This window comes from Amblyomma americanum, chromosome 1, assembly GCF_052857255.1.
Source record: "Amblyomma americanum isolate KBUSLIRL-KWMA chromosome 1, ASM5285725v1, whole genome shotgun sequence".
Classification (NCBI taxonomy): domain Eukaryota; kingdom Metazoa; phylum Arthropoda; class Arachnida; order Ixodida; family Ixodidae; genus Amblyomma; species Amblyomma americanum.
Window position 1 is genome coordinate 50,345,659 of NC_135497.1, and position 143,826 is coordinate 50,489,484.

Sequence of the window (143,826 nt, forward strand, 5' to 3'; positions counted from 1 at the left end):
CCGCAAATAAATTTTGTGTATGGACACCTATCAAAATAGGATAATCAATTAAATAAGCTTTTTTAATAATGGAAGAGTGTAATATGTAGGAATCTATGCTTTGCTTCATTTTCTGGTTATGAAAACGATTGTCAAGCGCTTCGGACGAATTTATAGTGTAAACACCCACAAAGCCACACTGCCATGAAAACAGCTGCAGTGCGTCTGCGGTATGATTTGCCGGAGAAAGAGGAAGGAGCAACGTTTTTCTCATATAAAAAGTATTTGAGAGACACCAAAAATGGAGACCCGCGCGCTTTCTCCGTACTGTACGTAATGAAAACAAGTATAAAGGAACGCCACAGCTAGGCTTCGGAGAGAACGAGTAAAATCATATGGAGCGGCAAAAGAGGGAAAAATGACGGCCATAAAGCATAGCCGGCACTCTTCGAGAACGGGCGCGGGCAAACGCCAGGACGCTCTTAATGACCAGCGAGTAAGCGACTTGACAGGCAGTCGAGGAGACCGACAACAAGCAGATGCTGCTTTCGAAGCGGCCGCCACACTAGAGCCTCAAACCAAGCGCCCGGCCAATAACACAAACCAAAGTAAAACTAAATACACGGGGCAGTATGTTCGTACACCGTAACTAAATACAAGATCCCTCTTTCCTGAAAAGGCATTAGAGTTCCCCCCCCCCCGCACATCGCCGCCGTCATCCTCGCCCTGAGTGCTACTGCGACGCGCCTCCTCACTCGGACCGTGAGTGATGGCTGCGTTAATGGCGAAAACGTCCCTGAAAGCGCCGCACGCCAGGGGCTGCGGTGCGCTCAGCCAAAAGAGTAAAAGCAGCCCCGCTTCCATGCTTTGGGTCACACCTGCGAAGTTCAGCGTCCGGGCACGCGTCGTTCCGCCGTTTTCAAACGACGCCATCGTTAGCTCTGCTGAAGGGCGACCTGTTGCATGTATACAGGGTCACCGGCGAGCATGTGTATCGAGCCGTCTTGAGATGGGTGTCTGTTTCTTTGATCTCTAGAGAGATAGCGACACGGAGGCAGACAGTGCACAGGGCATCTTGTTTTCGCCTTCGTCGCTCGCTATAATCAGGATACGTTGGTACGCCGGCCACCGAACCGGCAACCATAGGGAATGTGCATTCGGCTGAGTGCCCCTCTGGGTTGAGAGGCCTCGCCACAACGGCGGCAGCCAGTAAATGATTCCGACCACCTTCCCACCGGCCACATGTTTCCCAGCACGTGCATCTTTGTACAATGAGAAACCATTTGGGTGGATCCTTGGCAAGCTCGTCTCCGGCAGAGTGGCGTTGCTCTATCTTCTGCGGGGTAAGCGTCATACACTAATAAAAATGAATCTAGCCCAAACAAGCATCGGCCTTACAAATACATTAAGAGCATTGAGTTAATGTTCGACCAAACAAAAATTAACATTGCTATAATGTTTTGGTGCTACCTGGAAAATTCACAAATGCAGAGAGAGAAGTTGTCGAGGAAAGGTAGGGAGGTTAACCAGTGAAATGTTCCGGTTGGCTACCCTGCACTGGGGGAGAGGGATGAGGGGAGCGTAAAAGAATAAGTAGAGAAATGCTGTCCGTAGCAAGCACGACAGGCAATGACACAAGCACTGTAAGTAACAGGCCGCCGCAGATGTAGCCAGCACACCTTGACGGCTGCCGACTGCTGCGACCTGAGTGGAATTAACAGATCGAGGACCCTCCATCACAAGGCTGCGCTGACGTTTCAGTCTCAAGATAGGCTGCTCGCCGTTGAAGCTGATAATGTTGATGACAACGTAAGCATCGGACTTATTCTCTGAAGGATGAGGCTGGAGGATGCGTTGTGCCAGCTATTGGACAACTGCAAGCACTGGATTCAACAAATACAGCATCTGCAGTGCATTATGTGCAGCTGGCATGTGCATGCTGAAAAGCAGCACACGCATGGCATTCACGATTGGCTTTAGCATTGCAATCACTTGCTCGTCTGCGACCTGGTCCGGTTGCTGATCTACTACCCGACCAGCAGCAGTAGGCTCAACACACTGGGTGCGCGGTGCCGGGGTGGGTGCTTCGGTAGCGATGGCCAAGTCACTTGCCGGTCCCGGTCTTGGACCGGAGTTGTGATTTGTGCTTGATTAGCAATGGTCTTGGGACTCTGAGTTCGCAATACCTGCTTGGTCACTGCGGGTGTGTGTAGCTCAGGCAGGGATAGCCAAGGCCCGTCTGCGACAGCCGTCTGTGTCTTGCCAGTCATATTGCTCCCAATCCTTAAAGTATTATGCGGAGGGGCAGGACAAGTTGCGGAAATTCTTGGAAGATCCTTTCCAATGCTCGTTACACTTTTAGAAGGTCTGTGACGAGGGCGACGACGTCGTCGCACCTTAGCGGCAGCTTCTCTGTGTCTGGAATTGTCTCGTCATTTGTTAGAGTGTCGCACTTTCCCTTGTCAGGCGAGGACAATCTTTTGAGGCAGCGTCATGACGGCCGCGGCAATTGGCACACGTAAGAACTGTTGCCCGGCAAGACTCGCCGCTGTGTGGCTGAGTACACCGCGGGCACACGATGGGCAAATTGCCCACACTACTCACGTGTCCTATCTTTATGCATTTCCGGCACTGGAGAGGCTCGCGTCAACGGAATCATGCTCGAACGCTGTAACTAGACAACGAGCTCACATCCTCTACTGCGCAACAAAATCTCATCTTTCATCGTCTTCTTGCACACTGTAGGAAAGTTAAGCGCTCGGCTCGAACCAGTTACGAACGTTCTGCAAGGTGTATCCATGGGCTTCCATTCTGTGCAGGACCACATCACTGAGCTGCAACGTATTTTTCGCGGCCACCGGACAAACGCTGTAGAGTTATCTTGCATCATGAATGCAGCAAGGGAGGCAGCCAATCACTTAAATGTGGTGATACCTGTACCAATACAAGTCTCTCGTCAGGCCCACCGAGAGAATTACGGTTTTCAGTCGCCGGAGGAATACTAGCGTGCGGCAATATATGTGCCATACTTGGACTCACTGCTTATTTAGCTCGTCGCTTTTCTGAAAGCAATGAGAGAAGCTTCAAACTTCTCCAGCTGCATCCATTAAAAATGAAGCACTTGAGCCGTGTTGAGTTCGCTGTCCTCGCCGAAGAACTCCAATGCTTTTACGGCATCAACAACTTCAAGGTAGATGCCATCTCTTGGTGCGAGATGTGGTGCAACAAAACTGGGGAGCCATCAGAAATAACTTACTGCGAGCTTCTACATCAGGTAAAGACATTATTACCCGGTGTTGCAAAAGCCATTGAGGTGGCCCTGGCTTTGCCAGTACTGAATGTACGGTCGAGCGCTCCTTCAGGACAATGAGGAGAGTGAAAACCTGGCTACGCTCAACGATGACAAACAACAGGCTGGACGGCCTTTGTCGGATGAGCGTGCACCGAGAGCGTGTAATGAAGCACAGAAATGACTTTATCACCCATAGCCGCCGCGGTGGCTGAGTGGCTACGGTGCTGTACTGCTGACCCGAAAGACGCGGGTTCGATCCCGGCCGCGGTGGTTGAATTTCGATGGAGGCGAAATTCTAGAGGCCCGTGTACTGTGCAATGTCAGTGCACGTTAAAGAACCCCAGGTGGTCGAAATCTCCGGAGCCCTTCACTACGGCGTCCCTCATAGCCCGAGTCGCTTTGGGACGTTAAACCCCCTAAACTAAACCATACCGACTTTATCACCCGTGTCATCACGCAATTCACCCAGAAAAATCCGAGGCGTCTGCAGTTGCTGTTCAAGGAAGACTGAATGAGTGGCTGTAGTTGCGTGTTTGTGAACATGTTGTGCTGTGTGCTGGTCATCAATTCAGCAAGACTGAGCACTCTTCTCCACGAAGTGATAGTATCTTTTTGCATTTTTTATTCAGACGCACCGGATTTCTTGTAGCCATAAAGGAAAGAATGGTCAACACAAGGAGCGTGTTGAAAACGGTCAGAGAGGCAGCCAGTGTTTAGCTTCTAGTCACTCGAGATCAGTGAAAGTTAGGACCACGAGAATTTTCATATACTAAGCGTGGCGCTAGGTGTAGAAGAGCCTTTTATTTGCCGTCAAGTTCTTCTGAAGGAGCTTTAATGTTAGGGAAGGTCAGTTTCACCTTCGCGGCACTTCATGAAGCTTCATGAAACGAACATGGAGGCAAGATTACTAATCACTTTTCAGTCGAAACGCCGCGCATTCAAAATACCCAGTCTCAAATGCCCTGTACTGATTAAACGGATTCTCACAGATTTCTTTAAAGAAAACCGCATAGCTTGCTCGTACTGCCGAGGTTTATTGCTGTTAGGCTGTAAAATAAAGATGACGTCTCGATATTTCTAATATTTTTGTTCATGTACTCTACGCGTATAATAAAAGCTCACCTAAAACATACAGATGAGCGGTATGTTTTAAGTAGCCTAAAAAACCAAACATCAACCTTTCGCGTCCCATTACCAAACGCAGCTGAAATGCATGCAGTGACGCACTGCTGAACGACTTGTCCCAACACAACGCTGTCTGATTCAATTGCGGTATTGAGTGACTAATGCAGAGTAAAACAAATGTAAAGCATAAATGTTGTTCACCCTCATTTGAGCTGCCAGGAATACAACTGACTATTCACGCATAATTATAACCGGTATATACGCTTTAGTTTGGGAGGGGGGATGTTATTGAAGGAAGGAAAAAAAATTGAAAGTTGGGGCCACGCGACGCGTGCAGTAATTTCTCTCTGGAACGAGGCAATGGTCGCTGCGCCGCGCTGGGGGAGGGGGAAGGTAAAGGAAAGAGAGTAGAAATAGAGGGGTACGTGCTCGCCGAGGCGAAGTCGCAATTCCCGCAGTCGAGCAGGGAAGGGAGGCCGAGCCGAGAGCAGAGCGCCGATGCGCACTCGGCTGGGTGATGGAGCCGACTGAGCACGCGGGGGGCGTGGCTTGAGGCGCGCGGACCGCAGGGAGGCGCAGGCTTCTGGGCCAATGGGGAGGCACCTGAATGGTGGTGTACCGCACAAGCAGATGGCGGGCAAGGAATTTGCGCGCAAAGGAAGAAGTAGGATGCCGCGAAGGGGATGGGGGCATGGAATGCCCGTAAAGAGATACAAAGTCGACCCAAGGCGGGAAGGGGTGGCGAGCGAACCAGCCCGACGGCAAGAGAGCGGGAGGCCACGAGAAATGAGGCGCCCGAAGGGGCGAAGCGGTGGCGGCAGAAGCGGATGAGTCCGGGGGTCCCTGCCCATGAACAGGACAACGCAGACTACCGCCTATCGACAGTGTAGGCGTGTCAATGCACCCCACCCCGTGTGTGCTGACAAGTTCGGCCAACCCCGTGGAGCCCACGCCACCACGAGAAAACCCACAATGCGAGCAGATGGGCGGTTCGCTCGAGTAGGGAATGCCTTAGAGGGCGGACGTAAGTTTTACAAGGAAATGCAACAAGAGAGGCGCAAAAGAGAAATTAGAGGGCACGAAGTGCGCTCGAAGGGTGGGGGTCTGATGGACACAAAGAAAAAGCGGGCCGTTGAGGCGCGCCGAAAAGGGCGAGGTGTGAACACCCGCAGGGAATGCCTTGACGGCAGGAAAATTTGGGAGTACCACGTGGGCGGATGGCGGGCAGTGTAGTTGCGCGCAGTGAAGAAAGGGAGCGAGGAAGGCTACAAGAGAGTATGGCCCCGTGTGAAAAGAGCGCGCGAACAGAATCGCAGCGCGGCGAAAGGACCGGGAGGGCAAGTGCAGCGAGGCGCCCGACGGAGCGAAGCGGTGGCGGCAGAAGCGGATGAGTCCGGGGGCTTCCCATCGCGAACGCGACAACGCAGACTACCGCCCTTAGATAGCGAAGTACGCGTGCACGCACCCCGTGTGTGCCGTCAACTGCGGCCAACCCCTGGGCGCACACGCAACAACGAGAACGCCCGGAAAATGCGCCGAAAAGCGGACTGCCCGCACGCTGTAGCCACAGAGGGGCAGAATTGAGATTAGAAAAGGAGGGCGACTGAATAAGAAGCCGTGAAAGTGGAATGCGGGAAAAAACCGCAATAAGGGGGCATAAGTAGCGCCCGAGTGAGGAAAGCGGGCCGGAGAGGCGCGCGGGTAGGGGGAGTAGAAATTACTCCTCGCAAAGGAGTGCTGTGAAGGCAGGAGAATGAGAGCGGGCCAGAATGGCGCGCGGGGAAGAGGGTATTAGGAAGCCCCGAAGGACAAAGTTGCCATTGAGGCAGGAGGGGAAAGCAGGCACACGAGGTGCGCGCGAAAAAGTCCCCGTTCGTCCAGATTCCACAGGGACATGTCCGAGCAGCAGACACACGCGGACACAGCACCGTAGTAAACCGTTCGAAGGAGGAGGGAAAGTCTGCTGGGTAAACCGCTGCAGTGCAGGGGCGTAGGAGTTTAGCTGATGTAGGACCACAGAATATGAGGCGCAGCAAGGTTTCTTGGGTTTCTTGAGTAATCCAAGGTAGCGGGCCGAAGTAGGGCGCGCGTAGTGGAAGCGAGGGCCTCGGAGGACGCCGACGGGCGAGAACAAAGGGCCTGGTGAGAGACCCCGGCCGCCGGCGAGTGCCGGAAGGAAACTCACGCTTTAGATTGGGCTCGTTCTGTATAATATCACAGAGAATTCAGTAAAACATGACGTTAAAACTCTGCTTATTCGGTATAATAAGGTTGTCGCTAAAATAAAAAGAAAAACTAAGTGTCTTTCATTTATTTTTTAAGTAAATAAGCACAAACGAAAAAGTAGACAAAAATTGTGACGTATCTGCCATATTGACAGTTGGGATATTACCGGGAAATCAAGTGGCCAGAAACACGAACATCGTCTGAACAGGTTAAAACGCTTGTATCGGCATGCGCAACAAAGTTGGTCTGGTAGATCACGGGAATGTGGGGCAAGCGGGTTTTGATCAAGACCTGCACCACTGCAAGCTGACAACTGCAGCGGCCATGCTGCGCACACGAGCTGCCCGCGTCGAAACAGCTGCTACCATCTTAGATGTGCACCCGCATCGGGTTTCTTTAGCAAAATGTGTTAAATACCGCTAAGGAAAGCTACTGCAAGCAAATCAAAAGCGCTTCAAAGCACTAATGAATCGGGCTGCTGCTCAGGTGGCGCGGAGAAGGACTGTAGGTAAGATGGCGGCTTGGTCGCTTCCGGTAAGCGCATGCAGGCGCAGTGCGCTTTGTGAAATCGGTCTAATACTTTTTGCCGGGTGCCGGGCGTAAAATGGACAGCAGAACTTGTGGACCAGTTGGACTATGTGGGGCCGCCTTTACTGCTGTACATGCTCAGAAGTAGGCGGCGGGTCCTGGTACCGCGCGGTCTCGGCATCAGCGCACCAACGGCGCTCACTCCTTTTGCCTTCTACGCCTCTTCGGGAAGAGATGTTTCCGGGTGGGGCTTGACGCGCCATGAGTGCATCCAGACTTCGTGCGGCCCTCTGTTTCTCTGATTCACCGCCGGGCATTCGGCAGACGGGCGCGCCTGACCCGAAATCGGCGGACGCCCTTTTTAGCAACCTACCGCACGCGGAGAGGGACTTCCGGTGGCGCGCCGAGTGGGGCATGCTCCCCACCAAAGACACAAGCGTTTGCGGGCAGGTGGGCTGGAAACGCTGATTGGTCAAACAATATGTGACGTCACGCTTAAAACGTCACGTGACGTTATGGTTACGTGACTTTTAATGACGTCATGTTTGGTTGGGGAGAGACATATTTTCCCTAGATATTTCTCGGGATTCCCCACGTTTTTGACAGCGCGCGCGGGTTCAAAAAGCGCACCTGATGCGCCGCGCTTTCACACACTGCATGCGCGTTTCTATATTTTTATTATATATGATATCCTTGAACTGCTGGTGTATTATTTTAGTGCGCTCGAACGGCGCGCTTCGTTGTGCATTTATTATAATCGCCACTGCCTGGCGGACCCGATACAGCTTTTGCAGACCTGAGAGGTTAAACACGTACTATCCATGCAAAGCCACGCAAATGCGCCTACAGGTGACCACGCCCGTCTATCAGCGCTCCGTCGAGTGCCTGCATTTACAATCGAGTGCTGTAGGACTATGAACCTGACCTAGAGCATACATATTATAATTTTTCCTTGTATTCTACATTCTCTACATGCAGGAGACTACACTCATAGCTTTCGTTAGTGCAGAAATTTCGTACAACCGTGTCAAAATTTGGCGGTCCGGTTTTTTTCTGCACGACTTTTTGGAGGAGAAAAGCATTGGGTCTTTGAAGGACGACAGTCTATATAAACTCCTATTCACTGTGTCGTCGTACCTATCGTAATTAATGACGACATATAAAGGCTTTTGATAGAACTCTCGTGATTTAAAACAAAACTGTTCGTTTCACTAACCCGCGAAAAAATATTGCGGGCAATCATTCGCCACAGCCCGTTGCTGCGTAATTTTTGTTTTGTGCAGATTTTCTTTTATAATATGACAGCTGCACGCGATAGCTTATATATATAGTTGCGCAGCCGACCACTGCAGGTACCAGTAAACACGTACCCCGTTTAGAATGAATTTAAAAACGCGGTCGGGAGTTGGAATTATTTGTCCGGGACGCTGCGGTCAAAGTTCGCAGTTTTGAAAATTGAAACACGGAAATTTTTGCGCATAGCTAGTCACTCTTGCATAAGTAAATATCTTATTCCTACCCATCATCCCCTTGTCAAAACACATATATTAATAAGAAAAACGACCCATTTGATGCAATTAAGTTCACAGTCCTACAGGGTGGGTTCCACAACAAAGAGAGCAACGGGAGTCGTACTTTATTTACAAATTTGTAACAATTCCTCACGGCATTAATGAAAGTCCGGGTGTATTGACCTCCATCGCCCCTTTCAGAGCCAGTGCTGACCTTAGGAGTGCCGGCGCGTCAATCCTCCGTCGTTTGTCGCCAGCGGCATCTTTTTCAAGCTTCGCTGCCCGTCCGCTTACACAAAGCTCTTAATTCATCCCCCACCCCTGTCTTCCCAGTTCGACGTACCACCATGTCGAGCGGGGTGCAATTGAAGAACCAAGAACCCTTGATTAAATGCTCCTGCCATTCACCTTTACCCTCCCACAGGACACTTTCGCGAACTCGTATGTTTTGCCGTCTTTTTTCTTTTTCTTTTGTGTGTGTGTTTCATGCACAGTGCACGTGTGTGTAGTTAAGCTAACTGCGCCGCTGATTCCGCCTTCACTATTCGTACCGAAGACGCTCCTGGAACGTCTCCTGCCCTGTCTGAATTTATTGTTTATTTGTTTGCTCGTTTTGGCCGGCGGCACGGGCAGTACATGCATCTATGATTCTTATCTGCTCCGGGACTCCGCCAAAGTCTGTTATTGTTGCTTTGAGGGCCCGGATGCCCTCCCTCCCCTCGTTATTCCTTTTTTCCCCCGGGCTGGCCTGCGGTGCAAGCTCGCTGGGCGGCAGGGGACAAAGCGTTTTTCTTTTTCTCTTTATTTCTTTCTCCTTTTTCTAGTATTTTTCTTTTGTGTCCATCAAGGGTTCTTGGTTCTTCAATTGCACCCCGCTCGGCAAGGTGGTGCGTCGAACTGGCAAGACAGGGGTGGGGGATGAATTCAGAGCTTTGTGTAAGCGGGCAGCGAAGCTTGAAAAAGATGCCGCTGGCGACAAACGACCGAGGTTTGTCGCGCCGGAATTCCTAAGGTCAGCATTGGCTCTGCAAGGGGCGATGGAGGTCAATACACCCGGACTTTCATTAATGCCGTGAGGAATTGTTATTAAATTTGTAAATAAAGTACGACTCGCGTTGCTCGAGATCTCTTTGTTGTGGAACCCACCCTGTAGGACTGTTAACTTAATTTCATCAAATGGGTCGTTTTTCTCATTAATATATGTGTTTTAACAAGGGGAGGTAGGGATAAAATATGCGCGCGGTGGTTATTAAAGCGAATTCGTATAAAGCTAACGGTCTGCCCAATGTACTGCGTACTGCACACACTGCATCCTAGGAGGTATATTACGTTGCAGAAATCCCAATCAGAGTTGTCATTAATTTTCCATTTGAATCTTGAAGCTGTGCTTATTTCACAGCTTGATGTTTTTAATGCGTTTGCAGACCTGGAATCTACTTTTTCCACAAGGTCGACACCCCAAAACCGGCTCTTTATGTGACTGAGTGTATTAGAATGTTTCGAATGTTTTTCGGTCGTCTGTAGACTGCATGAGGGAGCTCCTTTTCAGCACCACCCCGCCGTCGCCCGCCTCCGATTGAACAGGCGGGGGGTTCAAAGGGGAGCTGCCGCGGAGAGGCCGGGCAGCTCGTACTAATGACAGCGCAGAACATGCGTCACTGACAGCCCCCTTCCTTTCGCCGTCTTGTCCATCGTGCGTCGCGCCGAGCCCGACAAAGAAAAGGCCGTCACCCCCCCCCCCCCTTCCCCTTCTGAATCGGGGGGCGGGGGGGCGGAAATTCCGCAAATAGTTTCCCAGAGGCATCCTTTTTTTTTCATGGGGTCAAGGAAGGTGGCCCAAGCTGTGCGAGGCAACGTTCTCTGTTCATTGTAGAGAAGCAAGCTTACAGTGCAAAATTAAACCTTGTCTTTCTCTTCCAAATGCAATTAACTAGGAGTCCTGTCCAACCATTCCAGCTTGTTATGTGGGCACCCCCAACCATTTTTTATTTCCGTGTAACTCGCAGCCCTTCTTCACCTTGGTCATTGTAGCCGCTATTGTTTCTCAAGTACCATGCAACATCTTGTTATTAGCAGTTGCTAATTCAAGTCTTCTGCAGGGTTTGAAGGACCTTTTTAATTGGAAATGAGAACATGTGAACAGGGTGGAAAGCGCGTGATCTGCCAGGAAACACTAAAGCGGCCCCGAGAAGGGATCTTTATTAAGGATGACAGCCATCTTGGGCCTCTTCACTTGGCAACGACGACACAGCGTGTGCGGTCCCTATGGTTAGGCCCCAGCTGTGGAAGCCATCCTCGGACACGACCATGACCTTCGACATCTGATGTTATTATTTAAAAACACAGGGACCAAAGTCGTGCTGCATGCAGTGCGATCGCCATGTGGTTCCATAATCATCCACCTAGCCCGGCTCTTTGGACGGATTCAGGAAACGACTGAAAAGAACAAAAGTAACGAGCAAACAAAGGTGCGCTGCATAAAAGTTAGAACGCAAAGAAACGAAGGCGCGCTGCGCTGGGATAATGCGGTAGCGAGGTCTAATATGTAAATTTTCATGGCTGGCGTGGATTTCCACAAAGCGCAAGTAGTCGCTACGGAGATAAACAAAGGCGCACTGGAGCTGGGTATGTATCATGTTTAACTGCGCATAGAAACGAAGACAGAGAACAAGAAGGCACGACACGAGCGCAGACTAGCAACCGATTTTTTATTCAAGGAAAAAAGGCCTATATATGCATCTTCATCCCGCGAAAAACATGCTAAAAAACCCGAAAGCGCAAACCCTATCACACACCATCTTGGCACATGTAACGTGATGCCACTGATCACAACCTAAAAGCAATCTCCGCATCGTCAGAGACAAGATACAAAACAAACAAACAGCGAACTCACAGGCACACTCCTGCCAAGCTAGCGCTCCACACCGCCTCCTTGCGCTAAAGAAACTGCGCAAAAAAAGGTATCTCCCCATCAATGAGGCCTACAGATGGTGATGCTACACAGTCATCTGATTCCTTCTTGATCTGGTACGCTTCCGCCAACTCCCTGCAAACCTGATCCCTGTGTTTAAACAAGACGTTGGTCTTGTTCAATCGTGGGAAGCAATCTTTGCACTCTTTGCAGTGCAAGGCGAGATTAGAGGAAGGTGCGCCCTTCAACGACCTGCGATGCTCTGCTAACATCTCGTTAATACATCGACCCGTCTGGCCGATGTACTTCTTCCCACACGAGAGGGGGACTTCGTATACGACTCCAGTCTTACACTCTGTGAGCCTGGTTTTCTGTATGTGCGCTATCGAGCACTCAGCTCCAGCACGATTGCTCTCAGGCTCGAGCTTCTTTCGCACAGCACTACAAATCCTTGAAAGCTTATTCTTTGCCACGAAATTCACGTCCGCCCCGTATCTCGCCCCAACTTTTTTGAGCCGGTGTGAAATTCCATTCCCTGAACGTTCAGGACAATCATATCCGAGCGCAACACTTGGCAGCATGTTGTGTCGGGATTTCTACAGCGACATTTGAGCTCACTCAAGGTTTCGGATCCTTTCTTGGTGAACAATTCCGCAAGTGTGGTTAAGTACCTGTCTGGGCTGGATAAGAAAAAGTACTCTACCTTCAGCATCGATGTGGAGGACTTATTTTATTCGCTACCCCATGCTCAGCTCATGAAGAGAGTGAAAGACTGCATTGTAAAAGACAATGACGAGTTGGTGTTCGTGGCGGGGTGCGGGGGTTTCCATAGAAAGTTTCCTGGAGCTGCTATCATTTTACCTAGAGTCAACCGTTGTTGGGCGGGGCGAAAAGGTGTACGTCCAAAAATCGGGTGTGTGCATCGGCTCCCGTGTGGCACCCGTTTTGAGCGATATTTACTTGAGCAGGATGGATCAAGAACTGGCACAAAATCTTGCTGACCTCGCGCTAAAAGTGTTCCGTTACGTCGATGATTTTTTAATCATTCTTAAGTCGAACTCTCCCAGGGCAGTTCCGGACGTCGTCAAAATCTTCAAAGATACAGGTAGTGGCCTGAGATTCACCTTCGAACTACCCAGCTCAGCTACCCTACAGTTTTTAGACCGACCGCAGCGGTGGCCAAGTGGTTGAGCATCCGCCTCGCATGCGGGAGGTGCGGGGTTCGATCCCCAGTGCCGCCGGGTACCCACCGGGGATACAATGGGTACAAGCGTTTCCCTGGTCTGGTGCTCGGCTTATTTAGGGTGAAATGCTTGGGAAATGGGTCTTTGACCCCACCTTGAGAAAAAGAAAATACCTTGTGACAAGGCGTATTTGGCCATAGATGCCCTTGCGCCATAAAAAAAAAAGTATTTATACCTCAGGATCCATTATCTAGAGAGCAGGGTCTGTTGGGAATATCACCCTAATACAAAAAAAACCTCTCTTGAACGTCAGTTATGGGCATTCCACACTCGTCAAGGCGGGTATAGCGAATTCATGCTTAAAAGAGCTCTTGGGAAATCCTGTACACACAGAGCGGAGGCTAGCTTCCTGGGACAGGTAGAGAGGCTGAAAGAAGTCGGGTATCCTTATCTGAGTTGGCTCAGATCTCCGAAAGGATCCTGTTCAAAGGAGGGAGGCCCATGCTAGTAAAAAAGAGGACGGTGGACGTAGACAAGTGGTGGGCATTCCATACATCCATTGAATTTCACACCGGCTCAAAAAAATTGGGGCGAGATACGGGGCGGACGTGATTTTCACGGCAATGAATAAGCTTGCAAGGAATGTTATCGGCGGTCGCACGTGCATGACAATCCTTCCGACATGCGTGACGATGCCCACCGAAGGCATTTCAGGCTGTCGAAGGGACTTGTACGCTGGCTAAGCGAAGAGCGCGGAACATGCGTCACTGACAGCCCCCTTCCTTTCGCCGTCTTGTCCATCGTACGTCGCGCCGAGCCCGACAAAGAGGAGGCCGTCACCCCCCCCCCCCCACCCACCCTTCCCTCCTGAATGGGGGGGCGGAGATTCCGCAAATAGTTTCCCAGAGGCATCCTGTTTTTTTTTTCATGGGGTCAAGGAAGGTGGCCCAAGCAGTGTGAGGCAACGTTCTCTGTTCATTCTAGAGAAGCAAGCTTACACTGCAAAATTAAACTTTGTCTTTCTCTTACAAATGCAATTAACTTGGAGTCCTGTCCAAAACCATTTCAGGTTGTTATGTGGGCACCCCCAACCTTTTTTATTTCCGTGTAACTCCTGCACTTCTTCACCTTTGTCATTGTAGCCGCTATTGTTCAAGTACCATGCAACATCTTGTTATTAGCACTTGCTAATTCATGCCTTGTGCAGGGTTTAAAGGACCTTTTTAATTGGAAATGAGAGCATGTGCACAGGGTGGAAAGCGCGTGATCTGCCAGGAAACACTAAAGCGGCCCCGAGAAGGGATCTTTATTAAGGATGCCAGCAATCTTGGGCCTCTCCACTTGGCAACGACGACAAAGCGTGTGCGGTCCCTATGGTTAGGCCCCAGCTGTGGAAGCCATCCTCTGACACGACCATGACTTTCGACATCTGATGTTTTTATTTAAAAACACAGGGACCAAAGTCGTGCTGTATGCAGTGCAATCGCCATGTGGTTCCATAATCATCCATTTAGCCCGGCTCTTTGGACGAATTCAGGAAACGACTGAAAAGAACAAAAGTAACGAGCAAACAAAGGTGCGCTGCATAAAAGCTAGAACGTAAAGAGACGAAGGCACGCTGCGCTAATGCTGTAGCGAGGTTTAACATGTAAAATTTCGCGGCTGGCGTAGATTTCTACAAAGCGCGAGTAGTGCCTACGGAAATAAACAAAGGCGCACTGGAGATGGGTAAGTCTGTATACAAGCACGAGTTTTTGTCTCTACCAGCGATTTACTAGCTCACACCGCGCGATTTTGATGTCTGGCGTCGATTTCGACAGAAAGGGAATACGGGCACGAAACGGGACGCTCGCGATCTGCCAGGAAACAATGAGGTGGCCCTAAAAAGGGCCGTTTGCAGGAGCACTTCAACCGCGACCTGCAGCGGTGTGGCGGCGCGGTGAGCAGTAGGCCCAGCAGTGGTCCGTCTTGTGCCCTTTGTCTCCGCACCGACGACACCGGTGCACGACGTACACCTCTCCTGGTCTTGCCCTTGAAGCCGACGCTATCCCTGGTCCGTAGATCTTGACGAGGGCCGCGACGATAATCTTTGACATCTGGTCGATGCCCTGGTCTCTCGCCACGTGATATCGGTCTGCGGCAAACAAGGACAGCATCGGCTTGCCAGAAGCATCCAGGAAACGATGCTGCAAAAAAAGTTACTCTACAAGCGCCGCAATTTGGTGAGTTCTGCTCGAGAAAACTTGCGAAAATGTTGTTCAACCCTTACCTCGGGGTTGAGAATGTGCACGCCCGACAAGCGCTTCAGCGTGGCTGACAGACGGCGGTTCAGCTGGCGACGCCGGCGGTCCTCAAATTGCGCCTTACGTGGCTCATCGAAATGGCGTGGCAAGCTTTGCAGACCAGCACGACACTGGCCACGTTCTCCTGCAGCAGCAAAACGAGGTCCTGGAATGCGCAAGACATGTAGGTAAGCGGTACAGCACTTCATGAAGCGAAATTTGAGATAAAATACCTACCTTTATGTGGCTGGAAGCGAAATTTGAGATAAAATGCGTACCTTTATGTTGCTGGCGATTTCTCGCGGGTCATCCCCTCTGTCGAGATCGTTGCCGCCAACATATAGGACAACAAAATCGGCGTGCCGAAAGCATGTCTCTCGAATCATTTCAGCTAGGCTGATTGCGTCGTGGCCGCTAAAGCTGAAAGTGCATGTTCTCACTAACGGCGAAAGCCGTAAGCGAGAACTGCACAGAAATTTCAGCTGGCTGTCGCCGACGAGCGCACCACGCAAAAAAGCCATACCTGGACAGCTCCCGAAACGCGCCCGCCGCCGCCTATGTTCACGAAGCGAATGCCCGCGCACCACGCAAGCACGGCGGACGGCCGGACCTAGCGATTCCCTAGGCCGTCTAGGGACAGGCCGAGAGAGGCGCGGCGACCCCACATCCGGTTGAGTACGAGGGAGAAGCAGAAAAACGTCACGGAGAAGCGCATCCCATCGACCAATCAGCGTTTCCAGCCCACCTGCACCCAAACGCTTCTCCAAAGACAGGCTCCACTCCTGGCGCTTGGTTCCAGACTCGCGCTGCATGAACTGTGCTCAGGCTGAGGCACAAACAAATATCCTTGAAGAGTGTGTTATGGCTAGCACATTGAGCCGTTTAGATTCACGCGCTTTTTCCATCCCTGTGTCGCGCGAAGGAAAAATAAATAGCTGTTGTTTAGCTCTGGTTAAACCTGGAGTTACGCGATAGCTACAGCTGGCCGAGTGCAACTCGCTCAGTCGAATTGCAAAGTCAGTCTTTCGCCGCTGTGTTTAGCTTGGAGTTCCTTTTCCATCTTCGTCCCTAGACATGGATTCACCCTCTCCCCCTCTCCACTCCTCCCCCACTCGCTTTCGCCGGCGCGCCACGCCGCCGGCAGCTGCCACGGCAGCCATAGCGCCGCTTGCTTGCTTGCTGTTGTTGTCAGGAAAAATGTAGAGGAAAGTGCACAGGCCTGCCCACTAGCTCTAGTTGAGCCACAATCGCTGCCACGTGCTGAAAGTAGGAGAGTTAAAGATAGGAGAGCAAAAAGTGAAAGAAAAGACGCGCGCTATTATGCCCCAGGCCGATACCGGAGGCAATGCAATACCAGGCCAACCTGTGGCAGAGGTGATGCAAGCTTCAAGCACTCCGCCACATTTCCAAAAATGAGTTTAATATCTTGGGCCCAAATGGGACCCGTAGCAGATATTAAATCAGATATTAAATGCCAGCATAATGCTAGCTAGCAATGCTAGCATAATGTACGCGCGCGGCGCGCACACCAGCTGCGTGCTCTGTCCTCACTCCGCGCATGCGCACAACTGACGAGGCCGCCGGTGTCTGCTCTGCCGTCGGCACAGCGGCGAGCACACCAGCTGCGGGCTATGACGTCACTGCGCATGCGCACAGCTGGCAGACCAGTGGTGCCACGCTGACCTCGCGAAGTGGCTGGCGTATTGTAGCTATCACTAAAAAACCGCGCGGGAAGTTCGAGCCTCTTGACGCGGCTCATCGGTCTGATCCTTTGGAAAAACAGGAATGCTGCCGTATAATTGCGCCAACCACGTCGGCTCATGTTCCTGATGGTAGCACGTCCATCTCTCGGTGATTTTATGGGGCTACCTAGATAGCCAACTCCTTACCCTTGGAGAGTACAGCTTCCTCCGCAGGTGGTTGATGCCACACATCAAACTCAGGAAGTGTGCCGTGTCACTAGGGGCAAGATATTAATCTATGCATTTGCTACACTTTAGGCGAACCCTTTCTCTCAATTGCCCTGTAGGTTTTTACAGCTAATCTTGTTTGGCTTGTGAAGTCACAGGCCTGCGTCTCTCCTTGTTTATGTGAGAGCTCAAAGGACCATTGACTGCGCAGAATTCAATATGCTCTGTGGCCGGGGCTCCCGCGGGAGTTTATTTCATTTTCTTTCCTTCAAAATGTATGAATGAAGTCCATAAGATCTGCTTGCACAAAGTTGTGATTTTTGATTTCGGGACTTTTTCCTCCTGTACCGCACTACCTCTGCATGCCCCGTGTCCTCTGTTTGCTCGACTCTTATTTGAATCCTTGTAAGCTACGTATTCGTGTTTTTCAATAAATTTTCTTCATCTCTTATTTTATTCCATTACGTAACCACGTCGGTTACCGCGGCAATCACTAGGTTACGATTTGCCATTATAACGCATTACCCAGGGTTACAAAACGCGAGAAGTAGTCCCACGCTCTAAAATCACGGGCATTGGTCCGGCAGATGGTGCCCAGAAAGCAACCATGGAGGCTGGTGGGCCTGGGAGGTCTCGTGACCTTACAGCGTCCTCACAGCCTGCCAACCAGATTGTTAGCAAACTGCCTACCGTGGCAGGTGGTAGTTAAATTAACTATTGGTTGCTCGGAAAGAGCAACCTATAGCGCACAAGGCTCAAGAACATGGAAGCGCCTGCCATCGTAGGGCAGTGGTGGATCGCTTAACCGCCGCACCACTGCGCCAGGAGGAGTATGAGGACTCCCAGGGGTCTGTGAATGTAAAGTAGAGAATGACCGCTTGCATAAATGGGAAGTAATCCATTACGCTTTCGCGTTACCTGTCTCTTCAATTTTTTTGTTTTGCCGAAACAGATGGGCGCCTGGTAGCAGTTAAAGATTTGTAGCTGGCCATCAGTAACCGTCATAGATTCAGTACATGCTATAATTAACGCGACTAACTGATTGAAGCCCATGTTTATTCCACATTAGAATGCGCCGAAGGCGCTACGGTGGAAGGGGATGTTGTTAAGGAGAAGGGGTAAGGCTGCCTCCTTTTTATTAAAACTTCCTGGAGGCAGCTAAGTGGAGGCTGTGTGCCTCTCGAGAGCGTTGCGGAGCCGTTCGTCAACCAGCTACGCCTCAGAGTCATGGATGAACATGAGGAGTGCCCGCCAGAGCTCGATGGCACAATCTGGAGACGAGGTATCGGGGCAGGCCCAGGTCCAGATAGAAGAAGTCCACGGCTCCTGCTTAAACGTGGCCAGCACTCGAAGGCGAGGTGGTGTGTACAGAGGACATTCCCTGAACAGGTAGTTCATATTCGCACCGCAGTTGCACCTCGACCAGGAACCAGATACAGGTGGCATCCTGCCGTCCCAATGAAAACGGTCCACCAAGAAAGGATTAAGAATGGTGCCTGTTTGAATCCGCCGCAGCAGGACCGATTCTCTTCGCGTGAATACCACCAGAGCAAGCGCAGGTATAGAGAGGGGGTTGCCCACAGCAGTGAGGAAGGCGGCGCAAAGTGGTTTCGTCACAGGCCTCTCCGCGATCAGATCTGCTACCTCAGGTGTGGTAGCGACGGAACGAGGAGTATCAGATGCGAGAGAGATCAGCGCGTGCTATACTCTATGAGCCTTCTCGTTTCCATGGATACCGAAGTGCGCGGAAAGTGCGAAGTGCGCATGTTACCGAATGGATGATTACATGCTGACCGCGTTCGCGAAGCAGGCATGCGTTATGCCTTATGTTCTGCATTATAGGGTCCATATAAAGAACGCTGGCGCAAGCCCGGTAGGCAGCTTGAGAGTACGTGCACAGACGACGGTGAATGGGTTCAGTTTCAGAAGAAAGTGCGAAAGCCGACTGCAAATAGTCTGAAATGGCCATTAGTTTGGCTCAGCTACTAGACTGCGCTCCTGCCGACGTATGGAGGGGGGGGGGATCGGCCCTGATTCTCTGTTGTCTGGTCGTACCACGCAGTCGCATAGCAAGTGTGGCTGCTGCCGTCTGCAGGAAGTGCAGCGTCCGTGTACAGAAAACGTTCAGTTGAGGGGAGTGAGCGCCGCGCCGCATTCGCAGATGCGCATCGATATGTAGTGGAAGTGGCTTCCCTTCAGTGAGTGGCGTGGTTTCCTGCTGTGGCGTCTTGCTCGGCAAAGTGGGAAATGTGTGTACATGGTGCCTGAGGATCCGCCTGCGTTTGTGCCGCGAAGTCGCGTTTGGTGCGTGTGCGTGCGCATGTCGAGGAGCTCTGAAGGGTCATTGAGCTTGCTGAAGGTCTTGAGCGCATCAAGGCGTGTGTACCCCGAAAGTCCTGTGACAATGTAACTGGCCTCATTAAGTAAGCGGTCAAGCGCGACACTCCGTACAGTTAACAGGATGATATGGCAGCCCGTACATGATGCGGCGACGAGAAAAAGTATTGTTGTGTTTAATGGCACGTAGGCAGCTATGGCCATCATGCGCCAAGCACAAGGTATAGAAAATTTTTCTGCAGAACTTTATAAAATTTGCAAAAAGTGATTGGTGGTGTAGACGGCCTAAAATGTTTGTTTTTCTACCTAGTGATGCCAAAGAAAAGACAAAGCTTTAACGAAAGTCGAGTAACCTCTGCAACTATCATTGCATGTGCAAGGACGTTGAGGCTCCCAACCAATCGAATAAAGACCACAGCCTTCTTCTCAGAAATGAGAAAACAGCTGAGGTGTGGTTAAAAAAGTCTCTTCTTATAAATTACTCAATATTATCAGATCTACAATTTGTTCAAAACTGCTGTCTTTAAAAACATAAAAATATGTGAAATGTGAGCAAGTGCATCTTCACCTTAGAGTGGAATTTCACCTAAGGGTGAAATTGCCTGTGTTCAGTGTAAAAAACTTCAAAATACATTTTCCTCAGTGTTCCAAGTTTTCTACATGAAAATAAAACATGGTTTATTGTTAGCTCATCTTCGCATAAATCACATTTGGGCTTCTCTTATTTCGTCAGTAGGAAATTATGTGTTAGATGTGTGGGTGTTATACGGACACGGCAGATAATCACTTCCTTGAAACGCTCTCAGCGGGTGCAGGACTTCCATTCTCCTAAAACTGGTTTTACAAAGTGTATATTGTAATTCGCTTCATTGTCCCAAGCGGACTGTCATTTTTTGCTTTTTTTACAATTTACCGAGTTCATGCAATCCTTAAAGAGAATATTTTCTTTTTTATTTGCTTGCCACGAGCCTTTGCAGCGCAGAGTTCTGCTCTCTCGTTGTGTCAATTCCGAGATGACTCGGCACCCAGCAAAGTTCTATATTTTTTCCTTGAGCTATGACTTTTGTTATGTTGTGTATGATGTCACCGTGCATCGGAGTGATTGCAATTGTTAGAGTGGAGAGCGGCAAGTAAACTGAGAGAGTGTGTGTAAATAATACGGTTTCTGAGGTTCTCATTCAGTATTTTTCTTGAACTATGACTTTTGTTATGTTGTGTATGATGCCACCGATCATCCTTCTCTTCATAAGCACATCATTTAATACTATACTTGCCAAATGTCTCATTGTTTGTACACCATGAAGTTACTTTGAATGGCACTGAGACAAAAGTAAAAAGAAAGGAAATCAGAGCTAATGCGACAGTGCAAAGCAGACGTTCAGAAGAAAAGCCGTGCGCGTTGTTGCGCTAATTAAGGATTGGTCGGCAGCGTTCTGAAGGTCACACGTTCCCCTATGGAATGAAAACGGCCAAAAACCATATTTATATTTGGCTATGAGGCCTTAGCATGCCTGAAATGTCATCATAACACGTAGGAATGTAAATTAACTATGCTTTATATAAACTGCTGCAATATACTGGAAATCGAAGCCATGACCCATGGGTTGCAAGTCAGATACGCTACCCCTAGGCCAAAGAGGCACTTTCGTTCTACTTGGTTAAGGAAAGAGTTCGAGTGTCTTCATGTGTTTCACGTGTTCTAGTGTGCCTGCTTAAGCATGCTAATGAGTATGTGTGATTAGAAAGAGGAGTTAATTACGAAAGATTGCAGCAAATAACCATTAACGCGGTGGCGTCATACCCTTAAGGGATAGCTTTAGCGTCACCCTATTTTTAGCACGTTGCCTACAAGGTCCATTCGGCGGTGCCAGTTTCCTAATTACTAATAATTTTGCGACGACTGAGTGTCACTGGGTCGGACGCGCCAAGGCAGAATGATAGCTTCGCCTTACGGCACTTGGACAAGACTTGTCGCAGTAGCGGAAATACTGATGTCCGAAACCACAAAATCCGCACCAGCGCTGGTAGCGCCAGTTTTAGACGTGTTCGCTATGCGTGCTTCCCATTCGAAACTTCCAGCATAGAGTTCGATTAACAACACACACATATACCTGCTCAGATGTTTAGGGGAATCCACCAAGGTGGAGTATATTTGTAATAAGGGTGCATTACTCACTGGCATCCACCCATGCACAGCCATACGACTACAAAGAAAAGCTATACAGCGTTCTCAGGAACTTCGCGGTTGAAGAAAAATTCGTCCTGGTCCAGGGTACGAACCCGGTACCACAAATTAAGCGGAGAGTCACTCTATTACTCCCGTTTCGAGCATGTCGAATCCCCCCGTCCCCCTCTTTCGCTACCTCTTGCTCCCGCCTCCGCTTCGGTCCTTCCCCAGTGCTTCCTACTGCACCACTACTCCTGGCTGGCAGAAGTGATGACGGAGAAACGTTTCCTCCTGCTTACAACCTTAGCAGACAGGATGCCGAGCCACCGAGTTACAGCCAGCGTCTGCAACTCAAGTCGCCGGATCTTATCGCACTCTTTTGTGGCATAAGAAGTTTTCGGAGCATACAATGCCTGGTCACATAGCATCTCCAAGCCGAGTGCCACAACTAGGCTTCCTGTGGACAAAAGCACACAAAACCAAAAAGCACGCATATAAAGAAGCATAAACGCAGCCAACTGTTCTCCAGTTTCTGTTTTGGCATGCTAGAAACACGATGCTATTCAACTACCCCACAATAACAATGATGCTTGCACTGCACGCCTCATTTTACAAATCTTACAATGATGATACAGCTCTCGACAAATCAGTCGCACGCTAACACAACTAAGGTTCTAGCAGCGATGAGAAACTATAATTAATATGATTTAACTTTTAGAACGAGTACAAACTTTCCTTTCCTTTATTGATCCATCTTTTTCGACGTTCCCATCGTAGCGCTTCTTGACGTCATCCGGGAGTTTGCGCCATGTTTCGTCCGAGAAGTATGCAGGCTTCCAGCGATAGTATTCTCCGGTGGGCACTTCTGATAACAAAATCAATAGAAACGGAAGAGCATTGATAAATGTCGCACACGAGATTAAGTGTTTCCTTACATTGCAAAAAATACGCGCGCAATGCGGCCCTGATGATAAGCCGTGCCACTGCTTTCTGGCAGCTACAGCTTCTCAGTCAACAGTGAACCTATGCTGCTGCAGTGAAGCAGGGTAGGGTCCGAGCGGGAATCTCTATTGAATATCCAACCACATGCAGCCTTTCTCGCATGCAACACTCCTGTGCGCATATATCGCTATGCATGACCCAATCCTTTAAAGGACACGAGCTCACATGACAGTTCCCGCAATGAAGACGACAGCAGCACGGTAAGGGGTTGCCTGAGGAGAAGAGGTTACGAACAGAGGAAAGCCGTTTTAATCGCAGGCACCTGCGTCTACCCTGTGGTAGTTTGACGGAGAAAAGTGTTGAAAATTGGAGCGCCACAATATCTGGTAAACTCAAAAACCATGCACACCTTAGGACGTATGTGCTGGTAACGCTTTCACCAGTCATCTTTCAAGTGGCTGCTGTCGACACACAAAAATGTGGAGCGTAAATGGCATCAACTGGATCTAACTGCAATGATGTAAATTTCAGACATAAAGTATACCTGCTGTGCACTGTTTACAGCTAAGGAAGCTCTTTTGATGCATGAAGTGTGCATTGTTATAAATCAACAGGCCTCGTGGAGAGAATAGTAATTCTAGACCTCACTCTTCTGAAAATTCGTACTTACACAGACGCTACAAAAGCCCCTGTACGGAGATTAAAAGCAGACCCCATGTGCTCTAAAATTTGGACAAAGGCTGTACCGGTAACGGCGCCACATCGCCACCATTACTTCTCCACCTGCTTGCTCGCTTCCGCGCCGGTTTCTGCTGCAATTCATCGTTTAGATTGAATACATTTCAAACCTAGCGCTCACCTTATTCGGCTCGAGCGCCGATGCCCTAGCCCCGCCTGTAGGAACCTAGTGTAGTCTCTCACATATCTAATGCGTGGTGCATGTCCGTAGCATTCCTTATAAGCTCATGCCGAACACAACCAAGGGAGGAGACACGGAGAGGACAAGAGAAACAAGTGTCCCGCCTTTGCCACACGCCGCGAGCTACCGGGAGCAGCTTTTCCGGCAAGCAGACAAAGCAATGATGTCGATGATTACAATGGCTATTAATGTCAATAAATATCATGAAGATAACAGTACTGCTGGATCATGATGGCGTGTATTGATAGATGAGTGCTTGTGCAAAGGGGCTCAGAATGCGATTTCGCAGCGATAGCTCTTAGTGCCAATTCTCTCGTTTCGTGGCATGCAGATGTGTCCTCACAGCAAGACATATGAAATCATTTAAAGAGCGGCAATACTGTTAGAGGCGCGACAGGCGACATCAAGTTCGATATAAAGGCAAGCATTAACTGCGCATCGTCTAATGTTATCGACATGCTTCCATGCTCCTCTTGTCCGAAAAAATATATCGGGTAAACCGGGCAATCAATGAGCGCCAGAATAAATGTCATCGAGCTGACAGCAAGGAGCCTACAGAAGGCAAAGGCGGAACAATTTATTCATCATCATCATCAGCCTGACTACACTCACTGCAGGGCAAAGGCATCTCCCACGTCTCTCCAATTAACCCTGCCCTTTCCCAGCTTCATCCACACTTTGCCTGCAAAATTCTTAAACTCATCCCCCCATCTAACCTTCTGCCGCCCCCTGCTACGCTTACTTTCTCTTCGAATCCACACCGTCATCCTTAAGGACCGGCGGTTATCTTGCCTGAACCGCGCCGTAAGAGAAGCGATAAAAGAGGGACTGCCAGAAAAAAAGAAGGGAGAGGTGCCGTAGTGGAGGGCTCCGGAATAATTACGACCACCTGGGATTTTTAACGGGAAAGGAGGGGCTGACAGAGGAAAGGAAGGAAAAGGTTGGTAGTGAAGGGCTCCGGAATATTTTCGACAACCTGGAATCTAACGCGCACTGACATCGCGTTTGCCCCGCCGTGATGGCTCAGGGGTTAGGGCGCTTGACTACTGATCCGGAGTTCCCAGGTCCGATCTCGACCGCGGCGGCCGCGTTTCGATGGAGGCAAGACGCAAGGCGCCCGTGTGCTGTGTGATTTCGGTGCACGAAAAGAAAGAGCACGCGTCTGTCGACTGGTTCCAACTGGGCCACTAGCACTGCTACAATAGTGCGGTCGAGCGGCTGGCAAGAAATCGAAGCAGCCACTGTGCAATACAGTTTAAGCGTCAGAGGCATCTCTGGGAGTCCAATGTGCGCTCATCCATACTGCAGTGCCATAATCACCACAGGCGAAAAACAGGATACGTTTCAACTGTTTTTTGTTCGCCTTACATACCTTCCAAGCGACACGAACAGATTAGTCGAGGAACAAATTTTGTTTCAGCTGTGGATGCCTGATTTCCGGTTTCACACGGATTATTAATGCGTTACTGCAAACGGAAATGGCGAGCGATGTCCGTCTTATAGTAAGTGGCAGGTGGCCCATCCGCCACATCGCTTATCCCAGAAATTCTGTGCAAGCGCAGGTTTAAATGATTGCACCTACGCACTTTCCGCCCTGGTGGTTTAGTGGATAGAGTGCCCGGCTAATGAGCCGGATTTCCCGGGTTCGAACCAGACGCGGTGGCCACGTTTCGATGGAGGCGGGACGCAAAGGTGCCCGTGTGCTGTGCGATTTTGGTGCACGTCAAAGATACTCAGGTGGTCGTAATTATTCTGGAGACCTCTACTACGGCACCTCTTTCTTCCTTTGTTCTTTCACTCCGACTTTTATTCCTTCCCTTACGGCGCGGTTCCGGGGTCCACCGAGATATGCGAGACAATCTCTGTGCCATTTCTTTTACTGAAAGACCAATTTTCAATTTTACCCACGCACTGATCCAACGTAGCATGCATGACGCGCAGGTGGAGGCGAGCGAGGCGTTCCTCGGCGAGCTACGCTCCCGGAAGCGCGTAGCCCTGGAGTTGTCGCTGTTCGGCTACGCCTACGGGCTACGCAACACTGGGAGCTACGAGCTGCGAGCTAGCGTCCGTGGACCCGCTCCCCCGAGACCGTTCATCGACGAGCGCGGGCTTCTCGTCTATTTCGAGGTGCTTATGTCGCGTCTTTTCTACGCAGCCACCGATCCTGGTCGTCGCCTTGGCCACTGATCGCTTCTTCGCACGTTTCACAATACCACCGCAAATGGCACTTATCATCGATAGATATACAACTGAACCTCGTTTTAACGAAGTGGTTCTTCATAGCCCATATTTACCGCGCTCCCAAGGAGAATCGCCAGTGCTTAGTTGTATTCAATTTTTCGCTATAAATCGTTTCGTCATAACAAGGTTCGACTGTCACTTTCTAAAATGGCCGTAGAGGATCTGTGTCCAGGAGGGTTTCGTTTCGTCCGGTCTCTAATTTGACTAAGATGTGTGCGCAACGGTAGTTTTCTTTGCACTGTCAATTCTAGGGCTGATATAGCCTGCCTTATGGCAAAGTCACTTCTCTTCACTATGTAGAGAGCATAGGAGAGGTGAATATGTTAAAGCTTTGTCGTTGCTAACGCCGCCATGCTTGCTTAGCCATATTATCCGTGCGGTTGGAATTACCGTAGTTAGCGTGCTTACCGTACGGCGCGGTGCTAAACACTGTATTACCAGATGCAACCATAATAAACGTGCTACAGTTACACACACTCACGGCGCTTTTGCACAATGTCTATGCACACAAGATGCCGACTGACCACGTGCATGCGGTGCACGCGTGCGCAGATCTGCCTCGAATTCAGCTCCGACCTGTCGGTGCCACTGTACAACAAGGAAGCCGACTGCAAGATCGCCGTCAACCGGGACAAAGGACAGTGGATTGGCTACGACAACAAGGCCACCATTCTCAACAACGTCTGTGCGCGTATCCTAGCTCGCAATGTTTCTGATTTGCGAAGCGTCGCACTCAATCTACTGCTTGTCTGTAAAACATATCCGTGAAGCACGCCTTGAAAATCAGGGCGGCGCATGCATCAGGACATTCCGGAGCGGTGGCTTGCACTCACGTCACAGGTAGTGGCCGCCGTGCTTGAGACCACGTGTACAGCGAAAACCTACACAATTCTTCCCTTATCGTCCCCTGCATTCTGTAACCTATACCCCGTGCTCTTTACCCCTGTCTTGTTATTGTAGCATCTGAAGTTCCGCAACGCAGAATTACGGCCATAAAGCTTTCGCGGACGTATGCTGGAGCAGCTGTTCAGGAGTGGAATTACCCTCACGCACTATTGCGATATGCTTAAGCTGGGTATAGACAAAGTTAGGTTGTCACGTCGTCTCTCACATGACCAATGCATTGCTGACACGTTGATGCCACATCACATAACTGAAAGCGCAAGTCACTGTGCTGCGTTCACGGCCTGAAGGTACGTTTCTGAGTTATATGAGCTTTAAAGTCCCAAACTCTATACTATCAGCCATGAAAAGAAGGAAGCTGAGGTGGAAACACAAATAAAACCAACATATTACCTCCTGGAGAGTAAATACAAGCGAGGTTGATTAAGATTTCAGCAAAAAGTTTTCGCACCTTCGAAATTAATAACAGGAGCCAGCATTGAGCTTCCCCTGGCTAGACGCTTCTTACAGTGCTGTTTGTTGCTCAGTTGTCTTGTTTGCGTCTCATTTCTTGCTACGAGGGACACTGCAGTGGAAGGCTCCATAAATTTAGGCACCCTGGGGTTCTTTAACGCGGCCCCCAGTCGCACAGCAGACGGTTTACAGCGAGAGCTGTCGGTAAAAAGACCCCCAAAAAAATGGCGTCGTGCGCCGTCCACACCGTTCACCACTGCGGAAGAAAGAGAGGCACACCACCTTCCGCGCTCGAGGCGGCTGGCGAGACGCGCTTTGAAAGTTTGCGGGAGAGGAGAAACGGCGCGTCAAGAACAAGCACTTCAGAAGATAGAAGCGAGAAAGAGAGCGCTGTCGCCACTGCACGGGAGTCCAACAGACAGGAGACATTTACAATCATTACAGTGACCGCAGTGGTGTGCTGTTCGTAGCGGAAGAACCGGTGTTAATGTGGAATGAGGTAAACGCACGGTACGATCGACAGCGCATTCAAAGCAGCTGTGGGGGTGTAAAAACACTTCATGACAAATGAAGGTTATGCACACGTTAAGTTGTACTAGTTACACACACCATTTAAAGAATTGCCGTTTACGCTGAGCTGCGAAAATTTGGACACCTAATCGTTATAAGCTGTGACAATGCGGGAACATAAGAACCTCACTGTGAGGTGCCATGCATGACTTTGCACCTGCCAGCCGTGGCATATGACAAGGTTCTTCCAACAGCGGTCATCTTGCTGACTTTCTCACCTCTCCCCAGGAAGAGGAGAGGGTGATGCTCATTTCTGCACTGCCGTCTGCCAACAGTGGCATGCCGCAGCTGTCTCTTCTATGTTCTTGGCAGGTGGCTCTAGCATATGCTAAGGTGCCAGTTTTTACCTTGCTGGTCGCAAGGTGTGACACCATTGGCGAGTGCGGGGACATGGGACTCTTATGCTATCCATAAAAACGCTAAACGCAGTGGTAGCTAAACTTTGCACATGGCCAGTAAAACCACGTGGAAGCACCACATGCGCGAAACGGGCTAACAGCTGCCACAGAGTTTAGCGTTTCTCACCTTCATTTAAATGCGGTCGACACAGCTGGATTCAAAATCGCAACCTTGGGCTCAGCAGCCGAGGCCAAAGTGAGTGAGCCGTCGGACGGGTACGCCTTCCGGGTTTGTGTTTACGCCTGCAAGGCAGTTAATGGTCGACAAATACCGCGCAGGTGCTGTTCGCCAAGCGAATGCGTATGGGCAGTATTGCCGTGGTGACCGTTGACATGGACGACTACAACGGCAACTGCGGCCAGCGCAATGTGCTGCTGGGACAGCTGCACAACGCGCTCAACGAACTGGACCGGCCCATCAAGAGGCTATCGGCGAACCTCAGCCTGTCTGAGTCAGCGTCGTCGTCAACGACCGCACCCGCCGCGGTGGCTCAGTGGTTAGGGCGCTCGACTACTGATCCGGAGTTCCCGGGTTCGAACCCGACCGCGGCGGCTGCGTTTTTATGGAGGAAAAACGCTAAGGCGCCCGTGTGCTGTGCGATGTCAGTGCACGTTAAAGATCCCCAGGTGGTCGAAATTATTCCGGAGCCCTCCACTACGGCACCTAATTCTTCCTTTCTTCTTTCACTCCCTCTCTTATCCCTCCCCTTACGGCGCGGTTCAGGTGTCCAACGATATATGAGACAGATACTGCGCCATTTCCTTTCCCCAAAAAAACAATTATTATTATTATTATCAACGACCGCCGCGTCCCAGAGGACTGCTGCTACGCCGAGCACCCAGATGATTCCGGTTAGGCCCAGAGGGCACATGACAATCGCTGGGTTCAGCGACCGCGAGAAGCGTTCACACTGCACAGGGATTCATTCAACTGCATAGGGCCTCGTTTACATCGTGGGCCAAGATTGAATAAATACCATGTGGATTTAAAATATAAGTTTCACATTGAAGGCAAGATGCATGTCGGTCTTTGTAGTATGCTGGCGTGTTTGAATGTATCCAGAGACGATTCATACAGCAAAAGCTGTCTGAGCAGATGAACAAAGAGATTTTACACCCGTGCACATTGTAATAACGAGTACTTTTCTTCACTGACGGCAGACGAGAAGGGTCTGCTAGCAGATGGGGGAAGGCTACTGGCCACTGCCTTTTTATGCGCCCAAAATAGACAGTCGGTTGTGAGGCAGATGTATTGGTGTACTCCAGACTGTTTTGACCATATGGGGTTTTGCAGTGTGCACGGAAATATAAGAATACATGTGCTTTTAACGCGATAGCTTTAGGGAGTTCATGTGGCAGAACATTCGACGTCGGCATCGGCCACAGTAAGCGAAAAATCCCCAGAGAAGCAACTTAGAAGGTGGGTGGGCCAGCTAAATCATGTCACCTTGTGGCGGCATCACAACATGCCCACAGGACTGTGCACAAACTGCCCACCGTGGCAATTATATTAATTATTGGTCGAGAGAGGCTGCTGAGAAGAGAAACCTGGATCGCACATGTCCCACCAGTGGCAGCATCGGCCTTCACAGGTTAGTGGCGCATTGCGTAACCGCTGCCCTACTGCGCCAGGAATGGTATGAGTACTCCCAGGGTTCTATGAATGCTAAGTACAGGATGCCCAGTTTTGTATATATGGGGCATTGATCCATTAGCTTGCGCATTATATCTTTATGGTGAGGCTTGAGTGCCCCCCGGTTTTTGAATATATTTTTGCCTCATTTGAAATATGGTTATTGCAGCTGGGATATAACTCTCAAACATTGCCGCAGTGGTCAGATACTACAGCAACCAAAACCTATGATCATACATGAGAACCTTCAACAGTATTTATTATACTTGCAACAGAAGTTGCCATCGATACTCTGATGGCAGTATCATGTGCAGGTTGGTTTGCATCCGCCATGTTACAGCATGTTGCATCACTTAGCATTTATGTGCACCACGCAGGAATGTGCAGGAGCGCTATATGCACTGTTAACATGCGCAATGCCCAAAGTAGACAATGGACCAAGCACCATGTTCATGTTCCGAAATGAGATACCGTAAACAAGTCATTTTTCTCAAGGTTAATATTTCACACATTCAGGCAAACTCACGATACCGGAATATTTCGAGAGTGCTAAATTTTGGAAAGGATAAGTGAGAAGCTCCTTAGTGCTCCTTTTTACCACATTATTCACGGCAGCAATTTTTTGCAATGTGCTGTTTATGTGATTCTGGACAAAACGAGAAAATTAGGCATTCACAGAAATTAAAGGTGCACTATATAGGAATCTGAACTCGTCTTTTTATCACGGGAACTCTATCTACACATCCCGGGCATTCTTAGAAACTTAGATCGGATTAAGCGTCCCGGCTCCCCCCTTTTTTTGAATTGAACGCGCTAGGTAGGCGAAGTTAACCAACGCGTCGAGTGCCTTTGAGTACAGTGGCAGCTCACTTTCGCTTTTATTTAGTTTTTATGTTTTTGTGAATAAACTGTTTAATTCACAGACAATACACCCGAAAATTAGGCCCGCGGAAATAAAGATACACGTGGACTCTGATTTACGTATCACTCCACCAATGGCAGAGAGACAAGCCGCCGCGGACTCGACGCGTTAGTTGACTCCTCCTCCCTACCGCGTTGAGTTCAAAAAAGGCGCGAGCCGGTACGTTAATTCCGATTTAATTAGGGTAATTGGCAGCACAGGACAATAGAAGTTTCTAAGAATGCCCAGAACGTGTAGATAGAGTTCCCGTGGTAAAAAGCTGAGTTCAGATTCCTCTTCAGTGCAACTTTAAATCGTTTTACAACATAACAGAGGTGAATGGGGCAACTTGTCCCTAAAGGTGCTAAGTAATCTCTGATCTTTATGATGATACTCATGGATAAAGCTTGAGTGTGCCCACCCACTCTCTCAGCACAGACAAGAGCCAGAACGTTTGCAAAATATTTTTATTCCCAATGCATGGCGAATGGCTGAACAGGCTTAAGCAATGACAGGGGACAAACCATCCTCCACACCACCGTTATCTTTGGTCAGCGCAGATTCATAAAGGTCTCTTAGAGGAACAGCCAGACTCTTAACCGAACAATCATCACCACTATATGAAATAAGGGGCAAATACTTTACACAACAAACGTACGTAGAAGACTGTTTCACGACTAACAAAAATATTGGTGTGCTCATAAAGTGCATAAAATATCACAAACACAACACAAAATGTTTGTATGGAGCCCATTTAGCTCATGTTCATTTCAGTGGCATGCAGCATAAGAGCGAAGCTGTCACCACTCGTGTATGTGGCATTCGTAGTTGCATGAACGCCATAAGGTACACCATCAATAAAAGCTTCATCGCTCACTCTTTCAAAACTCCTTGCAAGGCTGGAAACCTTCCTCACAACCAATACTTTCCCTGTCTCCTACTCCCAAGCCTGAGTTACCACAGCTCGGACTCCTTGTCGGCTGAAGGCACTTCGAGCATGCATGGAGAGTCCGTCAGCCTTGCTACCCGCTCCCCTTCAACCACATCCCCAATGATCCACGCTGGGTATCCCTCCTACTGCTCACTTTCTTAGCATTATGCTTTGGCATTCTCCTTTGGAAGGCACATCAGCAGACCACACGAGAAAGGGAAAATGCAACTCACTAATGCCATACATTTCAACGGTATAAACTGTCACTGCAACAAACGAAATAAACTTGAAATGAAATTGCCGCTGTTTTGCCGCAATTCCTCTATTGCTGCTAAATTGCTGCAATTCCTGTGTTATGATGATAAATATATTATTGCACTCCACTCCTTCTCTACCGCCACAGGGGCCTTTTAGTTATTGAAATAAATAAATAAATAAATTCTATGTCCTAATATATTGGCAAGAGGATTTGAGAAAACACCCAAAATGATGCTTTAACACGTTCATTGCATCTTGGGTGACCGGTGGGTGATCCAAGATACTGAATCGCACGATGAATCCGTCGCTATGCTCTGATTTATCAAAGAGCCTGTGGAAAGGACACACGCCACGTCGCTGTAGCCATTTATTGGCGTTTCCAGGAAGTTGTAATTGCCAAGTAAAAAAAAAGTTTGCAACAATAGCACTAAGGGCAGCGTTATCTGTGTGAAGACAAGAAATTTTCTCCATGTGAAGCCTCAAGAAGTGCCAAAGACCTCCCTACTCTGCCCTCCACAAGAACCATGCATCCATCACCAACCCGCCTGCCTCCACACACCAGAAGCCCATGCAGCAGCAGAGCAAAAAAGCAACAGTAAAATCAAATCCAAAGACACAGTGGGAAAGTCAGCTGCCCTCCAGAAGCATCGCCAACCGGCCACAGCCTCACCATGCCCCCTAGCTAGGGGGCTGCCAACCTAGACACCTTCAAGAAAAATTCTGTTGCCGGTGCAAAGCATCAAGGCAATCACTCTAGTGTTCCACCGATGGCGTTCTTCTCCCGCTCGAACGCGAGCAAAAGCACCTCGCGGAAAGACGGGTAGACAACGATCTCCTTGAGGCGCTCCAGCGCCCAGCGGCTCCCGGTGACCATTAGCTGGAGAAACCACTCGTCCATACGGTCCGTCTTGAGGTCACACTGGATGTCCTCAACGCCGGACCAGTCCATCATGATCTTCTTGATGATGTCCTCGTAGCGGCGCAGGATTTCGAAGAATTCTTCGTCTTCCCGGTTGATGTAAATCCTGGGGACAGCCAACAGGTTGACAGACTACTATTAACGCATTTCAGGATACTGCGGTGAATACAAATATCGATGCACTGCGAGTAAGGGTGCTTTAAAAAAGCTGTAAATTCGCAGGTTGGATTTGCGAAACATGCAGCGGCTGTTTCTGTTAACTTCCTCAATAAATGGCACTGAGACGGCGTATGCCGATTTTATAGCACTTCTCCAAGCATGCAGGTAACGTACACACGTAACAAACGGCAGTCACACAGCCTGCCAATTGGGGCTCATGGCACGGTTCGTTAGCGTTTCGTTAGAAAACACCTCAAGGAAAGCATGAAAGCAAGGCATTGAGGAGGGTAATGAATATATGACGATTATGGCCGATTGATGCAATATCTGATGAATGTGCAGTGTATTCCCAAGCAACTAATCCTCACCAATTGGCCTACATCTTTGCTCTCCTTAGACTCCTTGTGAACTGCTTAAGCATGTAGCGGTGCGCACGGAAAAATGTTCACAGACTCACGGACGTCTTTCCTGTGTCAGTGGTGTTCTACGTTAAGGTTCCGTAGAACATGAGCACAACGTAAGCCCTCAACAAAGGTGACGCGAATGTTTAACGACCAATTCCGGGTTTGAGTCAATAGGAGAGAGGAGCATTACTGGTACAGAATTCCCAGCAGTACCCTTGCTCAAAACAGGAATCGATGCCTCCGCTGCTGCCTGGAAATCTTTAGAAGCTGTCTGCTACGTATTTTGATTGTTCTCCCCTTTAAAGGGTAACAGAAAAAATTCTGTGTCAGTTTCTTTGCCTTGAAAGAGGTCCACAGGCCTAGTAATCATGACAATGAGCTCGACCCACCGCTGCACAGAGACAATAATTATTTGCAAATAATTTTGTACAGACCGTTTCAATCTCCATCTGAGGCTTAAGTGCGCCTCGATGTCAGGATTGCCTGGCCAACCCGGACATATTCCTGATGATGTCGGCGACACCGGAAAGCACCAAACACTGGTTGTTCACAGGTTTCACAGGCGAGTTCGGTAACGTCACAGCGTTAAGGGCAAATGCACCTTGACGTCACTGGATTCATTCAGTTCTTCAAGCGACGTCACTCCAGTTTAGAAGAAAGGTGTGAAATATACCTGATCAGCTCTGTGGAGGGGCACCCCTCGGGTGCCCTGCGCAGGTAGGCCAGGTTGCCGGACATGGAAAGTCGGTTGAGCGTGATCAGGGCCAGGTGTCCCAGCCGGTAGCGGCGCCGGCACTCCTTGGAGATCACCTCCCCGTCGCTTCCGCCCTGGAAGATCTTGAGGCACCATGCGCACGCAAAGCGCAGGCACAGGATCACCAGCTTGTGCGGCGGCATGTCCCTCGAGATGGAGCGGGACACCTGTGATGGGAGGTGAATAGTGAGCCTCCACCGATAACTCCCCCACGCTGAGGATGGCACACAATATTTAAGTGCATTTATCTACGAATACGTTTTTCTTGGTAGAGCGATGACATTCGCTTACTGTGTTACCACACAGAGTCGCCTTCACTTCATACTGGGAGCGTGCGAAATGTCTTGAAGGAGCTTGTAAATACCCTCTCAGCCTACTTAAGCTCTCGGGATTTTCACAAAATAAACCTCAACCCAGGTTACGTGCCCAATCGTGCACATTTCCCTGTTGTTTTAAAAAAAGCCGAACATAAGGCAGGAGAAATCGTCAGTGTAGAATGACTGCTCGTTATTACTCAGTTATGACAGCGGAGACGTACTATCCCAGTCGTGATCGTACCAGCCGATTGTCTAATGCAGGTGCGTCTACTTTACCGCTGGCCAAGAGCAGCTCATCCGGTACATGCCCAGTACGTGGGTGCTATGTTAAAATGTTATATTCATACCACACAACACAAATTGGCGCCTATACCGAGTTACAAGGTCGTCATCATCATCCTGGTAGACCATCGACGCAGCTGTGATATCAGAACACGAAACAAAATGCCAGCACTTCGCAAGCTTCCCATACAACAGCACATGGCGCCTCCTTTCAAAGCTGCCACATGTAGCTGTATGCTACGTTTATGTTTAAAAAACAGACTGAGTTTTGTTCGAACAGGCGAACCACATTGCTGCCTCCACCCCGCTTCTTACGGCCGTTGGATGGCGAACTCTAGGCAGCAAACGGCGATGCAGAAAAGAACCTTATGCACGAAGCACATAAAGGAGCCAAGCCCTCTAGCTTGTAGGTCTACTCTTTGGTCTCGTAGCCCAGGAAATCCACCCAACGCAGCTTTTTTGCTGCCATCACGCACCTTAAAACAGGCCTCGCGCATGATACTCTTGTAGACGCCCAACTCCTCTGTGTTCTTGACAAAGAGAAACTCGCGACTGGAGTCGATCCAGTCGTACATGAGCCTGAGCAGGTTGGTCAGCACCTGCGTGTCGCCGTGCTGTGTGCCGTCCTGGTCACCGCCACCAGGGTGCGGCAGGCCAAGCAGCAGCGCCCCGAGTCGTTGGCAGAAGCTGTTGCGCGATGCCGGCACAGGGAGGCAAGAGGACGTGTTGACCACGATGCGCATGAGCACATCGCACACCACCCAGGGGAAGCTCTGGATGCCACCTTCGGAGGACTGAAGCTCGTACGTCACCTGCTCCCCGACACAGCATAATACATTTACAATGTGTCTTCCACAAGGTGTTAGCCTTAAACTAGTCGCCGTAAGGTGTTCAGTGTGCAGTCGCGTCGAACGAAACACGCCGAAGCAAGACCATGGACCTTTGGCAAAACATGCATCGCAGTGAAATGTCTTCAAAAGACGCTGAAAATTTTGCGGAGACACTGCACCTCCACCTTTAAGGGCGTGATGTGACATCGGCTCCTTTTGCACATGCAGACACGCACACTCAACCGCAAATGAAAGTTAATTTGTAATACAGATATATCTCCTATCTTGCATTGTGACACCGCCCGCAAGCTTAACACGATTTATCGAGCGTGTCTCTTCGAGTGACATCAGCACCGTTAACGACGATAGAGACGGCAGGCCATCCTATGGCCACCCGTTATCGTCAGCCGCTGCAAACACACTGTGCAACATGGTCTCAGACATAACGGCCAACGCTCCGTGGCACTGGGGTCAGTCCTCCAAGCCACATGCTTCACCATCCGCGTTAAATCTGCGGGTGCTGGTATTCCTCCCTGAGATGTTATTTCAGCCATTAAGTTCTACATATGGCTAAATAACAAAGCGAAGGACAAAGAAAGTGAAACGACTACAACACCGTTGTCAAGATTATAAAGCGGCAGCCTTTATCGTTGCGTTCATGAGCCATATTTTTTTTCGGCTCGTTTGTTCGAATGCCCAGCTTCCCTCAATATGCACTGACGATAGCACAGCTCAATACCAGATTGAAAGCGCAGTACGCCTCACCTGGTACCAGGCGGAGGCCTTAAGCTTCTCGTGAGCCTCGTCGAGCTGCTCAGAGAAAAACTCTTCGCGCGTTCGGCGCACCACATGCTCGACCTGGCTCTCGAGCACCATGGCCATGTCCGTAGGGTCGTTCTCCTTCATATATTTGCTGAGCTTGGACACAGCCCCGGAGAAAGCCTCGCTTTCGGTTTCGATCCGGTACGACTTCAGCAGTGCCCGAATCTTCTTTGCATACCTGGAGCAATAAAAAAGGATGAAGCACTGTCACTGAACTGTGATTTGTGACTGGAAACGGGGAGGAAGAAGTTTGCTTGGCTGATGTGTTTTGCTGGCAGCTGCTGTTCTCTGGTTCTCCTGGTGGTTCCGGCTTGTTCATCATTGGTGAGCCCGCACTATGTGAGGGGGTTTTGGCCAAGGTGTAGGTTAAGGCACAGTTCATGTGAATCTGACGGTGCGTTTTGCTGAAAGATGTCGTTGACCTCCCCAGGTGAAAGGTTGGCAGCTTGGTTTGCCAGCTTGCCAGCCCAAAGCCTGCCGCTTGAGTCCTTCCAAAAAATGGCATTGATGCAATTCCCGTGGTTCTCGTCCCAATCGGTGAGGGTGCAAACAAAATGAAAACCCCCCAACTAAGTCAACAGGAGCTAAGACCATTGACAGTCCATTATCTGCAGATCTCTGAAATGCGTCAATTTGGCCATTCAGGCATTGTGTGCAAGCCCTCAGGCGCCTATTGTGTTGCTAACTTGCTTTAGTGCAAAATTTCCAGCTCATTGCCGGTGAAAGCATTCATTCCTGAACAGCTTGCATGTTTCAATGGTATCGTACGTGGTGTTGACCCAGCACCATTTCTGCACGAAATTCTAGAAGAATTTCCGGATGCAGGACTTGGGGTCCTTTAAGTCTACCGCTGTAGTAGAGAGGCAAATGGCTCACGTCTTGCTGCTGAATCTGTAATAACAACTTTTGCTGGCTCTTCCTGCCCTTCTGAACTAAAATCTGGCCAATTGTTTACCTTGTGGACCCACTAGAACCCCGCCCTCTTCAATGCATCAACTGCTCTCGGTTCGGGCATAGCGGCAAAGCATTCAAGTCGGAGACCCCTTGCCATTTATATGGAGAAGGTCATTCTGCTGATAACTGCACCTCAGAGCAGCCTCATTGCATCTGCAGCAACATTCACTCAGCTGATGATGCCAATTGCGCAAAACGTAGTGAAGAGCGTAGCTTGTTGGACATTATCAAAGAGAACCGGTGCTCTAGGGTCGATGCCTACGCTGCTCTTAACAGGAAAGTCTCATACGCTAGTCGTGTGCGCGCTTCTGTTGGGGAGATTGAGTCCAACTTGACTGCCTCAACTGTGACCACAGTGTAAAAAGCCCTAAATGATGTGGTTGAGCGAATGCTCAACACATTTTCTGAGGCGGTGGCTCAGTTTGTTGTAGTTCAATCTGTGACACCATCAACAACCGTCCTTTCAGCAACGTCTGCAGCTGTTTCAGCTTGTGCAGGACCACTCAAAATCACCTCCTGATGCACCCCAGGTCCCACCTAACATCTCTGTTCCTAGCAGTGCATGTCGCACTGACACCTGCACACAGATGTCGAAATGTCGTGCCCTACGCTCAAGCGCCTTGCTTCCTCGTCACTAATTCTAGTTCTCCACAGATGAAAGCTAAAAAAGGACCACCCAAACTTCTTCCCCATGTTTACATCCTTAAAGAGACGGTTTCTACCTCTTCAATTGGTCATTAATCATGGCAGGTATTAAAGTGTTAAAATGGAATTGCCGATCCGTATTGTCTTCTCTTCCAGATCTAGAAATACTTATTCACAAACATAAACCTGATATATTGTGCTTCTACAAGAAACTTGGTTATCACCTTGTAAATCGTTTTAAATGAGGAACTTTCGAGTTTTCAGGTCAGATCGAAATGTTGGCAGGGGAGACGGATTGGTAACCATGCTATCTAAACATTTGTGTCATCAGGCATCTATCTCTAAGAAAATTCTCCCTGACTGTGACCTTCTAGCGATCAAAATTTTATTTCCGCATTGCGTCGATATTACAATTGCTAACCTCTATTTTACTTTAGGTGCACAGAGGACAGACTCTTTAGACAGCTTGGTGACAGGCACAAGCAGTGCAGCCATCGCAGGGGATTTTAACTCTCACCATGGTGACTGGGAAGTCGTACTGATTCCTGTGGCAAGCTTCTCTGGTCGTGGCTGTCTGCAAATTCTGTACGCTGCTGCAATTCTAGAGAAATAACCTTTATGCGAGGGGTTTCTCGCTCTACCATTGACTTAACAGTATCAGCAGGTAGGCTAGAGGTGACTGACTGGTCGACAGAGGATTCGGGTACATCTAGTGATCACCTTCCTATAACATTCACTATCCGGTTATCTCCGCTCAAAGCTAGTTGTGTAACCCATAAAATTGTCAACCACCATATCTATAAAAATCTGATGTCTTCCTCATTTAACTCTATAGTACAAGCTGGGAAGACAGAGCTCAGCAGACGGTTTCATTTTTGTAAAATGCAGTAGACCTCTCAATATTCGCTGTACCCACAGCAGTCTCTAATAAACAGCCGTCTCCTTGGTGGACAGAAGAAAGTGAGAAGGCCTATCGTCGCAGAAAAGGGGCCTGGCACCGGCTATTCTGCAACCAGAGTCCAGCTAACTGGTTTAGTTACAAATTCTTCTCAGCATCTTTCAAAAGAACAACTGCAAAAGCCAAGGAGGAACATAACCAAAATTTAAACACATAACTTTCAAATCCTCGCAATCGGAAGGCCCTGTATAGATTCATGGCGCATAACAAGAGTTCAGCAGTCTCTCTCCTCACTAGTTCAACAGTGTTATCACCACAAAGGCTCAGGAAACCATGGAGCGTATTGCTCAGGGATTGCCATTACGCTTCCAGATGCAGAGAAACGTCCCTTTGTGCACAATCTCACCATCTTCGGATTATACCGAGGTTGATGCATCAGAGCTCCTCTCAGTCCTGGCAATGTTGCATCCTGCAGGTCCTTGACCAGATGGTGTCACTGTTGGTACGATTAAAATTTTACCCCAAGATTTTACAAGCGACCTCTTAGATATGGTCAATGCTTCGTTGGAAAATGCATCGATTCCAAACATTTCGAAGACAGCGGAAATGATTTTATTCATGAAACATGCAGGAAAAGGATACGTCTTAGATAATGTTTGGCCAATTGAGCTGACTTCAAACTTAGTCAAATTATTAGAAAGAACAGTGCACAGTCACTTCACAAAACATATTCATGACGTCAATGGTCTCAGCTCAGCCCAGATTGGCTTTCGCCGCGGATGCTCTATATGGTCCGCACATGTGGATCTAGAGAGCAGAATTCGGCTTTCGCTACACAGAAGGGAAGTTTCAGCTTTGGGCACTCTTGATGTAGCACAGGTCTAATACAGCGTAGAACATACTTTTTTGCTTAACAGACTTGCTCAGTAACAACCTCCAACCTGCATTTATGCGTGCATATCTGAATTTCTCAAGGACATATACCTTTATTGCACTGAGTGAACCCTATGTTCTAATACATATTATCAATGAAGAGGTTTTCCGCAAAGATCGGTGCTATCCCCGCTGCTTTTTAATATTTTGCTCAGTGGCATCCCCATTCGTCCTGATATAATTCGTCCATTCGTCCTGATCTGTGATGTATGCAGATCACATAGCTTTTTTCGCCTCGTCCAGGGATATCCATTTGCTTTACCAGATTCTGCAGGGATATTTGGATGCTCTTAGAGTATGGTTGCAGGGTAATAATTTAACCCTGAATGTAGACAAATGCAGCGTTTTGGTATTTCCTCCAGACACGCCTTTGCACATTTCATTAGTCCATCACTCTAACCTGATTCCACAAGTGGAATCCGTAAAATATCTAGGTGTTACTGATCACCCTGCATTAGATTGGAGCCTTCTTAAAGGAGAACGCGCTCCAGGCCGGCTGACAAGAATCGCCAATAAAAAGTTTGGGATGCGCCGCGAAACATTATTGTTACTATACAAAGCCTATGTAAGACCTATACTTGAATTTGGTTGCATTCTGTTCTCTGGTAGCGCAAACTACAAGATTCAATCCTTAATCTTACTAGAAAGGCGAGCTCTACGTCTCTGCCTTGGCCTCCCAAAATAATTTTCAAACGCCCTGCTTTATCTGGAAGCTCATATCCCTGATCTAAATTCCCGCTTTCAAATATTCACGGTGCGAGCCTTCCTCAAGTCGATGGACCCGGTGACTAATGTCAGCACTCCTATTTTTGTGTCTCAGCCGGCCGTATTCTTTTCTCATCATTGGCCACGGTATCAAATGCCACAAATTATGTTAGTACAGAACTTTTTAACACCGATTGCTGTTGATCGCAGTTCTTTCCAGTGGGTTGACGACACGCCGGCAGCTGTGGAATTCCATTTTGACCACATCGTCCCATCTCATGCAAAACACATGCCAGCAAACATTTTAAATGGTCTTCTCTCTGATCACATAGAGGAATACCCCTATCATACGGTGCTTTCTACCGACGCCTCCGTCAACTGCCAAAAAGCTGCAGTTGCCATCTTTTCACAGCTTCTCGCATGGAACTATTCTGTCCGCATCCCAGATTATATTCCTATATTCTTTGTGGAATTTTTGGCTCTTGGAATGAGCCTGCACAAAATTCCATGTCATGTGTCTGACGTTAATATCCTCGCTGATTGTTTGTCAGTTTGCCTCCCTTGAAACTTCAAAAAAGATTTTTTGAGCCGTTTCCTGCGATTTTTGTCCCATGCACGTTGAAGGATGTCCGTTTTGTCTGGGTCCTTGGCCATACAGGTATTCATTCAAATGAGGTGGCTGATTACGTAGCAAGGTCGGCTCCTGACGGCTCATTGACACTTATATGCCCCGAATGTCAGCCTGCTGGCGATTTCCAGGTTTCAGTGGTTCCAACACATATCAGCCAGGTTACGTGATCCCCTACTAAATAACACTAATTATCAGCACTTAGCATATAATTGGAAAGTCCGTTAATGTAAATCCAGGCTGTGTAAGTAAATATGACGCGGTTGCGGTGCAGGATTCCCAATTTGAATTTATATCTATGCAGGTGTGGGTTGACACCGAAAAACCCATGTGACTAATGCGGGGAGGTTGAATCTGTTTAGACCATTTTCTCCTCTACTGTACAAAGTTCGCACTTCAGAGAAAGATTTGCCTGGAGGTCCCTCTCTCCAGGTTAGGGCTCCCATTATCTCTGCCAAAGTTATTATCGTTTGGTGCGAGCGCCAAAAGATTTGCATTGGGTTCAATTTTTGGGATTCTCCATGAATAGATAATTGCAACTGTTAGGTTGATTTGCTAATTCTTTTATTATTATTCGAGCTCTTCTTTTTCTCACCAAAATACTGTGTTATTTAACTTTAAATATTCTTCCGTCAATTTGATTGATACATTTTTCAAAATACATGCTTGGTGCTAAAATTTTGTCGTAATCTCCCGTGGAAATTTCTTTGTTTATGCCACTACACCTTGGCCAATCCCCCCCCCCCCCCGTGGGTATGTGCCATGTTTACTGAGGTAAAGAAGAACTGTGAAGGTGAAGCAGGCCACTAAAAAGGATGAGGTACTATCACTGAACTATGAAGCTGACACAAACGGAATATGATGGTGTACTGTCAATGAACTGTGCAGGTGGTGCAAGTAATGGAAAATGCAAGCAACCGAAAACGATAAGGTACTGTCACTTAACTGTACAAGTGATGCGAGCAAGCACGGGAATTTTTAACAAACGGTCCTAGTTCGGACGGCTGCAACCATGTGGAGATAAAAAATAAAAATGAGCAAGGAAATTTTGGTCGTTTGGTGCATCCCATTATTTTTCTACGGCTGTCGGAAATAGTTGGCATGAGCGCACGAAGCATTTTTGCAGGTCAGAGTTTGCAGCCAGAAGAAAGAGTCGGCCACGATAATAACTATGTTCGAGCAGAATCTCTCAGGACTCTCCAGTTTTCACAATATTACAAGCTTAATATATTCCCATTGAGTTACGCCGTCTTTCCTGCCGGGGGATAAAAGAAGGCGCTAATTGTTGAATGCCTAAGACCTTCAACATGTTGCAAGAAGCTGTGTACTCTCCATGGTATATAAAGTTGTCATTTTGAAAATATTCAGCACCCTTCGTTGAAACAGTTGTGGTAAGGTCAGTATGAAGCTGATGGTGCCTGCTATTATAGAGACTTGGTATTACCGTAGAGACTGTTAAATAACAAAAACTTGTCAATAAAATAGAACTGTGAGCACTAAATTGAGGTAATATTTCCCCACGTGCTATTTTAATTCCTTACAGGCCTCGCTAGTGCAAAAACAGATTATTCACAACCCACGGCTCCGAAGCAGTCTGTGCTTCAACTAACTGAGAGAGGCCTAATACGACAAGTGATTTCCATGGTTTTATGACCGCATTTTTACCCCACAGTAGTCAGAGCACATTGGCCTAATAAGATAAAAGGTGCAATTTCTGCCATCTCCTTTAGTGCAACACACTTCGTATAGTGTAATGTTCAGAGGCATTAAAGCGTACCGCTTATAGGCGGACGTGGCTTCTTTCAGGAACTGTTCTCTTCCCTCGAGCAGCAGTCGGGGGTCCGGAAGGCTCTCTTCCACCACTTCAAGGCACTCGGTGCTCAGTTCAACCTGTTCATCGGAACCACACAAGGATGACACAACAGTGTGTTGCACGCATTCAGCACATCAAGACTAAACAATGCAAACAGCATCCGTGAACGTACAATCGGGGACAAAAATTAACTGGCCTCCTTTTTCAAGTTCACAAACGTGCCACATTGCATGCGAGCGCGCATGACTGTGCACTGGTGGTGTCGATCCTCGGCGCGAGGGACAGGCCAGTTACTTTGGTCCCCGATAGTCGAGGAGCACTGGTCCTGAGACCTCATAACTACTGCTAGATGCGACAAGTGACAAGATTTTCCCCGTGATAATACTGAACGGTAGTCGGTAGAGAGCAACCGAGTGCAGGTTAAACAAGTCAAAACGCTTCTACCTAGCAACACTGGCATGTTGTATAGAAGCTCATTAATTGCACCCTGATGGTTGGTGCTCCAGCAATGACACACAGAACGAAAAACCCAAACAGGCCGCCAGAGTTCAACGGACTTCTTGAGCATCTCGAATACAAACAAACGCTACAGTTCTACTCGTCACTGTCGATGAACAAAATGTACAAAGTACATCGCCAGAAGCAGCCATGGGGTATATCTCGAATATACTATGTGCTATGTACATAGAGCAACGTATTCAGTTCCGACCGTCAAATATATTGCTAAATATCGTGTAAAAAGCACGGCCGCAACAAATAAGTTGCTTATGCAATGATCGACATGCGATCATTCATGAAAACATATAACCTTCATGTCAGAAGCTTCACGGCTCTGTCATAGTTGATGTTATGTTATAAATTGAACCTGCGTAAAGACCGACAGGTTCATGCAAGAGCTCCAGTGGCCCTAAGCTACAGGTTGATGCAACGTTGCTCAAGTGTTTTCAAACTGGGATCTTGCAGATTCCAGCTTTGAAGCAAACATCGGCACTTTCAGAAGTCCTGTCGCTCATTTGAAAACGAGAAACCTAAACATCTTGGAACAGTCACAGATGAGGCCCTGAGATCTAACACCTGAGTGAGCAGTCAGGGAGTAAAGGCAGCGCCAAACAACACCAACCAGGAGCAAGCACGAGTTACAGAAGAGACGTGGGCATTATGAACTGCACTATCCTCGAAAGCAGAGTTTTTCGTTTAATTCCGCCGTCTTCGCCATTAGAGTAACTGCAGTCGCCTGAGCCACAAGTTGGGAAACGCGGAAGTATACCTTTTTGCAATTTCGGTAGAGCTGCCCGAGAACCTTGCGCGAACAGTAGGTGTTCTTCGTGTCCAGCTTCTCCATGAAGTCCGGGTACATGGGTGGCTTCTCAGAGTTCTGAAAGCCCTTGAGGTCACCGCACTTGGCGAAGTCAAGATTGACGGCACATTTGCGTGCCAGTTCGCGGCAGCGGTGCGAGTTGATGCCGCTGTCCAGTATATCAGCCCAGACGAGGTGCGCGTTGGCAATCAGGCCGATCTTGTCACCCTTGATGTACTGGCAAAAGAATTCCACCATGTCCTGGACCTGTGGCCACCGTAAACGAATGGCAAGTTCTCTCGTGAGACGGAGGATATACAGATTTCATGCCCCGTCCATTTACATTCGTCTGAAAACTGAAGGTCAGGGTCTTTACACGTGTGCAAAATATTTGGTGGCACCTTTAAGGGAACGAGCACAAGCGGGAACCTTTTAGGCCTGTGCTGCTCACTTTACTTTTGAGCCGGCGAGAAATGTAGACTTTTAGCAGCCGTCCCCTCCCAGTCAACTACGTATACACTAGCAAAGCCGCGGCAATGCGTTACATGTGCTTGTTTTCTTACACAAAGGTGTCATTATTTAAAGTGAGCCATGCTGCACACTCTCTTGACGTCATCACTCGCATCTCGCCGGAACTCAGACAAGTTTGTTCCTAAGAAAATTTTGGATGATTTCCTTAGCCAATAATCATCTGCTTGGATCGGTTTGGTTGTGTCGACTTAGCTGCACACAGTCATATTGGTTAACATCGAGGGCACACATATTAGTAAACCTCAATACTCAACAAGACACACATACTGGTTAACCAACATGATACAATTAGCCCGACAGCTCGTCTTATTCAACTATGGACACAGTCCGATGGTCAAGCCACCGCTCCAATCTAAAATGGTCAAAAAGACGCAAGGTTTGCAAGGTAATGTCACCATTGAGCAAAGAGCATTGCCTCTTGCGAGCGAAAAATGAGCTGCCAGGAGTCCTTTATTTCTGCTTTCTACACGGAAGTAAAATTTCGGAACGTAGACAATAGGTTCACCGCTGTTACAGTCTATTGTACAATGGAACCAAAACTCGACTACAGCCTCTTTTCGAACCAAAAGGCCGCATCTAGCAAATTAATACTCCATTACAACCCATTTGTGATCAATGTTAAAAATACAGCGACAATTCAGATTTCGTCGTATTCCACCGCTGACCGTTGATGTAGCTGAAAAATTTCGAATATATTTCATTATAGACAACACTGCAGTCGGTACAACTGGACTAATAGCACCTAAAATAGTTTATCCAGAATTATGTAGCCCTTCCCCAACCCCACCCCCCAGACTAAGACTAAGCAGACTAAGAGACCACAAAATAAGCAATATTGCTCACCCCAATGGACGCCTTTCGTTCCTTTGGCGGGTCGCTGTGGTAGTGCATAGGATTGCAGTTGTTATTGAAGATGAGGTCCTCGTACCACAGCACTGAGTACTCGTCACCATCCAGGTCAGAACCTAAGCACAGGTAGAGACCACATTAAGGGGTACCATTGGAAACAAGCTGCGTCCGGCCGTCTGTCAAAGCAGTGATGGCGAAGGTCCTTGCTTAATGACCCAATTAAACGGAGATCAGTGAGTGGAGGAATAGTTGCGACGCCGAAATGAGAAACTGAGAAATATTTTATACCTCAGGTAATGGAACCTCACAGTACGTTTTTTCTCACGCTGTGACTATGCTCACAACATACATCAGTCAAAGCCCGCAGAGTCCTGGCCTTGGCAGAGCCCTGACCTAACGCGCACGTAAACTAAGGCACGCTATCCGTCACAAGCGCAGAGAGCGACGGTTACATCCGTCTCCGCATAGCACAGTGTCAACAGGGAGCGCGCCAGGAAGGGTGCGTACCGGCCATCTCGTCGGGGTGTGGCCGCTCCCCCTTTTGAGGGAAGACAATGCAGTCGCGCACGTGATGCAACTGCGGCACATTCACCGCCTCCAGCTTCCGGATGTCGCCCGGGTTCATGCACGGGTTCTTGGTCACGATCACGTCACCTGCGTATCCCACCGTGCATGGAATACTCAGTGACTTTAATGCAAAGTTCGGCTGAAAATTCAGGTGAAAAAAAAAACAATCTCATGCGTCAACCTTTCGGCTCCTCTGTGCGATGTAACGAAAATAGAATAGTCCTTTCATTCCAAGCCAATGAATAAAATGGATATACTCGCGGACAGCTTTTTGTGGCTATGCAGTGAAGCTACGAGGGCGACGCGCAAGGTTTTCCCATGCACAGTCTTACCACGCTCTCACGAGAAAGAGAGATAGGCATTTAAGCTGGCGGCGAGTATAGTATGCTGTTTCGGCTCCAGATGCCGGTTCCTCAAGATTACCGCGATTAGCTGCGCACAAAGCACGGGTACCTCACCACTGTATATATCTATTGCGTATCCGGTGCTGTCAACATAGAAGCATCGATCCGTGCAAACCACGGATATCTCACAAGATATATCCGGGACATTTCTTGGACAACTGAGCATTAGTAAGTCCTAGCTTCGGCTTCAGATATGAGAATGCCGTAACCAGAGAAGGAGCTCGCAAGCGAGGCCAAAACAAGATAATTTCGTTCAGAATCAGCACACGAGAAAATTAGGCGTGCGTTCATGTATACAGACTACAATAACGTGGTAGTACCGTCGGAGAATTCTACTTTTAGATCCGACTACAAGAATCTATATTTCTGCGACACCAGCCCTCGAACACGCAGCACGTTTGCATATGCCTTCGAAGCATGTACTCGGGCACTTTATTCCCCTACCATTTCAACCACGTTCACATTAATGGATCCTTTCGAATAAAATATGAAAGGTGCTGCCTAAACGCACTGAGACAATGCTGCACTATGCTTGCTAGCACGAAAATAGGTTGCTGTGATACCTTCGAGGATGGTCGCAGGGTCGTTGACCTTGTACTGCAGCATGTCGTTTGAGTACTGGACAAACACCTGTCCGTACTCGAGCGTGCCGGTCTCGTCCAGCACGCCAAACATGGTGCGCCCGTAGTTCGGAGGAACCAGAATACGAGCCTTGGTCCTCAGTTCCTCTGCAAAAGGTGTATACATTATCCGGCGTGAAGAGGCAAGGGTTCGTCGTTCACACATGCTGTTGTAGAGAAGTTCAGACAAGCTCCCTGAGGGCCATTCAATGCTTTACGAGCTGAAGTTCTTTGCCTCAGGAAACATTGATCTTTATGGGCAATCTTTGACTTGACCATATTCTTTGTCGTCAATTCGCTGAATGTTAAGCCGGTCATTTCGCTGCCGTATATGCGTTTGTGGGCTATTACAAGGCTCGTACACGGGTCCAAAACATCTCTGCTTTTCACTGTGACACTGATTGAAGGCATTTAAGACCAGATACTACCTTCCAGAAATGTGTGGTTATGCTAGATGCAAAGGGAACGACTGTAACGATTACCACAATAGGCTGGTTAATGCAAGCGACAGGTTCTCGATGGTGTCACCTATAGCATTTAATCTATTTTCCGTAACATTAACATTAGCCTCATAATAAGAACCTTATTTTTGCGCTAAACATCGCACAAAACTGACAAGGAGGATCCGGTGAAGAAATTGGAAATTTGAGATAACTTTGAAAGATCCCGGAAATTAGCGTAATTAATCGGCAAAAGGACGAAGTCAGGGCCAGGGTGCTGCTTCTCTACACTTCTTCCCCGACGACGAAATGAACAAAAGCGGTTAAGCTCATGTGTTTCACTCACTCAGGACCTTCTTGTTGACGGCGCGAACTAGAGCCCGAAAGAAGGGCTCGACTGTCAGGTCAATGCCCACGCCGGCCAGCTCCTTGTACGGGAGACGCAAGGCGCAGTAGGAACGGAGAACCTGCACAATTAGTAAGGCGCACAGTTTCGTTATCAGTTTACAAGCACCTTCCCACTTCATAGGTCGTTGACCCTGTCTCCAAAACCCTGAATCCATCCTTCAATGTGACTAAAATGGGATCGGATGTCGAACATGGGTTTCAGTAATTCGACTAAAATAGGATCAGCTGTCGTATATAGGGTTCAGTTATTCGTCTAGTATGGGATCGGCTGTCGTACATGAGCTTCAGTTATACGTAGAACAGTGCACTGACACCACACATGGCACAAAAGCTGCGAAGATGAAAAAAATTTCTCACATGCGCGGCCTCATGGGGATCCATCATGCTGTCGATGAAGGAATCGAGGATTTTGTTCTGCAGCATCAGGAACACCTCGGCCTTTATGCCGCTCTGCTCCAAGATGGTGATCATGGGTCGGTTCAGGTAAAGAACGCCTGTGAGGAGCACGGTAAATCATCACGGGCGTAAATATACTGTCGCGGCAGCACGCTCAAAATGTAACTCTGTTGCAGTAATCTATTCCTACAATTTGCAATGCATGTCACGGATTATCCTCACTAATGAATCAGCGACGTCCACCGCAGAAGGAAGGCGTGCCCTTTCACGCTTTGTAACATACTGTGGCTCAATGACTATGCCTTCTGTCTACTTGTGGTAGCGAGGAGCCAAGTACAGAACAGTGCACAAATGCCAAAATTTCAAGCTCTAAGCCCGCTGTGTAACTGCAACACTCAGAGGCAAATGTACATTGAAATTTTCGCGCAAATAAGCAGTCTTTCGTTGCTCTGCTCCAAGATGGTGATCATGTGTCGGTTCAGGTAAAGAACGCCTGCGAGGAGCACGGTAAATCATCATGGGCGTAAATATACTGTCGCGGCAGCACGCTCAAAATGTAACTCTGTTGCAGTAATCTATTCCTACAATTTGCAATGCATGTCACGTATTATCCTCACTAATGAATCAGCGACATGCACCGCAGAAGGAAGGCGTGCCCTTTCATGCTTTGTATCATACTGTGGCTCGATGACTATGCTTTCTGTCTACTTGTGGTAGCGAGGAGCAATGTACAGAACAGTGCACGACTGCGAAAATTTCAAGCTCTAAGTCCGCTGTGTAAGTGCAACACTGAGAGGCAAATGTACATTTAAATTTTCGCACAAATAAGCAGTCTTTCGTCGCTATCCATTCATTTGGTATTCATTCCAGTGGGTAGAGAATAAGTACCCCTCCCGTATTCTGGCCTTTCAGTTATCAGGTTTATCTGACCCAGAGGAAAATTTCGTCTACAATCCTGCTTCACGTAAACTTTTCTCGATGACTGTTCGTGGCCACGTGAAAAAACGGCACTACACTTCAACAGAAATTGTGGGATACTCTGCACGACAATTCATTGTAAGCGTGGAACAGCACCCCGAACTATGGATCCCTGAAAATTCGCTAAGATGCTCATAAGGAGCCAAGCGCAAGCCCACTAGGACACAGCGTAACTGCAGTCGGATACAATTGAAGAACGAAGCGGCTTTCCCCCATAAAAGGACCCCCTTCCAGCCAATGGCATCAGCAGATTTCCATGACCCTGCTAGCGTGACATGCGGGAAGCGCCAGATGAAAAGAGATTGTCCACTCCCTCTTTGGTCGGGGACAGTCCCCTCCCTGCATTGTCACGCCGCTCCTTGCGTTGTCTAGCTAGCAGGGTCATGAGAGCCGGCCGTCGCCAATGGCTGGAAGGGAGTCCTTTAACTGACAGGAAAAAGTCGATTCGCTCTTCAGTTGCATCCGACTATAGTGGACTGCGGGAGAGAGCATGGGAGAATTATGTGTCTCTGTGTCCAACTGCTTCTCTAAGCGCTTTCTGTCGATGGTCGCGGTCATAGGACATGAAGACAACGCACGCGGCTTGCTCGTCTTCAGCACGTATAGGTCGGAGTGGTCCGAGTGGAACTTGCGCATGCTCTCGCGGAAGACGATGCGGCAGCCGCTCAGCGTCGGGTCCAGCAACAGCATTCCCTTGCAGCCACCGTAGCGGATTTGTACAGCGCACGGCTCCTCAGCCTCCTCTAGCTCCAAGGCGTGGTGGACCTGCGGAAGGGCGGACAATGAAGGCTTCTACGAACGGCTATGTACTTAGGTCACTCCATACATTATATTTTAACAAAAATAGGAAAACCGCCAGGACCTTGTCTTATGCGGGAGCTGCGGGATTACAAGATAACCAGTTCCGTACCGGTACAAGCTTTCTCCTGGCGTTGTGCTCGTGTTTCACGTAATTAGGGTCACAATGGCCAGATCCGCTGGGTCATCATAACCACAAAGGACACATTGCCGAGAGCACCGTCCCTGGACTTTCTAAACGGCAAAGAGGCGAGTTTTAGTCAGGACATAGTAGTCACCACCGATGGCGACACTGCCTGCCACAGAGGAGGTCTCGTATACAGATATCGCTGCAAAAATACCGTCCTATGCATCACAGGTTTCTGTAGTTCATGGAGCAGAAACGTATCTCATGTATGGTGGATGACTAGACATTGGACTTGGGCAGCATTTGGACATTGATGACACGTCCACTGCTCACAATAGACAGGGTTTATGCTGGTGTATATGACAAAAATTCCAGGGTTTTCAAGGACTTTCGAAGCCCTCTGCGTGATTTTCAAGGACCACATTCGCAGTTAGAAATACAAATAAGACAGATGTTCAGCGGTAGAAAGAGGCGTGAAATGATGAGAATTCACTGAAAAAGGGGATTGTCATTGGAGCCAATATTTTAACAAAGAAACTTGTCTTCGGATAAAACGATGGCAACAGCATATTTCCTTTTTCAACCACTTCTCATCATTGTTTGTTACACGGATGACCACTTTCAGTTTGTTAGATGATGCAAACATTTATTCGCTAATGAAGCAAAGCAAACACTCAATCAGTCCTTAGGTGGCCCCAATTCGCTTCTCCTCAATTTTTATGTCTATGTCCAAGACCTCCTACTGCTTGCTCTTGGCAGTCTTCCTTAGGATGTCCGACTTCATGATGCAAGTCAGGCCACTGGTTGCCTCTGCTTTTTCTGCATACAATTCTGCTGAAGCTGTCAATTCTGCAACTACGGCTTCTAGTTTCTTTTTCCTCCTTCTGAGAGTTTCAATCTCTTCATCAATGCACCGTTTTTTCCGCTGTTTCGCATCTTCGCGCTCCTGCTTTTTATGTGTTTTCAAAAAGGCACGGTATTGGCTCTTTGGAGAAGTCACAGATGCTCTCAATTCCTTAGTGATGGGAACATTGAAAATGCCACCTGCTACGTGTACAGCATCACAGCTAATCCGCTGTGAAATGCCCTGCGTCCATCACAAGTCCATGCTTCTTGCACGCATCCATCAAGTTTGACGACTGCGATGGCGCTGTCTGTGGTTCATTAGCTTGACATTCAGATATCGTCACGAAGCTCCTTACCATACAGCTACTCCCGGCGGCTTGCATGTGCTCTCTATGCTTTGCACTTTTTAGATGGCTTTCTAGTGCCGACTCCCCCATGGCAGTGATGTCGAAACACTTACAGCAAACTTTGCATTTTTCCTTGTGCGGATTTGACATGTCCGACGCAAGCCACTCTCGTTAGTCGTCGTTGTGCAGCCGTGACCTCTGAAATTTGCATTTTCCGGGTATTGTTTCCACGCACGTTGACTGGCACACACTACGCTGCAGATGCACAAAATGTCACGATACCGCCGCACACGCACACCCAAGCACTACACGGGCAATAAATCTCGCGATACAACCGCGCATACACATATCAGCGCTACGCGCGCAGAAAATGTTACGATGGAACAGCACACGCGCGCATAAGCGTTACACGTGCTCAAGACGTGACGATACAACCGCACACGCAAGCGCTAAACGCGCACAAAATGTAACGCTTCGACCGCGCAACCACACACACAATGGCGGCCATTTATTTACTCAACTGGAAAGTGGATTAGATTATATTGGATCTTGGGGCTTCCAACCGGAGGACCTTACACTGAAGTCCTAGCCAACTTTTTTGGGACGCTACGACAGAGTCTGCCCCGCCGTGTCGTCACCACCACCCATCACTTGAGCCTATTCCAATTTTCAAGGCGGCGTTTAGTTGTTTCGACCGCTCTGGCCTTGGAAAAGGCTTCTTGCTCATTCACCTCGCTGTCGGTCGTTCCGCCCTCTGTCGGCTGACCTGAGTCGAAACCTAGCGCCTGCAGAAGGGTACATGTATTCGGTTGGCAGGGGTGGAGTGATCTACACAACAGAATAACATGCTCTATCGAATCCTCATCCTGCCCACACATTGTGCACATGATGTCCGCATTGATCTGGCCGGATACCGGGCTTGCCACTTCTTCGTGCGCAGCACCCCCGCTCGAGCCCCGAAGAGTAAACAGCCCCGAAGAGTAAACGGTAAACAAGCCAGCGTCACTGTGGCTAGACGTTCACGAGCGTCCGCTAGGCACGCGCTTACTTGACTGTACGAAACTTACACTCTATTTTTAACAATATCGCAGCGGGATTTCAGGTGGGTTGATATTTTATTATATACAATCACTTAATGTTTATTAAAAATAAAAATTTTTAAAATTCAAGGGTTTTCAAGCATCTTCAAAACTTCCATGTCCTTCAAGGCCTTGAAAACAGTCCTATCAAATTCCAGGGTTTTCAGGGGTTTCAAGGACCCGCACGAAATTATTTAGACATGCGATGGTCCCTCCTGTCCAAAAGAAGCGAAGCATTATCATGGGCGGCAGAGTTTTGGGATATTGTTCCTGTCAAGAAGTTGGATCGGATGAGATGGCTGTGGGAGGTGCGAGGCATGAAAAAAGGCTTCTGCTATTAACAAAAAAAAAAACTCGCAGGACTGTGCCCCCCCCCCCCCCCGTTAAGTGCAAAGTGAAACCATCAGTCAAGCTCTGTCTGCTTCCGTGACCTTCGGGATCCCGGCCGACGGACAGACACACTGCGGAGGATGACTACTTTGAAGTGCGGATTTGACTCGAGGTAATGTTTTCTCTCTCTCCCTATCTCTGTTTCTCACACAGGACAGTTACCGGGTGTCCAAAGCGAATGTATGAGCGTTGGCAGCGGTGTGACAACAATGAATTTTTCAGAAAGCCCTGCCGCTACTTGGCATGCTGCCAATTTCTCTAGTCGATTCATGCCGAGGCATAGTAATTGCGCGGGAGCGTCTTGGCACCAGCGAAGTTCGTCGCTACCCGCGCGGGAGCAACTTAATTGGTGTGCGGGCAAAATCACCGCCGGCACCGCCACGCTTGTCTTGGTGACCTGAGCGACACATTAGCAAAGGTTGTAAGTTTAGACTGGTTGTCGATAAGGACGATAATATACATACCTTGCGCAGCAGGCCGTGCGATATTCGCCCTATGCCGTCGCTGAAGATGTACTCGCGATGGGAACCATCGCTGCTGCGGCCAGGGGCTGCGTGGCGGATGTCCGGTTCCACAGACGTGTTTTGGCTCGGGACCGTTAACAGACCCAACGACTGCGAAAAAGCCTGCATGCAGGAAAAGAGGTCTCCCGAATGGGCCATTTTGCCATAGCTGGCTGGCTATAATAATGGTGATACAGAATTCATGTTTGTGCAGCTGGGAGTTGTGAAATTTGTGAAACCTTTCGCAAATATAGAGAACATTAAAGAGTGCCTTCTCAGCAGTAGAAAGTGTGTAATGGAAACAACACCTCCATAATAGGCATTGGTACTCCGAAAGGAGGCTGATTTGCCTGGTTAGATCTCCGGACACAGTCCGTGCAGTGTCGTAATTATTTATGAACGCTAGTCTTACTTTCCATTCCCCCTCTGGAGCATTTTAACACTCCCACATTCGATTCGAAAACGCGCAAGGCATAACTTATGATGTGGATAATTTCACAGTCAGATATGAGTCACTGCACATGGCGCCTGATCCCTGCGGACCGCTGATCAATGAAGGGCTCACATAGCTACAATACGATCCAAACATATATGGATTAACGCAATGCACCTGGCCATGAAAGTGTGATGAATGATGGTGAATGGCAGAGACACTTGGCTCAACCTTCTTGAAAACAAAAGCTCCGTTACTAAACGTAAAGAAGAGATTCCCTCACATACTTTCGTGCGATTTAGTCGCTTTTCCCGTCACCTCTCTCAACAAGAACGTGACTGGCCTCTGACCTGTCCAAGCCGTGCCATGAACTTGGGCACGCTGACGATGGTAGAGAGGTCGCCGATACCATCGCGTATCTGCTCCGCGGTGCGGCCCTGATTGTCGTGCGCGTAGAACCAGACGCCGTGGCTGCGTAACTGGCTCGTCGAGCAACCCAGGAACATGAACCGGCGGCCACCAATCTTCAGGCCGGACGACAGCGGAGGCTTGATCACCTACAGAAAACAAGCCCAAGGTAAAAGAGAGGAACTAAATGGACGGTTTACATTGTCATTTCAAGGAGCCCATCAAATGCATCATTTTCCTCAGTGTTCCTATCAAATATCTTCATGCAGTTTTGTGCCCTCCTCTGCACTTCAGCTACACGAATCCATACAGCAGCGGAACGAAAAAGCGACGGTGAAATCAAATTAAAATAGGCAAATAGAAGCTCATCAATGTGAGACTGAAATGTAGCACTACTGCCAATATAGATTTGTGGCATGGCATTCTGATTCCCTGTGCCCTTCAGTGCGAAAGGAAGTAGCCGCAATCCTCGGGTATCAGCGGTGTCTGTGCGTGTGAAGCCTTTCGGTAGCAAGTGTATTACCGGCTCACTAGGTGAGTGGACACGCCAGTCGCACTGTGAATAGGCGGCGCTGTTCACCTACAATTTGAGGCAGTTACATGCCTTTCCTTCTCTCAAAACCGGTGGCATGCCAATTTTGAGTAAAGGGAGGAACATAACTGGATCCCCGAGTAAGAGGACACCTCAACAGCGCTCTGAGCTACGTGGCGGTGGTGTACATGTGAAAAAAACAGTGCTTTCGCACAGTCTTTTGTGCTTAGCAATGCTAAACCGCCTGCCATTTTTTTTCCTTGAGACTTCAGATACTGCATTTTTCCAAAAATTAAGCACGCTACGGCTACTTGTTCACAGGGCGATCATGAACCCCCCAACAGCGTACCGCGCTGAGAAAGTCGTCCTTGCAGGCACCCAGCGAAAAGGAGATGAGCTTGCAATCGTCGTCCCGCACGACGATGCGCAGGGCGTAATCTGGGTCGCAGTGCTGAAGCAGGCGGCTCTTGCACAAAAGTTGAGGGGGCATGTAGACGCGCCGAGTGGGCGTCAGGATCACCTTGCGCACCTTGACCATGTGGGATGGTAGCTCCTGGGCGATCACCGAGCCTGTGAAAACGTCGATGCGCTGCCGGTGCGCCCGATACCGGAAGTACAGGTGCTCCAGGGCACTGCGGAACCAGAACACCTGCGCGGTACCGCGCCACAAGGACACTGTTCTTGATATGCTGGATATATAGAAGCGTTGCACAAAGATCGGTAGGAAAAAGAGGCAATAGTGTTGATGTACATAAAGCATTGAAAGGAACTGTAGTCCGAGAAGAAATGAAAAAAAAATTTAAAAACACGATTATGTTCAGGGTTCACCGGCACTTCTTATGTGTAAAGTGAATTTTTTTCCTCACTTTCCGCTTAAAATGACACCTTGAGATCAAGCTCCACAAAATTGCTAAGCTACACACCGTTCACTTATTTGTGTGCCCCTATTATCACACAGTTAGCATACTGCATTTCTGCATGCATTCTTTAACCGATCACATGTCTTAATACCGAGTTCCTTGTGTATCAAACTGAGCTCCTCGTTCAGTTCTGTAATATCGCGCACTTGTAGCCACCTTAAAGCAGCGCAGTCTACACCATGTCATGCAGCTCTGCACGAACATCAGAGGTCTCCCAGGCGCCCGCGTGGTGTTACGCTTAGACCTTTTGAATAAGCGCTCCCTGAACGTCCGTATGCACCGTACGCTAGCACAGTGAAAGAGATAGAACGACCTATCCCCTCATTTGTTCGCAACCGTTCAAAGAGCAGCTATATTAATATCAGCGTGCACACATTCGTATGCTATTTATCCGACGATCAGGCACACAATAAAAAATTTCCGACAACGGTGGCTCCCATGCATGAAAGCAAGCGTTATCCACATTTTTTGCGATATTCTGGGAAGACACAGGAAACCAGACTTTGAATTTTCTAACGAAAATTCTCGTGAGCAAGCTTGGTCACGGCATGCAAAGTGCCGACAATAATGCAGACACAACATCTTTGGAAGGCTCAAGTGAAACTTTGCTAAGGAAGCAGCATGCCACTTTTCGATGCAGTCTCTGGTAGTCCCCACTTCCGCTACCATTGCCCTATATAGCCTGCAAGCCGTCGTGAAGGAATGAGGCGGAATGCTGATGCCAACAGTGCACTACACTTGTAACAACTTCATCGGGAAAGAAGCAGGTGCCTCTCAGGTGTTCATCTTGCGGAAACTCGAGGAGGAGTTCAGGAGAACAACCTGCCGGGCTATTTGTTTATGCATGTGGTTTACTGGGAAGCGCAAAAAACGGACGAGGGACGGAATAGGGGACACAAGCGCTCGTGAACGTGTTTCTGTGTCGCCTAATCCATCCCTAGTCCGTTTTTTGTGCTTCCCAGTAAACCGCATGGTGGAGGAGGTCCATCGCTTCTCGTCGGTCGCGCGTTCCCAAGAAAGAGGATATTGCAAACTTGAATGTAATTTCTTTCAATTTAATTTTATATTTCGTTACACTGGCTTCCTAACGTTGCCACTGGCCTAATTTTACCGTCACTATAAAAAAAAACAGGTTCCACTACTGCGCACGAGCGCGTATAGTGTTGTCATGGGCACGAACTGAACATGCTCTGCTACATAAAACACATCTGTAGTTACACTCTTCAATTTTAAAAAAAAGCTAACAGAGGTTTAGCGCTTGTTTAACCTAGTGATACGAGCGAAAGAAATTGTTAAGCAAGGGTACATATGGTTTGGCCCTGGAGTCGGTCTGGTGCGCGTTATCCATGGCAAGACAGAGACCAAGCGCCAGCGAAGCAACTGTTTTTTGCAACATTTTGCTAGACACGTGGCAGAGCAGCGAAGAGGCCCGGAGCGAGCGCAGCTGTGGCGAATCCACAGCGAGTTACGTATTATGACGTTCCTTGCTACGCCTTCGTTGCGCCGGTTCAAGGTGAAACGCGCAGTAAACTTGACCTTGCGAGTTGTGGGAAGAGTCGAGCTTTCGCTCTAAGAAAACCACTGTTCTGCTGCTGCCTTCAGTACAGAATTCTGCAATAAAAGCTTACTTAGCATAGTTCAGAAAACAAATCTTACTGAACGCCAGGCCAGGCGAGCGGGCTGCGGACGTCAAGAGGGCCCTTAAGCTTTTGTTGTTAAAGCCAGCCTGAAAAACCGGGCTCTCACCTTTCCCTGGCTAAGCGAGAAATAGATCTCGAAGAGGGCTTCTTCCAGGGCACGGGGACACTCCTCGGCGCGCGCAGACAACTCGAGGAGCGTTTCCCGGCAGCTCTGAGCGTCCATCGCCAGCTCATCGGTGACCTGCAAAGGCGGTAATCCAGGTGTTGCTCGTCCGCATTCGACAGTGCAGTTTTCAAGCGCCGTTCGAGTCGTACGCCCGCTTAATTCTACTTCGCTTCGGGAAGCTCCCTATTGAAACCCAAAATGACACCGTAGGTCCGCAAAAATGCGCGCATGGAATAGTGACGCAGTTTTATATTTACGCCAGGTCATGGCACAGAGCGATATGCCAAAACCGCCAACGCAGCAAATCCCCGAACGAAGGCCATCTTTATCCGTCAATAGCGTAGATCCGACCCATTGGAGTAACCCTTACTTTGGAAGCAATATGCATTCACTCGTGATAATCCTTATTGATTCTGCATTTAAAATGGTATAGTGTGGTATGGGGGGAACGTCCCGAAGCGACTTAGCCTATCAGGGACGTTGAAGTAGGCGACTCCAGAGTAATTCCGACCACCTGGGGATCTGTAACGACCAACGACAGCGCACACCGCACGGGCGCTTTTGCGTTTCGCCCCCACTAAAGCGTGGCAGCCGCGACCGGAATTGGAACCCCGGTCCTCCGGGTCAGTAGCCGAGCACCGTAACCACTGAGCACATGCGGCAGCTACGTTTAGAACGTACTTGACATTAATCTTGGAGGTCCTGTACATGTAAATTATGTGATGTACTTGATCCAATTCCAACGGGTATAGAGACACGCAAAGGGTGTCTTGTACTGTCTGTTTTGTATGTCTTTTAACTTATTCTACAGAAAACGAGAAGTTTGAAAGTGACAAGAACAAGAAATGTTCAAGAGGATCGAAGGTTTCACGCCGACGTCCTGGAACATTTCTAATTCGTCAGCTTTTGACCTTTGTTCTTGGGGTAGAGCTTACAAGAAATCCACGCAATGAGTTAAATCCCTACCTGAAAGCTCTCGGACCAGACGCTGAGCAAGGCGTACACGACGCCGAAGTCCTGCACGCTGGGCCTGGCCACTGCCTTCAACTCGCGCGCAAGCAGCTCGCGCACCGGCGCGTAAAAAACCTGCGCGTTTTTGCGCGTGCGCAGGATCAGGTTGCAGAGAGGTGCCCAGTGGCGTGGTCCACTGAGCGTCAGGCGCATCATGCGACTTCTGCCCAGAACGTCGGAACCGCACTTGAAGGGTCCTTCACCGAACTCGACGGCCCGGTCCCACGGGGTGGTGTCGGACAGGTCGAACTGCGACAGGAAAGGTGGTGGGTGAGCAAGCTGTAGTGCGGCTTATTTTGAGGCTGACACGAATCAATTTATTATTATTTCATGGATCAAGGAACAAACTCAGGTTACTGATGTTCTTGTTGAAATCAAGAAATCAAGAATAGCATTGCAGTCCATTGGCAGAGCACGTAATGCGAATGCACGATGACGGATGGTCACTTAAGGTAACAGAGTGGATTCTAAGAGAAGGCAAGTGTAGCAGTGCGAGACAGAGACTAATATGGGCGGATGAAATTAGGGAGTTTGCAGAGATAAGGTGATCGCAGCTGCAAAGAACAGGGTTAATTGGGGATAAGAGCAAAATCCTCTGTCCTATGCTGTCACAGTTACACTACTGCTGCTGCTGATGATGATGACTGACCTAAGTTCAGCGCCCATCATCTACACTAATGGCTGTATTAAGAAGGAGCTTCTAGAGCCACCACTGTCATAACTTTATGTTTGTGTAGCAAAAAACAGTGAGGTCACGACTGTACTGCCACACTATCACTATGCCCTGTGAATGGGATAAGGATATATGGGCTCTTGCCCCGTCAAATTAAACTATTGGCATACCGGCGTAGTCGTTTTGGAATTTTTGTGTGGATTCCCATTCCCCGATGTCCGTTACTGCCTCTCGAGAAAGAAGGGGAGCGGGACATGGTTGAAAAAAAAAATTCAGATACCAGTAACTGGAAAACAAAGGCTAGGCGGTTAGAGTGAAAGTACACAAGGAGCAGAGGACGCAGAAGCGAAAGGATGTATGTCCACTCTTGGTAGTGGTCGTGAAGCTTTACACCGCGCTCTTTTAAGCAGCAGAAGTCCGGTGACGCCTAAATTCGTTTTACGCCCATTACCATCCCCTTCACCACAGCAGTCAGTGGTCCAGTTTTCTATACAGCTTTCCTTGCAGTCCTGCAATTTTGCGTGTTGCCCCACAGCTGCCCTTCTACGCAGTGATGTAGAACTCTACGACTAAAGGAAACTGTAGCGGAAGGGGAAACCGTAAGAGTACAGGAGTGTGTTTGTCGGCAGGTTTTTTCTTTTAGTCCATTGAAAGCAATTAACGATATAGCGCTGCTCACCTGTGGCAGGTAGTCGCCCTCGCGGTTGCACTGGCTGGTGGCGCTGTTGCCAGCGCACACCTTGTAAAGCAGCGGCGGGTGCAACAGCTGCAGGTAGACAATAGTGGATGTCGGCGACGTCTTGCGCAGAATGATGCGGCAGATGGTCGAGTACCGCACCAGCAGCCGGAACAGCGTGGAGCTACGCTTGCGGACATCCACGAAGTACAGGTACAACCCATTGGAACAGTGCTCAAAGTGCGCATTGCACTGCGTCACCTGGTGGAAGAGAAGGCATTCAGAAGAAGGGCCTAAACCGAATTATTCCGCTCCGACTGCGAAACTGCCGTACTTTTTAAGTATGCCTATCCATGTTGGTACAGTTTTGCACTTGCCAATTCATGCAGCGTGGCTAATACGTTCCAGACCCTTGAAGAGCTTTATGTACTGTAAGCACAGTATATCAAACCCCTTCAGAGTCCTCTTTTAAGACTGAGGATACATTTCCTCATCATTTGCGATGTCATGCAACCTAGCCGCGTCACCCCAAATCGCTGCACCGTAAGAAAAATTGGACGACGAATTGCAGGTCGTTGATACAGGAAGGAGTACATAAAATTGGTTGTTTGAAATCATCCACGCAGTGTAAAGCACTCTCCCTTCCCCTCTCACTAGTGTTTCTAAATCTTTCTGGAGCCGCTCTTCGCAGAATTCAATCCCCACAACAATTTAGGCTGCGCGCCAAGCAAGCCAACTAGACATGTAAGGAACCAGATGAATGGATAAGGGGCCCATGTGCCAAAGTGCGTGACCACCAGGCCCGAAGCTCTGCTTTGCCATCACGTACCCAAAACCTGTCCAGGAAAAAAGGGTTAGATTTAATGTGCCTATGAGCTGCCACTGCCTTCCAGAAAAATGATGCATTGACAAGTCCTGACTACCCTTCTCATATCCCTCTTGCGACTGGGGCTCTCAGCATCATCGAAACTATTTGCCCAGCAGAAAAACACGCTGCTTTTAGTATACGACACTTTATGTCCTCACAGACTGCAATGCAGTTTATTCCCATGACCTTCCACCATGCAACCACCACTGTCATAACTCAAACTTCTGGACGGACGCCGTCAGAAAACACCCTACAGGAACATCATCTCACCTTAAAGCCTTCAGATGAGGTCAGCTCACTGTTGGGACAAGACGTCTTCGCAGATGAGCTTGTTCCATCTGAAGGGGAGCTAGACTTGACCGCTCTTCCCTTCTTTCCCCGCTTCACAGACATTGATTTGCCGGAGAGGGAGGACGAAGACTTGGCAGACGAGAGTGGCGATGGAGGAGGCGGCATGGTGTAGGTGCTGTCAAAGTGCGCCACAAAAGTGTTGTACCCGAGGAAGCAGCCGAGGGCGAACGCGTTTACGGGTACGTCCTTGTGCTCCGCGGCTATCTGGGTGCTGTACGGGTCGCAGGACTCCTCGAGCTCCTCGGATGCGAGCCACCATTCTGGCGGGCCGGACTTGCCCGCAGCCGCGCCGTTATTAGAGGCGTTCTGGCATTGGTCGCACCTGCGGAAGTGAATGTAAAATTGACGCGCGGAACCAAGAGCTGGTACAAGCTTAAGAAGCCATATGTTCGAACACAAATGGCGGTACTCTCACCACCCTAGCCACCTCAATATGGCGGCTATGAGCCCGCAGAAACCGATAGTTCATTAATTGCACCAGGCAAGAAATTTTGAATTGAAATGTCTGCATAAACACGCCCCACCCCCCTGATTTCTGAGACTGAATAGACGGAGTTGCCGATAATAATTTGCGCAGTAAGTTGTTTATGAAGCTCTACAACCTCTTCCTCTCGATCACCATATTCTGAGCAGTGCTTCACAATTCATCTGCATTGCTCAAAAGGCACTGCAGTCACCTTAGTTCCAGTGCGCACAAATCTGCAAACCTCCGAATTTTGGACCCATGTCAGCGCATATGAGGAGTTTCTCAACTTACGCGACAGTAGAGTTCTGACAATATGATTGTTGAGGCCGACCGAAGACTGGCTAAGGGGAAAGCCAGAAGTACTTGTCGCGCACTCACCACTTAAGTACGATATGCATGAACGAGTCCTTGGGTGACCGCTCCAGTTGCAGCGTCACGTTTGCCGTCCAAGTGGGGCTCTCGTAGACTGCGACCTCGCCACAGTCTCCGGCCACCACTTGGCCCACGGCGCACTGCAGACCGAGAAGCCGCCGAAGCTGAGACGCTGTCGGCGTGCCCCAGCCGGAGTCCAGACAATGGACGCGCAGCGCCATCTCCCGGCAGTTGTCCTCCCGGTCGCGAGCGCAAAACGCGGTCGTCGGTGCCATCGGCCCCGGAAGAAACGGCTTTGCAGGAGGCTCCATAGTGGCAGGTGACTATTGTGCCATTTCAAACTCGCCGACTGGCTTCTGAGTTGAGTTCAACTATGTCTTCTGCTTGAGCGGTCACACCAGAAGACGGACGGGTGGACCTGGAGCTGCTCGCTGTCTTGGCCTTTGGTGCGAGCTGCGAAGAGGCTTTGCATAAGTAATTAGGGCTGAATACAGCAGCTGCATTATGGGCATGAGTGACAGCATCCCTGATGTTGGGCACCACGACTTCATTCTTGCATAAAAACTGTGATTGCAGTTAACACACACCCGCCGCTGTGGCTCAGTGGTTAGCGCACTCGGCTACTGATCCGGAGTTCCTGGGTTCGAACCCGACCGCGGCGGCTGCGTTTTTATGGAGGCAAAACGCTAAGGCGCCCGTCTGCTGTGCGATGTCAGTGCACGTTAAAAATAATAATAATAATTGGTTTTTGGGGGAAAGGAAATGGCGCAGTATCTGTCTCATATATCGTTGGACACCTGAACCGCGCCGTAAGGGAAGGGATAAAGGAGGGAGTGAAAGAAGAAAGGAAGAAGAGGTGCCGTAGTGGAGGGCTCCGGAATAATTTCGACCACCTGGGGATCTTTAACGTGCACTGCCGCCGCTGCGTTTTTATGGAGGAAAAACGCTAACGCGCCCGTGTGCTGTGCGATGTCAGTGCACGTTAAAGATCCCCAGGTGGCGGCGGCTGCGTTTTTATGGAGGAAGAACGCTAACGCGCCCATGTGCTGTGCGGTGTCAGTGCACGTTCAAGATCCCCAGGTGGTCGAAATTATTCCGGAGCCCTCCACTGCGGCACCTCTTTCCTGTTTTCTTATTTCACTCCCTCCTTTATCCCTTCCCTTACGGCGCGGTTCAGGTGTCGAACGATATATGAGACATACTGCGCCATTTCCTTTCCTCAAAGACCGATTATTATATTGTTAACACACCGATACCACATACTGACACATTAAGCACCGCATCCTTCTAGTCTTGTTCGGAATCGCAGAGGGGTCTAGCCAATTGACGAACAACGAACATCTCGCAAAACGCCCTATATGACTTCTGCAAAAACCAGAGGGTATCGGGATTCTTGCACCAGAAAGTTGAGCAATCGGCGCGTCGGATGAGGGTTCTTTTCTTCCAAGTAGTCTCCATCGATCAGGGAGGTGACCTACCAAGGTCTAAGGCCTACGTAGACTGCGAAACGGCATCGGAGCGTAGTGCTTCGGATGAACGACTGCCACGTGGGGCACTGCTATGTCTAGGTGGCCTAAGCAAGGCACCGTAGCGGAACGCTTCCGAAGGATGACGAACACGCGGGGCAGCATGTTTAGGTGGTATAGGTCGATTACAGGCCGGCACCTTAGCGGAGTGCTTTCGATGAAAGATTACCGTACAGGGCAACATCATGCCTAGGTCGATTACGGGCCTGCACCGCAGCGAAGTGCTTCGGGTGAATAACGAACACATGGGCACCTCGGCATCGCATCGGTATGCTTAGAATGAATTGAAAACACGAGCAGCCCCACTCGCCAATGGTTGCCCAGGGCCGACAACGGCGCCACACCGCCGCGGAAAGCTTCGGATGAATGAAAAGCTTGTAGGCCAGAAATACGTCAAGGGGCAATAGGTCTATTATGGGCCAGCACCGTCCTTCCGATGAAGGACGAGCGCGTCGAGAATCGCAAGGACTTAGTTGATTACGGCTCTTCATCGCAATGGAGTGGTTCGGAACAACAGCTACGTAGTGCATAGTCAGTGAGCGCCGAAATTATAGCTTGAGACCATTTTCCCACTTTCGTCTGCATTGGCATGAGCCCGAGCAACGAACCGGAGATCTTGTCATCGAGCAGGGCTCCGCTAAATTCTAACAAGCCTTGCGGTTGGACTACCTCTCCTGCCTGGCGCTGCTTCCATTGCTATAGTTTCAAAAGGGCAAGGATTCATGAAGGCTCAGATTAGCATTTGTTCACACTCTTTGCAGCACAAAAAATTTGGCCGAGGATTTGCTTAGCTAATCCAGGATATACAAAGCTGTTCATTAGCGTTGCCACTGACATCGAAGTCTACGTTGATTTTGAGGAAAGGAAAGGCGCATAGCTGGCTCTATGGGTCAGTGGACACCTCATTCGCGCTTTGAGGTACGCGGCGGTGGTTAGAGAGATGTGGACTGCAATAATTAGCGCTGACAACGTTGTGGCAGACACGCGGCACTGCAGCAATAGGCCGCAGCGTTCATTGGCTGAACAACCTCCCGCGATCAACCAATAACTGCCACCTGGCAGGGTGGGCCATGCCAACGTACATTCCAATAAATAAAATTGTAGAGCTATGCTTACGGGTTTCAGCGGAAGCCGACTGCCCCTCCCCCACCCCCCGCATACGAATTCTTTCAACACTCTCTTTCTTCCGATAGATATGGCCGCGTGGTCGACCAACGGCGCCGGCATATCGGTCGAAGTAGTTCAGTAGTTCCGTCTTCGCCACCGCTAACGGTGTGCTCTTGTTCAGCTCGATATCACGATGCTTTCGACTTTCCCGTCGGAATGTAAATATTCACTTCTGCCGGCATGGCGAATATCCGAGCACCCCACAGCACACACCTTTCGCAATATCCGACGTGGACTACCACGCACCTCGTTAACGCGGCATTCGAATGCGGGCACGTGCGCACGGCTGCGTATTTTGAGGAAAGTGCACAGTAACTTTCTCGTATTGCTGTGCAGGACTTAGCAGCCCTAGCTGGAATTGCGAGGAGGACAAGGAGGAAAGGAAAGACGCAGTATGGAGCCGCAGGGGCGTGCGTAGGCAGGAATGTGAAATTGAATGAAGAAAGATAAAAAGACATGCCCCGGCTTGCCGAGCTTGCTCGCGGAGCCCTCCACTACGCCACCTCTCTCTCAGTTACTTGTTTCACTCACTCCTTTATCGATGCCTGACTGACACATGTTCTGAGCACTGCAAGCATAGGTTGTTCTCCATATATACGTTTTGCCAATGTCAGTATTACAAGTGGCAATTTATACTGCACGTTGAAGTACCCCGCGAGGTCTGAATTATCAGGAGCCCTCTGCTAAGGCACCTCTCTCTCTTCTTTCACTCTCTACTTTCTCCCTTTCCCCATTGCAGGGTTGAGGTGTTCACCGATATGTCAGAGATTTAACCTACCTTTCCTTCCCCCCCGCAATTTTTCTTTCTTTCCATCCCGCGTCCTAGAACTCAGCAGCGGCACACTGTAACCACTATGAAAATGAAAATTGCTTTTGGGGAAAGGAAATGGCGCAGTATACGTCTCACATACCGGTGGACACCTGAACTGCGCCCTAAGGGAAGAGATAAAGGAGAGAGTGAAAGAAGAAAGGAAGAAAGAGGTGCAGTAGTGGAAGGCTGCGGTATAATTTCGACCACCTGGGGATCTTAAACGTACACTGACATCGCAAAGCTCACGGGCGCCTAAGCGTTTCGATGGAGGCGAAACGCTAAGGCGATGTCAGTGCACTATCCCTGCCCCGGATTAGGGGCGTAAGGTTTAATAGTTTTCTTCATAACCAATAAGCCACAGCAGCAGATGGGTTTTGATATCACGTGCGCAGCTGCACCAGCATCAAAGTACAGGCAGCAGCATCGAAGAAAATCTCGTGGACAGCTCGTTTGGGAGCACGTTGCTAGAGCACACCGCAGGGTAAACGGACGGGAGGCCGCCCGCGTCCAGTACCTTTTAAAGCTCTAGCTTTTAAAGCGAAGAGTCATGGACCTAACCGACGATCACGCGACCACTCCTTGCCCATAGCCGGCGACTCGCGCTAGCTTGGTCCTAATCACTCGGGGCAACAAAAGAAGTCACAAAAATGGCTATAAACAACGACAAATGCGTCCCATAATAATAATTGGTATTTTGGGGAAAGGAAATGGCGCAGTATCTGTCTCATATATCGGCGGACACCTGAACCGAGGGAAGGGATAAAGGAGGGAGTGAAATAAGAGGTGCCGTAGTGGAGGGCTCCGGAATAATTTCGACCACCTGGGGATCTTTAACGTGCACTGACATCGCACAGCACACGGGCGCCTTAGCGTTTTTCCTCCATAAAAACTCAGCCGCCACGGTCTGGTTCGAACACGGGAACTCCGGATCAGTAGCCGAGCGCTCTAACCACTGAGCCACCACAGCGGGTACAAACGCGTCCCAAGATAACCTGCTGTGACTGGACGACGCAGCGTTCTGCGTTCCTGTGCAGTACCAACCGCAGCAGTTATGATAGAGCTACCACAGGCGAAGTGGCACATAAGACTCGTTGTGGAAGGGTCATAGATGCAGCCGAGGCAGAGCGTCATGCTCGGAACGCTGCACGTAAGTGGGAAACGGGAGCCACAAACGTGCTGCGTGTCTAACAGAAGACGAACGCTGTCGGGACGCTGCAATGCATCTCGAAGTCCTACTGGCCTCACGTTTTCTGGTGGCATATTTTAAAGAAAACTGTGCGGTCATTGCAGCTGGCGCGAGCAGTCTTTCACGCAAGACTAAATAGGCATTCGCGATAAAGGGCGCCGCTGTCGCGGAGCAAAAATTACTCACCTTAGGCAAAACAAAGATCCCTCGTTGAACTCAAGCTTCTTTAAGAGCAAAATAACGCAAGGCTGGCCACCCGGCGCCGGTCGTGACAGGGCCTTAGAGCAGCCAGGAAGGCTTGAGCACAGGACCATCCAGAGAACAAGCGATAGGCCTAGCGGCCGCAATCCGCCAGCTGCCGTGACACAACGTGCGAGCGTTCTTGGCAGCAGCCGTTCTACGTGTGTATGAAAATGTTGATGATGATGATTATGATGTCATACGAGTTTATATGTCATTGTTGTTAGCCTATCAAAGGATGGCACATGCCCACACTGGGGGATCGGCCAAGAATCGGGTGGCTGTTCGCCTGCACTCAGTTATTAAAAACGAAAAGCACGCGGCAATGCAACACCGGTGGATTCTACCTCCTGAGCAGAGAAAGGACAAGAGTTTTGATTTCGAAATAAATAAATAATAATACTAATAATAATAATGTGCGGGATTAAAAAGAATTATTAAGTCAAAATGTAATGATTTGTAGAAAAGAAAATTTTGTTACACATAGCAAGGCATACGGTCCTTGCCGATGGTACGTGGTCCTGAACCGAGCCATAAGGGAAGGAATAAAGGAGGGAGAGCAGCGATGAAGCCACTCACTCCTTCACGGTTGCCATGGTAACGGCGCATGAGCACAATTGGCCTCTCCCATGTAACATGGTATCCGTGCATACGCACAACTTTCCCCTCGCGTGTACCACGAAATGCTCGACTGGTAGCCTAGTGTAGCTCCCGCTACAAAACATTTAGGACACACAGGTCCTTGAGCCCCTGCACGGCCTCACTGCACTCAAACGTTCATGTCCCGTATAACAAGTGGCAATTTATAGTGCACATTAAAGTACCCCGCCAGGTCTGAATTATCAGGCAGCCTCTGCTACGGCACCTCTCTCTTCCTTCTTTCACTCTTTATATACTTTCTGCCGTTCCCCACGGCAGGGTTGAGGTGTTCACCACAGGGTTGAGGTGTTCACCGAGATGGTACACTATCCTTTCAAAAAACAAAATTTTCTTTTCATCCCCCATCCTAAAGCTTAGCAGCGGAACACCCCTAACCACTATGAAAATGAAATTGGTTTTTGGGGAAAAGAAATGGTGCAGTATCTGTCTCACATATTGGCAGACACCTGAACCACACCTTCAGAGAAGGGATAAAGGAGGGAGTGAAAGAAGAAAGGAAGAAAGAGGTTTCCTGATAGCCGTGCACTGTGACACCTGCATCAAAGTACAAGCAGCAGGCATCGAAGAGTCTCGGGACCTCATTGCTGCAGCATGCCATGGGGCAAACGGAAGGAAGGCCACGCCGCGTCCAAAACGTTTGAATGTGCTAGCTGTTAAACAGAGCCATGGACTTCACCTATGATCACGCGACCACTCCTTGCACGTAGCCGGCGCCTTGCGCTAGCTTCGTCGCAATCACTTGGGGCGTGCAGTGGCAACAAGACAGCGCTAAAGACAACGCCACATGCTACAGCAACCAAAGCCCATGATCAGATATGGGAACCTTCAAGTGTTTAATGCACTTGCAACCGAAGTTCCCATTGTTACTCTCACTGATGGCAGCATCATGTGCAGTTTGGTTTGAATCTGTCTTGTTACAGCATGCTGCATTGCCTAACATTTACGTCCACCACGCAGTAATGTGCAGGAGCGCTATATGCACTGTTGACATGTGCAGAACCCAAAGTAGACACTGGACCAAGCACAATGTTCATGTTCCGAATTGAGATGCTGTAAACAAGTAATTTTCCTCAAGCTTAATATTTCACAAAATCAGGTAAAGTCCTGAGGAATAAATTTTGGAAAGGATAAGTGACAAGCTCCTTAGCGCTCTTTTTAACCACATTATTCAGGGGAGCAATTTTTTGCAATGTGCTGTTTATATGAGTCGTGACAAAACGAGCAAATTAGGTCTTCACAAAAATTCAATTCAAAAGTCGTTTCACATAAAATTGGATGAAGCAACCTGTATCTAATGGTGCTAAGTAATGTCTGCTCTTAATGATACTGATGGGTAAAGCTTCAGTGTGCCCACACACGCTCTCAGCAAAGACAAGAGCCAGAATTTTTGCAAAATATTTTTATTCCCAATGCATGGCAAATGGCTGAGGCTTAAGCAATGAGAGGCTGTGAGAGATGCCCACGGGAGACAAACCCTCCTCCACACCACCGTAATATTCAGTCAGCACAGATTCATGAAGGTCTCTTCAAGGAACAGCCAGTCTCTTAACTGAACAAACCATCAACACCACTACTATATGATAAAAGGGGAAAATATTTTACATAACGAATGCTTGTAGAAGACTATCTTTCATGACTAACAAAAATATTAGTGTGCTCATAAAGCGCATAAAATATCACTAACACAACACAAAATGTTTGTTTGGAGTCCATTTAGCTAATGTTCATGTCAGTGGCATGCAGCATAAGACCAAAGCTGTCGCCACTCGTGTATGTGGCATTCGTAGTTGCATATGACAGCCATAAGGCACCTCATCAGTAAAAACTTCACAGCTCACTCTTTCAAAACTCCTTGCAAGGCTGGAAACCTTCCTCACAACCAATTCTTTCCCTGTCCCCTATTCCCAAGCCTGTGTTACCAAAGCTAGGACTCCTTGTCGGCTGAAGGCACTTCGAGCACGCGTAGAGAGTCCGTCAGCCTTGCTACCCGCTCCCCTTCAACAACATGCTCTATGATCCACGCTGGGTATCCCTCCTGCTGCTCAATTTCTTTGCACGATCCTTCGGCATTCTCCTTTGGAAGGCACATCAGCAGTCCACATGAGAAAGGAAAACAGGAAACTTGTAACTCACTAACGCCATAAATTTTACGAGTGCAACATATGAAATAAACTTGAAATGAAATTGCTGCTGTTTTACCACAATTCCTGTATTGCCGCAAAATTGCTGCAATTCCTGTGTTATGATTATATATTTTTCATGCACTCCTCTCCACTAATGCCCCAGAGGCCTTGAAGGTATTGAAATAAATAAATAAATAAAATAAATAAATTCCATATGCTAATATATTGGCAAGAGATTTTGAGAAAACACCCCAAATGATGCTTTAACTTGTTCATTGCATCTTGGGTGTCCGGTGGGTGATCCAAGATACTAAGTCACGCGATGAATCCGTCGCTATGCTCTGATTTATCAAAGAGCGTGTGGAAAGGACACACGCCATGTCGCTGTTGCCATTTATTGCCGTTTCCAGGAAGTTCGCATTGCTAAGTAAAAAAAAATTTTTGGCTACAGTTGTACTAAGGGCAGCGTTATCTGTGTGAAGACAAGAAATTTTCTCTATGTGAAGCCTCGACTAGTGCCAGAGACCTCCCTACTCCACCCTCCACAAGAACCACGCATCCATCACCAACCCGTTGCCTGCCTCCACACACCAGAAGCCCATCCAGCAGCAGAGCAAAAAGAGCAACAGTAAAATCAAATCCAAAGAGACAGTGGGAAAGTCAGCTGCCCTCCAGAAGCATCCCCAACCGGCCACAGCCTCACCATGCCCCACTAGCTAGGGGGCCGCCAACATAGACACCCTCTAGAAAAATTCTGTTGCACTCGGCTTTAAGTAAAAGCATTCATTAAAGTAAAAGCATCAAAGTAATCACTGAGCGAAAATCCAACTGCTATTACAGCGTTCTCGCATCAGGTTTCATGATTGTCCTGTCAATTTTGTTTACTTTTCTCCTGGTACTACTCAGAGCAAAGCATCTGAATTACATTAAAAAAATCTGAAAAGAGTTTCACCCAAAACGAGACAACAACATATCTTTCCAAGGAACAACTGGGGATTTCCAACAGGAACACCATCACTTTCATGTAACTCTAAACTCTGCATACATTTTAGCACTTCCTGACGGTGAAAGTTTGAAAAATTGTGTTGTATCTATTTTGAAGAAGCTGTGAAAGACATGAGAAGGAAATCCTACAATAGAGAAAAAAAAATTCGACTGATTGTCAGTCAGTGGCTCAACAGAGGTCTCGGCCGAATGCCCGTGCGTTAGTTTGAAGGAGGTGCCCGTGGCGGCCAGCAGGGCAGGAAATTGGCTCTGATGGGCAGCGTGTGGATCACAAACCGCACTGAGCGTTGCTGCATCTGCACCAAGTTCTGGGTGTGGCCGAGCATACCGAAGCCTGTCACGCCTGTAGCACCGTGGCAGCCATGCTTGTGCATCAGCCGAGCTCCTGGAACAACAAAGGCAAAAAATTTGTTTTAACACAGTTTCTGCACAAGCAGGAGCGAAGTGAAAGTCAATGCTCACTTGGTCACAAAATACACAACTGATGAATAGTCATACAATGCCTCTCATTTCATGATATAAAAGGAAAGAAATGTAGCTGGTCTGATAAAGACCTGCTTTGATCAAAATGAAAAGTTTTCCTCGTCAAAAGTCTGCAATTTTGTGGTAGCCTTCTTGCATGCAGACAGTGAAGTACTAGTAAGTGGAACACACATACTAGCACTTGCAAAATGTGAGACTGCACAGATACTACCAGCATACCCTGTAAGGTGGTAGTAACTCAATTACTGCAGTCTTTAATGTTGGTCGCCAGGTTATCACTGTCCCCCTTCCCATGGGCTGCTAACAAGCTAAGATATTTCCATGTAATAAACAAGGAAGCAAAAACCAGATGGGCAAAATACAGTACTTCCCAGCCCCACCACCTTCTCAAGGTTAGTGTTTTCCAATCTAATCTAACCTGTATCCTTGTTTGTACTATCCAGACACGACTTTAATTATTTTCTTTTTTCTTTTCCTTATTTGTTGGCATAACACTGGAGTGAACGGCTGTGGTAGTAAAGAGACAGCCACAAGGATTGGATGCTTCACAACAGAAAACAAACAACTGGTGGTGGGGGAAGCCTCAGGCCCTTAACCAATATTTCAGCAAGACGACTTTCCTTTTCTCCCACCTCTTGCCTAGCTGTGACAGCATCACTCTTCTTGCGTTCATCTTTTCACAACTTATCTTCTTCACTTCTGCCTTTTTAATCCTTCTCCCTGCTTGCCCATCCCTTCTTTTTCTCCAAATGAACTCCACAATTTCTTTGTGCATTTTCATGTCATGATGTCCTTTGCTCACGCATATTTTGCAGAATCTACCATGTGCAGCAACATCTCCTAAAGTGCGTGATCAAATTCTTGGAGCTTCTTTTTATTTGTTTGCACTAATGTCCTGCACTTTTCGTTTTCAATGCTATATCATATCCCATCTCATTATTTATGTTACGATTACTGTAGTGGAAGCTGTCTTCATCATGGGACACGAATTTATTATTGTTGCCCTGACCACTGCGCTGTACTTCAATTATCAACTATTTTGTTGTCACCTTCTTAAAGCATTGCTCACAGTTTGTATGCACTTTAGTATCTGTCCACTCTCTTTCTGTGAGTGCACATGTTTCACCTCTACAATACCTCAGGAAGGCATTGCAGAGACTGCCGTAAATAAGCACATAAGCAAATAGGCAACAAAAAAAACTGCAGACACGAACAAATCAGCACCAACCATTGAGATTGAGACGTGCCATGGAGTCTATTGCATGGAGGTAGACCCTGCGTACATCTTCTTCACCGATGCCAGCCTTGCCCAGCTAAGCATGGCGCTCCGGCTTCTCCAGCCACTGGTGAGCGTTCACTGCCACCTGGGTGCCAAGGGGCTTGGTCAGTACCAGCACGTCTCCAGGCTGTGCATTGTCTGGCCTGTAAAGGGAGCATAACATCTAGCAATTAGGTTAAATGGCCAGGCTGATGAACCTTCCAGTTTTTGTCTAGGGCCTTTCGTGTTGTTCTGAAATAGCTTGCCTTTAATGACGCAGTGACTACTTCTGTAGCAAACCTTCTAAAAGGATAACGTTGAGACAGGCATAGCATTACTATTGCTGTCATTCTTTGCTCTGGGGGAAGGCATATGTTCAAAGGTTTTTGCTGCAATTCTTTTTCTGTTTACATTATATTGCCATTTTCAAAATTTCACTGTCTATGCGACTGACCTGCTGGGCCTTTGCTACAAGTACTCTACTTGCAAAAAGCATCAGCGTTGACTTAGTGGAGTGCAAAATAGTATCAGAACATCTTTGGTGGGTGCGGGATAGCACTTGATATAATGACGACAATTCCAATAAGACATGGTTTGAACTTGTGCAAAAGTGAATTGTACAGTACAGTGAAAGCTCGTTAATAAGAACTCGACGGGGACGACGACAGTTCAAATTGACTGAAGTTCGAACAAACAAAAGTGAACAGAATATGCATTTGGGAAGCAGTCGGGTAGCGAGATTAGCCATTTCATTGTCCGAAAGTATTCCTTCATCACCTCCTACCTTTTATCTGAAGGCCTTTTTTCACCTTCAAAACTGAAGAGGCGCGTAGCATTCAGTGCATCCAAACTACCACAGCGGAGGGCCCCACTGAAGTTGCAAAAGGCATACAACCACCACTGAGCATGGTCAAAAGAACTACCGTCTCACGTCTGGCGCTTTTTGACCAAACCATATAGTGCAACCTCTGTGACTTGCAAATTCACACTTGTGAGTCGCGAGGTTGCGTAAGCATTGAAGTCGACAAGAAAAGGTAAACCGAGCGGCCACACGTATATTGCCCGATTTTGCAGCCTCCCCTGGCTCAAGGCGCACACTGCCAAACCAATGAGTGTGCTTTTTGGTGATATCCTGCTTCGATAATGCTCTGGCATTGACTTCATGCATGGTTCCAACCTTCTCTTCAAGCATTTTGGCACAGTAATTACTGCAAACGGAAGACAATTCTAAATGCGGTACACCGTGTAGGTTGACTGCTCCGGCCGCAACCAATCACATGCAAAGGGCACTGAAAAACCGAGACAAATACACACAGCAAACATCAGCCAAGCTCCAACTCATTCGTTTGGCACACGTCGTCGTTTTGCGCACGACCGCATGGTTTCGGATTTGGAGTGCTGGAGACACTGCGACATGTCTGATTCACTGTAAGCATCTCGTCGCTGGCCGTGTGATCGATTTCTCAACAGCAAAACCCAACACAGCAAGCTACTGAAGCATTCGAGACCAACACATACAAGCAAGCCGGCTCAGAGGTCATGCAGTTAGTTGCTACCACTAGCACAGAGAGAAACCCCTCCCCCGTTTACCCAGCCTCTCACGCCATTTTAACCCTGCCCACTTCTCCAGAGGTGGTGAAGCCTAGTGGGAATGTCTCTTGGTTCACCGCGTCCCCCGCCCTCCAGGCGCGGTGGTGGTTGTTCGAATTAACAAATTAATGGGCTTTGTTTCACACAGACCCAGTGGAGCATGGCCAGACCCAGTCGTACAGTTCGAATTATCCAGAAATTCAAATTATGAGCTTTGGCTGTACAGTCAGGTATTTCCACGGGCAAACTACATCATCAGTGTGGTGATTATTTGGGTATTAAGTAAGGTTTATCTGAACTTTGAAAACGATGCTCATGCTGGAAAAATTCATCATAGTACCCAACAGACAGAGCCTCAAATGCTCACATTTTGCATTTCATAAATGCTAACACAGACAAAAATAGCATGAAAAACTTAATTAATTGGAAAAAGAAAAAAAAAGAGAAACGATTACTGCACTCACGAGATGATTTCAGACTCTGCAGACTGATGATGCCACACCACCAATCATAGGCCAAGGATTGAGCATAGTCTGCCCTCCTGTGACCCTTGTGCCTGCTTGTTCAGCCAAGTTCTGTGGAGAAACAAATGCCATTTAAGCTATTTGCACCATGCTTATCACTTCAGTACTGGGGCATGAACTCAGGCAGTGAAAAGAGTTAAAAGCTGAAACACTTGAACAGCTGCTCTCTGACATGGACATCTCTTGTAGATCTTCTCTCAAGTTATCTCTTCACCATGCTAAGCGCACGAACTTGAAAAAAGAAATCTGAGACTGCATTCAAATTTTGAGAGCTCACACAACTAGTGCCCTCACACTCACATTAGCTCTGATAGGCAGCCATGGCCTACACACACCTCAAAACATTGATGCAAACATCTTAGGCTTTACTGCAGCAGGGGCCGATCCTACCTTGACTCCCCCTGATGAGAAGAGGCACGACAATGTCCCTCTGCTTTTCAGTGAGCTTAGTGCTGACAGCCATTACCATCAGCACGTTATCGCAGCGGGTCATGCCAAGTGCATAAAGATCAGACAGCACATTGGCACACGCTATCTTGCCCTGCAACAAACAAAAACAATGAATAAGAAAACATCCTGTACACATGGTGCCAGCAAAGGACACCAACATGAGGCCTGTCACCTATTTGATTCATTATTGTGTAACAACAAAGATGTGTCAACGCAGTAGCGGCAGTGCTATCGCTGAGCACGCGCTGCTGGCTGGCTCTAGAACAACCGCCGACGTAAGGTAACAAACGCTGCTATCGTATTGACACATCGTTACAATCAGATTTATTTACACGCTTATAGAAAGTATAATTATAGTGTGGTTTTGAGCCCAATAAGACTGCTCAGTAAGTGACCTGTTATCCAGACTAGCCAATAAGTGAACAAACTTAGCACTTAGAAACTCAGATTATAGAAAAAGTTTGGTGATACTCTTACAGCTACAAGAATATATATTTAATGCTGCTTTGTTTCGTTTTATCACCTGGTATTAAAACTACAGACACATAACTTTCTGCAAAAAAATAACACTTAGTATTTTTTGTACAGTCGACTGAAGTGACAGCAGAGCACTGTGATGTTGAAGTTTGAGTATACAATCTGCCACCAGGTTACTAAATGCAGGTAAGCATTTTTTTACAATGTTGAACACTTACAGCTATGTAGGGGTCTTCAACAGATGGATAGAAGTAATCAATAGTTTGAACCAGAGAATAACCAGAATCTCCAAGGGGCACAACACTGGAATCCATGCCAATGTCTGAATGGAAAAAAATATGTATATTAGTCAGGTTGTTAAGGGCAGCTTCTTGAAGAAAGGGACATTTTCAGGGAAGTTATCAGAGTTACTACATTTAAAAGCACTGTACAAGGCACCCAAAATGTCTTCAATGAGGTTAAACTGTCCGCACACCATCAGTGTTGGGTTTTGTTCCCATTATGACTTAGAGAACTATAGACACCCAGCATTAGTTCGTTTTATTCTTTCAAATGATGCGTTAAACATTAGAATACTTATGCCACCATGTGGACAACTATTAGCAATAAGTAATTTGTATCTTAATTTCTTCTTTCATGATATTTCACTTTAATCAACCGAACGAGTGCCGAGACATGGGGTTCACACTTAGGTAGCATGAGGCACGAAAAAAAAACCTGTAATATAAATGCTGATACATAGTTTTAATTCACTAAAACAATTAAACCAGCTTGCTTCAAGAGCTGGAATGACAACAAGCAACATATCAGCAGTTAAACTGCCGTTCTTTTCGTGTCTCATGTGTCCTACTTGTCACACCCATCATTTGGTTGATGAAACTGAAACTTAAACAGGGCCAAGAAGAAATTCAGTTATAAATTTAGCAGTCACAAGTGAGTACCAGGTGGTGATCTATGTATTGTAATGTCTAAAGCATGACTTGAAAGAAGAAAAAGTGCAAGCAAAAACTTTATTGTCTAGAGTGTTTAAATGTGAGGCTAAATTTGTACTGAAAGGGAAGATCATTCATAATCCAACACAAATACTATGTTGGGACAGACAAAAAGGAAAGAAACAGTCTACCGGCTTGTACCCGAAAGTGTAATAGCTTTATATCCAAACACCAGAATAAAGCTGGCCACTCAACTGTAAATGTTTAGTCAATCTGCTGTACCAGAAGAGAGTGTCGCGCATGTCTTCAGCTACTAAATTCTTTAATTAATTATTAATCGGTGTGTATTGTAAAACAGAGCACAGCTACTTGAGCGTCCGTGTTCAGTTTGTAAAACTAAAGTACACTTGGATATTTATCAACATTAATGTCATCTCACTGTCATATTTCAGTCACTGACAGCCATTGTCCCTCCCTCATGCTTTTAGTGCGAAAGCACTATTCCACATGTACCAACCCCTAGCAAGAATCTTGTCTTGTGCTTGTACTATCCCAAGCTCGGGTCAGTTCGGAGCAGCATCACGCAAGCTGCAGCCAATAGGATGAAGCTCAGGTAAGTTTGGAGAAGCATCGCGCCAACTGTAGCCATTGGGAGGAGGGCATCTCACCACCTAGGTCACATAAGCTTGTGGCAACATCACATTCTGCGCATTGGATTGTGAAAAAACTGTCCACCGTGGCAGTCAAAATAATGATTGGCCGCAAAAGGTTGCTCGGGAAGAGCAACATGAGTCGCACGATCCCTACCGGTGGCTATGATAGAAACAGACACCTGTCAATGCAGTGGCACATCCCTTAACCGCTGCGCCACTGCGCTAGTAGTGGTACGCCGCCATCTATGAATGTTAAGTAGAGAATTACCACCTCTGCCTATATGGGCATTATCCTACTAAACCCCTCAGAATGGCACTTAAGTGTCCCCTGCTTTCACACGTGTACTTGGTTTAACTACGTTAAACCCCTACAACTTTTTTTTTGTTTAAAGGATACTGAACTAGAAACATCACTCACTTTATGTGTCACGTCACTAGTGAATTTTAGGCACGACAGACTGAACAGAGTTCACTGAATGCCAGAGGTATTCTCTCACCAATGACTGATTCAAGAACTGCAATTTTATAAAACAGCAGAAGCATGGAACAAAACAGTCAATAAGTATATCCTGCATCACATAATATGTTCATTTCAATGCTGGTACAATGAAAAATCGTTAATTCCATCATGACATAAATGGCAGCCTTGTTGAGTGGCTGCACTGTTCTGAACAGAAAATAGCTAGATCAAGACAGTGATCAACAATTCCAAGTTGATGAATTTTGTATTTTTTGTAGGCTGAACTAAAGTGAAAAAATAGCAGAATGATGTTAGCGCCTGCTATAGCACACTAATGCATGCAAGTGAACAACTGAGTACTTTTGCGCTGGCACAAGTACATAACACCACGACAAGTACTTATGTCCTGAATCCAGTAGTACGTTCGTTTCACTGCCGTACGGTTACAAAGCATCACCGCAGTCGAAAAATCTGTTGAGCGTGCCGTTCTAATGCTTGTACAATCAGGCAAAGACGACAATAAAGTATCGGCACAAGTGTTCGGTGAAACAAATTAAAACAAGCTGCTCTAAAGCTTGAACGCACCGATCTGTGATACCTCAGGGTGGTACAACACGGTCTGCTGTGCTTCGCCGTCTTCCTTCAGCGAATTGAGCAGCTTGTTGAGCACACCCTGGGGAACCTTGCAGCCTCATCCTTTCATGTCAGCCAGGATCAGGAGCCAAAACTCTGGCTCGAGCCCGTGCTCGGCATTGTCGAACAGGTAGTAGATCACCGTCACGCCGCTGGCTCCGCGTCGGAACATGTAGCTCCGGCCGGTGACAGCATCGACATGTGCAGCCTCACCACTCATCCCGGCGAAAGTTCGAACGGCGGGCGGCAGTGGCAGCTTGTGCAGTCTAAGCAGAAGAAGAAAAGGAAGTAATGACACCTCCAGCCAATAAGAATTTATCACCGATCAATTCAATTAATTCACACAGTGGAGTGGCAGCGGACAGCTTTGCCCAAACTGACTGCTCGTGACAGCCAGCCGACTTGCCTGCTCGCGTTCCTTGGAGCCTGTCGAACGCAGCTCCAATGTCGACCGAGAACTGTCTTCATGCGCTTCACTTCCTTGCTTGCTGGCACTTCCCTATGCGCTTCCCCACTTTTTCTTTTATATGTAGCGCAAAGATAAGTAGTAGCGCTGCTACCTGCTCAAAACTATTTTGAGTTGCCACGTAGCGGCTATTCTTCAGTTTGCCATTTTGTTCCTATAGGCATTAGAAATACTTTTCATTTACTTTGTGATTAAAAATGCAAAAAAAGCAAAAATTCTATTGAAATTTCAAATGCACGCAATGTTACCTAAGCATGTAAGCTTTATGCACACACATGCAAAAATAACTTGCAGTCACTAAAAATCGCAGCGCCAGTAAAAACAAAGTGACAATACTTGGACGCCATCTGGATGGCATGTCTGAATGTTACGCCTAATCCCTTAGTGACCTGACAAAATCAGCAGGAAAGATAGTCGCAAGTGCTTCGGAAAGCCCCTTGAATGCAGGCGAAAGAACGTTTAACTACATCAAAGACTTTCTCTCCGATAGAACGGCTAAAATTCAAATTGGCACAATCAAATCCGACACCGTCAGTTTAGGAGACAGAGGAATGCCACAAGGATCTGTCCTGTCCCTCTTCTTATTCAATATAACCGTCAACAAAAAGGCACACGAAGTCGCCAAAATCCCAGCCCTAGAACACTCTTTGTACGCGGACGATATAGTCCTTAGGACCACTAAGGAGAGTATCGGCACGATACAAGATACGCTACAACAAGCGGCAGATGTAGTAGTAGAGGAGGCACAAGCAGCGGGACTTCCGTGTCCCCCCAAAAAATCCGAAGTCCTCATCCTACACCCAAAGCGTCAAAGAAACAAAGAAAAAATAAAGCACCTCAGATCGAAATCTACGCGGAAGGGGCAGCCATCGCAGAAGTGGAAACACTAAGAATATTGAGAACCAAAAAACGTCACACTAAATAAGAAACTGAGAAACACCGTCAACCAAATCTCCCTTATCATCAGATGGATTGCAAATAGGCGAGGAGGAATTAAAGAAGCCGAGACCAGGAAACTTATCCAAGCCTTCGTTCTTAGCAGAGTCATCTACTGTACAGCATACGTCACCCTCACAGTCAGAGAAAGAGATGACCTGGATGCTCTAATTAGACAATCCTACAAAATTGCGCTCAACCTCCCCCGTCATACCCCAAATGAAAAACTACTCCAGTTAGTTTTCCAGCTGAAAACCGGGAGAGGGCCAAGATCATCTTGATCTGCATGCAAAGGATGCCTGCGTACGCCTTTTGGCCTCAAACAGGCAAATTACAGTCATCGAATGCCGGCGCTGCTTCTCAGAGAGGCAAAATGTTTAAAACCAAGCACCTGAGGCACATGTACACAGCCAGATCTCAACGAAGGGCATTTCAAGAAATGTGAAATAAGCAGTCACAACTTGCAGCTTTGCAAGAAAAGAAAAGCCTTTATTCGATGCACTCTTGAAAAGCCTATAACTTAAAATTGCAAAATACAAGTGACAGCATCAGGTAGTAGCCAACAGAGATATACTGATACTGGTACTGACTCAACTTAAAACCAGCCAGAAGACACAACACAGGAGAAGACATGAGCTCAACAAGAGGCTGGACTAACAACTGAAATTTTATTGAAAGAAAGCCGCAAAAGAAGATCCGCAAAGACATGCGTGCGCACAGTACCCCAAAGCAGTGAAAGGAGGATATGCAATCGAAAGTCACTGGCATACTAGTGAATCTAAAAAAGCAAATTCCTTACGGCGAAAGTTTACAGACAGCTTAGCCACACGTGTCCTTAGCGTTACCGATGTAGTAAACCTCAAGTATCTACCGACAGATTTCTCCCTTCCGTAAACCACTGATGTGTTGCAGAAATTAGGCGTTCAAAGAGATAGGTCATCCTCATATTTGCGTTCAAAAGATTGAGTGTGTAGTGCCAGATTAGAATTTGCCTTCCCTCCTGTAGATTGAAAGTGCTCAGTCAGGTGCAAAATCAGACATCTACCTGTCTGCCCATAGTAGTTGCAGCCATAAGGCAGTGGAACACAATAAACTTTATTACTTCTGCAAGTGGTGAACCTTTTTATACGTGACACTGTCCATTGTGGATGATTACCCATAGTTTTATCAAGCCTTTTTTTAATGGCCACGCAAAAGCCTCTTATCTTGCACTTAGCTGTTAAGACGACAGCAACATTACACTTTGCCGAGACTTTCTTGAGACTGTGTGAAATACTGTAGAGGTAAGGTATATCAGCATCATCCGAGTATGTGTTCCTTTCCCTCGAGCAAGTGAAAACACGCTCTGACAGGTTGGTGAGATGGGCAAGTGGGAAACCAGCTGCCATTAGCTTGGAAACCTGCTATGAGAATGCGTCCTCAGCAGAAATGGCATGACTTAAGTAAAGCTGATGTCATGCATGCGATTGCACACCCATCAAGTGTTTCCATCTTTACTGGCCTTAGCCAGAGACAAGTACACCTCTTCACCACCCTTCCCTAGCCACGAGTGGCCTGACTCGTACCTAAAAAGAGGCTTCCCAGATCTTGGGCTGTAGCCCCAACAAACATGGTCGTCCACAAAGCGCAGGTCTGAACCAAGAAACTGCTAATGGTTCTGCTTAGACAATTCTGACGTAAAAAAGAGGCCTTGACTGCACACCTTAAAGACTTTTAAAACATCTTGTGCCAACTTTTCTGGGCCCTCCATGCCCAGGAAATTTAGGTAGTCATGAAAACAACGAAATGCTCCTATGCTAAGGTCTTCCAAACAGGGCTCTAATGCCTTATCGACTTTAGATTAAAAAGTGTTGCTGATCAAAGGTACGACCTGGGTGTAAATAACGCCCTGACAACTGACAAATCCAGATTTGCGGTAAAAGGACAACAGCCCCATGAAGCTAGCAACCGAAATCACGCAACTGTCTGTAAAAGCCTGTTCATTGTCCACCCTGATGCAGTCTTGCACATGCCTCAGAAGTCTATCATGTGACAATGAATAGTACAGGTCCTCCATGTCGATGCTCACTGCAGAGCACATGCCCAGGTTGCTGTCCACAAGAAACTAGATCTCCACAGAACTCCACTCTTGCGAGTTGGCAGGGCAGTATTTACATCAGAGATCAGGCGTATGCAGAGGGTCCCAGGTCGCACTGTTCCTCCGCAACATTTTTCTGTACAGAGTCGATACGGCATCAAAGCTCTGTTTGGAAGACCTCGGCATAGTAGCATTTCGTTATGTTGATGGCTACCTAATTTTCATGGACAAGGAGGGCTCAGATAAGTTGCCACAAGACATTTTAGAAATCTTTAAGGCATGCGGTCAAAGCCTATCTTTTACGTCTGACTTTCACTAAGCAGAACCGTTTGCAGTTTCTTGATATAGACCTGCACTTTGTAGACGACCACGTGTGTTGGCACCATAGCCTAAGATCAGGAAAACCTCTTAGCTATGAGTTGAACTACTCGCGGCTGGTGAAGGACGGGTTGGCAATCGCATTCATCACGACCGCTTTACGGAAGTCATGCCATTACAGTGTTGAGAGCTCATTCTCGGAGCAGGTTTCCAAGCCAATGGCAGCTGGGTTCCCCTTTGCCCATCTCGTGCACCTGTCAGTGTGTTTTCACTCGCTTGAGGGAAAGGAACACCACTCGGATGATGCTCACGTAGTGGAGCAGCACAAAAATGTGCCCTCTATACCTTACCTCTATGGCATTTTGCACCGTCTCAAGAAAATCGCACCAAATTTAAGTATGATCTTGCTGTTGTCTTGATAGCTAAAAGCGAAGTAGGAGCCCTTTGCACCACCGTTCAAACTAGGCTCGATAAAACTACCGGTAATCATCTGCTATGCACAGTAGGAGATAAAAAAGGTTCACCACTTGCAAAAGTAAAAGGGTTTTTCACGTTCCACTGCCTTGTAGCTGAAACTACTATGGGCAGACAGGCAGATGTCTGAATGTGCGGCTGACTGAGAGCACCTTCACTGTATAGGAGGGAAGGCGAATTCTTACCTGGCACTGCACGCTCAACCTCGTCAATGCAATCGGAGGACGACCTGTCTCTTTGCACGCCCGATTTTCGCGGTACATCAGTGGTTTATGGAAGTGATAATCTGTCCGGACATAGCTGAGGCTTACTATATCGGTAAGGCTAAGGACATGTGCGTGGCTAAGCCGTCGGTGAACCTTCAGGAATTTGTTTTTTTAGATCGTTTACTAGTATGGCAGTGCCTTTCGATTGTTTTTCGCCCTCTCACTGCTTTGGGGTTTGTGCGCGTGCATCTCTTTGCAGGTCTTCTTTTGCTGCTTGCCTTCAATAAAACTTCAGTTGTTAGACCAGCCTCGTCTTGTGCTCATCTCTTCTGTGTTGCCTTCAGGCTGGTTTTAAGATGTAATACTGAATGCCAGAAGACAGCCATTTTAGAGTCAAGAACACTTATAATGGCTGCAATTAAAATGAGTGTTCATTTATTACAAAAAATAGCGCTTGCTTCATTAATTTATGCACGAAGTAAATGACACCACATCACAATAAACAAGGACTAACCCTCATGGTGAAACTGCAGTTACAGCGAACAAGTGAACAGCGAACAAGTTACAGCGAACTAAACCTGCCACCACATCTAAAAGCTTGAACTTCCGGCCAACGCAGAAATCAGATCAGATTACTTCCCAAACCGCATGACACTGCCAAGCAAAGAATGTGACCACCAATAAAAAGCAACAAAAAGCAAACTGTAGGTAGCAGCCAATCTCAAGCAATCTCATGCAGAAAAGCTACAAGGTCAGGCCAACAAAGATGTGGAAAGAGAAATTTGACTAAAGGCAACAGCAAGCACATTATTAAGGTTTTTCACAGCACACTGAGCCCTTTAAATGGAAAATACTTTCCTGGAAAAACATACCAGAAGCAGCAAATTTTTTTCACCAATCAAGTTTTTTTCATGTACTTCACTGTTCTTGAAGCATGGGTAGGTGCAGAGTAGTCAGTTTAATACATGCATCCTTAAGCAATGCCACGCCAAAAACTGTACTTACAGAAAAAGCTTGCTTTACTGAGTGAATACCACTGGCCATTCACAAATTTCCCAGCCTGCTCCTGGTCACTGGCACAAATCGCACGCAACTTGCTGACTTGTACAACTTCCATGCTACCCTTGGTCTTTAGCTGGAAAAAAAATCTGAGGGATCAGCAAGATATCAAACTTTATATGCATTGCTTTGTTTCAATGACTAAGAAAAAAAACAGCGTTTTCCGTGAGCATAACTAAACTATTTTTTCACACTAGCTTTCTGCAGTAATTCCCGTTTATCGCGACCTCGTTAACGCTGACTTGCTGCACGGTCCCAGCACTACTGTGTATAGCTCTATGGTTTCAAATGCTTGTTAGCTCTGAGCCCTTGGCCTTGCACTGGTTAATGCAGAAAACCTCGGAAAGGGCAATCAGAGCTTTGAGCTTTGAGCCACAGGTATTCAGAAGCTCGATGGTCCTGTGGGAGAACGTTTGGGCGGGTGACCCAGTAACAAACGCTGCTACAGTTACTTTCACTCCATTGCAAAAAACTCACACAGCAGAGACCTGTCCTCCATTTTTCAGTGCAGAAACAATCACTGAAATTCAAAGCATGCATACTAAATGCACACCTACCTTCGAACACAGCTTCATAACTATGGGTATAATTATTGCAATGAAATACCAGTCAGTACATATAGTGTTCAATTTATCCTAAAATTATAAGCAAATCGACAAACAATAAACATTAAAAGGAAAATAAAATAACCAGAATTGTTAAAAAATTTGTCAGAAGAAATATGTGACTTCCACCACACTTCAGCAGTTCTTTAGCTTTGTGCACCATCAAACCACACTTTCTTACAGGCACATTTGCAGAAAAATTGGGCTGAACCTGGTCTTTAAGAATCTTTTTGGGTTCAACAGCAGGAAGAAACCAGGTTTTATCCAGAACCAAAGGGCCTTACACATTGCATCACAAGCCCAGATGGTGCAGTTGTCTACAGCCACTTGCATAAGTCTACAATTTTCCTGCCCTCCACAAGCTGCATGATCCCTGTCTGCTACTAGCCAAATTTCACTATTCTACCTGGCTCAGGGCCTCCCACTGCTTTTCTCAATCTTGGAATCCTGCAGCCCTAGCAGATCATCAGCTGTTTATTTATTTATTTACATTTCTGCAGTGCCACGAAGGCATAACTGCAGGGGGGATACATACATACACAATCAATCCTACAGCATGTGCCAACCTTTTGTACAGGATGGGAAAGAATCTATGGTCGATGATAAAAAAGTGTCAACAGCGCATTCACATCAGTCAATTCTTCAGGGAAGGGCAAGAGGAAAAGCAGAAAAACAGCAGCTGAGCATGCGTGCACATCACAATTCCAACAACAGTGCTCGGAACTTTGCTTTGGACTGGCATTCAACAATACATTGAGGCAGCTTACAACATTCATGTGGAAAGAAAAACAATTTGAACACATTAGTACCGCATTTTATCTCATGTATTTTGCAGTCGTGGTTGTGCCTTCTGGATACAAAATGAGGTGGCAGCGAACAAGTTTCGGGGTTAATAGTAGTTTCCTTGAAATAAATGTGGTAAAGGAATGCTAACCTTATTCGTAAACGGCACTCCTCCAGAGAGTCCCAGTTCAGGTCCTGCTTGATACTGTTATTTCGATAATTAAAAGTATATCTGTTGCTGACAAACCACGCCGCACGATTCGGAACGCGTTCCAGCATATCACAATAGGTTCTGACTAGAGGGTCCCACACTGCACTGGCATACTCCATAATTGGTCAGATGGTAGTGAAGTATAAAAGTTCCTTAACCTTCTGAGGAGCGTCCCAAAAATTCTTTTCCAAAAAATTTAGCAATCTTGATGCCTCTGCCAAAATATATTGTCTGCTTTCTTTATCATTATTCTCGTTTTAGCACCGTACTCTCCACAGCAATACTGCTAGATATTGTACTATCAACATTTTTGTGTGGCATGCAAATGGCTTGTACCATGATGAATATGTGTAAATATAGCCTAGCCAATTTTCCATACCACAACTACAGCTGTAGCCAGATATCATTTTGTGGAGTAGCACAATGGCCTTCAATTTTACTGTGGTGAAGTATGCAGCATTTTGTTTCAAACATGAGCGTGAAGGGAAGACTTCATGTTTCATGAAAAGAAAGGAATGACACGCATACTGCAGTTTGCAAGAATGCCCTGTGGACATTAGAAAACACTGCCACCCTTGCTTTATCTTTGCCAGCTAACAAACTCATTTGAGCACAGAGTACTAAGCCAAACATGAGTACATGAATGTCTCACTATATTAGGCATATCTAATTGCAGTGAAGATTTGTAGCATATTCCATTGAGTCAGTGCATCACAGCAAAGGTTATGAAAACAAATGCAAGTTTATGAGCTTCACAAGCACATGAGCTTGCCCAATCTATTTATGCATGTAACTGAGAAATTTTCCTTGAAAAGATGTTTACTGCTGCAGGTCACAGCACTTCTAGGCCAGGTAGCCCATTACAAAGGAAGTCAGCATAGATAGCGTAATAAGTAATGTAAGTATGGTTGAATATAAAACTGACTATCCTTGAATATAGAACTTACTATCCAGACCATAGCTCTTGGATCTAAGCTTCACATCTTTCTGCATAATACAACTAACAAAGCAATAGAGCAAGAGAGTTTTTCGAATGAAATGAAAAACAATATTTCACTGGCATTCAAAACCACTGACCTGCTACTCAGCAAGGAGGGAATAAGAGGCAAAGATGAAGGAGTAGAGGTGCAGAAAATTGTTAATGTTTAGAAAATAATAATAAACTTAAGGAAATTTTAAGAAATTATGTAGCCACTAATTTTGCTTGGTTTTATGAGGTTTAAAACCACAAAGCGGCGCAGGCTGTTAGATATTAGAGAAATGGATAAATCTTTAAGTGTGCTAACATCACAGAGTTCCTGCACCTCTAGCATTTCGTCTCCATTAAAATGCAACCACTGCAGCTGGAATTGAACCTGCATCTTTCGGGTCAGCAGCTGAGTAACATAACCGCGGCTCCCATTTGGGGTGACATGCTTAGTTTTGTTTATTTGGGTTTAACATCCCAAAGCGACTCAGGCTATGAGGGATGTTGTAGTGAAGGGGTGACATGCAACAAAGTGGTGACTAACAGACTTTACAAAGTTCACTACAGAGAGAGTGAGCATTGATGAGGTATTAGAGTTTGCCTGGTCTACGAATGCCATATATTTGTGCAGATAATTCATTACAAGTACATGCGGCCTACGACAGGCTATGGCACCTAAAGCACAAAGCAATATGTCCATAAAATGAAGGCAAGAGCAGAGTTTCTTGCTGCCAGCAACCACTCCATAACCCAAAAGGCCAGTCAGCTTTTAAAAATGCATGTCCTACCTAAGTCTATTCAAGATTTCAGCTCTGATTTTGATTTGCATTTATTGCCAACTCACACAGCTCTCTCCTCCATATCTTAGCATTAACCCTGCTTTTCTTTCAGTGGTTGACTGCACTCCTCGCAATTTTAAACTTCTTAGTGTACCACTTTTTGCCCGAGAGATTTGTAGAAGGAATGCAGTTTAAAATTCTTTTTGAGTATACTGCAAGGCACTGTTCATAACTTCTGTGTGCATGCCAAAGGCCTTAAACCCCAATCTACTCGCACCCACTTCTCTCAAATGCTCTGCATTTGCGCACGACCTGGCTTAGACATGTGAATGACCTGGCCTAGATGTACTGTTACCACTGCCACTACCTCACTACCTATCGTAAAATGTTCTCTTTCCAGATTGTTTAGTATTTTAGCTCTCTTCATTTGCACTGAATACTTATGTCCTCAATCATGAACTACAATTCCTCATCACTGATACTACATCAATGCATTAAGACTAAAATATGTTCAGTTATTACAAGGCAACATTTACAAAATTAATTATCAATCTTGGGTGCCAACTTGGGCTTTTTGTCACGAAAGTTTGACTAGGAGTAACTTTGGTTGAAATTCTTCTAGCACAATAATCCTTGTCTTGTTGCACTCTATGATCCTTCTAGATCACTCTGGCAGGTCTATTCTCATCATGCCACAGAGTGTTTAGTAATTAGCCCACCTCCAAATGAGCAACATGAATTAGGTGAAATTTTGAAAACTATTTCATCTACAACAAAACTAATCAGATATTTGAAATTAGCATGCAAAAATATACAAATGGTGCAAGTTTCAACCAGATCCACCCATAAATAAGGAAAAAAGTTCTAAGAGGTGTGTCCCCCCTTAAGTAGACTTGGTCTTTCTCTATTTTGGCGGTTCGAATATTCATATCCTGTAGCAACCCAAACATATCACTTAGCTGCCTCTGCTGTGCATCGTCGTCATCTCCTGCATCGTGGGAACCGGTATTGCATAGTGGTCCTGGGTTTTCTTCCACATCACCGGACAGCAGAAGCAGCTCTTTAACAACAACGCACTCACATAACAAAGACAAAAGTATTCCCGGGCGTGGGAGCAGCAACAAGCAGGCATTGTCCGATTTACTTGCGTAAAGACAAGAGTCATGACTGACCTGGGCAAAGAAACGGACAAAATTGAAGAGCCACATCACGTAGCCGCACCACTGAACAGTTCCGGGACACGCCAGCAGTTCTTATCGACGACGAGTGTTGATGACATAGTCGATCCGGATGCCTTGATCCACGAGGAAGTGGTCCAGCAGGGTTGCCAGTGGTGATCAAAGTCTTCACCGTGAAAGCTGGCGAAACTTGTTGGTGAGTCGTTGCATTCCCGTGCTTCCAAAGTATACAAGGCGCCAAGCTGGAGACATGAAGTAACCTCGGCAAAGAAACGGACGAAATTGAAGAGCCGCATCACGTAGCTGCTCCCTCGCCCACTGAGGGTGGCAGGGTGGCAGTCAGTCATGCACCTATGAAGCAAACAGTGAAAGGAGGCAGGTGCTTCTGGCAAGAAGAATGTGATGCACCCTACCCCAAAGCAGGGCCACTGTCACTTGTGATGTAGCAGTGCCATACTCTACTTGAACACAGGGGCCCCGTGATCAGTACCTTGCGCACTTCAATTCAATTTTATTTACTTTGGAACATACACATTTACAAAAGTGGGCAACAAAAGCATCTGGACCCTTAGCCAGTTGCTAGTCTGGGCCCATGCAATAAGTGCACAAAATAGCATACCTGGGCACTAGTAACAAATAATTGTAAACCTTACTTGTTAGATCAGCAAGCCTGTTCCCATTTATATAATCACTCTCCTTTTTGTGTCTTCAGGCAGTAAGCACTCATAAAGAAAAAAATATGTTTGTTCATATGCTCCATAAGCATAGCATGTTGAAGTCCACTCTCCAATGTTATGGGAATGCAAGGAAGATGATGAAGACCATGCAGCCAAGCCACATTTCATCACCATCGCTGGTCGCCTCCGCACGAGACTCAAGCTTAGGCTGCTGGCATTCGTCGGTGGTTCCTGCCTACACTGCCTTAACTGCTTTGTGCGCTAGTCCCTTCTCCCCCGTCAATAAGTCCCCTCTTCAGAAGTTACATCACGTCAACAAAAAGTCCATTTAGCGGGAGTAGCCATCTTGACAACAAACAATACAGATGTACACAAACACACAGAGTTGCTCAATGACAATCTCACTGTGTCAGTACCATACATATGCTACACCCACTTCAAGCATGCTCAAAACAGACCAAAGTATCCACTAATGATTTTCTTATACTGAACATTAAACTCTTTTTCCACCAGGTTAATAAACTGCCAAGTAAAGGTAGACAATGCTGCTTTCTGAATAGTTCCTGAACTGCATTTGCCATTAAACCCAATTCACGCACCACATTTCTAAGTATTTGAAGCTTCAATACATTTCAAAATTAAAAATATCTCTGTTCATCCCACCTTGTAGCCAAATGCTGCGGCATTTAAAGCATCTCGCAGCTGTCATGTCTATTAAAAGAGTATCGACAACGCATTTTGGTGGCATGTTGTCTTCTTCGCAGTGATGTGTAGGACATTACTATAGATGGCTCACCACGTGGTATTTCCGTTCTGCAGCTAAATAATTTATAATAAAATTTTCCTCCCATGCTCTCTTGGTTTGAGTTTCGGCAGCTCTGTGATGTCAGTTTTGCATGCGTAAGGCATAAAAAAAATGCAATATAACTGCTGCTGCTTCATGCGTTGTCATTCCAGCTCTTGAGGTGGACTGGCTTTAACGTATTGAATTAAAATGATGAAGCAGTGAATACTTCGCATTTTTTGTGATGCCTTGTGTGAACTGAAACTGCAAGTTGGCATCATTCGGCCACTGAAAGTGAAACTAAAACAGCATGAGAGAGAAATGAGACTATAAATTATTCAGCAGTTGTAGGTGAATGTCATGTGGTACTCCACGTATACTAATGCCTGGCGCATCATTAGAAAGAAGAAAACACACATCCAAAAGTTAGCTGTCTATACAGCTTTAATTCACTAAATTAACCAACACAAGGAGGCAAGTCATTTGTTCTGACCACCAAAATGAACCAAAGGCAACCTGCACCCACATCTTGTAAGCAGCAACCAATGCCACTATCAGTGGTGGTGCGAATGGCGAAAGCTTTTACAGCGAGCTTTGTAGCAGAAAAAATGTCAATACAAAGCAGCTTCCCAGTGTTTTGCAACAACCTAAAGCTGAGAAATAAAATAAAAATGCTAAATTATACCCTTAAATGTGAAGTTATCTATTCACCACAGGCACAGATACCAGAGTGCCTCACTTCTGCTGAAGTATACTGTGTAATGTCAGCACCAGCTAAGGAATCTCCAGGTAGTCAAAATTTATCCGGAGTTCTACACTGCAGTGCTTCTCAGTGCTCGGGTGGAGCTTCAGGACATTACCTAATCTCACCAGGCCAGAAATACGCAAAACAGGCAGCTCAGGCACACAGATGAAAATTGACAAAAAAATCTGATACCGAAATGACTTTGCCTGCACATTCTAAATGTTCAAAGACTGCGACACTTCCAAGTGGCATTTACTGCACCTTGCTGCATACAATTGATTTGTACAGTTAAACTGCAAAAGGGGCATGCCATTTGCTTTTACTGGCGATATGAATGGAAGGCAACTCACACCTATGTCTTGTAAACTACTATCTGAACCTTTATCTCAACGCAACCAATGAAAACTACTTTTGAGACAAGGAAGTAACGCAATGAGCAACTCAACCAATCTCAAAAGAAAGCTGTCAAAGCAAAGCTCTCTTAACTTTCCATTCTGAAACACTTTGCTACACAAAAGACATTACATCAACCTTAACACACGTGGCACAACCAAAAGCCCTCGAAGCAAAATAGGTAAAAAAAACCAACACTGCAGTGATGGCCTTGACCATCTGCTTAGTACGGAGGAGGTGCAGGGTTCGATACCCAGTGCCACTACCCATCAGTTTTCTAGCAGATACAAGTTTCTCCTTGGCCTGGTGCTCAGCTTTCTCTGGGGTGAAATCTTAGGGGAAAAAAAACCTAGTCTTTGACTCCCACATCGTGCAGACCAAAAACATGACAGCCACTGTGCACCTTTGTCGCAGTGGCTTTCTGCCACCGAAATCAAAGCCCCCCGTCGTCATCATCAATAGTCCACACACCTTGGAGTCAACGTGCGTCACCAGTTGGAGTATGCCATTCTGCATCGCCACAGGAACCTGAGGGTGGTTCAAAAGCACCAGGAGTGTATTCTGCTTCTTCAGGCCATGACTCCATGTGACTATCAGCTCCAGCAGCTCCCTGCATGCAGGCACGACACAGAGCAAGGCTTTTCAGACACTTCATCAACAGCTACTGTTCATAAATGATGGCCAATTTTTCAAGCAGCTCCAGTCGGGGACTGCGGAACACTGTGCTGTCCTGGCACTAATCAACGCCTTGCTCGTTTGACATATATACTTGTGTAAGGGCTGTGTTAGTGCAAGGGCCGCAACCACGGCTTGGCAGCCAATAATTTAGAAAGAAATAAAGTCAGCCAAAAGAATTTCACTTCACGCATGTGTCATTTAAACACATGGTGCATTCCACCCGGAGCCAACAGATGGTGAAACCTGCCTACGACACTCTGTACAACCAGTGTGATCATGCTGATGACGTGTTGTTTCGTCAGACTGCCTCACTTTCTACTTGTGAGCAGGGTGTTACACCAAAAAAGGCAGAACGTTATTGGTATTATCTCCAGCAGCACAAAAGTCGGAACAGGGTGCTCCCATGCTAGTGCCGTACTTCCCTGCACTGCCCGCCTGGCTCAGACGCTAGCGGTTGGGCATGCTTCGCATAGAAGTCGCAGCAAAGATGCTTTGAAACTAGTCGCCGTTTATCATAAAAGGCATAACCATGCTACCAGTTAAGCACAACACAATACTCTGACATTAAAATGAAGGTACCACTGACGTTTTTCATGCCTTTGCCAGTAAAGCGATCAGAAAAGCAACCCAGGTAAGGCCAGCTCCCACCAATGGCTTCAGATCGCACAAGCTAAGCATTGTATCGAACCTTTGGCCAAACCATCATTACTCTCAGTAAAGTACTATGGCCCAACAGTTGTATGCACATACCTCTGCCAAAGAAGGGAAGGAAACTGGCCAAAAAAGTGGCCTACCAGCATCTTACTTTAGGTGGCTCGTGCTGGCTATCAAGTAATATAGCATGTCACTGTGCACTGTACCGTCCATACCTTTAATTAATGCATTATGTACTTAAAAGATTCATCACAGAAGTGCTAATACGTCATAAAAAAACGTGCCACCCCATAAACAGGGCACGGGTTCCATGTAATGGCTGCACACCGTCAAAATCGCAAAGATAAAGAGCAGTCCTTACACGAATGCCCACGGTACTTTTTACCTTTTTTAGTTTCTTTTCATTCTGGCACCTTCTTTGAATTTCAGTTTGATCATACTTCAGCACAATGCACCTGCAGGGACCCTAAAGACAAGCATTGTAACAAGCTACTGTATAAGAAACTTGTGTAAGGGCCGCACTTTTTATTTAAATTTGGGAGTGAATTTTGTAGATGCGGCTCATACACGAATTAAAAAAAAAAGTACAGCCACATTTTTTTTCTCAATTATATAGTTCAGAACAGAGGGTGTGGTCCATACATGGGTGCAGCCCTTACATATTATAAGGTATATATTTGTGGATCATCATTCTAAGAAATTTGTCACTCTACATAGGAACAATCGTCCACAGACCAGAAAAAAAAATTCACATCAAAGGCAAGTGCCAAATTAGGAAAAAAAAACAACAAATGCTACTTCACGAAAATGTGCTGGTTAAACTGTCCCTTCCAATAAAAACATTTCCCCAACTTCATCAATTTAACTCAACTTGGGGTAGGCATGATGCTTACGTAGCATTGCTCCTCATAAAAAATAAAATGAAAAGAACACGTTGTGAAGGCAATGTCCCTTTACTAGCTGCAATTTAATGTAAAAAATTCTACCAAATTCTTGTCGGGTAATGGAGCAAGCAACCAATTACTTGTTTGGGGTGGCGAGCACCACCCCTGACCTCCCCTTGTTGTCATCACTGAACCTGAAACACCAGCATTCGGGTTAGCAAGCACGTACTCCGTGTCAGCGGCCACTTCTGCAGCGTGCTGGTCGATCTCCTTGAAAAGAAGATGGGGCCTGCTGCACCCCTTGTGAGACGAGTTCAATGCCGCCTGTGCCAGGCTGACAGCCACCTCTCGGATCCCTTGTACTGGCGACAGTAGTGACAGCACGATGGCACTGCACATGCGGACAAAAAAACAGAGTTGTAACTCTCGCTAGTGGTGCTCGTAGTCTACTATATTCGGCTGCCATTCTGTGCTAGATAAGGTCACATGGTGTGGGAACGCAGGATGGCATCAAACATTTTTAGCTTCAAAAATCGAAAAAAAGAGTAAATAAATGAAGAAGAAGCAATAGTGACCTACACACGCAGAGAATAAGCCTCTGCATTATGTGTTCTCCATATCTATCCACAATTCTTGATTATATTTTATTTCAGCAGAGTTGACTACCAATGTCTTCCTTTTTTGCAGAATATTTCTGCCAGACTTCTTGTGCACCATACAATGCACTGCTTCTGACACCCTCACTATGTAACTTCTTGCAAAAATACCGATCAATGACTTTCGCTGTTTGGCCCTGCGCATCACGGGAGTTAAAAGGTGTGCACTGCAACCAGCCACCACTTTTTCATTTCTCTGTAAACATTTTACTGTGCACAACATTCTTTTTTTCAGTCACAAACCACCTAGATTACAAGAAGCTCATCCAACCACCGAGTGTATCCCTTAAACACTCCCATGATTCCCGTCCCAAACATGCTTCCTTTATTTTTCTTTGCTGTACAGGCCACCATACCCACCAAGATTCTGTTCGACCAAGATCCACTTGATGTCCTCGACTGTCTGCAGCAGCTGGGCCGAAACAGCGAGAGCCAGAGACTGAAGCTTCTCCTTTGGAAGGGAGAGTGACGCCCCCTGGCGACCGCTGCTGGCGACGGCACAACAGCTGGCATCCAGGTGCAACAGCCACAGGCCACCCAGGAAGTGCACCTGGGGAAAGCAGGAAATTGAAACAGAACAACGGGCTTAGCCAGAAATGGCAGAGGAGTGCTAATATGTTCTCAGTTCAAGCAAACGGAAGTCAAATAATAATGACAAACTAAATGACTCAGTTCAGCATTTAGAGATATAGTATATCTGCTTTCAACTCAGAACAATCACGAATGCCAGCGTGGCCTTTAAGCAACATACCTGTTTCTTTGTTCAATTATTCATTTAAAGTAAACATTTACATATGTATTCTTTTTCTGTTTATTTATTTACCCTCAGGGACGTAGGGCATTACAGAGGAAAATGGAATACATCATAAGTACTCCACTTCCCTTATCAGAAGTCTGTTGGTGTAAACCTGTCAGTGCAAACCTGTGTGGAAGGATGGTGCTTTTCCTTTTTCCTTTCTTGTATTTATTTATTTATTTATTTATTTATTTATTTATTAGTTACCTGCATCGCCCCGCAGGGCATTACAGCAGGGGGGTACAGACTTCATTTATAGGTATAAAGCAATTATTGCAGTGCATGGAAAAATGCTTCGTTAGATGTAATACATACAATGCTCGATGGCAAACTGTTCCAGTCCCGAACAGTTCTAACAAAAAAAGAATAACGCAAGACGTCACCCTTGCAAGAAAATTCTCTGACCTTCAAGCAGTGGTCCAGTCGCTTTGATATATAATGAGGTGCCTGGGTATATTGTTCGCGGTTTATGCCAGTTTTTGAATAATAAATCTCATGGAAAAATTTCAATCTGATGTACCTTCTACGGTCCTTCAACTCTTGCCAGTTAAGTTTTCGTTTGCTTTCCGTCATACTAACTTGCCAATTATAATTACCAAGAACAAATCTAACTGCCCTATTCTGAATTTTCTCTAATTTTCCTACACACTCAGATGTGTGTGGGTCCCAGCAAACACATCCATATTCAAGTATGGAGCGTACATAACTGAAATACAGCTGTGTTTTTAAGTTACTTGGTAAATGGCTAAAATTCCGCCGTAGAAAACCCAAACGTGACGCTGCCTTATTCGCAATATAATTAATGTGCTTATTCCATCGTAAGTCCGATGTAAAAAAGACGCCTAGATATTTAAATGACTTGCTTATGTTGAGAGTAAAATCATTAATTCTATACCTATACGGATGATTAGCACGTTTTCTTGTGAAGGTGACGTGAACAGTTTTGTTTATATTTAAGGACATGTCCCAACGTACACACCAGTCTGCCACAGTATCTAAATCAGTTTGCAGGATTTGTGAATCAGAAGTGGAATTTACTACTCTGTAAACAACACAATCATCGGCAAACATCCTGAATGAAGACTGTATGCCAGCTGAAATATCATTAATATACAGCAAAAACAAAAGTGGTCCCAATACTGAGCCTTGGGGAACTCCCGACGTAACTGGTGCATACTGTGAAGAAATACCGTTCAGAACAACAGCCTGCCTTCGTAACGACAGATATTCTGCAATCCACGCAATTACTTTACAATCCAGGTTATACGCTTTCAATTTGGAGAGAAGAAGACTGTGCGCGACAACATCAAATGCCTTGCGGAAATCCAAGAAAACGCAGTCCACAATTTGTTGCTTATCGATTGCCGATGCCAAATCATGAACGAACTCCACCAGCTGCGTACTGCAGGAAAATCCACGCCTGAAACCATGTTGACTAGTGCATAGGAGATTGTGTTTGGTGAGATGGGCCATAACGCAACTATATATTACATGCTCCATAATTTTACAGGTTATGCTGGTTAAGCAAACGGGTCTGTAGTTCTGAACAGAGTTTCGCATACCACTCTTATGTATGGGCACGACATGCGCTACCTTCCAATCAGCAGGCAAGTCGGTTTCATTAAGAGACTTCTGGAACAGCCGGGTGAAATACAGACATAATGTATCCGCACAATTCCTTAAAATTGCGGCAGGAATGTCATCAGGGCCACAAGCCTTAGCCTGATTCAAATCCTTCAATAATTTACGCACACCGTCAACACAAAAAGTAACTTCCGGCATGCAATCTATTTCAAGAGGTAATGCAAAACAGACAGAACGTGAACTAGGTGGCAAAAACACAGATGAAAAATAACGGCTAAACATTTCAACTTTAGCCTCATCATCATGGATGATTATCTCATCATTTTTCAGAGCAGGTACTGAGCTGTCATCCTTGCCATTACGCTTCACATATCTCCAAAATTCTTTGGTATCTCTGACAAGTTTGTGTCCTAAATTCGAAAAATACTTTCGAAGAAAACTTTCTAAGTGCAAAAAAATAGGGGCACTGGAATTGTATGCAGAACCTACACACCATGAGTGGTGAACCAAGTTGTGCTTACGGCACAAAATGCCCTACCCCCCCATTTGCAAAAAAAAACAGATAGAGGGAGAAAATAAAAGGCATCAGAATGACCTAATTGCATCATATTACAAGGAGCATTGCCAACACTGAAACAGCAAAACTCTCGGTTCAACGAACTACAGTTAACTCCTCTTGAAACAAACTCAGTTGGGATGAATTCTCAGATGAGGTGAACAATGTGTGATCATTTGGTTGGTTTCCCATAGGATCCAATGCAAGAGAAATCCGCATAACACGAACTGTTGTGCATGTCCTTCAGTTAAATAAAAAATAGTTTCACAGCAAGTGTGAACCACAGCGATTCTGGTTTGGTTTATGGGGGTTTAACGTCCCAAAGTGACTCAGGCTATGAGAGACGCCGTAGTGAAGGGCTGCGGAAATTTCAACCACCTGGGGTTCTTTAACTCGCACTGACATCGCACAGCACACGGGCCTCTAGAATTTCGCCTCCATCGAAATTCGACCGCCGGGGCCGGGATCGAACCCGCGTCTTTCGGGCCAGCAGCCGAGCGCCATAACCACTCAGCCACCGCGGCGGACACACAGCGATTCTGCACAGCAGTACTTACAGAATGTCCGCGCAAAACCTCCTAGGAGCGAAAAAAAAAAAAAATGTTTCCACGCCAAAAAGCACAACTCTACAAAGTAGCTTCTGTGCAGTACCTTCACTCCTGGCTGAGCACGGCGCAGGGATCTGATACGGCCAGAGCTCGGCATCGCACAAGCCACATGACGCAAGCTGCCCTCCTGCTGACTAAAAGGCGTGTAGGTACGAAGTGGAGCTGCTCATTGATTCAGGGCTGAAACAGTTGAGAGGTGAATTTTTCAACTGATACGGAGCCGCAACACACATTATCAAGGTGCTGAGGCGGCCAAATACTATCGGCATCACCGGGGCATTGCCTGAGCCAGACGGAAAGGCATGTGGTGCAGCTGCTCATAAAATTAGCTGTACAACTAGGGAAGGATTGAGATGTCAGACACATGTGCATGCCTAATCATGCAGTTGTGCTTTTGATTGCTCAGAGCTAGGGGGAAAGCAAAAACAAAAAAGGACAAAATATCAGTCGCTGCAGAAGAGAGAGGAAGAGATGCCGCAAAAATAAAACTAGACTGGTGCCGTTTTCAAGTACAATTATCAGAGCTTATTTCATGCCCTCACTCATCTGCTCACTTGATCCCACAATAAATGTTGCATGTGTAACGGGGGCTTAGGTTAATGCTGAGGCGGCGGCGACCGAGTCTCTCATCTGTACAGGTCAGCAGGCGCTCGGTCTGAGCAATGGCAGTGCGGCTACCTCTTGTTGTTGTTGTTAGCCTATCAAAAGATGGCACATACCCACACTGGGGGATCAGCCAAGAATCTTTTTCTTTTCCTCAGTAAATATAGGATTATGCCCTTCTTCTTCACAATGGCCTCGGGGAGAAAAGGTGCCATCCTGGCGACTCAGGGTGGCGACAACACAACCGGGTCATAGTATGGCTTCAGTCGTTGGACATGCCCAGTCTCGCAACCACGTCGGCGAAGATCGGAAGACGGTGTGAGGGGCTCAATAAGGTAGTTCACGGAGGATGTGCGCTCCAGGACGTGGTAGGGGCCATGGTATTGTGAAAGAAGTTTCTTTGATAGGCCGGGATCAGTGGAAGGAATCCACAGCCAGACAAGTGAACCAGGTGGGAAATCCGGATCAAGCTGACCGTCGTCATGGCGGTGTTTCTGGCGCCCCTGAGTGTCTGCCGTGAGCGACCGTGCAATCTGGCGGCAGTCTTCGGCGTGCTGGGCAGCTTCAGAAATAGTTGTACACTCAGATGAGGCAGGGCGGTATGGAAGAACTGTGTCGACGCGAGCGAATGGATGTTGGCCGTAGAGCAGAAAAAATGGGGAGAAACCGGTAGTGGACTGAGTAGCAGTGTTGTAGGCGTACGTAATATAGAGTAGAACGAGGTCCCAGTTCGTGTGGTTGGCAGCAACGTACATCGCTAGCAATCGTTCAGTTAGACCGTTTGTTTGCGGATGGTAGGCTGTACAAGTCCGATGAATGATATTGCACTCGGCGAGTAGAGGTTTAACGATATCAGACAAGAATACGCATCCTCTGTCACTGAAGAGTTCATGAGGAGCAACGTGGCGAAGTATAAAGCGCTGCAAAATGAAGCACGCCACTTCACAAGCTGTAGCAGCTGGGAGCGCGGCGGTTACTGCATACGGGTCAGGTGGTCAATGGCAACAATGACCCAGCGGTTGCCAGCAGCGGTGTATGGCAGAGGGCCGTATATATAGATGCCAACACAGTCGAAGGGGCAAGGAGGACACTGCAGTGGCTGCAACTGTCCAGCAGAGTGATGAGGCAGTTGCTTACAGCGTAAGGCCATAGAGATAAGGTCAAAACTTTCCAAGGGCCCAGACAATGGAAAAGCTCTTTTTTTCCGTCACGGAGTAGATGGATTCAGATTTCGTGAGGGTGCGGCTGGCATAAGCAACCACATATTCCTCAAATCCAGACTTGCGTTGGGCGAGCACAGCCCCGAGGCCAATGCCACTGGCATCCGTGTGTACTTCACTTGGGGCTTGCAGGTCGAAGTGACGCAAGATAGGTGGTGCCGTGAGGAGACTGCGCAAGGTGTTTTAGGCATCGTCGCAGGCAGGCGACCAACTCGAACAATCCACATTGCTGCCGAGAAGCTCAGTTAAAGGGGCAGCAATGGCCGCAAAGTTGCGAATAAAACGTTGAAAATAGGAACAGAAGCCTAGGAAGCTGCGCAGTTCCTTAATGCAAGTAGGTTTTGGAAACGCAGTCACAGCACGAAGTTTGGCGGTGTCGGGGCGGCCGCCCTCTTTTGACACAACGTGGCCTAAAATTGTCAGCTCAGGAGCAGCAAATCAACACTTTCTTAAGTTCAGTTGAAGGCCAGCGTCCGTAAGGAATGTTAAGACGTGCTTCAGCCGGGATAGATGAGTGGCAAAGTCGGGCGAAAATATCGTGATGTCATCGAGATAACACAGGCACGACTTCCATTTCAGGCCACGCAGAATGCTGTCCATCATGCGCTCAAAAGTAGCCGGAGCATTACAGAGGCCAAAAGGCATGACGGTAAATTCATACAGGCCATCAGGGGTGACGAATGCGGTTTTAGGGCGGTCGTCAGCTGCCATGGGGACCTGCCAGTACCCAGAGCATAAGTCGAGAGAAGAGAAGAGTTCCGCTCCTTGAAGGCAGTCCAGAGCATCATCAATGCGCGAAAGAGTTTCATGTGACCTTATTCAGGCGGCTGTAATCAACGCAAAAACGAATAGAGCCATCTTTATTTTTCACGAGGACCACGGGAGAAGCCCAGGGACTGTGTGAGGCCCGGATCACGCCACTCTGAAGCATGGTGTCAACTTGGTCTTTAATAACTTGGCGCTCAGTGGCTGAGACACGATATGGGCAGTGACGCAGAGGGGCGTGGTCACCGGTGTCGATATGGTGGGCGACAGTCGACATGCGGGTCAAAGCGGGTTGGTGTGAATCGAAGGAGGAACGAAATTGATGAAGCAGAGCGAGAAGTTGAGTTCGTTGAGGTGCAGGAAGAGAGGCGTCGATGGAGGGAAGGAAAACGTCTGGAGACGAAGTGTCGGGTGCAGGAACCGGCGGGCTGAAGGCATTGACGTCAAGGGATGGGGAATTGTCATTTTCATCGTGGTAGAGAATGAAGTCAATGATTTGCATGGTACCCAGGCACTCACCGCGACGCACAGCGGAAGCATATGTAAACGGATTGGTCACGAACAACGCGCTAAGGCGAGCTGACAGAGTGAGGTCGGCATAAGGTATGGAGCGGTACTTGCGGCACAGAAAGAGGGGCGATGGTGTAAAAAGTATGTTGCCGTCGCGAACAAGGTCAGAAGTGAGGGGCACAAGAACAGAAGAACAGGCAGGCAGTTCAGTGTCTTCAGCAACGACGGCTTTGGCAGGAGTAGCAGAAGGGCCATCGAGCGGCGTGGAACCGCTGAGCGCAAAGAACTCAAGTTCAGCACGAGCACAATCAATGACTGCGTTATGGCGGGACAGGAAGTCTCAACCCAAGATGATCTCAAGAGAGCAGGTTGGTAAAATGACGAATTCAATCACATAGAGAATTTCCTGAATGACGACGCGAGCCGTACACTCCGCAAACGGCGCAATAGCCTGCGCGCTTGCGGTGCGCAGCGAGAATCCAGGAAGTGGGGTCGTCACTTTTCGCAAGGAGCGGCAAAAGGAGGCGGCCATGGCAGCCGGTGTCCACAAGCGCCAGAACAGAAACACCCACTACGGAAACGGCGATCAGATTGGCGGGACATAACTGAGGCCTTGGACATTTCGCTGGTGTCGCAGTTCTCACCTCAAGAACTGCGGCGTCTAGTTTTCCTCTTGCGAAAGATTCGGGTGCCGACACATGGGAGAAAGGGAGCGGTGACGAGGAGAAGGTGACCGCCGGGTGGAGAAGGTGGTGCGATCACGGGAAAGCGGGCGACTCTGTGGCGTCTCGGCTGGCGGTGAGTAGTCACTGGGAGGAGGCCAGTAACCGGCAACTGGGGAGATCAGCGCACGACGACGGCAAAGCCGGGCCACATGACCAGGCAGTCTGCAAGAGTAACAAATAGGCCGATTGTCAATAGTACGCCAGAGACTGCCAAATTGCCGAAGCGGTCGCAAAAAAGGTGTCGGAGCGTGAGGAACTTGAGGCACAGACGCTTGAGGTGGAGCGTAGGTTGGGCGGTAGTTAGGCGGCCGTGCGACGGCGGCAGCGTAGGTCAGGGGTGCAGCGACAGGTGCGGGCGGCTGTGCTGGTGCGGGCGGAGGGGCCGGTGGAAGGGCCTCAGGCACTTGTTCGCTGATGGCAGTGGGAAGGTCGGGCGCCAGGAATGGAGATTGCACGGAGGGGGATGGCAGAAGCAACAGCTGACCTGCAACTTCCTCACGCACAAAATCTTTCATGTGCGCCAACAGTTGCGAGCGGTCAGGTGCAGCCAACAGGCCGGCAAGCGACTCGACAGCCACTGCTGCGTGCTGGCGAGTGATGAGCCTCTGCTTGCGCAGCTCGTCGTAGCTCTGGCAGAGACTGACGACTTCGGCAACGGTGCGGAGATCTCGCGACAGCAGCATCTGAAAGTCATCATCCTCGATGATTTTCAGAATATGCTTGATCTTGTCCGCCTCGGACATCTGGGGGTTGACACGCGAGCATAGGTTGACCACGTCTTCAATGTAGCTGGTGAACGTCTCACCCGACTGCTGAGAGCGCTCGCGCAAGCGGTGTTCGGCGCATAGCTTGCGCACAGCAGGACCTCCGAACACTTCGGTGAGGTTCGCCTTAAAAGCAGTCCACGTGGAGAAGTCTGCTTCATGGTTTCGAAACCACAGGTTGGCAACGCCAGTCAAATAAAAGAAGACATTGTTCAACTTGGTGGTATCGTCCCAATTGTTATATGTGCTCAACCGCTCGTATGATGTGAGCCAGTCTTCAGCGTCACGATTGTCAGTACCGCTGAAGAGTGCCGGGTCCCGCTGCCGGAGGGAGCCGGAAGAGAGGCCTAGTGAGCCAACCTGCACGGCTTGGTGGTGGGCGGTTTCAGGCATAGCGGGCATAGCGGGGGTCGGTAGCGTGAGGTTGCACAGGTCCAGGGTGTTACAAGGATGCTAAACCGAACCTCCACCGAATGTAACGGGGGCTTATGTTAATGCTGAGGCGGCGACGAAACCACGGCGGTGACCGAGTCTCTGGTCTATTCAGGTCAGCACGCAGTCGGTCTGAGCGATGGCAGTGCGGCTACCTCTTCTTTTCCTCAGTAAATATAGGATGCCCTTCTTCACACATGAATGAATTTTTATGGCGCAAGGGCAGCTGTGGCCGAGTGCCATGGAACAAGGTTTTATTTTTCTTTTACTCACGGTGGGGTCAAAGACCCATTTCCCAAGCATTTCACCCTAAAGAAGCTGAGCACCAGACCAGCAGAAAACTTGTACTCATTTTATCTCCGGTGGGTACCCGGCAGACCTGGGGAACCACAATAAATGTTCCATTTGCAATTGTCCTCTCATTGCATGGCCACTTTATTCAATCTTTCATATAACATATATTTGGATACACTTGGCATTCTCACATATGCCTTTTATAGTGGCACATCTGCTAAAACAAACTTCTTATAAGACCCCAGACTATAGTCAGATGACGAAACAGTAAAATTCTGCTTTCAGGTAAAGGCCGAAATCTGCCAAAATGGTGGAAAAAAATGTGGTCCTTACCCACATATATACAATACTTCCAACACCCTCTCAGGATACTGTACAATATAATGCAACAAATTTTCCCACAAATGAAGGAGTTCTGAAATGCGGGTTCTGCTTCAAAGAAGCATTCGCAAAACGAAACTAACTTGAAAGCTTATTCTGCAATACAACTGTTAACCAATTCTTCAGACTTTAAGATTGGAATGCATCTGATTTTTCTGACTTCTCTGTACCTCTGTGAGACATTGCAGTAAATTGTGACTGAAATTTCACATGCGCCACAACTTGCTGCTTGACTTTTCGGAATGCCTTCATGCTCACCTGCACGTCGCCCCAGCAATCATGAAGGCGAATTCTGAATCCTATTTGAACTACAAAACTTAAAGAATTTGTTTAAATCAAACTCGTTAACATCGGTTTAGATGACCAGACTAACACGTTTCCTATGGGATGACACACAGCTCACTAACTGCACATTGTGCGCTTTTTTTTATTCTGCAACACCTCCATTCTTTCATTTGTGCGAAGTGCCACACATGACCCTGTATTAAGCTTTATGTACCCACAGTTCCCAAAACTGGCTAAAGCAGCCTCTGAAACCCTAAGTAATTGAACACTTGCATTTCATCTCATGAGTGTGTTTCTATGTAAAATGAGGACACATACACACAAGCATGCAAGCACGCATGCACACGTGCAAGGAAGAAGGCTAGGAATGCACCTTGAACAACTTCTGCATCAGCTGCCGAAATTGATCGGCTGCTGCCCTTGCTGACCGAGTGCTCCACAACTGTACCAAATATGTTGGCAAGAAGGTCCAAAGTAGCGCAGATGGCATCGTCTTGTTGCCTTAGAATCCACATGGGGCTTTCTGCAAGGTTTCAAATAAAAATGGTGCAGCACACGTCATACACAAAACTTAACAGTAACTAACAAACACTCGTGCATCAAAGCAGAGGCAGCAGCTGTGAAGCACTACGCTTGTTTTCGATCACTTCCCAAAGTGACTCAGACAATAAAGGACACCGTAATAGAGGGCTTCAGATAATTTTGACCATCTGCGGTTCTTTAATGTGCACTGGCATCCCACGGTACACGGCCCTCAAGCATTCTGCCTCCATCGAAATTCAACAGCGGCAGCTGGGATCGAACCCACACCTTTTGGGTCAGCAGCTGAGCACCACAACCACTGAGCCACTGTGGCAACTTTAATGACAACAAAGGATGGCTTATGTCATTAGTGAATTATTGACAGTTCTGTCTAGAAAGCAGGAGGCAAGTAGCTGTTAGTGGCATCAGAACTGTAAACCTAAGCGGTCAAGTCAAGTCCCATGGGTAGCATTTCAGCACATCTTGTAAATCATCTGTGCTATGCAGTCGAGTCCGCTTATAACAAACATGACCATCACATGGCGTCCGCTCGTTATATCCCGAAGTTCGTAGTAAGTGGACCAGAGCTTTAAAGACAGCTGCTTGTCAAACGAAAAAAATTTTTCTTTCCGAAAAAGTCCTCGATGATCGTCTCTTTTTGCAGCGCAGATCCGATGATTGAGGTTTCCAGATTATTTTAAGCAGAAGCGTGCTATCGCCGAGGCCCTTGGCATAGACGAGTTGTCTGAGGCTATCTATGTAGCTCATTGCTACAGGCACGCTTATGGGTCCTGGCTCCGAAGCTTCATCCTCATCTGATTCCTCTGCGTCACTGTCGTTCTGCACTTCAGAAACGATGCCCTCGTTTGTGCACTGTTCCGTGGTGTCGGCGTCATCAACAGAAGTAAAATCATTCCAACCAATGTCATGACCCCCATGTCGGAGTTGGTGACACGCCGCCACAAATTGCCGCTGGGCTGGTCATCTTCCGAAGAATCAGGCTCGGCATCAGACACTGTGTCGACGAAGCCGCCCTTGCGGAAGCAGTTTTGCTAGCCAGTGGCCGTCACCACCGCACAGGCCGCTTTCATAATCTCTACAGCTGAACACAATGGAAGTGGGCTCGGTGTTCCCGTCCGCCATCCCGAATTACAACCTGGGCCCAAGATTTGAACTAAGCCAACGAAACGTCCGCACCGCAACAAGAGTGACAAAAGCGCGTGATGGGGTGGGCGTGCAGCATGCACAGGTGGCAATCAAGCCAATCAAGCTAAGGATACACACGCACAGCGCCATCGGAGAGACCAATAAGGGGCGTCCGTGAGTGTCAGTGCCGCCACCTCTTGGCTCCCACGGAAAGCCTGCTTCACAGTGCGCGGCCTCTGCGATCGATACTGGCGGCGGCGGCGTCGTTCGCAGAGGCCACGCGTGGATTTGGAAGAGGGTGAGGATAAAGGAGTGGAGTTGCGAGGAGGGGTGGGAGGGCGATCTTGGAAGTCGCGTCGGCAACGAAAGGGTAGCTCGCTCAAGTGCGGCACGAAACAGGGCGGGCAGTTCGCTCGTGATGAGGTTTGGGAAAGCATACCGCACGCCGGGCGCACAAAGGGGTTGGAGGCAGGTTATCTCGCATCACAGCGCCGTCCGTTCGCTGTAACCGATCAGCAGGGCTTAATGACGTTTGTTATACGTGTGATTTTGTGCCATTGAAATAATGTATATTTTGACGGTTGCGCAGGTCTCGTTCGTTACAACCGAAAGTTCGTCTTAAGTGGGGCCGTTACATGTGGACTCGACTGTACATGCAACAACTTTTTTAAAACGAAGATTTCCAGGGCCTGGTTACATGCAACACTGCACTGTGTTTTGCCGCTTGAACATTCGTCATGTGGTATGAGATTACGGTGACCGTTGATGTTGCCAGCATGCAGCTGGCTGTAATTTGAAGGCAACACCGAGGCTACCAGACAACCAGGCCTGCACTCTATCACTCGTTCTGGAAGCAGCCAGTGGCAAGCTGCACTTGGAGCTGATGCTGCATGCTGGCACCAACATTGCAGAACTCCATGAAACTAGTGCAGCCAAATCAAAGAGAACTTATGCTGTCAAAGTGTTCTCCGATATGAGGCCACCCGTTCGTCGTCCTGCCTGCCATTGCACGCAGTGAGAGGTAAGCAAGCGACTATGCAGCATGAAATTCAGGTTTGAGTAAAGCTATTTCGACGATCTCCTGCCGCACCATTCATACCTGGACACAGCCTCCATTCGGAAGTCCATTTGATTTAACCGGTGTGAGATCCATTGCGTCTGAATTAGCGAGCATCCGACACTCGCTGGGACAGAGCCATCAGTTTGAATCATCCGGATTTCCGAATTAACGGAGGCCAAAGCAATGAGCTTTTACTGTACTTGGGAAAAAAATATTGTTAGCTGACCACAGTAAGAGGTTGGTCAATCTTTCCAGCAGCCTCGGCAAGATTAGCAAGAAGCAACTCCGCGATGGTGTCCACATCCTCAGTCTCCAAAGCGGCCGTTATCTTTTCTGCAGCAAGAGTCAGAAATGAAATGGCAGGTGCAGCTTCCTTGGAACAGATCCTTCTCTGAATGAAGGAACAATGTTCATGAGCTTGCACTGCAAAACAGAGGGCATTTCCTTCCTTCTGTTGCCTCCTGTTAAGTACTATGTTCAAAGTCGTACAGTTTGGCACATTAGTAGACTGTGCTAGGTGCCAAACATGAGCCAAACATGTTGCACTCAACAAAATGCACAAGCAGAAGCATAAAAGCTCGGCAAATGCAGCAAGGCATCACACAGTGTCCTTGTCATGGGAAGATGGAAGCACTGCCAAGAGCCAAGAAACCTCAAAAGTTCTACCCCAGTTCTTGGAGCCCTTCGTTACACACATCAACAACTACTGCAGGTGATAATCAAGACCTCGCAGGTTCGTAACCGTGGCAAAGTAAAGCACTTGCACTCACTGTCAGCAGTGACGTTGCTGAGCTCTGGCAACCGCTGCAAGGCCGTGCTTGCGTACGCCAGTCGAGCGAGAGACACCTCCGAGGCGTCTGTCGGCATCAAGAATGGACGCACCATTGTGAGAAGTTGCCCCTCGTCCAGTGACGAGCACAGGTCATCACACACAAACACCAGTGCACAGGTCAAACCTACAACAAGCACGATGGCAGTTGAAAAAAAGAATGGCTACTTCAAAAAATGGGCTCTGACTCGTCAGTTATGTGAGCCACTTTGATTAACTTTCTCCTTGCTTTCTTTCAATCTCCTTCTCCCCCATTCATGAAGAAGTGGGGTGAATGTATCATATTTGAAACTCCACCTACGTGCAGACCTCAGGCATCAAACACACCACAAGACAAAGCCTGTGAAAAAACTTCTTAAGCTGGCATAAGTTATGCCTTACGCTAAGGCTCCATCCCAATCAACCCCAATCGAATGAACGTGTATGATGCCATTCTGACAACCCCTCATGAAAAAGAAAAAAAATGTGAAAGGAACCAGAGAAAAAGAAAAATATGCGAACCAGCAAAGGCCATGCGTCGATTAAATGCAGGACAATTATAAGAATACACGCATGCTAGGAGCAGAGAGGGGACATTCTGCACACACCATTTCTTGCTCTGCTCTGTGGGCTCAAACAGGAGGCGCCTCAAGGTGCCAAGGACAACTCCTTGCTCCAGAAACTTGCACAGATCCTGAAACAAAGAACCACTGCAGATTGAAAGAAACTGCAAAAGGATCCCACAGGTCAACTGGCATGTAGACATGACTGAAACATTACCCAAAGGATGAAAATTTACAGATGGGTTGTAATTCTCTTTCCTGGCTAGTTCTACCACCATGCAGCCAAAATCAAAGAACCTGAACCGAGGGGCTACAACACAGTATTAAGTAGGGGAAAAGGCACAAACAAATAAAAAGAAAATCGGACTTGAATTACAGAAACATTTCTTTTTTTACTGTTTTGCCAACTGCTGTCACACTTATCCCTCACACTACTCCCAGTGCGTATGTCATTCATAATAAACTGCTGTTAGCATGTTTTCTGTAATGCTTTTATGCAGCCACAGCAAAGCAAAGGTGAGTAGGCAAACAGTGACAACAATTCAAAGTGAAATCAGTGACAACTATTTAATGCAATGCATGTAACATAGCTGACACAGTGCACTCACCTTGCCAAGTGCAAGCACTGCTTGCACCAGCTCTGGTTCAGTGCCAGCTAGCCGAATTTGGAGAGAATCCCGAGCAAATTTTTCATCCACGTCCTGCACAGTAAAGGCATAATTCTGAGCCAACCACAATAATCAAATGTGCTCGAAATGCACCCATCATGCTAGCTCAAACAAATAGTGGACATTTTTATCCACATACTATACATTCCCCCAAGACTTGTAATGGGGTTGGTTCATAGCCCTGAACAATCTGGATCCATGGTTATGCCAAATATGACCAGATGTACCAGCTGGCAGGTAAGCTTGGTCCAGCCAAGAGGTGAAAACTTTGCTGACAGATCGAAGGATCTGTGCTGACTAAATTAATTTACAAAAGAAACAATTGTTGGAGAGAACAGAGAAGCACTGAGAGAGGAAGAGAGGTGGGCAGGGCGCCGACAAGGCAGAAAATAGTACGACACATGGCCCCAGTTGCAAAGGCACTCACTGCAGAGAGCTTAGTTGGAAATTGGTACCGATGAACTGAACATCACAGAAGAGGTGAAGCTCTCGTTGCAGCTAGCACTTCTAACGTACCCTATCATCTTTCTTCAGTAGCCATTTAAGGTTCCAGTTAATAGCTCTGCCTTGGTGTCCCTTGTGGGTCTTGAACTATGGTCACTTCCCAGAAGGATGGTACCAAAAACCCAAAACTCTGAAGGTATGAATGGAGAGCTGAAGACTACTACAGAAGCTGCTACCGAGAACACTGAAAGTGTAGAACTTTACACTGCCTGCAGCCAGGACCCGACGTCCTTGAAGAAGAAGACAACCAGTTTCTGCACTAGAGCGACAGAAACACCGAGCACCGACGGTATTTCATACCAGCATTACTTGTGCACTTTTCTCTTCAACTTGAAAAGCTTTGTCGTGCACGGCACTCAGCTGGCATTGCAACAGTAATTGAAATCTTGGCAACCCGCCATCCTCCCTATCCAAACACGTAGTTGAGCTGCATGTTAATCTGACCATTCTTTTGATAGAGGCATCCCCACCCAATGCGGAATATGAAAACAAAGAGCGCCTGATGACTGGGAGCTAGGAGCCAAGCTCCAAAAGCAGCTGGAAGCTGCGCCTCCATCTGTTATAGATTAATGTGATGCGAAGGAATGCGGAACTGCAACATGCTACCGACTAAAATCCACGTGCATCAGTTCGCTATTTAAGCTCTCAGGATGCATCAGAAAGAAGCGAGGCCAATATGCAAACTTTTTAGACCAGAAATCAGCAGGTTTGATGGAACTATGCTCATGACTATAGCTCCTGGGATCAGTATGAAGCTTCAATACATAGCAATGAAGCTCTATCAAAAGTCATAAAAAAGCTACTGCACTGGAAAAGCAGGAGATATGAGGAGTCTTTCCTTTACTGAAGAAAATGACCACAGTGCACCTGACCTAGTTAATGAGCAGTCTAGGAGAAAAGAACTTGCTCTAAATGATCACAACTCACCTGCTATGGCTAGCAACCATTCTGTTCATTGGCGACACAGAAGCATTACAGCATTTAATGATGAAGTCATTAAGAATGTAAGCTGCCTTGGGTGTGGAGCAAGTGGAGCGCAGTGCCTCACTCCAGAAGCCTGTTGAGAACTTTGCCCTGAGAAATGATAAAACAACAATGCAAAGACACAACCGAAGCAACCAAGACCGGTTTGAAGGGTATTCCGCATGGTTAGACTCTGAACAAAGAAGTTCACAGCAAAGAATAAATGCAAGAAATTGTCGGACTCATACAGAACCAAATAAACTCGGGTCAAGTCATTACAGGCATTAAAGCAGAGACTATTGCACTGCACACACTGCATCTCGGGTATTTGAGCATCCTAACAATTCCAGGCACGCTTCGTCATATATATACCGAAACACATTATAACAGATGCTGAAGGCTACATATATACCCCGCTACCCACAATGAAGTGTCTTCATTGTGGGTAGCGGGATTGATGATAGCGCACGTGCCTTAGAAATTTGTTTAATGTTTTTTTTTGGTGTCTTCATTGTGGGTAGCAGGGTTGATGATAGCGCATCTGCCTTGGAAATTTGTTTAATGGTTTTTTTTTTGAGGGCGGGGGGTTTATCGCATTTGGGTGATTACAGTACATCTGCGTTTGACGGGACAATCTTACATGTGTGTGTGTATTGTATAAATTGACTTCTTACTGTCGAATAAAATTCAGTTGTAAGTTCAGCGCCTTCCGTGTCTCTCGTCTCGTCCTCTTGTGTGTCTTTTAACGCTGGTTTTTAATGCGATGGATAACCACCAACTCGCCCAATCCTCAGTTCTTCTGCAAAGGTGTGCATGCAACCTTCCAAATCCAAGCAGATTTTTGTTTTTGCAGCCATACTCATTTTTGTTATGAAATTAAACTTCAGGGCCTATGTTTACGAACCGGTGTGGACAGTGGTGGTCCCCGGTCCGGCGCACCCACATCCCACATACGGACGCTACAAAAACGGGCACTTCTGACCTCTTTCAAAATTTCAGAACCATTTTCTTGACGCTGCAACATGATGGCTTTATAACTTGGTAGGGTGGCTTCACCATAGAGCAGTGATGTCGCGTGAAGAAGGCACACGCGAAGCCGAAGTTGAGTTTTTATTTTCAAAACAAAATAGTTGTCAAGGAAGTTGACGAAAAGACAATAACATGCCTGACTAAGCGTAAACTTCCTATAACGTCGCACATCACAGAATGGACGGCGACAGATGCCACACAATATACATACAGGTTTATTGCCATACATGTCTGCCATATCCACCCCACCCCCCCCCACCTTTTTCTAGCTATGCTCAGACCTGCTACTACATTTCGCTATATTTCGATGCATTTCGCATAGCGCAATCAAGAGGGTTATGCCTCAAAGAGACAACTTTAAATCTTGGCCGTGCACCCTAGTGACCACACTGCCGAAGCCAGCGTGCATCAAAGAATCAGCTTACTATGCATACATAGGCATGGAACAAGATATACAGAAATTAACCCACCTTAGTGCTATGCTGCTGTATTGCGCGTGCTTTACATAATCCTTGGATCAGGCCTTTTGTTCTTAGATGAGAACTACTCTCGGCGCGATGAGCGACCGTGCTTCCTGCGGGCTGGGATAATTGGGCTCTCGAACCTATTCTCTTGTGGCCTCTCGTGGTGAACGAGCAACCTGCGAAACGGCATCCTGAGTCGTGCAACTCTCACTGAGCACCTTTAAAATGCACCGTTCCCTCCTCGCGAAAGAAAAGGAGCGCGCCACAGACCTTATGAATGGAACTGCACTTACCGTTTGTGTCTGCCGAGCTAGCGAAGTAAAAAGACCGTGCACATAGTGCAAGTCAACCGAGCGGCGCGCATTGACCCTTGGCAGAGAGGCACCATTTGCAAGCAGGCGCCTGTGCTGGCGTCCCACCGTTGTCATGACAACAAGTGCTGTACTTCAATGTCTGTGCTTCGGAATTATTTTTTTCTCGTAGAAAACATCACTTGTAACAATAATCTGCAACATTCGCTAAGTTTTCTTGACAAACGCGACACATCGCCGACTAATGACGTCGGGCGCTCACAGCCAATCCTGCCTCGCTTACAACCAGGTCGAAATAACGTAAGCATTATTTCAACCCATGACGTCGAATCTGGTTGGATCAAAAAACTTCACATCGGCTTTTTTTTTTTTTTCCTGTTCATGTTTGAGCCGAGCCAAGCATTGCTTTCAGTAGCACTACGGCCGGTCGGCGGGAGGAGTGTGCGATCGTGTTGCACGTGAGTAATTTGTTCTTGCTATCTGTTGGTATGCACATACTGAGTAGAGATGGGCAAAACGGCTCACTTCAGTGAGCGGCTCAGAACGGCTCCGCTCACTGAAGTGAGCCGGATCATTTGAACGGCTCACCCGCTCACTTGGGTCGCTCAGGAAAGAGCCGGGTCTTTTTAGCAGAAGAGCAAGGTTCCGGGCTAGTTGGTAATGCATTTAGGGGAGAAACAGCGCAATGAAACACGGACACACGAAGAACGAGTGAGCCGTGGTTCTTTCCTTTCCACTCCCTCTCTCCACAAGTGCGGCGCAGGGACCATCTCTTTTTTTTTTCTTTTCCTTCCGCATGCTACCGGCTCCTTCAAGCGCGTCTCTATTCTTGATGGCGCCGAGGCGTCGCGGGCCTCCGCTATCTGATATTTCTGGGACGAGCCAGTGGGTTAGTGGCACCGCCAGTTAGCTGAGAAAAAAAAGAAAGAAAACTTGTCATCCTTCGAGAGGCGACGCGCAGGTAGGGCGGGGAAGGAAAAGAGCATCACGCAATAAGGGTAAGGGCTCCCGTAATAATAGGTTTTTCGGAAATTTTCGTTATGTGTTTTTCTTTTATCCAAGCCCTGGGCTCGAGGTTGTGTCAAACTTCAGGGCTGTAGGTGGCTACCTTCATTGGTTATCGAAACTTAGGACGGGCCTCGAAATACGGCCGCCCTAACTTCTTTGTTTATAAAACTTACAAAAACGCAAGCAAATGCATTACAAATCACAAGTCGGTATTGCCTAGTTTAGCTAGAGGCACCGTGCAGTGGCTTGTAATTCTGCAAATATACCTAGGCTTTAACACGTGGGTCGATAAGTAAGGTCTTGTAGTGTATGTTCTCTGTGTGAGAATTACCTTTTTTTTAGTTACAGTTAGTTTGGCCGTCTGTATGAGACCTTCTTCTGTAACTCAGTTTGCCTTTGTACATTTATGTAGATATATTTCCTCTCTTAATCATCTGCGTTTGACAATCGTCCCCATCTTCAAACACTGCCTGGAGAGGCCCTGTTCCTCTCTAAAGAAAAGGAAGAGACCATGCCTGAATTTACTACACGGCTATTTTACGGATGCATATATTGTTTTGTTTTCATGAAAGCCAAATAACTAGTAGGTTACACTGTAACCTCTGCTATAGAGTTTAGTTATTTGGCTTTAAAAAAAACGATATGTGCATTAGTAGAATAACCGTGTTATAGGTATTTTTACTAATACCTTCGAAATGTTGCACCAGCTCACGATGCAAGATCGGTGGGAGTCGTGAGACATCGCTCGAACAACAGCTGTCAACGAACGGCGCCATCCTTTGCCAATGATTTGCCAGAAGACACGTTCTGAGCGAAACAGCGATCGCAGACAACGGACGACAACAAGGAAGACACAACACCGCAGGACAACACAAAGCGAGGACAAGCTCTGCGAGCGCTCTTTTGCTCGGAATGTATCTCAACCAACTCGCCCAGAAATACGCACTTTGCCAGAAGACCCGGCTCTGATTGAACGGTTCTTCGAACGGCTCACTGAACGAGAGAGAAGCGCCCCTTCAAAACAGCCGCACGGCTCACTGAACGAGACAGAAGCGGATCTCCAAAAGAGCCGCACGGCTCACTGAACGAGAGAAGCGCCTCTCCAAAAGAGCTGCACGGCTCACTGCACGAGAGAAGCAGTTCACCAAAAGAGCGACTCTCCAAAAGAGCCAAACGGCTCACTGAACGAGAGAATCGGTTCACCAGAAGAGCGGCTCTCCAAAAGAGCCAAACAACTCACTGAGCCAAAGACCCAGCTCTTCAAAAGATCCGGATCTCCAAAGGAGCCAAACGGCTCACTGAGCCAAAGACCCGGCTCTTCAAAAGATCCGGATCTCCAAAAGGAGCCATTCGGCTCACTGAGCCGAAGACCCGGCTCTTCAAAAGATCCGGATCTCCAAAGGAGCCAAACGGCTCACTGAGCCAAAGACCCGGCTCTTCAAAAGATCCGGATCTTTTGAAGAGCCGGGTCTTCGGCTCAGTGAGCCGAATGGCTCCTTTGGAGATCCGGATCTCTCGTTCAGAGAGCGGGCGACCCGTTCACTCAACCAGCTTTCTCGCACTGCTAATAGATGGCGCGCAAATCGCACCCAGCAGCTCTGACGGACGGTTCGACACGGCTAACTGAATGACAAACCAGCTTTCTCGCACTGCTAACAGATGGCGCGAAAATCGCACCCGGCAGAAGACCCAGCGACACAGCTCTGACGGAACAGACAGTTCGCCGTTCGGCACGGATCACTACGCTGGACTACGGTCCTATGGATCAGTGAGCCGGATCTCCAAAAGAACCGCCTCTCACTTTTCCTGAGCCACGGCTCACCCGCTCTTTTAAAAGAGCGGCTCAGAAGATCCGGCTCACTCCTGAGCGACCCATCTCTAATACTGAGTGCTGCCCGTTATCTGACACTCGGCATTCCGTTGTCAACTTCCTTGCGCCCGAATATTTTGTGTTAGCAGATAAAGCGCTGAGCCCGCTTTCCCGGCAGTGGACCCAAAGGCCCGGAGGGAAAGACTCATCTATTTTTTCGTAAGTTCTGCTCAAAAGCTCTGTGCAGTTCAACAGAAAAGAGCTTGCGCTGAGCGTGTTTTATATCTTTTGTCAACCCAACCCAACGTAGCTCATGGTCATGTAAAACACGCATAATTACCAGCTTTTGCGTGCTCCCGAAAAAAGGCGGGAAACTTTTGACAACAGTCCAGTTGAACTAACCGTTTGTGCGATGAGTTTTGTACGCGGTCCGATTTTTTGTGGCTCCGCGACTGGGAAAGTCTGTAGAGTGTTGACTTAATGCTGCACTTTACAATTGTGGGGTGCTGTTACAATCCGCTTTCTGAAACAGGTGCAAAAATTGCTGTGAGATAAGCAATTACGCTTTGGCGTCTGCACCGCGAAACATGTTCTTTTAAATTCATATTTATTTCAGAAAACGACTTTAAAAACTGACTGGCAGTTTTGTGGTATGCAGGGACCTTCCAGATTCCTGCTTCGAGTCCGGCGTTGGCTTGCTGGCAGTCCGGCGTTGGCTTGCTGGCGCAGAGGCTGAACAAATGGGACGTTAAAATGCTGAGGCAGCAAAGGCTCTAAGGCGCCACAAAGTGAGCCCTCGACCTTCTGTGAAAATTTTAAAATGAGTGCTGTGCCACTTTTGCCGAGCATCGGTTTTACGTGGGAAAGGTGCTTGGACCCAGGCAGCCAACTAGAATGGAGCGCATGAGGCAACTGGAGAGGCAAGCTTAATTTTAAAGCCTCTAAGCTTAAGACCTTTTTACAGCTGATGGTGTAAAGAGCCCTTAAAGAGATGAACATTGTGGGCAATGTGCTTGATGTCCTTTGACTGTTTGGAAGCTTGTGAGGTGCATAAAGCTCACAAGGCACTGTTGCAGTGTGTGACAGGTCATTGTGGTGATATTAGAAAAAGACATAGTGCAGCACAATGGGACAGAGAAAAGGAGCACACAGGATAAGCGCTCGTCCTGTGTGCTCCTTTTCTCTGTCCCGTTTTGCTGCGCTATGTCTTCTAATATGCTATACGAACAAGCCCGAACTACAGCTTTGTTAAGATTGGTCATGATAGGTTTCTTTGATTTGGCTGCACACTCTGCACTAGTTCTGTGAAGTTCCGCGGTGGTGCCGGCACCGTGCAACGTCAGCTCAGGCAGTTCAAATGCAGCTTGGCACTGGCCGCTTCCAAAACGAATGGTCGAGTGCAGGTCCGATTGTCCAATAGCCTTGCTGTCGTCACGAAATTGCATCCAACTGCGTGCCGCCGACACCAACAACCACCAAAATCCTGAAACACTTGGAAGAATTTTCAAGCATCAAATCGCAATGAGGTTTTACTATGAACCTGCTCTAGGAAATGGTCGTTTCACGGAAAGAAAAAAAATCGTTGCTTGTATACACACAGGCGACTTACGAATTAGTGCTGAAATGCTGCCCATGCGACTCGACTACTTAGGTTTTCATTATGACGCCTCAATCACTCACCTCCTCTATGTGTAGGTCGAAGAAGCAGAGAAGGTATGGCACGAGTTATTTAATGAAATGGTGACAGTTATTTGCTGAAAGGTTATGGCTTACAGGGGTTTGTCCTAAATCGAATCAGGCTATGAGGGGCGCCGTAATGAAGGGCTCCGGAAATTCTGAGCACCTGGTGTTCTTTAAGGGAGCATACACACCTAACTTTTGGGTGTGTGGTTTCTTCTTTTTAATGTAATGACGCCACTGTGGTGGCTCAGTGGTTATGGAGCTTGGCTGCTGACCCGAAAGACGTGTGTTTGATGCCAGCTGCAGGGGTCGAATTTTGATGGAGGCGAAATTCTAGAGGCCCATGTACTGTGTGATGTCAGTGCACGTTAAAGAACCCCAGGTGGTCGAAATTTCCAGAGCCCTTCACTAGTGTCCCTCATAGCCTGATTCATTTTGGGACGTTAACCCCCCTAAACCAAACCGATCTTTTTTTGTAATGAGGTGTAAGGCATTATTATACACGGATTACCGTGTGGTATGCTCCTATGGCTGCCAAAAAATATATAACAATTTCTTTCTTGTGCTGTTTCAGTTTCACTAGCTGAACGATGACTGACCTCAAAGAGAGGCTGTAGGTCATGTGAGACGTGAAAAACTGCAATATAATCACTGCTTCCACATTAGTTGTCATTCCGGCTCTTGAGGAAGGCTGGCTTCAGCACTGCAGTAAATCATAACGATGAAGCAGAGATTATATGGGCGTTTTTCCATGCCTCACATGACACAAAAGCACTCTTTGATGTCACAGCAATTGTTCGGCTCTTGAAACTGAAACAGTGTGACAGAAAAAATTCAATTATAAATTATTTAGCGGGGATGGGCAAATATCACATGGTGATTCATAGGTAGTAGTATTTTCTGCATCGTTGTAGAGAAGAAAACATGCCACCAAAATTACGTGTCTATATTCCTTTAGCACGCAGAAAGCCAAATGGAAAATGCTCTTGGCCATTCCCTCCAATGCAAATGCTGTGTGGTGTATAATATTGTTGCGTGGTTGCCGTCCAAAGAGCGAGGCGCGGTGAACGACGGCAGAGATATAATTTAATGGCCGTTGGCCTAGCGCGAGTGCTCTGTAACGCACCACAGCCAGCTTCGTGGTCTTGTCACAATATTGCTTTTTCTCATGGACATTGTCACATGTAGGAAACTGGGTGGTGTGTCATTGTTTGCATAAGAACTTAAGGACACTGAGAAGTTCCCTAGGCAGCCGCTGACCCCACACCATACGTGGCAAAATTACCTTTGAAAAGTGATTAAATTCCATTGCTAATTACTTTCCTAGAAATCACAGAAGTAATTAAATTATATTACAAATTACTGTTCTCAAAAAGTAATGACATTACATTATAATTACCTGCCTTAAGTAATGAAAATTACTTAGTTTCGATGCTAAAATGTTGCGCATTGGTCATAGTTTGTGCAAAAAATTTCTAGTTTTTTTTTTTGCACCGCCACTGAGCTTGAAAATGGGCGTCAGAAATTTTGCCCCTCTTTAGTCAATTTGAACAGCCGCTTTGCTGATGTAGATGAGTTCTTTGTCATATCAGTCTTCAATCAGAAGTACATCGTTCAATGTGTAATATGGTCCCACCATTCTGATTTTGAAGAATTTGTCATCCACGTAAACAGCGGGAGTGCATTGACTGCTTATCGACGCATCATCCCAGAAGTGCGCAGGGGCGCGAGAAGCTGCCAATTCTGCTGTTCAATTGATTTGTTCTGGAGGCAAGTTGGTGGAAATACATTGCATGTTGCTGAGACGCTGTTGCCTATGTTGCCCTTCAGTTAGAAATAGGGCCTCAAATGAGGCCACAAAAACCCGAAAACTCACGAACAACTTTCTTAGACGTGTCAGTTGAGACTTCTTGTCAGTGCGGCGACGTCAAAGTACTTGCTCAAGCGCTCGCAGTGCGTTTGTGTGTGAGATCGTGTGCAGTGCAGGAAGATGCATGCCAGTCCTGTGACTGATTTGCAGACTCTTCACCAAGGCAGTGCTGACGCCTATGCGCACGTCACCTCTCGTCCACGTGCGCCGCTTCCCTGGAGTGCTGGCCATTACTGGTTGTGCACTTTTAAGGGGAAAGCCTTATATGACAAATTGACATTGATACCTGGCGTCATCGTCGATTTCCAGGAAACGCGGTCCATAACCCCCAATGATGTCATCAGCAGAGGGAAAAATTTCTTCCTAAGGTGTAGAGAATTGAACCAATTGAGGGCCTTTAGATTGCGAGGCGATCGCGCAACCCATGGGCCACAAAACTGCGTTGCTTCTTGGCGAATAATGATTCATTTAATGTATGTGTTACCTAATGACTGTATGCTAATGAGTAGGTGTGTCATTAGAAAGGAAGGAAACAATATAAATTAAAAAATGAATGTTTTTTGCCTTCAAAGCATCGAAGTAGTCTCAAGTGCCCCCGTAATTTATTCTTGCTTTGGTAGTCGCCGCGGTGGCTCATTGGTTATATGGTGCTCGGCTGCTGGCCCAAAGGACTCTGGTTTGATCCCGTCTGTGGCGTCTCATTTCAGTGGAGGCAAAATGCTATAGGCCCGTGTACTGTGCGATGTGAGTGCACGTTAAAGTACCCCTGGTGGTCAAAATTCCCGAAGCCCTTCACTATGGCGTCCCTCATAGCCTTAGTCGATTGCTTTGGGACGTTAAACCCCCATAAACTGCATCTGTGCTTTGTATATGCTCATCTCCACAAACGCGAGGCCAAAGGATGGCAGACACGAAGAGAAGCATGGACTCAGTATGCAGCAAAAGTAATATCGCTAGTAATTAATTACTTTTTTGTGAAATTACTGCTTGAAAGTAGTTCATTACATTAATAAATTACCAGGCCACAAAAGTAATGAATTACATTAGAAATTAGTGAGAAAAGTAATTTAATTACTGTAATTATAGTACAGTAATTTAATTACTGGCTAGTCTGCCACACCCTGATTTCAAGGTGATTGCACACTGCTTTTCAATGAATGCGAAATCCTGACATGATAGCTTGTACAAATGGTACGCAACAAGACCTTTTGCATTTTTAAGGCAAAGGTTTGTGCCACCTTCCCTTCTATTTTTTTGTTCCCCCCCCCCGTCCCCCTTCATTTCTTTTTTAGATGTTATGAATGCAATGTTTTAGCAACAAGCTTGAATTAGCCCCTATGAAAAATTTTTTTGCTGGTCTGCACGTGACTGGCTCTATGTCCAGGTTTTGCACCATTTCCTAATCCCTGGCATTTATTGGCACTTTCACTTCATTAAAACTTTTGTGAATGTGCTGGAACAAATTTTGAAAAGTTCCTTTTCTAGCGTTTGCAAGTTGTTTCCATATTTTTGTTTTCCATGGGGGTGAAGTTTCATGGCATGTCCAGTCCGTCAACTATTTCTTACCGTTCTCAGATACTTTGTCCCCTTACACTTGACCATTGTGGAAGAGCCGCAGCTGCTCTTAAGATGCTTTGTGTCCTTGCCTTTGTGCAGGGCAGCAGCGGCATCTTCCGCAGTGCTCAGGTGCGTGTGGGCAAAGCATCCAAAAATGATGACTAGCTTGGCTGGTACTTTCTCTTGGTCTCTGAATGCATCATATGGTCACAATTTGGCAAAATTATGGACGTGTATACCAGGGAATCGCTTCAAAAAGTTATCCAGAATTTGTATTGTGAATAAAAATAGCACAACACGCATAATTTTTCGTTTTGTGATACTGCAGATTACACGAACCAAGAACAGAACAGCAAGGTTCTACTGTATTTCTTTGAAGGGCTGTGACGGTTTTAAAGGGTGTCTAGCAACCTAGAATTGTCAAGAGGAATTTCGTTTACCTGGAAAAATCGGCGAGTTGCGAGGGATACCATCAAGAAAGTGGTCAAGTCTCGGAAAAGGACAGGCTGAAATTAACGCAGAGGTCTGCTGCGAGTTTTAACGATACTGCAAGTGTCCAGCACACGGTCCGTTCTTATTGGCATGACATATTTTTGCTTCTAATGAGTATTAGGCATGGCAGCCTGTCTGTTCTAGCTGTCTTTTTCTTGTCTTCAATTAAGTGAGCATTGTGTATACTGGTTGGCTCTGTACAGGTTGCCACACTGCTCATTAAATTTGGTCTGGTGCATATGAATAGACACAGCTACATTCAAAAGTATTTTCTGTGGAATAAGCCGTAGTCATAGTAATGTGCAGAATTCATGCACTTTCAGTATACTGATGCGAGGTGCCACGCCACTCCAGTGTGGCATCAAAATCGATCTGTAAATCTTGCTCTCAGTCCCCGTCAATCTTGTAGGCTGTTGCAGAAACAAATAGAGGCTAGTTTCTCTGCAGTTCGAGCTGTGATGACGAGGTCGTAAAAAGCTGTTACTTTTTGTGGAAATCGCTTGGTGCTTGTCCTGTGGCATTGCTGCTATCGAAAGGGATGCCAGAGTGTGCCTTCATTGGAAAGGCAGTAAAAGGCAGTGCTTCTCAGTGATGAGCAAACCAACCTTTCAGCCCTCTTGTTCAAGGGTTCCTTCTTGAAAGCCTGAAGTATTCTTTTGCAGTACAATGAGCAGTGTATGGAGCCCCTGAAAGCATGCAGAGTTTTCCGTTTAGAAATTTTCCAGAATTTTTTCAAAGTAGAGTTGTTTGTTTCTTTTGTGAAAGCACATGTAATGTCAGCACATATGGCCACCACTCTTATGAACCATTAAAAGAAAGCAAAAACTTGTGAGCATAATTTTAACAGACCTCCAAATCTAGGACTCCGGATCGCCCAGGCACTTTTCATGTAGTGAGAAGGGAAACAGCTGCTGAAATTCCTGCACGGATTCCTAGTTGAAATGTGTCAGCATCTCTGGGTCCGTTACGGCCAGGGATTCCAGTGTGGTGAAACCCATGCACAAGAGTTAAGTGGGCCATGTCCCATCAAGAATGCTGCATCTGGGGCAGCATTCCACAGCTGGAGGTGTCACAAGGGAGAGTGGAACAGGTCGTCTTGTTAATGCTCTCACTCTTGTTGTAGCTTAAAGGGACACTGAGAAGAGCTCTATCAATTTTTTTTTGTTAGCAAAATCTGATAGTTCGGCATTTCATGGCTTTGTTGCCGCTTGTCCGCGAGCAAAAGGTGCATTTATTTCAAAGAAATTTGGATTCCAAGTGGAAAAAGTTTTTCCCGCCGCTCCGATTCAAACTTGAGAACTCTTACGACGTCACAGGACGAAGTGACGTGAAACGTGATGTAAACGCAGACTCCGTGACTTCTGGCCGCTAGCGGTGCGGTCTAGCAGCTGCCGAAATGAAAGCTACCGCCGCCGCACGTTGAAGGCGTCTATCAGGGGTCGCTACCGTCGCTTCGTTTACGCTTGCACCGGTGTCTTGCCAGCGTAACGAGTGATCCCGTTCCCGAACCCGACGACGAAGTTCTCGCAAAAACTCCAGCCTACATTTCAGCGACCTTAGCCCCAGAGAGCGTGTGATGCTTTTCAGGGAGCACAGTTAGGTTAGGCACCGGCGGGTCGTTTCCCCCTTCCTCAGTGAGCAGCCGTTGATAATCAGATATCATAACCCCAGTGCGGGGAGTCGTGAAGGGCCAGGACAAGGTCGGCGCGTTGCGCCCATCGGAGGCTGACCGGGGCTTTGGGGACAACGGATTGTCATTCTTTTAACGGCGCGGTTGCACGGTGCAGCAGGCTGCGTCGAGGTCTCCCACGGTTGCAAGGGCCAATTAAAGTTACTTATTTATTGTTTTGCCACAAGAAACGGGCGGGTGCTCAAGGGCGCTTGCGTTTAAAGTTGGCGGCTTGAAACTAAAGCCGACGCACTACGCTTCAACGGCTTCCGCTAGATCCAACGGGTCCACTGGATCGGGCTCTCTCGCCCACTTACATGTACCTTCAGATGTGTACTTTGAATGGATTAAATTAGCCGAGAGCTCGAAAAGAACAGCTCCGCCCAACTGCCGAAACTATTGAATTACGTCACAACGCGCACCTCGCCACGGAGCCGAATCGGTCTAGCCGGGCCGGCGGCGGCTGACGCATTCGGCGCGAAATAGAGACATGCTCAAAGAACTCCGCCAGTGCGGTCAGTGTGCGCCGAAGCCGCTGAACGCGTCAGCGGTCAAGCGCAGTTGGAGTATAGAGGGTCTCGCTTTGGCCAACGTAACGTCACCATGCAGCGTGCGCGCGCATTACGCCGGCGTATAAACGTTCCTTAACAGAGCCTGCGCTTAACCACTAACCAACGTATTCGGTGGCGGCATCTATGGGAGCCACTGAAACCCCCCGCCCACTCACTGAATAAAAAATAATCCTGCACCGAGGTTCGCGATCAAACCAGGGCCTTTAGCGTTTCAGGCGGAGATGCTACCACTCCGCCACGACGGCTCAAGGTTAACCATTAATAAAGGCGCTTCTAGTGAATGCACTCTTCCGATGCAGAAGTCTTCGCACTTTCGTTACGTACATCCTGGCCTAACAGCACTAGGCCGTCAGCAATTTTTCTTAACTGCCTTGTACCTTATCTCCCGTCCCTAATAAACGATTTCCGTTAAGTAGTTTGAAGTTGCCTGGCACAGCCGGGAATGTTTCGCCGAGCGAGCGTGCGAAGAGCACAAGTGCTCTTTATACTGCGAACGGCCTTCTACGATCACCGACCATCGTGCCATCATAGTTTTTCATCGGCTGTGGCGATCACCTGACCAGCCTTAACAAGCTCCTTCAAAGGTTAACTAGCACTTGGAGTTCCTCTGCTGTTCTGCGCTTGTAAATCGAGGCGCGTCAAAAACAAAGCCTCGGGGCACGCAAAGTTCATAGACGCAAAGCGCCATATCAAATCGAAACTCTCCTGGCTGCCTGTGGCGCCGCCAAGCATCAGTTTTCTTTACTTCCAACATTCAGGTTGCCTTTTGTCTGTCTTCCTTGTGTGATAAAAGTGCACTGTTGGTTTTAAAACAGAACTTACTTCAATATTGAACCGTGCAGCCTTCCTTCGATAGCCTCAAAGATTCGCGACCTCCATGTAGGCAGGACAATTCCTCCAAGGTGGCGTCTCTTGTCCTATGACGTCAGCACGCTTGTACTTGCGAGATCGGCCTGTGGCGGCGATACCTGTATTTTGGTTCTTGCTATTTTCTACCTTACAAGAGCTTTGTTTTCAGTAAGAGTGGCGTTCTTGTGATCAGGAGCTGGTATTCTATCGATACAAGCCAACTTCAATTTCTGCTCAGTGTCCCTTTAAGCTGCTGTTCATCGATTTTTTGTGTCATTAATGTTTCTCAACAATGCCACATCACGTCATACGCCTTTTCAGTGTCTGAACTGTGACAAGAGCATCTCCACCGCAGCCGTGGGCTCGTGCTTGAGTGCTCGCCTCGACTACGGGAGGTCGTGGGTACGATTCCCGCGGCCTCCGGTCCACCAGCCAATTAATCCAATGGGAACAGGCGGCCCCCGGCCTAGTGCTCGGCTCTGCAGGGGTGCACTGCGTGGGAAGGATAGCCTGCGCCTCAAAATTCCCGTCAAATGCGAACACAAAAATGTCACCACGTGGTTAAAACCTGCAGTCCAAAACTCTCGCCTTGTGCCAGTTACAAAACTTAACGTTCACTTCTCTAGCCTCAAGACAGATGTGCCATAGCTCTCTCCGCTCACAAACCTCCTTCAAGCAAAGTGCAGCGGTATTTTCTTGCTACCATTGTGGCTGGCTCACACGCATCGGCAGGTGTGCATGACTGGTTTAAAAAAAAAAAGATGGGACTTCTACCGCACCAGATGGATTTAGGGTTGTTTGACGCCGGAACTTATCTCTGATCCGTCAAGGCAACGGTTTGGTCGAAGACCCTTCTCCCAAGCATCTCACCCTAGATGAGCTGAGCACCATGGCGGCGAAATCTTAAAACCGGTGGGTACCCGGCGGCACTGGGAATCAAACACAGCACCTCCCGAATGTGAGGCGGATGCTCTACCACAAGGCCGCGCTTCAGTGCTATGATCTTTGCCAAAAGGCCGAGAAATGAACAGTCGAAAGATTGTTGTTCAGCGACTTACAAAGTCAAGCTGTCATGTTTTTTCCTGAACACAGTTATGGCTCAGACTAATTGTACCATTCTACATGATTTTTCCTCATTCATTGAGATGCTCAATAAGCTTTAGGATGCGATAAATTATGAAGAGGAATGACATGTGTCTTTTCATCACTGCATTTTGTGGAAACATAATTGCGTTGTAATTTCAAATATCTATTTTATAATTTGAACTAGTCAAAAATAAAGCATATCGCAGTACTGGCCGGCATTTCGAAAGGCCCTGATATGCACAGCATGTGTACGAGACCAGACGATGCAGCGGTTCCTGTGTCACTACTATTGGAGCCCACATGACCAGGGTTGCTGCTCTTCCTTGGGAGTGACGTCATAATGCACCCCGACACTCAGAAACCGAAATCGCTCAGTATAAATAATGCGATCATATTTAATGTGCATATTTGAATTGCAGAGCACGTATCACATGCCGGGTGGGAGTATGCAATGTTTGAAACTAAGAACACTCCAACCAAAAATTTGATGTCTCCGCCCCTTTAAGGTTTTGGGTTTAACATATAGAGCTTGTGACCTCCTGTGTGCCAGCTTCAGAAGCCTTTCAGAAACTCTTTCATTGTTTGTCTTGACTATTTTTATTCATTCTTGGTCTCTGCCTTGTACACACTTCTTTTTGTGTGTGGTTTCTGTGGCACATCTTGAACAATGTTCCTTTTATCCTTTTTTTTTTTAGGATCTTTCTAGTGTCCATACGCAAAGCCACTACAGGAGTGCGTGGGCTGCTGCTGTAGCCTGTTGGGAGATGTCTTTATCTTTTTTCCTTCATATGCATTCCATTATTTGTGTATTTGTTTGTGGGTTTCTCTTAGTGGTTTATTAGTTGCATTTTATTGTTCTGAGCTTGCATACTTTTTCTCTTTTCATGGCATCCAACCCTGTGTATGACTGATACTAGTGGAGGGACTGCAGCAGCCAACCTTGCATGGCGCGGCATTCTCTGGTCCAAGGCTCCTATTCCCCGTTCCAGGCTACTGGCTCAAGAATGTGCCCACAAGTCTGCACCTTGGCGTACAGGCAGTCGCATTAGGCCCACGTCGGCCAGGACTTCCTTGCCAAATAAAGTATTCCTACTGACACGCCTTGTTAGTAATTAATGAAGTGTATGAATAAATAAATGAGTAACAACTTCGTTGGCCGTATGGAAAAGCCGTGTTACAAAGCAGTTTTTTTTTTTTGAAGACTATACCCAACCACCACATTGTTTCCTCTGAGTAACCTACTCATATTTGAGGTAAGTGCTTGCCGTGTGTCGCATCACAGTCTGAAGTGTTCCTGCAGAACCGCATAGTGCCTTCCTGTTTATGCCATTGCAGCAGAAAATGCTCCACAAAGCTAATGAAAACAAAGAAATTTCACTAACATACTGCTTTGAGACAACTTAAACGGGTGCTGAAGCCCACTGAAAATGTAAATCAGGGAATGAACAGGATGATTGTGGGCACTGCATGTGCCTACTTTTATTGCATAGGAGGGGCCAGTTTCAACTTTATTACAGGAGGGTAGTGACTTTTCTAATTGCATCATCACTGAGTGGGATGCTTGTACCCATACCACCCCCTCATTCAGCACTTGAGCGATGACAGTGCTAGGGAAGCTCTTGCTGAACATTATAATCTAGGCCCTTTGAATTGAATGTTTATTGTAGGTATTTTACAAAGATAACAGCCCTAGCAGTGCTACTGGGATTGCAACTCGCTGCAAACGAGGCGGATTCTGTAGCGCTGAGCTCTTGCTGGCAGTTTGTGAAATTGGCATTACCCGAAACTGCACTGTAAAAGAGCATAAAGAAAACGATGTCTTCCGCAGTAATTCATGCCATGCAACATGACATGGAAACCATCACACGGCCAGTTAATCTATTGCCTTCAGGTTCAAGACGTCTGCCAGTTTCTATACAGTAGCTTCAGACTGTTGGACTGGAAAATTACATCCTCTTGAAGGCACTTTTTGAGCAGGAACTGGACTTAACCTGATTTTCATGATTTATGCTTCGGGTGCACAAACTGGGTAATATCAAGCTTTTATAGTCTTTTTATATTATAGTCTTCTCTTATTATAGTCTTATTATAGATTTATAGTCTTCTCTTACTGTTGTGTCCTATCTTTCCTCAAGCAGAACAGTGGCTTGAGCTATGTGGTTGAGTGAAGTTGCATCACCTGTTAATGTCAGATTAATTTTTTTTTCTTCTAACTCATCTCAGCTGCTGAGGGCCATTATTGCCAGAGGGGTATGTAAGGTGTGTACTGTACACAGACAGGGAAATCTCTTAATTCCAACCTGCGGTATTTACAAACTGGCACTTCGCTTCCGTCAAAATCGCGTATTTCAGTGCGACAAAGCTGCCCCTTTACCCTTTGTTTCTAATCAGCTTAGTTTGAACAAATTTTCGGTCACTTAATGGTTTGAAGTATCGAGACGTCGAATGCCTGACCAGAGCCGCCGCGGTGGCTGAGTGGTTATGGCGCTCGGCTGCTGGCCCGAAAGACGCGGGCAAGGGTGTGACATTCCCGTAGAGCCAATGGGGACGATTTTGAAATGCGACGGTGGCGGTGCCTGGGAGTTGGCGGTAAAAACATAAATTGCTCAAAACTTTGCTCGCTATGCTTGCGCCGGTCGCTGTCGTCTGCTGCCACTGCGCTGCAGCGTTGCCCGCGGCGGCACTGGCGGCGCAGACGCGTTGTGTCATTGACTCCAGCCGCGTTTGCTGCCAGATACCAGGATCGCTGCAATCGTTCCGACCGTGGCGACACTTATGGCGCGGACGCGCAACTTGCAACATGCCACAGCACTGACGCGGGTGCCATCCCGGCCGTGGCGGTCGAATTTCGATGGAGGCGAAATTCTAGAGGCCCGTGTACTGTGCGATGTCAGTGCACATTAAATATCCCCAGGTCGAAATTCCCGCAAAAACGCACAATACTGTATGTGGCCACGTACCAATGCTCAGGTATTGGTTTGGTTTATGGGGGTTTAACTTCACTACGGCGTCTCTCGTAGCCTGAGTCGCTTTGGGACGTTAAACCCCCATAAACCAAACCAATATCTGAGCATTGGTACGTGGCCACATACAGTATTGTGCGTTTTTATCGCTGACACTTTCAAAAATTTCCCCGCCTCAACAGCTGGCTCGTTTGCGGTGAAACTGCACACAGAGCTTGCGTATTATGGTAACTTTTGTATCGTAGCAAGTTTGACAATGGTACTTACTTAGTTCAGGCGCACATGATGCGAAAACGTAAGCGTCTACGAGAGATCGACGAGCCAAAACCCGCAGACGACGCTTTTTCCCTGCAAGGAGCGCGGGCCGTTTGAATATGCCGTTCCTGTCGTTTCATCTGCTTCTACTGAAGCGCTTACAACATTTTCGACTAATAAAGCGGAAAAATATCAGAACAAATGATTTAACGAGGCTTTACCTTTTAAAGAATATTGTTTGCAATGCTCGCTCTGCGGCCTAGTCGTGACGGCTTCCAGTGCCCAAAACAGACAGATGGCGCCACTGCGGCCCTTCAGCGAAAAAGCGTCGTTTGCGGGTTTTGGTTGCCGATCTCTACGTAGACGTGTACGTTTTCGCATCATGCACGGCTCAACTAAGTAAATACCATTGTCAAACTTGCCACGATACAAAAGTTACCATAATACGCAAGATCTGTGTGCAGTTTCACCGCAAACGAGCCAGCGCTTGAGGCGGGGAAATTTTTGAAAGTGTCAGCGATAAAAACGCACAATAGTGTATATATTTCCCACCCTTTGCGCGCGCACAATTTGTCCCTAAACGTAATAACCGTTGGATATATTGTCTTCATCTTCAAAATACTTGTCGCGAATCTCAAAAGTTTATTATAACGACAAATTTATATATAAGACTGCTCAAAGGGAGCACGGCTACAAAACCACCGCCGTACACACGCGCTCACTCTTCGCGCTCTTAATGCAGTTCTAATAGACTGACCGAAAGTTTGAGCTATAAAAGCGAGTACGAAGCAACGAGAATTCACTGTGTGAGCGTGTGTTCGAGGAAGGATCGCGCATAAAAGGTTTTGTCACCAAATGCACTGATCATAGTGCTTGCATGCGGCACAGCGAAACAGTGATATAGATATGAGATGGAATTCCGCATCTGGCGCTTCTAGCCCTCGAAATGAAAAGAGGCAGGATTAATTTTCCCTTTGCAGAACAAACATTCAGTAGAACCCTCTGTTACGTTCGCGGTTGCTCCGTTTTTCCCGGTACGTTTTTTTTTTTTCATATGAGCCAGATAGTCCAGCTGCCACAGAAGCCCCTACAACTGAAACTCGATCGCCTATATCTGTTGCATAATGCAATTGTTGCATAATTCCCTTGTCGTACGTCGTGAAAGTCATCTCACGATGGTAGTTTACACCGTCCCGGAATTCGTTCAATGCGCGCATAATGGCGACGCCGACCAGAAAAAAGCGAGACTATACACGTACTCTATATAGGCACTTGTTCGCAGCTGCGTTCGGCGACTTCTGGAAGCACCCAGTCCAACGCCAACACACTTACAAACCACGTGATTTTTTGTGCGTGTGTTGGCAGAGTTACATCGACGCTTTCGCGAACGATAGCACAAAAACGAAACCATGCCGGGGCAGACGGCACAAACAGCGCTGTACGAAATGCGCTTGCGTGGGTTCGCTCCAACAATTTTGTTTCTGCCATCCGCTTTATTCTTGTCGCCTGCACCTTAAAATACACAATTTCTAGATTCAAATATAGCGATGATTCTATGGGATTAATGAGGCCACCGCGATAGCAGCGAAGAAGCGCGCGCGCGTACCGCATCTTCGCACGCTAGAGGCATGCTCCCCTTTCATTGCTAAATTCCTTCCACAGACAGCTGCTCAGGCTAACCGAGACTCATCGCAGTGCGTTTCTGAAGGACGGTATTTGCATACGTCCGCTTTGTCCCCTTTTCCCTTGTATATCATGTTCATTCTACTTGATCGCCATTCATTGGGGGCTTTGCCATCCACTACCATTTTGTTCACTACCTCTTTTAATGTTTGCTTGGGTTTTGGTCCAAGCTTTTTTATTAATATAATCGGAATACCATCTGGTCCTGTCGACGTGTCACTAGCAACCTTCTCTTGTAACGCGAGCGCATGGTTGCGCTCTCTGGAGGGCCACTGCGCCCGACACGGCCGCGCATCGAAGCGAAGTGGCAGATGACGCGAAGCGTTCGTCGCGTTTTTAGCGCTTGTTGAGAGCTGCCAACCAGCAGAGGTGGCCCAACTTCAAGATGCATTTTGACAAGCTCGTTATTGGCAACAAGGTGTACATTTATGACGGTGTCTCCGAGTCCGTGCAAGAATTAAAAGCATAGCAGTCACCGCGAACGAACCGGCGCCCGGTCCTGGCGTTGTATACACAAGTCCAAGCTCCCATCAGTGCGTCCGCGTATCTATTGAACAATGCCTGTAGTGCTCGCTGACGTTCGCGGTTTCATCCCAAAGAAGGAAACTGTGGAAGCTCTTTTAAAAAACAATCAGAGCGATATTGCGGTATTCACCGAAACATGGCTGACTCCGGACAGCAGTAATGACGAACTGCTTGAAGACATGTCATCTTTCGCCATTCATAGGCTCGATGGGGCTGGTCGTAGGGGCGGTGGGTTTCTCGTGCTGGTAAAATCGGGTTCACCTTCCTTCACTTGTTGATATTGGCTACCGCAGTGAAGTCCTCTGTGTAAATATTTCGCCTCCTGGAAGCACAAATGTACTGATTGCCTCTTACCGCCCACCGAATTTTGATGCCTCTTTCACCAGCGATCTGCACTAGTTCTTTCTTGAATTTAATTTTCGCTTTCCTCACGACAATTATATACTTTGTGGCGATTTTAGCTTTCCTGATATTGAATTGATCAGCTTATCTGCATCCCCCTGCCGGTCCAAAGAATTTTTTTACCCCGCTTTTACTTTTAACATTTCCTGAAAAGTCAGCACGCTAACTCGCAATAATAACACATTGGATCTAGTCTTGTCCACCACTCCAGATTTGGTACAGTCAGTGCAATGTGTCAGTGGTGTGAGCGATCACAAAATGCTGTTATTCGACTTATCCTTCCCCAACCCTGTCCGACAACCATCTGTCCGACAATACATGCGCGACTACAAATGGGCAGACATTTCTGGTATCAACTAACAGTTAGAAATATTTTCTCATTCTTTTCGCGAACCTGCCACTAAAATCTGTGAACAAAAACTGCTTGTTATACAAGCACAAACTTTTATCTCTGATTCACAAGTACGTCCCTCTCGCTAAAAGCGTGGTATTCGAACGCTTTGAGAAAGCTATCCCGAAAGAAAAGAACGCTTTTTTCTTGCAGCCAGGACATCACATTCTAAGCCCAAATGGGAAAAATACTTGCGTGAGGCAGTACACAAAACTTTTAAGACGCTCAAAGGAAAAGTTTCATCAGCAGGACCTACTCTGCGTCCTCCGTACCAACCCCCTAAAGTTTTGGAATATACTTACTCCTCACGAAGTAAAAGCCACAACATTTCCTTATTTAATCATGACAGCCTCCCTGTACCAACTGATCAGCGTTCTGATGCTATGAATTCATAGTTATCTTCTATTTTCACATGTGAACCTGCCCTCAGCAGACCTACCGTGCCTCCTTTAAAATTCGTCCAGATGCCCTCCATTCATATCAGTTCCGAAGGAGTCGTAAAACGTATTGACAGCCTTAACTCTCAAGTAGCCCCGGCCCCGACAATATCCCTGCAAAGGTACTTCACTCTACTAAAATTATTTCCAGCAATATCTTAAAGATCACATTCATCCAGCCCTTAGTTAGCAATTCGATTCCGGACTACTGGAAACTAAGCAGAGTAGCTTCTGTGTTCAAATCGGGAATCCATCCAATCATCGCCCTATTTCATTAACTGCCTGTAAGATCATGGAGCACATCGTTTACTCCAATGTTGCAAACCACCTTGAAAATAACTCTCTTTTTTTTGCAAATCAGCATGGTTTCCGCTCTGGCCTTTCATGCGAGACCCAACTTTGTTAATTCACTTCTGACCTTAACTTTAACCTTGACTCGTCTTTCCAAACCGAAGTAATTTTTCTGTAGTTTTCGAAAACACTCGATGATGTCTCCCACTAAAGGCTAATGTTTAAATTGCCTGCGTATTCTTTAAATGCCTGTGCATTGGTCCACTAATCTTATCCTGGATTAACTGTTTCCCCACAAACCACTTCCAATGCACAGTCTTCGGAGAGTATCATTCCGCCACTGACGAAGTAACGTCGGGCCGTTGCTTTTTCTAATCTTCGTAAATGACCTCCCCTACGGCATAGCATCATCCATTGGTCTGTTCGCCGTTAACTGCATGTTGTACCGTCACATTTCTTTTCACGATGACCAGCTAACCCTTGAGAACAACTTACGTAAAATTGAAAATTGGTGTTCAGATTGGATGACGGAACTGAACGTAACTATAAATTAAAATTTATGCACGTCTCAGGTAAAGGTTCCAACGTTTCCTATGCATAATCACTAAACTCAGCTATCATATCACAACTTGAGTCTAGGCGACCTGATCGTCAATAAACTAACATGGAATGAGCATGTCACAAAACTAGCTGCTGACACTTGAACGCCGGGATTCCTAAGAAGGTCACTTTCACAATCACCGCCATCCATTGGTAAACTTGCGTACGAAACTTTCATTCGGCCGAAACTCCAATACGCATTGGCAATGTGGTCTCCTAATCAGGCGCACCTCATTAACGAAATTGAATCCATCCAGAATCGCGCTGTCTGTTTTAAATCTTCAAACTATGACATTCGCTACAGCATCAACAGTATTAATTTAAGTCATCTCTCGGTATCAGCCCCTAGCCCTTAGATGCAAATTTCCTGCCTCTGTCTGTTTCATAAACTTTACCACAACTGCCCCAATCTCTGTGATTCTTTACTAGTGCCACCAGTGCACACGTACATCATCTCGTCTGTTCAACTTTATCAGCATCCGGCGCTTACATGGATCTACACACGCATTTAACAAATATTTTTTTACCAGGAGAAATTGGGACATGGAAAGAGTTTCCTAAACATGTTGTAATCGAACGTGTTCCTGTTAGATTTAAACAATGCCTGATGTGTCATCTGAAGTCATAAATTGTTGCTTCCTCTTCGTTTTGATTGCAGCGCCTGTATCATTCGAAGTGTGATTTTGTACTTGAGCCTTTTGAGTTTTGTGCTTCTATTTTGGTCATCAATTTTTGTGTTCTTTTCATTCGTAACCTCCCCCTCTTTATCTAATACCACACCCGAGTTAAGGGTATAATAAATAATGATGATGATGATCTGCTTACATTTGTGTTCCCGGCACAGTAAGCGCTTTAAGGGAACTAGTGGAAGTCTTTCATATTTATGAGGCTTACACCGCGTACATTAGTGAGCTATATATCGCGCTGCAGAAGCATGGGATTGTGCCCTAGGTGAGCATTTTATGAGCATAGCCACATATGACATCATCATTGTAGCCTGTATATACTGTTAAATCTCGATATAACGAAATATTCTCGTTTTCTTAACTTCGCATTCATAGAACGTCATGTATATTCAGATTCAGTATAACGATGTAGATTGTACTGCACGTTCAATGTGACGAAATTTCATTGCTGGCTGAAAACGAACTTGCCGAAAAATTATCGCAGGCGCTCGTGGTTGAGCGGAGCCTGTGGTGAAGCGCGAATCATCAGAGCGTGTACGCAATATATGAGACCTGCATGCCCGGATTTCCCATACAGAGTGCATAGGCAGACGCACTGCTGGCCACGGCATCTGGGGTAGCCGGAGCAAGGCTGGCCGAGCTTCTCCGCAACCTCGGCAGTCTGACAGATCAGCCTGTGGCCGTCACTGTCTCACCCAAAATTGAATAAAGAAGAAAGACTGGCTAATTGGCGCTATTGATTCACTGGCTGAAACATGGTAAATAGCGCTAGAAAATGCAAGGGACAAGAAAAAAATAAAAATGAGACATGCTGGACATCAACTCTATCATCACGTTGATGTCTAGCATGTGCCCCATCAGTATCTTTTCGTTGCCTTTGTATTTTTTAACGCTAGTTACGATGTTTCAGCCCAAAACTGGCACCGAATGCAACAAAACGCTGCCGGTGCTCAATGGGAGCGCACTGCGTTTATCGCGTTTACAGCTGCCCAAAGCTTGGGAAAAAGGACTGGAACGGTTAGTGCTTGGCACACCCGTCAGCTGTAAAGCCAGTTGTGTGCTTCACACCTGCCAACCTCGCTGCTCACTCACACGATGTGCGTATGTGCAAGAAGACACACACACGCGGTTACGGAGGAAAACATAAGGAGCAGGATCAGCCTGATTTTATTTCAATTGTTGGTGATTCAAGGACAGTCTTCTCGCTCTTGGCGACATGGAGAAAAAAGGAGAGTAAGGAGCGGTGGGGGTAGTCGACTTGGCCTGCCGCAACGCTCCCGTCACCGGCAGCGACTGAAGACGTCACTGTGTCCGTCGTGTGGTCGGAGCACTTACAGGATGGTGATAAGAGCAAAATTCGTTGGAGGCACTTAGATATAGCTTAAGTGCGGGAAGGCGAAAGCTGTTTGCGACTCATCGCGCTGGTTTGAATTTGCCGTGCTTGAATTCATTTCACGACAGAGGAGATGAGCAGCTGGCGCTCTCTCACGTGACCTAGGCGGCGATGTAACGAACGAACGGTAACAGCAAATAAGTCACGTGGCCTAGGTGGCGATGTAATGGACGGACGGTCACCGCAGTATGCGCCACTAAAGGCTATTGGCTTAGAACCAAAACACAAGACGGGTGCGTCGCCCTCTTTGTCCATGCTACGATGGTAGGCGAGATAGACGTGCTGAGACGGCTTGGGAACTCGCAACATAAGCAAGACGCGCATAACGCTGTTGTTCCTGGTGAAGAAAGGGCAGAAATAAAGGACCATTTTAATCGCAAATAGTTGTTTTCCCGTGAGCTATCCTCAGCGCGTTTTTGGCAGATTCTTAGCATGCTAAGTGACTAATTTCGATGTAGCGAAATTTCAGTACTACGATGTAAACTGCCAGTTTTACCCACTTCGATAAATCGGGGTTTAAATATATTTCTTTCTCTTATGGGTAAACGTTCTGCTAAAAGTTAGCGCCCATTCTACCTTAATTTGTGTTACCCTCTTTCTTCTGTGCTATGTTCTCTAAGCAGAAGGAACTTGCCCAGATTTGCATTATTCTTCAATGCACAACCACTCTTCTCAGAGGCAAAGCGAAGTGTTAGGATGTACCTTCTTTGCCGAAAGTAAGCAAGCTGTCTTTACCACCTCTCATTTTATCAGGAGGCTAGTTTTATTGAGAGCAGAATAGTGGCAGCACAAGTTCACGTCACGCAGATTATCCTCGCAGATGCCGAGGGCTGACGACCGCAGCAGGGAGTATCCGCTGCTAGCCAGCTGCTTCCATGGCCACAGCTTCCTGGTTAATTTTAGCAGAGAGGGTACAGTTTGTTAATACTGGAAAAATTAATGTAGATTTCATGAGAAGTTCTAACCTTGTGTGCATTCTTCGTTTCTAATGTTTGCCAACCTAAGGAATGCTTAGAGTTGGATGGTACTTTGTAAATAGCAGTCAATAAAGACAAATTGTGCGGCACTATTAACCTTGGAAGTTTTGAATTAACTCTTTTGCAAATGGTGAGGTCTTTTACAAAAAAGCCGGTCAGGCGCCTTGCAATCATTATTGAAATGATTATGTGCTGGCTTCGCAGTTCTTCAGCAATGAGCTCACTAAATTGAGAAGTGTCAGCTGCTGCAGTGTGCCTTCTGATGAAGAAAAGAGTGGAGGTGAGAATGGCTGCCACTAGAATGTTTTACCCTTACCGCAACAACCACCAGCATGAAGCACTATGCATGGTGTCTGTGCAACAGTAGTTTCATTTCCGCGGCGCCTCGGCTGTGGTTTGTACTGAATCTGCCTCCTGAAGCCTTGAGCAATAGTGGTTAGGGCGCTCAACTACTCATCCGGAGTTCCCGGGTTTGAACCCGACCGCAGCGGCTGCGTTTTTATGGAGGAAAAACGCTAAGGCGCCCATGTGCTGTGCGATGTCAGTGCACGTTAAAGATCCCCAGGTGGTCGAAATTATTCCAGAGGCCTCTACTACGGCACCTCTTCTTCATTTCTTCTTTCACTCCCTCCTTTATCCCTTCCCTTACGGCGCGGTTCAGGTGTCCAACCATGTATAAGACAGATACTGCGCCATTTCCTTTCCCCAAAACCTATTATTATTATTATTATTATTATTATTATTATTATTATTATTATTATTATTATTATTATTATTATTATTATTATTATTATTATTATTATTATTATTATTATTATTATTACTATTATTATTATTATTGAGCAATCACCGTTAGCGATTTCCTCTCATGTGCTTCTTTGGAAAGTTAAGAAGCCACTGTACTACTGGCTGTGTGCTCTGTAGTCATTGTCAAGAGTAAAGTTCCAGTAAAAGCCCGAAAATAATGGCTGTTGTAAAGGGGCTCATTATCTAATGCCAATAGCTCCTACATGTGGTCATCCTTGTGATGCAGTACGCCACACTCACAAGGGCTGATCGATGGTTATTTACCGGAGCCGCAAGCACCACCACTACCACTTCTCGGTGGCCACTGTCTGGCGGTGCGGTGTCTATGCCACACCAGCCATGCCTGGTAAATGTTAGTTTCTTTGTTTTCAAAGGATGAGAAAGAGATGCAACCATGAGGCAAGCTTGCTCTGTGTGAAGGGGTTTCTTTCTAGTTGTTTCTTGGACCAGTCTGGAACAATCAGGTCTAGTCTTGGACCTCACTTTCTTGTCAGGCAGAAGGAAGTCTGGCACAGGATCAAACCCGCATTTGTGCAACATCTCTGGGTGGCTGGCACAATCTGGGGAAACAGCCCAATATTTGCGATCACTTACATATGTGGTTGCTACTCGATAGCAGGCTAGGAAAGTATGAAAACTTAATGCATCGTCTTCATTTCGACATCAAGCAGTTCAGAGACAAGGCAAAGGCGACTCTGTCAAGTGATATTTTCATACAGCATAGATGGCATTAAGTCAAGAGGCATGCAGATGCATTAAAGAAGAAATTGTTTACTTTGGCAAACGTGTGCCCTTAGAATAAACTGGACTTGGCTGCAGGAGTAGCAAGATGCATGCTTAGTGGTCTTTGGCCAAAGAATGGCCAAGCTTGTTGGCCCTGCCATGTTTAAAATGACAATCATGGGAACATCTTGTGCTTGCTTTGTGTTCGGACATTGAATCATCAAATGACCAAATCTCATGCAGTCAGAACATTGAACGGCCGCAAACAGGATCTTGCCATCAGCTTTTGTTCCCTGGTTTAATTTCAGTTGCATCTGTGTAAGCTTTATCTTTTCCAGCTGAATTAGGAATTTCAAATTCTCGATTTCAAGCAGCTTTTCCGCCTCCTTCTGCTGTATCTTTACACGTCGAATCTTTCCTCCTGATCATCGTGCGGCAGTCATCTCCGTTTTCCATGCTATTGTTTCTAGCATGTAACTGTTACCCTGACATGGTGAATTTTAGAAAGCAGACAGGTCTCGTACCTCACTGGTTGCTCTCCTCCGCCATGGCGATCTCGCCGTCCTGAGTGACAACGACAGGCTCCTCGATGTGGGTGAATTAAGCCCTGGCTCCCAGCAGCTCTCTCATTTGAACCTCCCCGATGATGCCGCCTTGTTCTTCCAGCAGTTCTTTAACTTGAACTTTCTCGATGCAACAGGCTGGTTCCTTCAGCAGCTTGCTAACTTCTGCCTCTTTTGACTTGCTGGTTGCTTGGTTCTCGCCTTTAACTTCCTCAACTTGGACACCTAGTTCCTTCCGTAGCTCACTGACTTAGCACCTCCACGACTCACAGGTCACCTATCTTCTTCAGCTGCTCGCTGACTTGAGCCTCCTGCTTCCGGTTGATCTCGGCCAGCATTCTCCGAAGCTTTCCTGCGTCAATAAGAACAGAAAGTTGGGCTAGTTGGTGTGGATTCATACTTGGCTGCGCAAAAAACCGAGGACAACAGCGAACGAGGAGACACAACACAAGCGCAGACAATCAACTGAACTTTTATTCACTGAAATGAAGCTTTATAGGCGTGACAAAACACAAAAACAACAAAAGGAACCGCCACAAACGATGTACAAAGAAATCTTTCCGCTCTCCGTCGGATGTCTCGAGCAGAAAGACGTAGCAAATCCTGTCTTGACCGTGGCAGTTGGTTTTCCCTCTCGATCGTATAGAGGGAAAGAGAGTTTATGATTATGGTTAAAGGAGGCTTGTCATCTTGCAGATTCGATATTGCTCAATCACGTTGCTCAAGGACACTTCTGGAAAGGTTAACTTTTTATTAATAAACAAAGAAAGAAGCAAGCAAGGAGAAAAGTTGTTTCATTCGACTGACTCGTAGTGTTACCTGAAGAAACCTGCCCTTTATTCCGACCGAGACACCTGGTTTTGAGCCTTATGTCTCCACCCTCGATGGGGACAATAACCACTTAGGTAAATTCACAAACGCCCACCCAATAAATTATTGGGGAACGGAAAACATAACCAGTGAACGATTGGGGAAAGGAAAACACAGCCAATCAATGATTGAGAAAAGAAGATAAGTAATATCGACAAGCACTGTACAAGTATGTGCACTCTTCACCATCAAGATTTCAGAGGATTCTTTTTCCTCACTCGAGCTTTGCGAACGCTCTTGCTTTCCCATGGGTGCAGGTTGCTTCAACCTCTAGTAAACTCAGTTTCGAAGAAACGCAACCTTCAAGGCCCATCTGTTAGGCACTTTCCCTCACATATACTGTCATCATGTACAATGGACGCATGGAGAGCATCACTTGTACAAAGCACTGCTCGCATGTTCCTTCCCTGTGCCCGTGAGCTGAGGTTGACTCCTGCTAACGAGCAGTCATTCTTCATATCTGCAGCTAGCGGGGCAATGTCTTGTTGAGCGCGTTGTAGGCTATCAACGAGCTCCGTCATAGACACCCTATGTTTTGAGCAAAGACGTCACAGACATGGGACAAAAGCCACGTCAAACGACACGAATAAAGGTGGTTCGTCGCCGCCCGTGTGTACCCACCTCGCCGCAAGAACGTGCGCAATGAAATGCAACCTGACGTACACACCATTCTACGAAGAGCACGCAGGAGAGGGTGAAATACTCTCACACACGTGCACTGCACGACACTCCACTGTTGGCACCCTCCCCTGGACTGTTAACCCGGCGCGTGGAACAATGTCCGGCTGCTTAGCCACCACTGAAGTCCGTGTTTGTGTTTGCATAACACAAGCTGCAATATTGTACGCAATGCCAGCGTCCTCTAGACATCAATGTTGTATTGCCGGTTGCGGCAGTAGTCGACGAAAGTAGAAAAAAACGCCACAGGTATGTACGCACACCATGTTCTGCGAAGGTCTCAGTGCGTCTGCGATGTCTATTTCTCCACCTCATTGCCGGCTCCGAGTTGCATTAGCAGTTTGCTTATTTGGTGAACAGAAAATACTTGCGCCAACAACAATCTTATGCGTCAACGCACTTTGTAAATGAAATGCAGACAGAAAGAAGCCTACTACCTATGCTTAATTGCAATGTGGAATGAAGCACGGCACCTGGTTTACAAACTATACTCTCCAAATAATTTTAAGAGATTAAGCTGTTGAATTGTTTTGGCAAATTTGTTTTAATTGGGGAACACACGGTGCAGGAGTTCACAAATTTGGCCACAACTTTGTTTCGCCACCCCACAGGTTCAGCAATATTGGGAGCGTGTAGGCATCACAACCTGAAAAAAAAACATGCCGTTAGTACAAAAATACGAATCTTATTTGCACGGCACGAATTAAAGCGGCAAGACAGACTTTTACCCAACTGCAAAGCGAGCAAAGATGCAGCCAGAGCACTGTAAGAAGAAAGAACGCACCTCATGCACGGGACTGTAAACTTTGGCATGCATTGTAGAAAATCGCACCACTGAAATCACTTCCAATGCACTGTAAAAAAGTCAACTTATTTAAGTGATGCATAACTGTGCCAGAGATAGAACAAACGCTAGGACTTAAGGAGTGCCCCTCTCCGACTGAGGTTGGAATTCTCATTGCAGATGCAGCTATTCGGCCTGCCTGCCATTAAGTGGTAATAGCATTTCATTAGCGTACCAACCTATCGGTTCGTGTAATTACACATTTTCTGGCATTAATAAACCAGTGAGTACTGGCGGGGGTGGAGTAAGTAGGAATGCGTGGTGCTTTGAGTGAACTGGCTTGCGCCACTCGTAGTGTGAACAGACCTACACGAGCAGCAGAGAACCGAATTTCAATGTCATCGTTCGTACTGTAGGAAACAAACGTTGCAATGATCACATGTTGATTCGTTTCGGTCACGTAGGTCGCTATTGTCTCCCTAACGTTCAGTTTGTGAACGGAGTGCTCTGTCAGTCTCTGCATCTAAACTGTCAAACTCGCCATGTCCAAGCAGACAGCAAAAGCGGTCATGAGAAACTATGCTCCCCGAAAAACTAGATATTCGATTGCTCTCTCCGATCTTCAGTGCCGGCACATTTTGCTTTCATTTTTTCATCATGCATAACAAATTCAAATCTTTGTTTACATCATTCAGATGTTAGGGGCGTAGACATAAAGCTCAAACTGCAGCTTGATTGTGCGCCTGCCCCCAGTACAAGGTTTCAAGTATTGGTACTTAGCCTTAGCATATACATTGGCAACAACATAAAAAAATTAATTTCACTTGAGGAGATAATCAGCTAGACACTGTTTACAGAAAAAGAAAAGAAAAAATGCACAGCAATATTCAGACATAAAAATTGATGAGATTAAGAAAATGAGTTTAGTAATGATGGAAAAACATACCAGAGCATATGAGCCATTCTTCGGGAATTCGTATGGCATGAGTGTGTTCTCAAAGTTCTGGCTGAACCATATTCATAAGGAAATGTTGGTAGATAATGCTTTTTTACCGCTTTACTAGACTGGTACTGTATTGTTGAGGTATTGGAGTTATTCAAAGGGATTAAAAGAAGGTCTAGTTGTGACTTCTCGTGTAATGTTAGCAATACTTCATCTTGCTCTTTTTGTATTATATGCAGCCTGCTTAGTTTAGGGTGTAAAGTATTTCCCCATATATCAGAATAATATTTTAGGATAGAAGCAAACATTGAATTATAAAAAAAAATAGTTTTACCTTTTGCAGAAGAAGAGAGCGTACTTTGCTTAAGATACCAGATATTTTTGATAACTTGTCAGCAGTCCTATCCACATGTGATAATCACGATAAATGCTTTTCAAAAAAGACTCCACGTCTTTTCACAACAGGGACAACTTCCGAAGTCGCTGGCCCAATTTTAAGTAAAAGCTCAGTATCGCACACTAATTTATTTCTTTTGTTTTGTTTATGTCGGCAGTTGATGAGTTTAGCATGGGCCAGGTATTTAAAAGGTTGAAGAACCTGTTTGCTTCTTCGGTCAAGCGTTTTTGCTGGTAGAGGAGAATATAGGCTGGAGTCATCAGCATGTATTAAGAAAGTTGGTAGCAGGCCAATGAGAACGATTTCATTCATGTAGACGATAAAACGTAATGGTCCCAGTACACTTCCCTGTGGAACTCCAGCTGGAGCGGATTTTATGTCGGATAGTTTATTGTTCATTATGATTTGTTGTTTACGAAATGATAGGTACGACTTCAATATACACAGAAAAACGCCACGGAAGCCATAGAAATTAAGTTTAGCAAGCATTGTCTGAAGAATAATGGAATAAAAAGCCTTTGAGTAATCTATAAATGTACTACCTCAAAGTGCGATTGCGGCGTCCACTGCCCGCCGACCGTAGCGGCCGCGTTTCTATGGAGGCGAAACGCAAAAGGCGCCCGTGTGTCCTGCGAAGTCAGTGCACGTTAAAGCTCCCCAGATGGTCGAAATTATTCCGGAGCCCTCCACTACGGCATCTCTTTCTTCTCTCAGCCTCTTCTTTAACCGTTCCCTTGAGGTGCGGTTCAGGTGTCCGCCGAGATGTGAGAGATACTGCGTCATTTCCTTTCCCCAAAAACCAATTTTCATTTTTTTCCCTTTGCGTTTCGCCTCCATCCAAACGCGGCCGGGTGCTGTGCGTTGCCAGTGCACGTTAAAGATCCTCGGGTGGTCGAAATTATTCCGGAGCCCTCCACTACGGCACCTTTTGATTCCTTTCTTCTTTCAGTCCCTCCATTATCCCGTTCCTTACGTAGCGGTTAAGGTGTCCGCGGAGTGGTGACAGTTACTGTGCCATTTTCTTTCCTAAAAAAAACAATTTTCAATTTTGTTTCCATTGCGTTTCGACTCCATCGAAACGCGGCCGCCGCGGCCGGGGGCTATGCGTTGTCAGTGCACGTTAAAGATCTCCAGGTGGTCGAAGTTTGTCCGGAGCCCATCGAAAGGCATCAAAACTGCCCTGGGCCTCGCACCGTACACATCCACCCAGAAAATTCTTAACAAGGGGATTTCAAACACACTAGACGAGCTCATTAGACCACCAGAGTAGCACAAAAACAAGGACTCCTGCGTAGCCAATCGGGGCTATAAATACTAGAAAAGTTAGGCTTCGAACCTCGAGCGAAGCTCGGACACAGACATAAGGAACAAACAGACGTTTCCCAACAGACATAAGGAACAAAAATTTGACTGTGCTTTAGCTCTGGTTAACCCTAGCTGAATTGCGAAAGTTTCGTTTCCTCGGCACGTCGTCTACACAGCGTCTCATTCCGATGCTAGAACTCAAACCAGTCTCCCGCAATTGAAGAGTCACTCCGGGACGTGGCACGACTTCTAGCCGCATCTTCGTTACGACGCTTCTCGAGTCGCGCGGCGCGTTCTTCTGGCATCTCTTGAGCGCGTTCTCTCTTCCTCGCTTCATTCTGTCGTTGGTGCGTCTCTTTCGCGCTCTCCATAACGGCTACAATACACTGAAAGCGCGCATATATATATATATATATATATATATATATATATATATATATAAAATCCCCGCGAGGCGACACCTCATCTCCCTCTACCCCAGCGGAGCACACCTGGTGGAGCGAGCGGCGACGGCAGCATCGTCGACGCCGGCGCCATCTGTTGGAGCGCGGCTGCAGCGTTGCTAGGCGATGGTGGCTCAAGGTTGTTCGTCCGCCACCGCACAGGGCGCGACGAGCCGAAATGGCTCGCTGGCTGGTGTAGTAAAGCTTTCGCATTAAAATCAAAATCCCACCAGAACCTAACCTAACCTAACCTAACCTGCGTCAGCGCACCTACTATGTCGCTCCGAAAAGAAAAAGTGAAATACCTTGGAGGCTAGGAGAGCTTTATGCTGTCCTTTGTCTTGTTTTTTTTTCATTTCACTCGTCACAATCAGCCACTCTGTTATGCAGGCAAGAACTCGTCATTATGTGATGTGATCTTAGTGTCGGTCATGTATTTTTCGCGCCATCTTTTTTTCCATCCTGATATTTGTTTCCAAGTGCTCCAATAACAATTATCAGCCGTTAGTCAGCGCGATTCCGTGTCACCTTCTTCCCGTCCTCGTTTATTTTGCGCCGTTTCCCGCCTGTTTTCTTTCCGACTTCTGTGGCGAACCGTGACCTGCCTAGAGAGTCTTACGTCAGCTATGATATCGCTCTCCATGTGTCCTCGCAATCGGCCACTCGCTCCGTCAACGACGACGAAGGTCTCCCGGTGCGCTCGGCGCCGCTCGCAGCTATCTCGGGTGCCGTCATCTTTGTTGCTGTAAATGCTTGTAAATATATTTTTTTCGCTCCAGTAACATTATTATATATGATAAAAAGAAGAGGTCGTAAGATGCTGCCCTGAGGGACAATCAGAATTACCTGCCTCACAAATTCAAAACATTGCTGAAAGATAGATAAACACATGCAAAATGTAATTCCAGAGCCAAAACAGCCTAAACTCACTGCTGCCACAATACGGCAGTCAGTTTTGCCCTTGACTACTCTCTGCGCCTGCGTATTTTTCCTGAGTTTTATTGTTCTTAGACATTCAGAAAGGGTCAAAATTAAGTAAATGGAATTAGGAAGTAACAATATTTTTCTTTGATAAGTTTTTAAGTTGCTGGAATGAAGAGATCATTAGTGATGAAATAGTTGGAGTTGATAACTTTGAACAGATGCATTGAATGCAAACGACGAAAAAGTGAAATAATAAGCTACCGCTCCCCGGTAGGTGTGTGCCTTTTCAAGGGAAGCGATAACAGCAAGTATCCGTCATGTGACCATTAAAGTTGCTATTGTTGCCAGCTTCGAGAGACAAGCTGGTGTTTCGTCTACCTACGGCGACAAGTCAACCTTTCTTCGCCGTCGACACGGTGCCCTCTCAGACCTCCTTGACCTCAGCCCCGCGTTCTTGAGAACACGACATCAAGCCGCGCTCAGCATTTTCGCCGAGAATGAGTGAGTGTGGGGACGCGAGTCGGGACCCACGAGAGGAGGGCGACAAACAGCACACAGAAGTCAACGAGAGGGACCTCAATGACACCTCCCCTCAAACGCCAACGTGGCTGAGCTCTGCCCGTGAGTTCGAGGGCCCTGAGCTGCTTAACATGGGTGTCGACGAGGCTGGAGGCCGCATTAGGACAGGCTCACTGCTCTTCGACAGAGAAGTTCCAGTCGACCGGCATCTTGAGGGCTCCAAGCACATACAAATCACTTCGCGCATAGACTTGCCCGTGCCGCCTCTGATTGAGGCTTCTGCCACAGACGGCACCCGTGATGGAACTCAGCCACAGTCTGCTGATTCCACTGATAGCCGAACAAAGTGGTACATAGACCTGAAAATTAGGGCTCAACAGGTGAGAAAAGACTGTGGGGAGTGGGGGATGCCTCTCGCAGCGATTATGGAGAAGATGTCAGACGAGAGAATCAAGCGAATGAACCTCACTGCAAAATGTGAAGCGCTCGAAGAAGATTTAAAGGAAGCCTGGCGGCGAATAGCTGTTCTCAAGATGGCAGCAAGTGCAAGACACCATACTGAGCAAGGACAGCCGGTGCCAGATGAAACCTGGGACCGGCAGCGTGAAATTAAAGAAACTCGAACCTTCCCACCACAGTCAGAAA

The 143,826-nt window shown here is 47.2% G+C and overlaps 3 protein-coding genes, 2 long non-coding RNA genes and 3 pseudogenes across 7 annotated transcripts; 2 read left to right on the forward strand and 6 right to left on the reverse strand.

Annotated features, from left to right (window-relative positions):
- Positions 1 to 16,358: 16,358 nt before the first annotated feature.
- On the reverse strand, positions 16,359 to 16,535 carry LOC144116641 (U2 spliceosomal RNA; annotated as a pseudogene).
- A 1,571-nt stretch (positions 16,536 to 18,106) lies between these two features.
- Positions 18,107 to 22,841, reverse strand: LOC144093687 (uncharacterized; annotated as a pseudogene).
- A 2,398-nt stretch (positions 22,842 to 25,239) lies between these two features.
- LOC144093733 (chitinase-3-like protein 1) lies at positions 25,240 to 29,919 on the forward strand. Its single transcript, XM_077627451.1, has 4 exons — positions 25,240 to 25,440; positions 26,107 to 26,235; positions 28,158 to 28,375; positions 29,889 to 29,919. The coding sequence occupies exons 1-4, from the start codon at positions 25,240 to 25,242 to the stop codon at positions 29,917 to 29,919; spliced, it is 579 nt and encodes a 192-aa protein (XP_077483577.1).
- Positions 29,920 to 31,271: 1,352 nt separating this feature from the next.
- Positions 31,272 to 66,829, reverse strand: LOC144093813 (uncharacterized). Its single transcript, XM_077627558.1, has 21 exons — positions 66,637 to 66,829; positions 61,767 to 62,213; positions 60,842 to 61,244; positions 59,707 to 59,964; positions 58,310 to 58,603; positions 57,284 to 57,418; positions 54,967 to 55,266; positions 54,028 to 54,234; positions 53,206 to 53,367; positions 49,733 to 49,919; positions 48,138 to 48,274; positions 47,719 to 47,839; positions 46,876 to 47,040; positions 45,849 to 45,995; positions 45,336 to 45,457; positions 43,932 to 44,228; positions 42,629 to 42,741; positions 36,032 to 36,266; positions 34,913 to 35,248; positions 33,757 to 34,004; positions 31,272 to 32,626 (listed from the first exon to the last, which is right to left on the reverse strand). The coding sequence occupies exons 2-21, from the start codon at positions 62,069 to 62,071 to the stop codon at positions 32,350 to 32,352; spliced, it is 4,449 nt and encodes a 1,482-aa protein (XP_077483684.1). The 5' UTR covers positions 62,072 to 62,213; positions 66,637 to 66,829; the 3' UTR covers positions 31,272 to 32,349.
- Positions 66,830 to 68,734: 1,905 nt separating this feature from the next.
- On the reverse strand, positions 68,735 to 83,546 carry LOC144093889 (inactive selenide, water dikinase-like protein; annotated as a pseudogene). The gene is made up of 7 exons (XR_013306353.1): positions 83,421 to 83,546; positions 77,891 to 78,204; positions 75,479 to 75,582; positions 74,703 to 74,874; positions 74,634 to 74,658; positions 72,190 to 72,383; positions 68,735 to 70,863 (listed from the first exon to the last, which is right to left on the reverse strand). The product of XR_013306353.1 is annotated as an inactive selenide, water dikinase-like protein (transcript).
- A 4,568-nt stretch (positions 83,547 to 88,114) lies between these two features.
- LOC144112783 (uncharacterized) lies at positions 88,115 to 111,254 on the reverse strand. The gene is made up of 12 exons (XM_077645599.1): positions 111,012 to 111,254; positions 110,725 to 110,894; positions 109,190 to 109,336; positions 107,699 to 107,791; positions 107,136 to 107,221; positions 106,490 to 106,576; positions 105,946 to 106,052; positions 103,365 to 103,514; positions 93,829 to 94,018; positions 93,042 to 93,203; positions 91,068 to 91,206; positions 88,115 to 88,348 (listed from the first exon to the last, which is right to left on the reverse strand). The coding sequence occupies exons 8-12, from the start codon at positions 103,504 to 103,506 to the stop codon at positions 88,337 to 88,339; spliced, it is 645 nt and encodes a 214-aa protein (XP_077501725.1). The 5' UTR covers positions 103,507 to 103,514; positions 105,946 to 106,052; positions 106,490 to 106,576; positions 107,136 to 107,221; positions 107,699 to 107,791; positions 109,190 to 109,336; positions 110,725 to 110,894; positions 111,012 to 111,254; the 3' UTR covers positions 88,115 to 88,336.
- A 92-nt stretch (positions 111,255 to 111,346) lies between these two features.
- On the forward strand, positions 111,347 to 124,718 carry LOC144112785 (uncharacterized). 2 transcript variants are annotated; one of them, XR_013310465.1, is made up of 3 exons: positions 111,347 to 111,487; positions 114,506 to 114,635; positions 124,540 to 124,718. It is a non-coding gene; the product is annotated as an uncharacterized LOC144112785 (long non-coding RNA). The 2 variants fall into 2 exon arrangements; XR_013310466.1 differs by lacking the exon at positions 111,347 to 111,487 and adding an exon at positions 113,544 to 114,066.
- Positions 119,737 to 127,135, reverse strand: LOC144112786 (uncharacterized). The gene is made up of 3 exons (XR_013310467.1): positions 127,062 to 127,135; positions 126,853 to 126,933; positions 119,737 to 120,132 (listed from the first exon to the last, which is right to left on the reverse strand). It is a non-coding gene; the product is annotated as an uncharacterized LOC144112786 (long non-coding RNA).
- Positions 127,136 to 143,826: the final 16,691 nt, after the last annotated feature.

Coding starts and splice junctions, on each gene's coding strand:
- LOC144093813 (XM_077627558.1), bottom strand. CDS start 62,071: ATGGAGCCTCCTGCAAAGCCGTTTCTTCCGGGGCCGATGGCACCGACG. Junction 44,229..45,335: donor AACGAAAGGCGTCCATTGGG/GTGAGCAATATT, acceptor CGGTGGCCACAG/GTCCAGGACATGGTGGAATT. Junction 35,249..36,031: donor AGGCCTCCGCCTGGTACCAG/GTGAGGCGTACT, acceptor GTCGGGGAGCAG/GTGACGTACGAGCTTCAGTC.
- LOC144112783 (XM_077645599.1), bottom strand. CDS start 103,506: ATGTGGATTCTAAGGCAACAAGACGATGCCATCTGCGCTACTTTGGAC. Junction 94,019..103,364: donor TGATGCAGAAGTTGTTCAAG/GTGCATTCCTAG, acceptor TGCTTTCCCCAG/GTGCACTTCCTGGGTGGCCT. Junction 93,204..93,828: donor CTTGGTCGAACAGAATCTTG/GTGGGTATGGTG, acceptor CCGCATGTGCAG/TGCCATCGTGCTGTCACTAC.
- LOC144093733 (XM_077627451.1), top strand. CDS start 25,240: ATGCATGACGCGCAGGTGGAGGCGAGCGAGGCGTTCCTCGGCGAGCTA. Junction 25,441..26,106: donor GGCTTCTCGTCTATTTCGAG/GTGCTTATGTCG, acceptor ACGCGTGCGCAG/ATCTGCCTCGAATTCAGCTC. Junction 26,236..28,157: donor AGGCCACCATTCTCAACAAC/GTCTGTGCGCGT, acceptor AATACCGCGCAG/GTGCTGTTCGCCAAGCGAAT.